The sequence below is a fragment of the Fusarium musae genome, chromosome 6 (genome assembly GCF_019915245.1).
Source record: "Fusarium musae strain F31 chromosome 6, whole genome shotgun sequence".
In the NCBI taxonomy this organism is placed as follows: Eukaryota; Fungi; Ascomycota; class Sordariomycetes; order Hypocreales; family Nectriaceae; genus Fusarium; species Fusarium musae.
Window position 1 is genome coordinate 3,449,226 of NC_058392.1, and position 136,550 is coordinate 3,585,775.

The following is a 136,550-nucleotide window of genomic DNA, read 5'->3' on the forward strand; positions in this document are numbered from 1 at the left end:
AATTAAATATATATACCTAGGTATATAACTAACTGCCCTTATATTTAAATAAATAAAGTAAAATTAATAATAAAATAGTAGTTAAACTAGGGAAGCTTTTTTTTATAGCCTTTTTTAATTTATTTAATCTAGCTAGCTCTTTAACTAGCTAAATTAAATAAATAAAATAACTTAAGTAAATTAAATTTATATAATTAATTAAATTAATTAAAATATAATTAAAAATAGCTATTTTAATTAAATTAAATAGGCTTTTTAATAAAAAGTTTTTCTTAATAGCTATAACTATTATATAAAGCTTATAATAATCTTCCTTATTAGCTTAACTTAATACAAATTTAATTATAATAATAAAGTTATAATTAATTATATAATAGCTTTAATTAAACTTTAGGCTTTTATATAATATCTTATTAATAACTATAATTAATATTAATAACTATAATTAATATTAATAACTATAATTAATATTAATAACTATAATTAATAGGTATAAGAAGTTAAGTTAGTAAATATATTTAAGTATAATAAGTATACTAGGCCTAGTTATAAGGGTTAATTAAAGATCTTTTAACTTAAGTAAAGGAAGAAGGTTAATATAGCTACTAAAGATAGACCTATAAGTAGTATTAATATTACTTACTTAAAGTAATAATTATATTACTTAAAGTAAATAAACTTGAATTAATTTTAAGTTTTATAATTCTAGCTTATTATAAAAGCTTTACTATTTAAGCTATTATATAAAAAGTTAAAAGCTTAATAGCCTTAAATAAAGCTAATAGTAATTAAAAGAAAAATAATAATTTAATAAAAAGCTATATTTTATATATTATTATAAAGATATTTTAATATTTTAATAAAAAATATAAATTAAAAGTAAATATAATTAATTAATACTTAAGCTTAATTAAATATATTTATTTTATAAAATAATAATTAATATTAAAGTAATAAATACTAATATTAATAGTAATTTAATAAAGTTTTTTTTTTTTTTTTTTTAATTATTATTAGCTTTATTTAAGGCTATTAAGCTTTTAACTTTTTATATAATAGCTTAAATAATAAGGCTTTTATAATAAACTAAAATTATAAAGCTTAAAATTAATTAAAGTTTATTTACTTTAAGTAATATAATTATTACTTTAATTAAGTAATATAAGTACTACTTATAGGTCCTTTAATAGCTATATTAACTTTTTTCCTTTACCCTAGTTAAAAGACTAAGATAATACTAAGCTTAGTATACTTATTATAAAGTATATTCCTTAACTTAACTTTCCCTATTAGTTATAGTTATTAATATTTATTATAGCTATTAATATAATACTTATATAAAATAGCCTATAGCTATATAATTAGGCCTATTATATTACTTACTATAACTTTAATATAGCTATTAAGCTTACTATAAAGGTAGTTAATAAAAAGAAATATAAAAAGTTATATATAATAGTAACTATTATTAAAAGAAACTTCTTATTAAAGTACTAATTTAATTTTATTAAAATAGCTATTTTTAATTATAATTTAATTAAATAAATTTATTATATAAGCCTTTTTAGCTTAATTAATATAACTTAAGTTAATAATAAGTTATTAGCTTTTAAGGATTTAAAAAAAGACTTAAAGGAAGGTTATTCTTTTTAATTAAATTAAGTAGCTTTCTTTACTGCCTTTATAGGCTTAAATATATATAAAAAATAGCTTTTTAATATAGCTAAAAGGGTTATTATAATAAAAAAGGAGCTATTTTTAAATTAGTAAAAGCAGTATATCTATATATAGAGTTAAATAAAAGTAAGGTAATAGTAAGATTAAATTAAAGGTTTTATAAAAGTTAAAATTAAAGAAATAAGGTTAAGTTTATTTATATAAGTTAATTAATAAAAGCTAAATTAATTTAAAATTAATAATAACTTTATTAATTAAATATATATACTTAAGTATATAACTAACTGCTTTTATATTTAAATAAATAAAGTAAAATTAATAATAAAATAGTAATTAAATTAAAAAATAAAGTCTTATAATAAAAATAATATAATATAATACTTATTTTTTAATATATTATATATAAGGTATTATATATAATATTAAAAAATATAATAACTTTAAAAATAAGTCTTAAGGTTATATAGTATTACTTTTAACTTTATAATCTAATTAAATAAGTAGCTTTAATTTATAAGTATAAAAAGATATTTTTCCTAGCTTTAGTAAGCTAAAGGCTTTCTTTATTATTACTTAATTAAAATAATTAATATTAAAGCTTTAACTTTAAAAGCCTAATTTTAAATAAGCTAGAAACTATAAAAACTATTTAAAGATATTATATTATATAATTAATACCCCTAGTTTAATTACTATTTTATTATTAATTTTACTTTATTTATAATTTAAATATAAGGGCAGTTAGTTATATACCTAGGTATATATATTTAATTAATAGAGTTATTATTAACTTTAGGTTAATTTAGCTTTTATTAACTAACTTATATAAATAGAGTTAACCTTTTTCTTTTAATTCTAACTTTTATAAAACCTTTAGTCTAACTCTGCTATTACCCTACCTTTACCTTTAATTTTATATAATTAAAAGGATATAGTATAGATAATTAGCCTTAATAATTATATTTTTAAGCTACTTTTTATATAAGGCTAAGTTTAGACTTATTAATATAGTAAAGAAAGCTACTTTCTTTATATTAAGAGGCAGGCCTTTTCTTATAGCCCTTTCTAGTTTATTTAATCTAGCTGATGCGTGATAATCACAGCCTTCCCCGAATAGCGGGTCATAGTTAATCCGGGTCTTGGTGTTTATCCCACAACACCAAGGCCCACTCTCAGAATTGACCTGCATGACCCTTCTGAATACTCTCATGAGCACACATGCCTGTGATTCGGTATTACTAGCTAGCTCTTTAGCTAGCTAAACTAGATAAATAAGATAACCTAGGTAAGCTAGATTTATATAACTAATTAAATTAATTAAAGTATAGTTAAAAATAGCTATTTTAACTAAATTAAATAGGCTTTTAGATAAGAAGTTCTTTTTAATAGCTATAGCTATTATATAAAGCTTATAGTAAACTTTACTATTAGCTTAACTTAATACTAATTTAATTATAGTAATAAAGTTATAGTTAGTTATATAATAGCCCTAATTAGGCTTTAGGCTTTTATATATAATAAGTATCTTATTAATAGCTATAATTAATATTAGTAACTATAATTAATAATTAAGTTAGTAAATATATTTATAAGTTTATACTTAATCTTTTATTTAGTTAGGGTTTAACTAACCTTTAAGTAAAAGTATAATAAGTATACTAGTCCTAGTATTTTTTTAATAAAGGTAAAAAAAGAAGGTTAATATAGCTGCTAAAGAGCAATACTTATATTATTTAATTAAAGCAGTAATTATATTACTTAAGGTAAATAAACTTTAATTAATATTAACTCTTATAATTCTAGCTTACTATAAGGGCCTTACTATTTAAGCTATTATATAAAAAGTTAAAAGCTTAATAGCTTTAAATAAAGCTAATAGTAATTTAAAAATATATATATATATATAATTAATATTAATAGCTATAATTATTTTATTATAATAATTAATTCCTATATAAATAGTAATTTAATTAATATTAATAATCTTAATATTAATAATATCTTTAATTTATATACTTTCTTTTAATATTTAAATATTATTAAAAAAATAAAATATTTTTATAATAATATATAAAGTATTAAAAAGTTAAAATATCTTTATAGTAATATATAAAATATAGCTAATAAGGTCTTATAATAAAAATAATATAATATAATACTTATTTTTTAATATATTATATATAAAGTATTATATATAATATTAAAAAAATATAATAACTTTAAAAGTAAGTTTTAAAGTTATATAATACTATTGCCTTTAATCTTATAATTTAATTAAATAAGTAGCTTTAATTTATAAGTATAAAAAGATATTTTTTTTAACTTTAGTAAATTAAATACCTTTTTTATTATTACCTAGTTAAAGTAATTAATACTAAAGCTTTAACTTTAAAGGCTTAATTTTAAATAAGCTAAAGATTATAAAAATTAATATAAAATATAATATTATATAATTAATATTAATAATAGCTATAATTATTTAATTAAAGTAATTAATACTTATATATTTAGCTTTTTAATTTTTCTTAAAGTATTATAAAATTATAAGAAAATACTTATTATCCTTTATTAAATCACTATTAATACTACTATTTATTGCCTTAATATTAGTTATTATTTTATAAAGTAAATATACTTAATTAGGTAAATTCTATTTAATTAACTATAACTTTATTTACTTATTAAAGGGCTCTTTTAACTTTTAAATAAAACTCTTTTTTATATATAAAGTCTTTTTTATCTTATATAATTAACTTTATAGATTTTCCTAGGCAATTCTATTATATATAAACTCTAAATACTACTTATAATACTTTATAAGCCTACTTATTAATACTTAACTTATAGGTTAATAAGAATATAGTTTATAAATATACTAATACTTTAAATCTAGAAGCTATACTTATTCTTTAACTTATAATAGTATAAGTCTTTTTTACTTAAGGTATTTAGTTATTATATCTCCTAATTAAGCTACCTTTTATAAAAGGAGCTTTTAGGTAAGTAATAAAGGAGCTTATACTTAAAAATAATTAACTAAAGTAACTAGTTATCTATTTACTAATTATAGCTAATAGCTAATACCTATCTAGCTTTTTTTTATACTCTAAATTTAGCCTTAAGGGTTAAATTAGTTTAAAAGAAAGTAATATTATTATTATTAATTAGTTAGTTATTATAATAGCTAGTAAGGATAAGCTATAAGTATTATTAAATAACCTTTACTAGTTATATATTAAGTAAGTTTAATATCTTAACTATAATTAAAGTTAGTATTATTAATCTTATATAGTTAGGTAAAGAACTTATATTTAATAGAAGCTTAGTTAGTTTTTTAATAATTTTATAATTATTAAAATTACTTTAAGGATAGATAGATTAAAAAAGGTTAAAGTTATAAGGGAATTGTAGACCCTATTAGTTAAGCTTTTTATAGCTTTTTAGCTAGTTAAGTAATATATTTATCTTAATTAGAGTTACTTAAAATACTATAGTGTAAAGGTAACTTTATTAATTAAGTTTATTAAGATTTTAATCTAGCTAGAGACTTTATAATTAATACTTTTATAGCTATTATTAGAATATCTAGGTTCTATTTATTAGTTATTACTAAATAAAGGCTATAAAAAAATACTTATTATATATTAATAAATTATTAATAATATAATAAGTTAATTTTATAATCTTTAGCTATTAAGTATAATTACTTAATATTAATAAAGATAGAGCTAAAAATAAAGCTTTTAATAATTATATTATAGATTAAATATATATATTAAAGGATTTAATAAATTACTTAAAATAAAGTTAATACTTATTAAAGTAATAGTAAGTTTTTATTAATAGTATTATATTAAGTAGTAATAATAGTTAATATTAGCTATAGTTTATAAAGTTAAAATATATAATTATAATAGTTAAATTATAAATATAAATATTATATTATAGGAATTAAAGGCTATTATAATATAAAAGAAAGGAAATAAAAAGTAAAAAAGTAATTTAAAAAATAAAAGTTTTAGTATTAAGGAAGAAAGCTATAAATATTAGTAAGCTAAAGCTAGCTTAGTAAGTTAATAATAAATTAAATTAGATTATAAGGTAATATAAAGTAATATAAAGAATATAAATTAAGAAAAAATATAATTAATAAATACTTAAAATATATAAAGTATAGCTAATAAGGTCTTATAATAAAAATAATATAATATAATACTTATTTTTTAATATATTATATATAAAATATTATATATAATATTAAAAATATAATAACTTTAAAAGTAAATCTTAAAGTTATATAATATTACTTTTAACTTTATAACTTAATTAAATAAATAGCTTTAATTTATAAATATAAAAAGATATTTTCTTTAATTTTAATAAGCTAAAGGCCTTTTTTATTATTACCTAGTTAAAGTAATTAATATTAAAGCTTTAATTTTAAAAGCCTAATTTTAAATAAACTAAACACTATAAAGACTATTTAAAGATACTATATTATATAATTAATATTAATAGCTATAACTATATTATTATAATAATTAATACTTATATAAATAGTAATTTAACTAATATTAATAATCTTAATATTAATAATATTTTTAATTTATATACTTTTTTTTAATATTTAAATATTATAAGTAAAGACTTATTATATATTAATAAATTAATATTAATATAATAAGTTAATTTTATAATTTTTAATTATATTATAAGGCTTTTAAATATATAAAATATATTTATTATATTAACTATTATAAATAAATTAAAAGCCTTAAAAAACCTAATTAATTACTTAAAGTAAAATTAAAACTTATTAATAAAATAATAAGCCTTTATTATAGCTATTAAATTAAGTAATAGTAATAGCTAATTTTAAGTATAATTTATAAAGTTAAAATATATAATTAAAGTAATTAAATTAATAATATAAATATTATATTATAAAAATTAAAAGCTATTATAAAGTAAAAAAAAAGAAATAAAAAAAAATAAAAAATAAAAAAGTAAATTATAAAATAAAAGTTTTAATATTAAAAAAAAAACTATAAATATTAATAAGCTAAAGCTAGCTTAATAAGTTAATAATAGATTAAATTAAATTATAAAGTAATATAAAGTAATATAAAGAATATAAATTAAAAGTAAATATAGCTAATTAATCCCTAGTTTAAATTACTATTTTATTATTAATTTTATATTATCTATTTTTAAATATAAAGGCAATTAATTATATACCTAGGTATATATAATTAATTAATAAAGTTATTATTAACTTTAGGTTAATTTAACTTCTGCTAATTAACTTATATAAAAGTTAACCTTTTTTCTTTAAACCTTTATAGAACCTTACTATTACCCTGCCTTTATCTTTATATTAATAATAAGACCCTCTTTATAATAATAACCCTTTTAGTCATATTATAAAGCTACTTTTTATATATATTTAAGTTTAGGTTTATAAAGGCAGTAAGGAAAGCTACTTAGTTTAATTAAAAGGGATAACCTTTTTTTAAGACTTTTTTTAAGTTTAAGAAGCTTATAAGCTTATTATTAACCTAACTTAAGTTAATTATATTAAAATAAGCTAAATAATCTATATAACTAATTAACTCTATTAACTTATAATTAAAAATAGCTATTTTAATAAGGTTAAATTAGTACTTTAATAAAAAGTTTTTCTTAATAGTAGCTATTATTATATAGATATTTTTTAGATTTTTTTTATTAATTACTTATAAGATAGGCCTAATAGCTATATTAAAGTTATAGCTAGTTATATAGTAAGCTTAATTATATAGCTATAGGCTATTTTATATAGTAGGTATTATACTAGTAGCTATAATTAATATTAATAACTATAACTAATAAAGGGAAAGTTAGGTTAAGGAATATACTTAAGTATAATAGGTATACTAGGCCTAGTATATTATAAGGGTTAATTAAAGATCTTTTAGCTAGGGTAAAAAAAGAAAGTTAATATAATTACTAAAAGATAAGCAGTACTTATATTACTTAGTTAAGGCAGTAATTATATTACTTAAAGTAAATAAACCTTAACTAATTTTAAGCTTTATAATTCTAGCTTACTATAAAGGCCTTATTATTTAAGCTATTATATAAAAAGTTAAAAAGTTAATAGCCTTAAGTAAGGCTAATAGTAACTAAAAAAAAAAAAAAAAAAATAGCTAATTAATACTTAAGATTTAAATATTATAAATAAAAACCTATTATATATTAATAAATTAATATTAATATAATAAGTTAATTTTATAATCTTTAATTATATTATAAGGCTTTTAAATATATAAAATATATTTATTATATTAACTATTATAAGTAAATTAAAGGCCTTAAAAAACCTAGCTAATTACTTAAAGTAAGATTAAGATTTATTAATAAAGTAATAGGCCTTTATTATAGCTATTAAATTAAATAATAGTAATAGCTAATATTAAGTATAATTTATAAAGTTAAAATATATAATTAAAGTAATTAAATTAATAATATAAATATTATATTATAAAAATTAAAAGCTATTTTAAAGTAAAAAAAAAAAGAAAAAAAAAAAAAAAGTAAATTATAAAATAAAGATTTTAATATTAAAAGAAAAATTATAAATATTAGTAAACAAAAGCTAGCTTAATAAATTAATAATAGATTAAATTAAGTTATAAAGTAATATAAAGTAATATAAAGAATATAAATTAAAGGTAAATATAGCTAATTAATACTTAAGTTTCATATATTATATATAAAGTATTATATATAATATTAAAAAATATAATAACTTTAAAAGTAAGTCTTAAAGTTATATAATATTATCTTTAACTTTATAATTTAATTAAATAAGTAACTTTAATTTATAAATATAAAAAGATATTACTATTAATACTACTATTTATTACTTTAGTATTAGTTATTATTTTATAAGATAAATATACTTAATTAAGTAAATTCTATTTAATTAATTATAGCTTTATTTACTTACTAAAAGGCTTTTTTAATTTTTAAATAAAACTTTTTCTTATATATTAAATTTTTTATTTTATATAATTAACTTTAATAGAATTTTCTAGGTAATTCTATTATATATAAACTCTAAATATTACTTATAAAAAATATACTTTTAGATTTATAAAAATTATAATTATAAAATTAATAATTATTATAATCTAAAGGCTATAATAGGCTTTTAATTTAATAATCTAAGTATCTATTAAGCTTAAGGTATTAGTATACTATTACTTAATATTTAAAAATAGTATTTTACTTTAATACTAACTTTAAATAGTATTAGAATTAAAGTCTAAGTAATAAAATATCTTATACTTAAATTTAATTAAGTTAAATAACTATTTATTTATTTAATTATTATAGCTAATTATAAATACTTTTTTTACTAGCTTTTATATTTATATTCTAGCCTTTAAAGTTATACTTTAAATAAAGTTTATAATATTATTATTACTAATCCTTTAGCTATAGCTAGATAAAGGTAAAAATTATATATTTAATTTATTAATAATTTAAAATTATAAGCTATTTAAGTTTAATATTTTAATTATAATTAAGGTTAGTAATATTAATTTAATAAAGTAATTAAAGTAAAGAATTTATAAATAACTTAAGCTTAGTTAGTTTTTTAATAATTTTATAATTATTATAATAAGTATTTTTATTAAATAATAAATAGATTAAAAAAGATTAAAGTTATAAGGGAATTATAGATTTTATTAATTAAGTTTTATAGCTCTTTAGCTAGTTAATTAATATATTTATTTTAATTAAAATTACTTAAAATACTATAGCTTAAAAATAACTTTATTAATTAAATTTATTAAGACTTTAGTCTAGCTAAAGACTTTATAATTAATACTTTTATAGCTATTATTAAAATATCTAGGTTTTATTTATTAATTATTATTAAGTTAAAGCTATAAAAAAAATAAAAAGATATTTTCTTTAACTTTAATAAACTAAAAGCCTTTTTTATTATTACTTAATTAAAGTAATTAATATTAAAGCTTTAACTTTAAAAACCTAATTTTAAATAAATTAAAAATTATAAAAACTATTTAAAGATATTATATTATATAATTAATATTAATAGCTATAACTATCTTATTATAATAATTAATATTTATATAAATAGTAATTTAATTAATATTAATAATTTTAATATTAATAATATCTTTAATTTATATACTTTCTTTTAATATTTAAATATTATAAATAAAGATTTACTATATATTAATAAATTAATATTAATATAATAAGTTAATTTTATAATCTTTAATTATATTATAAGGCTTTTAAATATATAAAATATATTTATTATATTAACTATTATAAGTAAATTAAAGGCTTTAAAAGACTTAATTAATTACTTAAAATAAAATTAAGATTTATTAATAAAATAATAAGCCTTTATTATAGCTATTAAATTAAATAATAATAATAGCTAATATTTAGTATAATTTATAAAGTTAAAATATATAATTAAATTAATTAAATTAATAATATAAATATTATATTATAAAAATTAAAAGCTATTATAAAGTAAAAAACTTAAATATTAATTAGCTATATTTACTTTTAATTTATATTCTTTATATTACTTTATATTATTTTATAACTTAATTTAATCTATTATTAATCTATTAAGCTAGCTTTAGCTTACTAATATTTATAGTTTTTCTTTTAATACTAAAACTTTTATTTTATAATTTACTTTTTTATTTTTTTTTTCTTTTTTATTTCCTTTTTTTTACTTTATTATAGCCTTTAATTTCTATAATATAATATTTATATTATTAATTTAATTATTTTAATTATATATTTTAACTTTATAAATTATATTTAATATTAACTATTATTATTATTTAATTTAATAACTATAATAAAAGCTTATTATTTTATTAATAAATCTTAATTTTATTTTAAGTAATTAATTAAGTCTTTTAAAGCCTTTAATTTACTTATAATAATTAATATAATAAATATATTTTATATATTTAAAAGCTTTATAATATAATTAAAGATTATAAAATTAACTTATTATATTAATATTAATTTATTAATATATAATAGGTTTTTATTTATAATATTTAAATATTAAAAAAAAGTATATAAATTAAAAATATTATTAATATTAAGATTATTAATATTAATTAAATTACTATTTATATAAATATTAATTACTATAATAAGATAGTTATAGCTATTAATACTAATTATATAATATAATATTTTTAAATAATTTTTATAATTTCTAGTTTATTTAAAATTAAGCTTTTAGGGTTAAAGCTTTAGTATTAATTATTTTAATTAAATAATAATAAAAAAGGCCTTTAATTTACTAAAGCTAAAGAAAATATCTTTTTATATTTATAAATTAAAGCTATTTATTTAATTAAATTATAAGGTTAAAGGTAGTATTATATAACCTTAAGACTTACTTTTAAAGTTATTATATATTTTAATATTATATATAATACTTTATATATAATATATTAAAAAATAAATATTATATTATATTATTTTTATTATAAGACCTTATTAATTATACTTTATATATTATTATAAAGATATTTTATCTTTTTAATAAAGTAAAAAAAAAAAGTAAAAAAAAAAAAAAAATAAAAAAGTAAATTATAAAATAAAAATTTTAATATTAAAGAAAAAACTATAAATATTAGTAAACTAAAGCTAGCTTAATAAATTAATAATAAATTAAATTAAGTTATAAAATAATATAAAGTAATATAAAGAATATAAATTAAAAGTAAATATAGCTAATTAATACTTAAAAAAAATATTTTATATTTTTAATATAATAAAATAATTATAAATTTAATATAAATAAAACTACTTATTTTATTAAAAATAATTATAAGTTATTAATATTAAGGTCTTATATATATTATAATTTACTTATACTCTTGGCTTACTAAAGCCCTAAGCTATTCAGGTTTAAATAAAAGTTCCTATTAACATCCTTTAGTCAGGAGAGGAATCTTATACACCTTCTCCTTCAAGGTCCTTACCATTATACTCAGAGACAATGCTACACGCTCATCGCATATGTCTAATGGCTGGAACGCAGACAAGCCGTGTACTTGCATCATGGTAACCTGGAGATCAAAAAGAAGCTGAACAACCACTTCCTGGGTTGTGTACAGCGGGCAAGCAGGCTGAGGTCCAGGTTTGCCGAGATTGCAATAGCGATTCTGTAGGTGATCCAGAGTCTGCTGAACTTTTCCAATGCTCTTCGATGTCACAAAGACTTCATCTCCTAGTCATTACCCCATGATTGCAGAATATGGTTATTGTATCTGAGTGAGTGAGTAGCGATGATGTCGTGCCTGGGGAATAGATCTAAGGGGGATTTAGCTCCAATTTATACTACTTCTTCTTCTGTAAGATGAATATTTCATCCATGATCGTTCACTGCTTAGATTAGAGTCTGCGTATCTCTGTTCTGAACATGTTCAGGATCTCTGCAACTGATCCCCGGCGGCTACTCAGTATGTTCTACGTTCGTGTAAACGTTCACGGTTACTGAAAAACAAAGACAAAAGTTAGGTAATCATGTATCTGTAAAAGAGCAATATAATCTATGTGCTTAGAGAACTGTCACCCTTACCATCATTCTCTTCCTACTACCCTGTTTCGCTCAGTGATCCATAGGAGCTTTTCCTATTGTCAAGAACATACATGCTCAAAACAATCTCTTCTACAGACAAATGACGCTATGAAGTTTATTCCGGCACTACTCTTACTTCCCTCGTATAGTGTTCTTTCTCTTCAGGGTGTCCTTCAACGACCAGACCCTCAGCTTGTTCACATTACCTTCCATGGCGGCTTGGCTTCTTACTCTATGGCTTTCCATGCTGATGGCCGTACTCGCAAGACTGGTAGGCATCTCTGTCGACATATTCTTCGCAATCGCTAACCCTATGCGCTCTTCTTCAGATCATAATCTCAGCGTCGATATCATCGACAACTCAGACTACAACGCTCTTGAACAGTGCTTCTTCGCCATCAAGAGCCAAGCGAAGTTGACCCCCAAAGTCAGTCCAAAGGATGGCTCCCAGCACATCCTCGTCAACCCCTCTCGAGTGATCACCGCTGTCAATTGCACCGGCAGTTGTGTTCCTACGTACGGTAAGTATACCAGGTCTAACTCCCGTGATCCGGCATATCTGACAGAGATCAATTGTAGGCGAGTGCTATGATACACGCGGGCAGCCTGTAGGACCCTGCTGCAACGGCTTGTGCATGGCCAATCGTTGTCGACCGTGGAACTCGACTCTGTCCTAGACTATTAGCCTCCTGGAGAGGTATGCGGCGAGTTCTTGGGAGAAGACGGACATCATCCGATGAGGAACGATGGCCATTTCGGTCATTCTTCTGTTAAAAGGTTTTGAGTTGGTGCTTCGGTTATGGACTACCTTCAAAGCATGTTGAGTTGAACTGACCAGACTGAGAATGATCGTGTAACATAGCTGTGCTGTCACTGACCACTTCGTATCACATCAAGCATCAGATCTTAGTTTCGGACACGATTGAAGCATAAAGTAAATCTCAGTTCTTTAAATTCAGAAAGGTATCTCGTAAACATCGTACAGTTGTCATCATCATTCTATCATAACTCCATACATAGCAATGCGCCGATCCAGGCCACTCGATAACTGCTCTGGAATGTGTAACCTCCGCAATGCTTGAGCATGTTTTTAAAGTAATTTGCAGTCTTTGTGAAAACGAATATTAGATCAATGAATAAGAGAAAGGCAGCGCTACAATCCATTATCGTCTCCGACCACTGCCATGATGCTCAGGAACCCTTGTGGTTTGAGCTGAGGCAAGATCAACGCCCTGCCTCATAAGCTTCTGTCTGGTACTATTGGGATGCTTCTGACCCATGAAGCCGTCCACCAAGGCCGCGCCAAGAGCAGCAGTTGCGACTTTGGCGCCCTTGGGGCCGAGCCAGGGACCAGATTCATGACCAGACTTCATCGCAGCTTGAGCACCAGCTGTGAACGCAGTACGGGCACCAGCCTGGACCATGGGGTTCTGCCACCATGCAGTGCGTGGCTTGGTGCTAGCGGGCATGGAGCTGCGACGCGCGGTAGGAGCGCCGCCGCGATTCTTCTGTGTGGTAGGAGGCCGACCTCTATTTGGGGATCGAGCAGCATCTCGCCCACGGCGGTCTCTTGTTTGAGACCGTGGCCGTCGTCGACTGGCAGCAGCAGCAGCACCCGCTCCAGCTCCGGCAGCTCCAAGTTTGGCACCGTAATGACCATCTTCCGACTCAGAGTCGGAGTCTGGATATCGTGACTTTCGACCCCGTCCTTGCGATCTAGAGCGAGGTGACGGTGGCACTGATCTTCCATGCTTGGACCTTCGTTGGTCTCGAGGATCATCAGGGTACGCGCGTGAAGTTGGTTCCCGAGCATAAGCGTCGCGATCATAAGGATGCACTGGTGGAGCATCGCGCTCGAATCGAGGGTCTCTGTCAGGGCGTGCGTCCTGCTTTCCACGGATGGGTAGCTCCCGTTCCCGTTCCCGATCCCGCCCTGAGCGAGGCTCGCGTAAAGATGGGCGAAAATCTCGCTCGGGGTAGTGAGAATCGCGATCGGGACGAGCTGAGCGAGCCTTTCGGCGAGGCGAATCTGGTGGAGGTCCGAAGGGTGGGGGGCTGATGTCTCGGCTTCGTCGATCAGGCCCAGCACTCCGCCCGCGGCGTTCTGGCTCATATCTACGGCGGGGACGGCCTTCGGCTCTCCGATCGTCCATCATAGGATCATCAGGGTACCCTGGCCTGCCAGGACTCGGAGGGCGGCGACTCCTTTGTGACTTGTAGCGGCGGGGAGGTGACGCATCTGTCGCCGGCTCTCTTCTGACTTTGCGGGGAGGAGGTGCATTTCGGTCTTCGTAAGGGTCATACGACCTCCCGGGATCTGGCGCTACGTAGTCATCGTCATATCCGTATGGGCGCGCTTGTTGTCTAGATGGGCGGTAGTAGGCCATATGTGTAGCAGTGGTACGAGTGTTGAGATCTGTGAGAGCGGAAGATGGAGGCTCTATCCGATGGTTTGTCTGTGTGTGTAAAGCTGAAAGGGCTGGTAGGTTGTTGTTGTTGTAAGAGAACAAAGGTTTATGTAACGTAGTCAGGGACTTGTGAGTTGCCTAGATGTGTATGCCGATAGTGGAGGGGTAGAATGTTGGGGATATATCCTTCTTTATGTAAAGAGGTGCCTGTAAAACACGTAATGAAACAGGTGACAAGCGGTAAGAGGAGAGAGATAGTAAAGGAGAGCTCCGTATCCAGGGATCATGAAATAAAGTAGGTCACAACTTGGGTCATGGCGCGGCTTGAATCTGAACCGGAAGTGAGACTGTCAGTGAGTGAGTGGGTGACCTTGGCGCGAGGATCAAAGGGCTGAGTCCCTAAGAGGAGAGGAGGGAGTGAGGGAGGGGCCGCTAGCTAGATCTTCTCTTCCGTCATTGAAGAGGATGCATTAATTTTCGCACATATAATTAACACATAGCGTTGCAATTCGCTGATGGGATGCATAAAACCAAGGCCAGAAATATGGCGTCGAGGTGCATTACCCGGAGAAAAACACCAGCCATCCAGCTCTGAGCTTGACAAGCTTTCGTGGGGAACTCGGCGTGGGTTCCATTAAAGACCCTGCATGTTCGACGTCATAAGATCCAACTGCTCAGCTGATTGACGTCACTACTCCAAGGGTCTAGTCTCTCGTTAGCCCACGGAAAATGGCGGACAAATGATTGAAGATAGCGAGCGATTTCTGGTCGATTCCTATCAATCGACGCATCTGATAGGCACAGAGCATCGTGTAAGCACCTTTTTCTGAGAAGGGAATTGTTAATGTCTCATGAGGCCATCGGGGCGCTGCCTCTCACGACCTCAGCTTCATACGGAGGATGGCCGGTCTCTCACCGGCAATCAACCCACCTTGCGCGACCCTTGGACGACGAATGTTAGGTTGAAACGTGTGCTTCATCCTTCAACAGGAGTCGTAGCAATTGTTGGCCACCGCCTTTCATGCCATCATGACGAGGCTGAGCTTCTCTTCGGCCTCCGAATCCGTGATACGTCTATTTAACCAGAAAGTAATATATGCTGCTACATCATGAAGGACAACGGTGGCCATATGAAATCGTGTATCATATGACGCTTCCACACGATGATGACAGTCACAGACACCTGTTTAGTCGTAGTGATATTGAGAGACATTGAGAGATTGCACCACAGACAAGCAGACACACTGCGAGATTGGGGCATTCAGCTCAGGTTCCAGACCAGATAGCTCCCGTTTGTCAAGATTGAAATGATCGCTCTTTGATGGACTGGGGTTGCATGTGTTGTATCGGAAGTTTATCACGGGATCTCATCGGTAGTGCCAATCCACCTGATCCCATTAAGTTAAACTTTCAGTTTGACGCAGGAGAATCAGGGTTCATCCATGCTGTACGGCAATATGCTGGGGTTTGATGCAGGCAAAAAGCTAGCTGACTGCGTGTATAATTGTGTTACCTGGTTCTTGTTGGTGTCGCATCGTTAGGCGCCTTGTCTAACGCAGTGGCAACCAGCCATCGACCCTTGAAGACGACGGGCTCGGGACTTACAATTTCCGCCTTACAAATGATGGCGGTGAGAGTCGTCAGTCAAAACCGTCGTCATACACAAATATGAGATCAATGAAGGATATTTCGAACAAACCTGTATGAAGCTCGGGAGATCGAGAGTGACTAAGTCATCTGGAGCAGAACAAGGTTGACCAGATCGGGATAAGGACGAGAGGAATGGAGAGCGGAGAACGGAAGCCTGCAGACCAAGAATCCATCCTAACCTGGGGAAATGGCGGGAAGAGATTGAATTGAAGTGCCGGGGACCGGCAGTCACTGAAACTGAGCCATGAGGTTCAGCGCTTTGAGGCCAGAGTTCAAGCTGTGCAACTCAGAACGCTCAAAGAACTCCATGTTGAGCCAAAGATGCACGTTTTGTGCTGGGTCTTTTATTAGGCCTGAGTAACTCTAAAGAGATGGCGTTATTTAGGTCAATATCTCTTTGTTGTCTGTCTCATGAACAAGTAGCATCGCTCATTTTTCAGCTCGACTGCTGTTGCACGAAGCAAGGGCGAAACTGGGCAAAGTAACGTTATGAGAATAGAGGCACGAGAACACCAGAATAAGTCCGAGGTGTAGTGACTGAGACACCCTGGACGACCTCAATAGGTAGTTATTTCAATTCAGCTGTAATTGTTTTGGGAACTTGTGCCTTTACGGCGATCTATTGATGCACTGCATCGTGATTGACAGCCATCACGATGAGAGTCGCGATAGCAATGATACAGCGATTCAATTGAGTGTCGGTGGACGGCGTCAATACAGATATACAGATCGCAGACCTCCGGCCCACCTCTACCGGAACAACTCTCGGCCCCGGACACCTCAGTTGGAGATCAATCTCCAGGCGTTTCGTTCACTAAAAGCTGTTAGCAGGCGAAACTCGGATAGGTGATAAAGCTCGGAGGACGGCGCTTTTCTGGGGCTCTTGGTCCGTTATCTTTTGCGCTTATCACACTTGACATGCCTCAAGGGTCTCTATCGACGAGTGAGCACAGGCCAATATTCAATTAGTGAGCTTCTTAGTCCGCACGGTGTATCAGAGTTTCAGCACCAGAGCAGCCCGCGACAGTACATCCAAGCTTGGACGGTCATCAGCCACAAGCTGAATCAACCGCCCGTTCCGTTAAAAACGGTGAGAAGCTGCTTCTCCAGCGCACTAACAGCAACCGCCAAAGTCCACATCTTGAAGCGAAACAGTCGCGATAATTCAAGAAGCAACACCAAAACGCCAATATTATAATTCCAAGGCGCAATAGAAGGGCACAGCATTGCGCCGGCTTCTAGAAGAAAAGGTGCTTACCCGCCCTGTTCTAAAGATGTTCAGCTCCATCCATCCACATTAACCTCGAACCATTGAAATTGCCATGCTAGCTGTCTCAGCTCGTCCGTGTTGCCATGTGTAACAGACCAGCAAAGCAGATAAGCACAAGATCGATGCTACCTTCTTACACCATTCAAATTGGAACCTCGGACATTGTGATTGTGGTTGTGACTGTGACTGTGACTGTGCATTGTGTCTTTTGCAGGCTGTGATCAACTTTCGGGTCGTTTCCCTCCTCGTCGCACGAAATAAAGCCCCGCGCGAACTTCAATTGCTGGAGCCGCTTGGATTATCATCATCAAAACAGCGGATGCATGCAGTTGAATACGTTTGAGCTACAACATGGCACCACATGGTCCAAGCCACAACGCGGCCAGTATTCGCTCGCACAGTCCGCTCCACCTCTTTTTGAAGCCCGCCAGTGACTTACAGTGACTCCATACCGTTAGAACGGAGGAGAGCAACGAGCTAAGAGTAAATTCGAGTCTTCTGAATGGGCGGCTTGTCTCTGGGTGGCGTTGTACCCGCGCCGCCGCTATCGCTATCGAACTCCACCTTACCCGCGCAATGGCTTGCATCCTCTTTTGCGGTTCCTGGGTATCCGTAGCTGTTTCTGACACTGCTCGTTGGCTGCTGGGCCAAGCGGCCACGACGTTTTGGGTAAGGGTTTACTCGGACGGAAATTCAACAATGGGCAACAAATTTTTTTGAAGGACGAAAAACCGGGGTCAATGGCTCCAGAAATCGACTGAGATGAACGTAGTGCCTCGGCCGATTCGTTCTTGCCATTCAATTTTTTGCGGAGCATCTTGAGGAAGGAGCTGCCCATTCACTAGGGATTGGGGAACTGGTACTATCACGAATTTGCCATCTGCAAATTTGCTCTCTTCTCTTTTTCCTCGCGCATCATCGCGAATCACTTCTTGCCTTGGCTGCAACGCTTTGCTCACCTCTCAAGGGTTGGTTGAGCTGTGTATACCACTGGCATCTCTCTGTCGTCCTATTCTTCGCCGTCGTCTCTCCAGGGTCTCTCGCGCAAACTCTAGAGCTTTCGCCATCCAAAAAGAAGCAGAAAAGCTGCTCCGAGCTTTACTTGATCAACCTTGCTAGGGCTTATATCTTTGCTCTGGCTCGAGTATTTCTTTGGACCTTCCCATTGGACCCTTGATATCGGGTCGTCATTCTCTTCCCCGATACGGCACCTTTGGCCGTCGGCGCATTACACCCTCTATTACTCGACAGATTGCGATCGGGACTCTTTACGATTCCGTCACATCTTTGTCTACCTATTTCAGCCGTCAATTGCATCTTGAAGTACACTGCGTGCGCATTGCATTGGGTTACATTGCTGGCTTGCCTTGCACCACGTACTAGGTATACCAGCCGACGCCTCTTTTGTACTTCTATCGGTAAGTCTCTCGTCCGTTGCCTTCCCTGGATCTTTTGTCGCCCTCGCGCATCAATGTACAACCTCATCTATGCATAGTTTTAGACCTCGCGCCAATGCACCCTTGTTCACATGCACCCAATTCCTAAAACCCCAGTTCCCTAGTTCCCCAGTCTCTTATCTCCCCCAGTTAAGATATCTGGGCTTGGACCCCCATTGCCTATCCCACCACATACATAACCTCCGTTGTCCCTCCATTAGCCTCCTCGGCCGCCTCCGACCCTCTTTATCGGCGACATACCGTTGGCTATCTATCTGTCTAGACTAGGCCAATACAGGAGCTAACTGTAAAGGAGTCTAGGACGTTCGTCGAACCCTTGGGATCGCCATTAGTTTAAAGACAGCTGCCTCCCGTCTGTCAATTCAGCTTTCAATCTCGAGCTTCTCAGCACGCTGATCACACTTGTCCTGTGGCTTTTGAGTTTTGCTCAATTTTTGAATACCTTTTTGTCGCATAGTCATTGTCAACTTAGTCTTCAAGATGGGTTGGATGGACAAGACCAACCGCAAGATTGCGGCCAGTCCTGTTGGACGTTGGTTCCAACTCGAGGGTTCCGGTCATGTAAGTCAAATCGGCCACCTCCGATATCAACTTCACAGCTAATGCTCTTTCCAATTAGCCTCGTGAGCGCAAGGGCTCTCTCTTCTTCACTGAGATCCGAGCTGGTCTCGCCACCTTTTTCGCTATGGCCTACATTATTGCTGTCAACTCCTCGATTGTTTCTGAATCTGGTGGTCCATGTGTTTGCCCTACTTACAAGGACGGCGCTTGCGTCCCCGACGAAGCTTACCAGCTGTGTGTTGCCGAGGTCAAGCGTGATGCTGTCACTGCTACTGCTGCCATTTCTGCTCTGGCTACTTTCTTCATGGGTTTGCTTGCCAACCTTCCCGTCGGTCTCGCTCCCGGTATGGGTCTCAATGCCTACTTCACCTACACCGTCGTTGGCCCCAGCGGCTCTGGCCCCGTCCCTTATGAGCTTGCCCTTACAGCCATCTTCATTGAAGGCTTCATCTTCTTCGGTCTTGCTCTCTTCGGTATGCGTCAATGGCTTGCTCGCGCCATCCCCCGCTGCATCAAGCTCGCCACTAGTGTCGGTATCGGTCTGTTCTTGACGCTCATCGGTCTCACTTATAGCGAGGGTATCGGTCTGATCGTTGGTGCCGTTTCCACTCCTATGGAACTCGCGGGTTGTGAGTCGCAATATCGGGACCCTGACACCGGTCTGTGCCCTTCCTCGCAGAAGATGAGAAGTCCTACCCTGTGGATCGGTATCTTCTGTGGCGGTATCTTCACCGTATTGCTCATGATGTACCGCGTCAAGGGTGCCATCATTGCTGGTATTCTTCTTGTCAGCATCATCTCCTGGCCACGAGACACCCCCGTGTCATATTTCCCCTACGATGCCCTTGGTGACGACCGATTCAACTTCTTCAAGAAGGTTGTCGATTTCCATGAGATTAAGAAGACCCTTAACGTCCTCCAGTTCAACATTTCTGGTCACAGTGGTCAGTTCGGTCTTGCGCTCATCACCTTCTTGTATGTCGATATCCTGGATTGTACCGGTACTCTGTATGGTATGGCTCGTTTCGCCAACCTCGTCGACCCCGTTACTCAGGACTTTGAGGGCTCCTCAATTGCCTACATGGTTGACGCCCTCAGCATTTCCATTGGCGCTGTTTTCGGTGTTCCCCCTGTCACTGCTTTTGTCGAGTCTGGCGCCGGTATTTCTGAGGGTGGAAAGACTGGTCTGACCGCCATGGCTGCCGGCATCTGCTTCTTCATTTCCATCTTCTTTGCGCCCATTTTTGCTTCCATCCCCCCCTGGGCTACCGGCTGCGTTCTGATTCTTGTTGGTTCCATGATGGTTGGCGCGGTTACTGAGATCAACTGGCGTTACATGGGTGATGCCGTTCCTGCTTTCCTCACCATTGCGATCATGCCTTTTGCGTACTCCATTGCTGATGGTCTGATTGCTGGTATCTGCACATATATATTGATCAACACCGTCGTTTTGGTTATCAAGGTTGTTTCCGGTGGTCGTATTGTGCCTCCCAACTATGAGGAGAGAGATGGTTGGACTTGGCGCATTCCCGGTGGTTTCTTGCCCCCTTGGTTGAACCGTCTGGCCCACGGAAAGAAGGACTTTTGGCGTGAGGAGTTCCCCCCTGCTGCCAATGACACTACTGTGAACCAAAACGCTGTTCCCGAGGAGACTGGTTCTGATCATGGTGGATCCGAGGGCGGTAAGGTGCCTGAGACTACTCTCCCCCGTGAGAAGGAGACTTGAAAGGATTTGGAAGAGATTATGGTTACTTGAAAATGTTAGTATGTTGAGTGAAACGTAGGAGGATCTGGAAGATACGATACCCAAGAAAACAATAACATCATGATGTTCTGTTTGATATACTCGACCTGTCCCTGCAAGTGATGTCTCGGAAAGATGTGTCGCCCCGACTTCCAACTACGCAGCCAAGTCAGGGCCCGTCAGTTCCTAGCCCGGTTTCTCAAAGTTGTTGAGATTCGACTTACCGAAGGCGTACATGTCTACGAAGTGCCGGGTGACACTGATGTAAGTAGCATGTCATGGTGTACGTGGACGATCCGTTGCATTGTGTTCTGGGAACTGAATACAGAGCGGACAATATACAATCAGATAAGCACGTATAGTGAGACGAGTAGCACCAAGGCCTTCGTGTTTTCATATCTGAGCAACTGTCAAACAAGGCGTATCTACAGCTGGGTTTCATTCGAGTTCAACACAAATGAGCCTCATCCCACAGCCTGTATCCTGTCGTCATAGCAAGTCGTCACTGAGATCTTGAAGTCATAAATCATCGCTCTTCGCTAAATAGTTGCGCTCTTTAAGCCATCAAAGCAATGTGCTTCAGTTCCCTGAGACATAATTAGCATCTATCGTTAGTAGTTGGAGAGGTCAACGTACTCCTGTACTTGGTGTCCAACTTTCATGGGAGGATACTCAACCACACGTCCCTCGTCTCTTCCAAGCTCTTTCTGTCGCTCTCTGACTTCCTTTGCCCTGGCTACGAGCTTGGGAATGGGGTTGAGATCGACGTCACTGCCAAGATGCCAGAATAGGGTACTCGAGATTCTGACCAGAGGTCTATCAGGGAAGTCTCGCTTCCTCTTCTCGATGGTCTCGATGGTCTTCTCATTCACAATGACCTCGTGGAAGCCAGCTTTGATGAGACCACCAGTGATGTGCTCAATTTGCTTGCCTGCTTGGACAAGGAGGTAGTTTCCTGGTGGGATCTTGACGGCAATACGGTTTCCGGTGTTGCGTGCCCAGATGTGAAGACCAGGGTAGCGGGAGCGGCCATGGATAGTGAGGAAGTTAAGATCTGTATGAAAGCCGGCCAAGATGGTGTTCTTTTCGCCGTACTTGACCAGGTCTGAAGCTGTTGGGGCAAGAAGATGAGGTCTGTTTGCGCATGTTAATTTTTGGGACTTCTGAGATATCGTGAGGGCACTGACCCATATTTTCCAGCATCACTGAAGAACTGAGCTGGTAGGTCTAGACCAACGGCAGTCATCTCTGCCAACTTGGATACGCTGTTCAGCCGGTCAGTATCAAGTATCCAAGAGAGGAGATCTAGTAACATACGCGCTCTTCATGGACGTCCCCCACTGGTTCATGGCTGGCTCCCATCGGTCCCTGATATGAGGGGCTTCAGGGACCACGTTCGGGGCGTTCAACCCAGGGAACTCAGTCTCAAAAGGCGGTTGCTCGCTCATTCTCCAGAAGAATCTGCACTTGGGATCGGGTGAGTGAGCTGAAATATCCAACGGTCTTTGTGAAGGATCGAGTCTCTGAATGACATCGAGGCATGGCTCATCAACAGCACACTTGGGCTTTTCAGTATTCTCTAATGTGACACCAATCTGATAGCTCAGCTCGGGTTTCTCATCTTTTCTGAGAACCTCTTCGGGTTGAGCAAAGTAATCTTCGAGAATGTCGAGGAAAGTTGAGTTATCCTCCTCTGAGACTCGGCTGTCGTGGAGGACGAGAGCACCGTATGTGATGAGGGCGTTGGCTGCTTTCCTGCACTCTTCTTGAACGGCCTCTGAGTCTAGAGGGTTGTTTAGGTAGACATCGAGGTCAATCACGGGGAGATCCATGGATTGTTCTGTTGAAGCCATTTTGTGAGGTAGTTCGGTTAGAGTGACTGAGATAAGCAGATGTCGACACCACGATCAAGCCTCAAGTTGTCCAGATTTCGCAGCAGAATATATATGAGAAAAAATGAGAAAATGAGGATTCAGCGAAACAACAAAAATTCTTTTCCTGGTGTTCCACTTTGGGAAGTTGTCACGGATTGAATCTGTGTTCTTTGGGAGAAACGTCGATTACACGAGCTTTGATTGGTCAGGAGCTTGTGGTCCAGAGACGGAGTTGGCCGGTCCCCGATAGAAACTGATCATGAGGGACGGACTTGGGCGGAACTAAACGGACTTGTCGTGAGAATGTTACATTCTGACACTAATTGTATATGAATAACTAGTTGAGAATAAACTCTTGCCATATTCGTATTCTTGGCCCGTATCTCCGGTGTAGAAGAAGAGTGAGCCAGTCAGGTTGGTCTGGCTATCTCTCACGAGAACAGGCGTTAAACGGGCATAACATATCTCAAATAACAAACATCCATATCATGATCAAATGTGAACAGGATGAGACTCTGGTACTGACGATCCATAGTATGAGGCGTAGGGTTATGGTTGTCCATGATCTGCATGCCTCTACCATATCATGACTATTCGATAGCAGATATAGACAAGGCCTATCAAGTCCACTACAGCTCATTTCTTGTAGAACAAGACACTTGATCTGTTTAACTTGCCTTCTCTCAAGCCGAATTGTTAGAGTCATCATAAAAGCACCAATATGACACAAACAAATGGTTCAAGGAATCTATTTCCATCTCACAAATAAACTCGCCAGGCCGTCGAGGCGATGACCACCTCCGCTGGTAATGTACACCTCTTTTCCCATCCAATCCTCCTCTCGCCCTCCGTAAATCTTAATCTCTTTCTCTCCTCTCTTACGAGCGCTCAGCCTCAAGTTCCCGCTCAGCCTGCTGGTAGTACTTGGCTGTGTCGACACCATGCTGGTTATGGTTGACAAAGTTGAACCAAGGAATTGTGCTAAGGAACAGAGCAGAGTATCTGCTCTGTCGGGCAGCAACACCCTGAAGATGAGGGCTTAGCCGGCTGACGCCATATAGAGGCTCGCCCTTCTTGACCTTATCGACCATCTCGCGCATGTCCATCTCAATCTCGCGGGCGTTCTCGGTAGCGCCGTAGAATCGGACTATTCAGATTAGTACACCTTGTTGATATATCATTCGGTTGTTGTAGACGTACGGGCTGATCGCTGGTAAAAGTAGAGGAAACCACCCAAGAGACCGACACCACCAGCCAGTCGCATGGCCTTGGGGAAACCTCCCTTTCCTACATGTGAGGGAGCGAACTTCTCGAGGGCGTAGAGAGCAGTAGGAGCGAAAGCAGCGGCGACGGTGCCGGCGATGTAATCGGATGTACGGGCATAACCCACGACTCGCTTGAAGTGACTGCCGAGGATCAGCAAAGCTCAACCCAACTCCAATCCAGACAATTCGATCCTCCTCTCCAAATCAATCCACTCGCATCGTCGTCGCTACGTATCGCAGAGGTTCAGGTTACGTACGGATCGTTATCAATGAGCTATAACATGATCAATTAGCAACTGCAATTGCTCCATCAATTGAAGCGTCACTTACGGGATACTCGGTCTGAACGACCTTGCTGGTCCCGACAAAGGACGGGGTCGACTGCTTTGTCGCTGTCTCAGCCATTGTGTGATGCGTCGTCCGTGGCAATCAATTCCTTGAATACTATCACCCAGGCCTTTCGAGGTCGTCGGTTTCGGTACATTCAAAAGCTGGAGCCGGATTGGATGCCTGAGGATGTAGATCACGTGTTTTGGTCAGCTCATCAAAGTTGGCGATGATTGGTCACGTGGCGGATGGTGGGGTTGAGAATCAATTAAGCTCTCGACGCGTCTCCCCAGTTCAAGACGCGTTAAGCAATTGAGTTCACCAGACTTGAGGATACAATCACAATACAAAATGCCTACACTAGACTCGGATCCCGCCAACGGGCTTGATAACTACGATGTTGACGACTTTTCTGACGACCCCTTTGCATCACCGCCACCAGAAGCCGCCAACAAGAAGCGAAAAGAGCCAGATTCTGGTCTTGGTATTGATCAAGAGGTTGATGTCAAGAAGAGGGCACGAGTTCCCAATGTAAAACTCGACGAAGAGAGGTATGGAAGTAGAATACTGCTTGGTCTGAAGTGGCACTGATATTATGTAGATTACTCGGACCCAAAGGTATTCCCAAGCTAAGGCAAAGGGCAAAGGACCTCAAGATCAAGGGCAAGGGCCATGAAGTATGCCACTATCTGCCAATTAGCGCATTTAAAACATGTTAACATTCAATTCAGTTCTCTGACGCCTCTCGACTTCTATCCTTCTATCAACTATGGCTAGACGACCTCTTCCCCAAAGCCAAATTCCTCGACGCCCTTACCATGGTCGAAAAGGCCGGCCACAAGAAACGAGTCATGATTGCACGAAGCGATTACATAAACGAGAGCAAGCCCAAAGACAGAACTGCAGATGATGAGGAAGAGGACGACTTGTTTGGTGAAAATGATGCATCGAGACCTACAGAGCAGGAGGGTACAAGGCCAGCAGAACCTGCAAGGCCAAAAACACCAGAGCAAGACCCAGGCGTACCAGACGACGACGATCTCTACGATGCTACACCACGAGCTGCACGACGAAGCGCAGGACCAATTGTCCCCATCCGCAACGACGTTCCAGAAGACGATGATTTCGAGGCTCTTATTGCCGAGGCAGCAAGTCACGACGCAGCTCAGAAAGCGAAAACAAAACCCACACCAGCAGAGCCAGATGATGATGACCTAGATGCACTCATGGCCGAGGCAGAAGTGCAAGATACAGCGAAGAAACCAGAAGCGGCGCCAGTAGAGCCAGATGACGATGATCTAGATGCGCTGATGGCCGAAGCTGAGAGTCATGATCAGACGAGCAAAGAGAAAAGTCAAGGCTCAAAAGATAAGGAGACAAACAATTTTGACGATGAAGAGGCTGCTATGCAAGAAATGGATGGGTTATGGTAAATTTCCCAAGGTATCATGATGGTTTGGCGTTGGGCGTATGGGCAAGCACCAGTTTCTGTCTCTGGACTTTGGTGAATGTCATTAAACATCAATTGGATCATATACCAAACACATGTTGTTTTCACACTAGCATTAATGGCTATTATGCTGTCATTTTCAGGAAACATCTTTATTCGACTTAAAATGATACTAGAGGCTACCAAACGGGGAGATATATCCAGATGAAAGAGATAGAAAATTAGACGTGAGAACAATCCTAAACGAAGTCAAAGTCAAATGTGACCCTGGATACTGACTAGCTCCTCTATTGCGTCTCAACCAGAGGTCTTACGCTCTTTACGTTCAATATTAAAAGTCTGATATACTAACATGACTACAAACAATATCACAGGGTCTAGCAACACTCAAGTCGGTATTCAAGGCATAGGCAAATATAACGAGAATGGAACAGATACTGTTTGTTGGTCATACGCTTGTTTGAGCGTTCATTGTATTGTTACACAAAAGATTTATCTGGTAGGCTTTATTGCCAGTCCCCCCTGGGACATTGATCCTTTGCGCCTTGCACCGGTTTTTTTCCCCAAATCAAAACATTATCACATTACGGTAGATCATCATGAATATAACTCTCATAATGTCTGTACCCGATTGTTCTCTTCCTCCAGTATCACTGACAAAGCAGCCTTCTTGCTTGGTTGATGTACACTTAGTGGGGAGCGAGTCTCAGAGTCGAGGACTTGGTCAGCTTCATGCGGATTCAGGGCCACCCACTGTGTGGTGGCCCAGGCGAGTGTCAACAGTCGTTCCCATGACGGCAAAGTAATCTCGGATAAGCACCTTACCAACTCGTCTTGGCCGCGCGAGTCCTCAGTATCGCGCGCCGCATTCTCGACCCTGGAATCGCGTCTCTTAGTTACCAACCGCAATGCCACCAACGTCGCATCCAATAGAGGACGCGCCAGGGAGGGGCTGCTGGATAGGATTTTCTGAAGAGAGTTGATTCTCAAGTTCGTAGATGCGGAACTCGTCGCTGAGAATCGCAGCGGCGTCGTCGGTTGGCTTCTGGAGCTCCGTCGAGATGCCGTTGTCCGTGTCGTTGATGAAGGTGTTGTACAACTCGTCGTTGAAGCTGTTGTCGAGGGTGAACGGAGACGTGTCAAACTCCAGATAAGGCTCGTCAGAAGCTGAGGAGAAGGGTGAAGAGAGATGCCCGTTCTCGATGAGATAACGATCTGTGTCAATGGACGCTGACAGAAATTCAGAACCGCCATAGCTGAAAAGAGTGTCATCTGAAGTGGCAGGAGCCAGGCCAATGTTGGCCGAGTCAAGGTTGTGGGTGACTGGGACAGGAACGTCTTCAACACCTCCGCCGACATGTGACACTGCAGGTCGGACAACATCGCAGCAGGACGTTGTGTCAGGTCGGGAGAGGTGTTTTCAGACTGTTCCAGGGTTGTCTCCTTGGCCGGCTCCTGTTTGATGGTCTCTTCAGATTCTTCGGGGACGGGTGATAGACAAGGGGATAGTGCCATTGGGTCGACAGTGGCGTTGGGAGATACCATGGTCTCCGCTGGCTGATGTGTTGTCTGGGGGGTGAAGAGCTCCTGGGACAGAGGGGGAAGACCATTGGCCTTTCGCATCTGTGCAAGCTCATCCATGAGCCTGGCGTTCATCTGCTCAGCCTGTTGGATGGCAGCCTCAAGGTCCTTGTTCTTCTGCTCCAGCTGCTCAACCTCCAGCCTCTTGCGTTCGCGAGAGGACTGAGCCGCGCGACGGTTCCGTAGAACACGCTCAACTCGGCGTTGCTCCTTTTCATCAGCGGTCTTTGCTCGCTTTCTGTGTGGGAAGTTAGTGGAACCATTCGTGACATCATCTTCAGTTGTCGTTGGTTCATACCTAGGAGGGAGGTTTGTCTTGGGCTCAGGGAGGACTTGGCCCCACGACTTTCTCTTCTTGGTGGTCTTCTTCTCAGGGGCTGGAGAAGGGGATGGTGTTGATCCAACGCCCTCCTCCTGCTTGATCATTGGTAGTAGAGAGTCATCGTTGTTGTAGGACTTTGGTGTCAACATGTCCATGGGGTTCACTGTTGAAGTTGCGCTAGGGGTGGTAGCTGCGAATAGTGATGTGTAGGCGTCTTCAGGAGCTGACATGAGAGAGTCGGCTGGGGACTGGAAGAATTGGGAAGCTGGTGATCCTTGTTGCTCCATTGTGTGTTTGTCTGTGTGTAATTTGTTTGAATAGAGAAGCTGAAGTTGAATACAGTAACGGATATTATGGGGATAAGTAGCTATATTAGAAGTGTATGAGGCGCAGGCAGCGATGTTCCACCATCACAAGACTTGGCCAAAAGTGTGAGTCAGTGACTAGACTTGGATTACGTCTGCCTTGATCAACTATGAGTCAGGTCAGGTGATGGTTGGAAAGGAGCTTCAAGAGGAATAAAGGACAGCGTGTTCACTCTGTGTTAGCGACCTTGATTTGCTGGGTGCTTGTCGGTTTGGGTCTGGGAATGAAGAGGACACCTCAGCTTGGTGGGAGCGGACAGGCCCTCTTTATCTCTTGAGGACACGTTGAGAGTTTGGAGGGGCACGGCTCGGTAGATGCAACTGCCTGAGGCATCGACCCCTGAGATGGGGTACCAAGACCACCCCCTGAACTCGTTTTGAGAGCCTAAAGAGGGAAGGTGCTCTCGGATAGGACCCTTCTGGTGCCGGGATACACTCCACAGGTACCTCCCTCCCCTCCTGGAACACCTAGGCTCAGGCAGGCTCAGGCTCAGGCTCGGGCAGGCTTTCAGGGGGCGCAAGTTACGCCACCGAGCGACACGTACCTCAACCAACCTTGACTGCAGGGGGGGCTTAGGAATCTCCCCCACAGCGCATGCCGCAGGTCTCATTGGCGGAATACGATCTGACACAGCGCTGTCCGGGCCTCTACGGAGCCCCATCGACCGTTCGAGTTTCCAAAAAAAGGGGTTTGATCAATCGGAGGCCGTGAGACCTTTTGGCTGCCCGTTAGCATTAGTTGCAGCATTCGACGGGCCTGCGGTGCCAGAAACGCCGTTCTTCCTTTGTTCAGTAGGTGTCGGACCTTGTAGCTCCTTGTGCCTCATTTTGAGGATGGTGCCATGATCCATTTGCCGAGAGACGAGACTGTCTGTACTCGGTCGGTCATACTCGTGGAGCGTGGAGGGTGCACGAGAATGAATGATCAATAGCCAACTCAAAAAGCTGATGAGGCTCGTGTAACAAATAACAACAAACCCCGTGTTGGTGGCTTTTAATTTTAGAGAACGAGAGATAAGCGCAAAAACTGCCGATTCTCAATGAATACGCTGCAGCCATTTCTCCCTCTCCCTGTGGGTAGTGCAGCCCGTGCATTCCCCATGGAGGAGAAAAGGCTACTGTATTGAGATGTCGTGATCCCCTCTTCTTGAGAACAACAACTGCTATGGATCTACAACCATCAACTCAACAAGGGGCTTTCTCAACTCTATTCCGTAGGTAGTTAACTATTCACACTTTACAGAGTCAAGTATGGCCCCACAGCCTGTTTGTTTTGCCTAAGACGTCTTATGCTGCACAATGACGAGATCTCAAAGAACGGATACTCCAGAGGAAAATGGGCGAAGGAGGTCGAAGGAATGGATCCGACAACCACACAATTCTAGGTGCCTCCTACTGTAATTCCTCTGCCTAGCGCTCACGATATCGAGGAGTCCTAGGCTTTGACCTTAGTTTTCGTACACAGTCAGCTATTGTCAGCTCTCCACCAAACCCACCAATCCACCCAAGCCACGCAGGGAGAAAATCCACAGATTCAAGTCTATTCATGCAGGGCATCATCATTTCTCTCGTTATCGTCGATGATACCTACAAGGGAGAAGAGAGAGCGAGAGGAAGCGGTGTTGAAAAGCCATCAGCTCTTTGGGGTCCGAAGGAATGTGACCGAAGGAAGCTCAACATAACCCCAAAGGCAAATGGCATCTTTGCCATCTACCATCAAACTCAAAGCAAATGATGGACAGGCCAATTGAAGAGCTCAGTAATTATCGTGACCCCTCCTGTAATGAAAGCCTCGTAAACAACGGAAACAATATCACAGCGCCTCAGGAAACATTATCGGTGCTACTGCTGCTACGTGACAGACGAGACTCGTAACGAAGCATTTGTATGCAACCTTCGTAAGACGACGTCGTCTCTTCTCTTCTATGTAGGTACAGTATCAGCGGTCATGTCCCAACTTAGAAGCTGGGCTGACGCTGACTGACGCCTCATCAAGTGGAGTTTTGCTTTCTCGTGTGTGCCCGTTCGTGTTCCAAGAAAAGAAACTGCCTGAAGCTACTAAAGCTAAGCTGCTGCTATTCTACTCTTGTACCGCCGGCCCTACCGGGGACGTATCCGCCATCCACCGAAATACCACCTCCTCCATTTGTTTCGCTGGCTCTGGAATCTCAAGTGCCTCCATATTATCCACCAAATGCCCCATATCGCCATCATCGACAGTCGCTCATCTTGGTTCTGTTGTTCCTTGATTGCTGAGATCATCGGGCCTTCAGCTAAGAGCTTAGGCTTGAGGCTACCAAGTTTCAGGACTACATGTTTTTTTACTTTTCGTCAAGCTTTTGCATTTTTTGAGTTCAGCTTGCGCAGGGACAAACTGCCAAGCGATTGAATGTAACAGAGAACCTTGATAAGTCGGTCTGGCAGGCGATAACTGATATGCATTAAGATTGGCGATATACTCGCGAATCCCCTCACCAGATTCTCCACTGCCGAGATAGATACCTTGAGATGCGGTGAACCGCCTGACATCTGCACTTTGGGTTTTGTTGAGCTCTTTTGATTGATGGAATTGTTCAAGTCGGTGAATCAAAGTCTCAAGTAAAGTTCAGCTCCGAGTCTCCAAGCCTCAATACCGATTTGAGACGGAACATGCAGATTTTCTCATTCGTGAGGATGGTCTACTCCATTTCTCCAAATTCAAATTCACCGGTTCTTCGGTCGAGCTCCCCCTTGTAGTGCTACGGATCGCCTCCCCGCGACCTGGAATGGAACGCTACTTTAGTTCTCTGAGACCTGCCAATGCCAATGCCATGCAGCTGGGACCTCGCTACGAAATGGGGCCCCCTTTGCTTGGCGAAACTTGAACGGAACAAGACAAGACAGAGACAAAGATCTCGTTCGTCTCGAGCGGGAAGGGAAGGGGATGGATCTAGGCGAATCTACCAGCCGCCCATCCTATCCTATCTTATCTTATCCTATCCCACCCCGTCAGCTCAAGGGATTGCCTCTTGGAGTCACGGAAGGGAGAGACATGCCGACGGTTAAAGTTGCAGGGAGAAACGAACGTTCAACCTCTTCTGCCTCTGCCCTCGTTTCTGGCATGTCTCAGGAGTACCTTGTTTCACTGTAAGTGATCTTCCCGTTCCCTTCCCTGCCATCGTTCGACCCTGATCGTCAAAGAACCCCCCTTTCCTGATCCCTCGAACCCAAGGATACCGATGGTTTATCCCTTTTAGCCTGTCCAGCTCGCCTCTTGTTCCTAGCTCCCACGATAGTTCTTCCGCCAGAGATATAGTCCCATACCATAGTCAGACCATAGATTCGCGCGCCAGTGAAGTGAAGGTCTCGATGCAAGAGGAGCTGCGCTGGTGGAGACTTCATTCCAAAACGTAGCGTAACCCCTGGTTTGCAATATCGGGCTCATCTGAGCTTAATTGAACCAATTAATTAATCTCAAACCTGTGCTCTATTGCCGGGACCGTATCGAATATTATCTTCGTCTCTGACTTACGCCATGTCCTATCAAAGAATCTCATCTCATACCTATTCAACGCGTTCCCCATTGTGTCAGGTTGACCGGCCCCGTACTTTTGTTAGTATCAGAAGAAGTCAATGGAAGCACAGTGAACCCACTTCCTTTCAGCAAGATATGAACTGCTCATCTCCAATCTCATATCCGTGACTGAGTCAAGTCTCATCGGCTAAAACTTCAGCATTGATCACTTTCCAACCTCTGTTTTCGCCCAGCCTCTTCGCGTACGACCGTTACGGCACCACCCGCCGCCCCTTAACCAAGCCTTGCTAGGACCAGACATTGAGTGAGAAACAGACTCTGGATCGCAACAAGTCCAAGCTTGGACTCCTCAGGATAATTGCTCGTCTGTTGCGCAACGAGATGTGTAGTACGCGGCGATACGCAAAACGGCATGTCGGATATTGATGAACTGCCGATTGACAAGATATCCCTGGGCCTGTTTTATAACGGCCCTCGTTACCATGTCTCGATTCTTGCAACAGAACTTTCACATACCGAAAGGCCCAGTAATTTGCGGCCGCCCACGGGACGTCATGACGGCCGCTGCTCTTGAACGGGATCCTGAGTCCTGCGGCCTCTCATAGAGTTTATGCCCATTCCCTTGAGGTCACTGACGTTTGTTGAGTGTTGTTTGTTGTTTCTTTTGAGGTCCATGTTTCATATTCGATATTTTTAGAATGATCTCGTGTTGTAGCAACTTTTGATCTTGAAACAATTATAGCCCAGCGAAGCGTATAAGTCACCAAACCTGAGGCAATGTCTCAGCGTCGTTTCAATAGCCATCACATCTTGGATCGTTAAGTCGAAAGTCGTCCGTTCTTGCTAAAGATGGTTCTATAAGCCTTTCATTCGTTTGAGTATCTGTATGCGTCACCTCGGAAGCTTGAGATGCTCGCAATTGCTTAAGCGTAGCAGCTCGTTAGGTGGAATATGATGGGAGAGATGCATGATTGCTTTTATGTTCTTGCCTTCTGCAGCAAATAATTACAAGTAGAATTTTATAAGACACGACCGCTTAAGTAATGCGGCATCTTTGGTGAACAATACTCGGATATGTGCGAAGGCCTTTCAGTATTGTATGTCTATTGCCCATTATCTTGATGAATATCGGTTCTTGGTCACTATCAGCAGCAGGGACAGTCAATTGAGTATCCCAATCATCGTTAGGAAAGCACTACTGTCGATACCATCACTGTCCATCAGTTCGTTGTTGATGAATTCGCTGATTGACTGCAGTCGAAGCTACCCTATATCAATGTAACAAGCCATCTGGAAGTGGCTGTGCAAAGGCGCAATCAGAGCCTTATCAGTTCCGCCGAAATCATCCGTCGCCGTTCGTTGCGTCATTCGCCCACTTCTCCAGCTGTCTTTCGTGGCGCCCCGCATTCAACCATCCCATCGCAAGCCAAGTCAAGGTTCCGATTCTAGGCCTTCGGCGCTTCCATGCCTGCTTCACCTAAAGTTTAACACTCACATGACATTTACAACCTCTTCCAACTCTACTACTCAACCGTAAAAAAAACCTCTTCCTCTCAGGTCTTATCCTCCACGACAAATATCATCAACCACCCACACACAATGGCGAACCGTCAGATGGCCCGCGACATGCAAGTCGAGTTCCAGGCTCGTTTCCAAGCCAAGCAGGCTCGCCGCGAGGCCCAGAAGGCAGCCAAGCAGGACCCTATCCTGAAGAAGCAGATCCAGGACCTTCTCAAAAAGGGCGAGACGCAGAAGGCTTACCAGAAGGCCAAGATGCTGCTGTCGAAGCAGGCGCTTGCCCAGCAGATGGATCAGATGGCTGATATGGCCGAATTGTCTGCTGCGCAGATTCAGGCCAACAACTCGATGAACCGCATGACACAGATGATGGCCCAGTCATCACGAACTATGAACGTGGCCCAGAAGAACACCAACCCCGAAAAGGTGAGCACTTTTGTTATCCATATAATATCGACCGACACTAACAGCAGCCTAGACCCTCGTTACTCTTGAACAGTTCAAGCAGCAAAACGAAGAATACGCCATGTCCAACGGCATCTACCAGGACGCCATCACCCAGTCTACCTCTACCCAAGTCGGCGAGGATGCTGTCCACGAACTTCTCGGCAAGCTTGCCGACGACGCTGGCCTTGAGCTCAGCAAGGAACTCAACCAGGCGACACCTTCTAACGCCGAGCCTCAGCAGACTAACGAGCCTACCGCCGAGGAGGAAGATAAGCTCCAGCAGAGGCTGCGAGCCCTGCGCGCATAGTTTTGCCTTCCACAAGAGAACTTGCTGGGTTTGGGACATTTGAATGTCCGTAATTTTATGCGATAGGGCGGCATGACAGATACATCACGATCAACTTTCGGAGAGGTGCGTTTTCTTGGTTAAGGTTTGGCGTTGGGGCTTTGGTGGCGACATAAATTCATCTTCATCTCCAACTTCGAGAATGAACGCAATTTTTCTTTATTCTTTATCAACATCATACATTAGACATGACACTCGCTCTGCCTTTTCTCTTATATGCTCGTGACGTACAAATACCAGATACTCCAAACCATGCTGGGCTTACATGTAGAGACTTGCCACTGCCGTGATATCCCTCTTGATCATTTCCTGTGCCTGTTGCATCTTCTGATATAGTTCGGGGTCACCCACAATTCTCGCTGCATTCTTCACCTCGCGACATGTCTCATCTAATCGTGTAATTGTTCGTACAATCGTTCCCTCAAGGACATCGGTCAAGCCGGTGATGTTCTTGAAGCTCATACCTCGAGCCCACTCGTAGACCACTTCCATGATACCGAATCGTGGCCGAGAAACAAAGTCATTTGAGTCATCGGCAGACTGAATGACTTGTAGTCGGGTCTGCACATCGTTCACCTTCTCAGAGATGGCAACAATCTTCTCCTTTCCTCGCTCGAGGTTGCCAGTCAGGGATGGTTCTATGTCGGTCTTTTCTTGGAACACAAACGCCGAAAGGAGAGCGGCAATTTCGGCGGGTTCGTAATCGGCGAGGACGTTGTCAAGAATGAGCTCAGTCAGAACCAGTTCATCACCGGAGTGAATCTCGCAGGCGACCTTGCCCTTGAGCTGGATCCGGGTGGCATCATCGATGAAGCCAAGCTCCTTAAGCACTTGAACTCGTTGTTCGTAATCAGGTAGAAGTTGAAGGTTCTGATCAGACAATGACTGCTTAAGCTGAGAGATATGATCCTTGATGAGCCACTCATCGTGACACATAGCGAACTGTCCTTATGGTTAGTACTGCGATGTTTCAAGGAAATCGGGGTGAACTTACGTGCTTCAAGAATTCTGGGCACTTCTCAGCGGGCGAGTTCGATATCGTCTTCACCAATTCAACTCTCTTCTCCACAATTTCCTGTAGCTGCAGTTGCTTGATTCGAGAGAGATCGAGTTCCTCCCATCTATCATCCCACGAACCACAAAGCTCTTGAAGTTTGTCTTTCGCCTGTTGATAGCCATCTCCGCCCTGGAAGATCTCAGGAATAATGCCCTTGGTCACCCATCTTGTGAGACACTCCACGTCACTCAAAGGAACATGGAGAGTCTTGGTTTGCACTCGCTTCTTACTCTTGGGAAGTTCGTGGAGGTACTTGCGGAAAGCAGGTATAAAAGGAAGCTGATCGGTAGCATCTCGTCGATCTCGAAGTGACTTGATGGCGCATACGTGCAGTGTTGGATCCTCCGTCGTTCCTTTATTACTAATTCCGTCTGCGAGGAGGATGCCGATGGAGCGAATACCGTCCCAGTTAAAGACGACAAGTCGGTGCTGAGAGAACATTCTACGTCCAATAGGGATAGACAGCAAGCCCTTGTACAGCTCAAATGTGAGTCTCTTGAAGTCCTGGGAAGCTTGGTGGCATTCGTCCATCGAAACGTCACAGATCTCGCAGGAGTCTCTCTTGACCTTGGCCAAATCTGCTTGCGCTAGCTTCACGTCCTTCTCATGTTCGGGGAGCAGTTGTTGAGTAGCGTGTTCGGAGAAACTGCGCTTGATCATCTCCTCGATCTTTAAGGCCTCCACTCGGAGGAGATTCAGAATCATGTTGTATGTCAGTCGGAACTGTGACCGCAACTTAGACGGCTCTCCCAGAATCATGTTTCGGAGATCTGCAACAGGAGGAGCATCGTCCAAGCCTCCTGGTGGCACAATGATGACTGAACCAACGGTATCCAGACCACGACGACCAGCACGACCGGCCATCTGAGTATACTCTCCTGGTAACAAATTTCGGAACGAATGCCCATCATGCTTGCGGTACCCAGAGAAGACTACTGTTCGTGTGGGAAGGTTAAGACCCATAGCAAATGTTTCTGTAGCGAACAGTACCTTGACCAATGTCTGGGCGAACAAGATCTCAACCAGCTCCTTGACAATGGGCAACAGTCCACCATGATGAACAGCAATACCTCGACTTAGAAGTTCTCTCAGCCTGATAATCTGTGGAAGCTGTCGGTCGTCAGGCTTTAATCGTGCAACTGACTTTTCGATGATCATGTGAATATGGCTCTTCTCAGCAGCAGTGCAGAAGTCTTGATTACTGAGCGCATCTGCGTTCTCCTCGCATCGCTTCTTCGAGAAGACGAAGATGCAAGCTGGTAGAAGAGTTGACTTCTTGAGATACTGGACAAGATGAACCCACAGGTTCTTGTCTTGTGCCACAGATGTGAAACCTCCAGCGCGGCCTCCACGACCCATGTGACCAGGGGCATGGCTCGCTCGTGGTGGCCCGCCACGACCACGTTGTTGATTGCCTCCTCTCTGCTGTTGGCCTCCTCCACGTCCACCACGCTGGGGACCACCTCGTTGGGTACCACCACGTTGATTGCCCCGGGGGTTGCCTCCACGAGTGGCAACAGTAGTCTCTGCAGGCTTCAGCTTATCCTTTCCTTGAATAGCAAAGTGTGCGTCCTTCCAGCCCTTTTCGATGAACTTCTTCTCCGAGTCCACGATCTTGTGGATATTCTTTCCTGCCCAGAGATAATGTTCCAAGGGAACGGGTCGCTTCGGTGTCGAAATAACGTAGATGTCTTTCTGCTTCGTTCGTCCAACCCACGATGCAAACTCCTTAGTGTTTGGAACTGTAGCAGACAGTAGGATGAGAGACACATGTTCAGGCAGCATGATAATGACCTCTTCCCAGACAACACCTCGCTCGAAATCGTTGACGTAGTGGACTTCGTCGAAGATAACGAATTCGACATCGCGGATTAAATCAGCGCCTCTGTACAGCATACTTCGAAGAATTTCCGTTGTCATGATGAGGCAACTAGCTTCGGGATTGATCTGAACATCGCCAGTAAGGATACCCACCTCGTCAAAGGTTTGCCGAAAGTCGCGGAACTTCTGGTTACTCAGTGCCTTGATTGGCGATGTGTAAATGGCCTTCGTCATATGCTTAGCAGCCAGGGCAATGGCGTACTCTGCTACAACAGTCTTGCCAGCTGAAGTATGTGCTGCAACAAACACTGAATCGCCGTTCTCCAGGTGGTACACTGCTTCCTTCTGGAAAGTGTCGAGTTCGAACGGCCACTCTCTAGCCATGTCAGGTACGAGTTCTCTGAAGTTGGACATATCATGGTTGATGTCGACCATATGCGCCCATTCGCGACCAGCCTTGCGAGCACTCGAGGCTGCAAGAACTCCATGGGGTTCTAGGGCGGGGAACTCAACAGGCAGAATGTCGTCGATATCATCACCATCCTCAGCAGTTTCGTCGGGAGTTGCATCGGGCGTAGTCGCATCTGTTGAAGCTGCATTACCACCTTCTTCGACCTTGGCATCTTCTGGATCTTCTTCGAGCACCTCCTTGACAGCGTTGGCATCTTCTTGGCTGATACTTGTCTTTTTCTTAGTGAAGTCGATACCTCTGCTCATTCCAGGAGCCTTTTCCAGTAATCCACCCTCGGAACCAAGCTGAATCACTCGTTCAAGCTTGTTTCCTGAACCACTGGTCTCCGTAGGACCTCCTGTAGCACCTGTGTGGACTTGATCCTCAAATGCCGCCGTTGCTTCAATGCCCTCTAGACCTCCAGGAGCGAAGGGAAAGAAACCTGCGGCGCCTCTCACGAAGTCAGCACGGTTGGCAGGCTTTCGAGACAGACTTGTCGAGTTTTTGGCCGTGGCACTGTTTGCGGGGACAGTGACGTTCTTGTAGCCTGTAACACGGCCTTCAAGTCCATGACGCTGGAATCTGGTGAGAGTTCGAGTATGCGGCGGCGCAACCTTGTAAAGCGAAGTGTAGTCGGCCTCATAATCCCATCGCTGCTGAAGTCGGTTGAGCCAGTCTGGTGAGAACTCAGCTGAGGGTGAGAGGAGGAGCTCCTCTAGGTGTCGCTTGAGCTCTTCTGGATCTTTAGTTGCAGGTTGGCGTTGACCAGTCTCTTCAGGCCCTCTTTCAAGGAGAGCGTCGATACCAGCCATGCCTATTGATTTTCAGCCAGTTTATAGGCAAGACTGTGAGGTTGAATTCGATATGGTAAAATGAATATTGAAGTGATGAAAGCTCACAGAAAACTGCCCCACCATTGACGTTGGTGATTCTGACATTCATGGTGGGACACACTCATAAGAGCTTAACTTACAGCTCCACATTGGTTACCCTGCACCTATGAAAACTGTCTGGGCTTCGATCTGAGTATTCATGGAGAAGGCTTCAGAGAGCAAAAAGGATTTAAATAACTTTATTACAAACTTAGAAAGAATTCAGATCAGATATGCTAACCCTTGGGATACTGTTACAAATTCTTGTCTTGTCCGCTTGGGAGTGTCTTCGGGGGGCAATGACTTGTGAACAGGGCCTAGTTGGAAACTTCTTTAGTGGAACATGATCCCTACAGCTGTTGGGTTAGTGAAAGGTCTTGGATCATCATGACTAGACCCCAAGATTCTCCTGGCCACTAAGCAATGACATGGCAAACTACAAACACAGGTCACAGTGAGGGGGCACAAATGTGAATTGGTAGATCATTAATAAGACGGATGCTATGCCCTGACTATACATGGCAACACGCGGTAAAATTACATTTCCCTTCCCTTCCGCACGTCTATCAAAAAAGTGTCCATCAAATACGCCAATTGGACCAGATTCTCATCCGCATCGCAATTCATATGCCACGATGGGTAGCATGAAGCAAACTCTGTCATACACGCGATACGTAGGCATGGCGTCGACCTGACATGCTCGAGCAGGTAAACTATATTTCTCTCTCGTCCCTCGTTTCTCATTTTTACAGACGGAGAACCTTGGCAGCGTAGTCCTCGATCAGCTTCTCGGTGGGGAAGGACATCTCCTCGAGCTTCTGGGCGTAAGGGGTAGGGACCTCAGCACCGGTGACACGGGCAGCAGGGGCATCGAGGTAGTCAAAGCCGTACTCCATTGTCAAGGCAAGGATCTCAGATCCGACACCGAAGGCAGGGTAGCCAGACTCAACGGACAGGAGACGGCCGGTCTTCTTGACGGACTGGATGATGGTCTCAACATCGAGAGGCTTGACGGATCGCAGGTTGATAACCTCAGCCTCGACACCGTACTTCTTCTTGAGGTTCTCGGCGGCAACAAGAGACTGGCCAACAGTGCGGCCGAGGGAGACAATGGTCAGGTCCTTGCCGGATCGCTCAATCTTGGCCTTACCGAAGGGAATGACGAAGTCGTCCTTCTGGGCAGCCTCGGACATGGGGAAGCTCTGTCCGTACATCAACTCGTTCTCGAGAACAACGACGGGGTTGGGGTCGCGGATGGCGGCCTTCAGGAGACCCTTGGCATCCTCGGAGTTCCAGGGAGAGACGACCTTGAGACCGGGGATGCTGCCGTACCAAGCGGAGTAGTCTTGGGAGTGCTGGGCTCCGACACCAGCAGCGAAGCCGTTGGGACCACGGAAGGTGATGTTGCAAGGCTGGATACCACCAGACATGTATAGGGTCTTGGCAGCAGAGTTGATGATCTGATCGATGGCCTGCATGGCGAAGTTGAAGGTCATGAACTCACACTAGATTGGTGAAGCACAGTGGTTAGAGTCTCGAGCAATCACAATGCGGAAGCTGAGGTACTTACGACGGGGTGAAGACCACTGAGGGCAGCACCAACAGCGAGACCACAGAAACCAGACTCAGTAATGGGTGTATCGATGACACGCTTCTCACCGAAGCGGTCGAGAAGACCCTTGGTCACCTTGTAGGCACCGTTGTACTGAGCAACCTCCTCACCGAGAATGAAGACCTTCTCGTTCTGCTCAAGCTCCTCAGCGAGGGCCTCGTTGAGCGCATCTCGGACAGTGACCTCCTTGACACCAGAGCTCTGGGCATCGGCGTAGGATCGGGTCTGGGCGGAACCAAAGACAACAGGTCGAGCAAGAGCAGCGCGAGCGGCGACAGACTGGGCGAACGAGGGGACAGCGGGAGCGCGAAGAGCCCGGGTCGAAGCAGCTAGGCGAGCTGCGGGTCGGAGAATGCGAGACATGATGTGCGGCGGTTTGTTGAACAAGTCAATTGACCGTGGAGTCGGAGAGGACGACGTCGGAGGGTCGACGGGGAAGAGAGAACAGAACTTGAAAGACAAGAAGCTGCAGTGGACAGGCTTCTCTTAATTCCCTGGTCGTCGACTTTGACGTGGGAATTGAAAATGGTGATGAACTGAAGTTGGTGTTGAGAGATGGAACAGGTCGGGTTGAGAGAGGGAATTTCACCGAACAACGCTTTCGCTGGCCAGCTACCAGTTTTTTTTTGGGGCCAGTCGGTACGTATCGTGCCGGAACTGCGAGGTACTTGAGCCCTCACCAATTTATGGTGACTAATGGCGTACCCGCTCTCCAAAACCCCCGAGTGAGCCTCCGTTAGCTCGGGGCAGCTTTATCCCTCTCTTGCTCCCCGCCTACAGCAACTCTGATGAGACCCCTGCCACTCACTGCAGCACTGTTTTCGCAGGGTAGCCTCTAGCGCTGAGGCACCTATCACAGCTCAGAACTGAACCCTCCGACCCATTTCGAAAGTCTGTTGGGGGATCCAGGGGCGCATTGGGGGACCATTTATCTCCACCAAAAAACATAAAAACTGAGTGCTTTATCTGCTTGGCTTCGAGGAGCAAGAAAACATCGGACCTTGATACAGGGCGTCATAATAAGTTCAGTAAAGGATTCCCTAAATCTATACCAAGTTACCCAAGTCCTTTTTGTCATTCTAGAATCAAGATCCTAAGTTTTTCCTCACCTAGGTAGCTTGGATACAGTCAGATGATGGTGCCGGAGGAACAAGAAACCGCCAAGAGATCACCTCAGTACTAAATGTTGATATGATTCAATTAATGTTGTATCATGGCCAATCAGGCTATCATTGACAAGAAATTTGAAATTGTATGGTATGTATATTACAATTATAAGCCAGTATTGTCCCCAAACTCCTCTGCCTTCTGGATCCTCTGTATCTTGAGGCCGGCCACTTCATATATGTATGCATCATCAGCCAGCATGATTTGAATGCCCTTTTTGATCTTCATAAGATGTTTTTGTTTTGGAATTTTGTTGTCATAACCCTGTTGCTTTACGCAGAAGGCTTGCGAGCCACCATGAGATACATGGGGGTGAAGAGGTGATCCCGACCACCGGCGACCAAGCAGTCGGCAGCGAGAGCCAGACTGTCAGCAGTCTTCTTGGTTCCAGCAGGAGCAAGCTTGAATGTCTCAAGAAGACCTGCCAGACCGTGGGCAATGGTTCGTCCCCAGGTGGTCATGCGTACGATGGTGAAGATGTCACCAACGGACTGAATGTAGCGGAGCTCACCGGCGAGGGGCCAGTACCAGGGGAGAGCATCAGGGCGCATGGCAAGATCCTCGTGGTGAAGCATCTCGAAACCAGAGTCCTTGATGGCGTCAAGGCCCTCAGAGACCTTGCACATGTTGGAGATACCATCGCCCTGCTCGATACCCAATCGAATCTCACGGTGGCGGAGGTTATCGTTGTCGTACTCGTCGGTCATGAGCCACTCGTACACACCGAAGACACCACCGGGCTTGAGAACTCGGAAGATCTCGCTGTAGATGCCCTTGAGAGTAGGGGCGTGGCAAGTAGCCTCAATAGCGTAAACGGCATCGAAGCTGTTGTCAGGGAAGGACATTTGCTAAAAGGGGTATTAGCTGGGGGTCGGGGCCCGAGGATGCTGGGTAGTACGAACCATAAAGTCACCCTTGACAAATTTGAGCTGGTCTGACAGACCCTCCTTGAAAGCGTAGTGGGTAGCACGCTCAATCTGGTAGTCGTTGTTGTTCAGACCGGTGATGTGGGCGCCAGTGAACTTGGCGATCTCGCGGGCGGGACCACCAACACCGCAACCGACGTCGAGAACCTTCATGCCCTCCTTGATGCCAATCTGGTGAGCAAGGTAGTGCTCATGGCGGGCAATGGCCTGGTAAAAGGGCTCGCCCTGGGAGAATCGGCAGAAGTGGAAAGACTGGCCCCAGCCATACTCGTAGAGATCGGTAGCAAGGTTGTAGTAGCTGCGAACCCAAAGTCAGTCGACAGTCCAAAAAGAGACATTCTAAGACATGGACCAAAAGGCCACGGAGAAACAGAGACAGGAATCAGATCACTTACTGTCGAGTCAAAGTGGCGTATTCGGCAGTACGGGCCTGACCGCTATGTTAGTTCCTCCTATTTGTTGATGGCGGGGCATATCAAGGGATCATACAGCTCGCTCCTCAGGAGTCTCGTCCTCAGCGCGCTTATTGTCCCAGTGCTTGAAGTACTCGTCGACAGCAGCCTGCTTAGCAGAACCACCCTTTCGGAACATGGCAGCAACACCACCTCGGGCCTGGGCAGAGGTGCCGTGCATGGCCCTGTTGAAGTCGGCATCGCGCTGGTGATCCTCGCGCTCGAGGTTGGAGGCGGTAGATGAGGCAACCATGTTGAATATGGTGTAAAGTGTTGAAAGGTGAAGTTTAAGGTTGGAAGAGAATCGAAGTCAATGCAAAGAAGAGAGGGACAGCAGGCGAATTAAAGATCGATTGAAAAGTAGAAATCTAAAGGGAGTGGGTTGGTTTTAATGGCTGAAGGTTACGCAGAGGGACTACGGAGTACCTGTCGCAACAAACAAATTTCAGGGCCCTCCCCTGAACTGCACAAGCCATCCCGACTCTGGGCATCCAATCTCAATTGCGAATTGAGAAGTAAAAGTACGCTAAACTTGAACTGCATTAGTTCCCCTGTCTATCGCTTGGGGGTCTAGGGGGCCCGGGTTCACGGTCTAGGCGACCCGATAGTTTACGACCCGAAGTAATTTACGGATGCTAAGTTAACTTCCATGACTTTGGTCTTCATGTGAAAGACTAGGACTTGAACAAGTTGTTGATTTCTTTGGAAAAGCATTGATTTGCTATTGCATCAATTGATCAAATTATCCTTGTAATTATACCTCCTTTCGCCACAATTCGGAATTGTATGGCGGTGAGAACGCTGCAGCTAATTGATGGATGCTAGGAAGAGGTATCCGGAGGCTCAATTTGCGAGAAATGATACGAATACGAAAGCGTCTACGAGAACATTGTCTCTTGCATCAAGATAACAATGCAAGCCATGACAACCAACTAAAAACAATTGAGTGTATTCTGTAGGCTGTAGCCGGACAGCTTCCGTCATGATGATAGCTAGTCCATCATATTACCTGCAATGCTGCATCATGTTTTGGACTTCTCCAACTTTTGAATTGCCAAATAGAGATTTTTCGTTTTCGTATCGAACCAATCATGTCCACCTCATATCATGAGAAGCCCCCAGATCTACTAACAGCATCTGACTTCTCCAGAACTTTCAAGTAAGAAAATGACGGGAAATAGATCTTATGACGAAGCTATCAGATTATCGATCTGTCTCGTGCAAATCCTCCAAAATGAATGATCCAGTCACGATTGGGCACTTACATCTGTCCGAGATGACCGGGAAATGTTATTACCATGGCTTATCGATAAGACCGTAACCACTCTGCCCAATAACGGCCAACTCCGGTTTTAGGTTTGGAGTCTAAGGCCATATTTTGTATTACATAAGGTGGCGGATGACTGAATTTCCGCGCCTCAACTCCAAAAGTCATCACAGTCAACTAGAAGCTTTTCTCTGCGCAAAATCATTACTCTCTATCTATTCACGATGCCGCCTCAGATCAAGCAGGATCTCAACCGATCAGGATGGGAGACCACCGACTTTCCCTCCGTCTGCGAGACGTGTCTACCTGATAATCCTTATGTCAAGATGCTTAAAGAAGATTATGGTGCCGAATGCAAATTGGTAAGTCTTTCGCGTCGTTTTGCTCCGCATTTTCGCATACATACAATGCTAACAAATATCTGGATAGTGTACCAGACCTTTCACCGTATTCGCCTGGAGCGGTACTCGCGCCAACGGTCGTAAGAAGCGAACAAACATTTGCTTGACTTGTGCGCGACTCAAGAACTGTTGCCAATGTTGCATGCTCGATCTTTCCTTCGGCCTCCCCATCGTCGTTCGCGATGCCGCTCTCAAGATGGTCGCGCCCGGCCCGCAGTCAGATATCAACCGAGAATACTTTGCGCAAAACAATGAGCAGCTCATCGAGGAGGGAAAGGTTGGACAGGAGGAATACGAAAAGACGGACGAGAAGGCGCGCGAACTGCTACGAAGACTCGCCAACAGCAAGCCTTACTTTCGTAAAGGAAGGACTATCGAGGAGGGAGAGAGCTCCAAGGGTGGAAACGCAGCTGTAGGCGCTGGTCTTGGAGGACCTGGACCAATTCGAACCCGAGACACAAAGGCTGCTGCTGCCGCGGGAGCTAGAACTGGTGGTAAAGGTCGTCAGGTCTTCCCCAGTGCTGCTCAGCTCCCTCCTAACCCACGCGACTGGGCTCCTCCCGCCGACAAGAATATCATGTCACTTTTCGTGACCGGCATCGAGGATGATCTCCCAGAGTACAAGCTTCGCGACTTCTTCAAGGTCCACGGCAAGATCAAGAGCTTGGTCTGCTCACACATGTCGCACTGCGCATTTGTCAACTACGAAACTCGAGAGGCTGCTGAGAGGGCTGCTGAAGCTTGTCAGGGTCGCGCCGTCATTGCAGGATGCCCTCTAAGGGTTCGATGGGGACAACCGAAGGCTATCGGTACTATGGACAAGGACGAGAGGACGCAGATGTTGCGAGATGCTAGACAGCGCCAGGGAGGATCTCAAGGCCAGCGATCGATCGAGGGTGGTAGTAGTTCGGCCAACCGCCAGGCTCTGCCAGCTCCTGTGGCAGCACCCCCAGGAGCTTCCGACACACCTGCTTACGCCGCTCTTACCGGAGAGTAAATGAAGTAACGACTTGTTTTATGTTCATCATAAGGTAGAATAGCATGCCTTTTGGAGTTTGGCGTCGGGAAAAGGACATCATGGATAGGATGGTCTTCATTAGCGAAAAGGACAATTGATCATGGTGGTTGCAGATTACGTGAGAAATAGGAATAGATGGGAAGCAAAGAACTATTCTAGAGTGATGATCATTTTGGTGCATTTCATTCCTGGAGGGTATCATGACAGTCAGATAATGTTACAAATTGTACAATGGGGCTAATAGGTAGGTAGTCTCCTCTCATTTTTTACCACCACCGCCGCAGCAGCCACCTCCAACTGTGCCTTTGCCAGCCGTCTTGATGGACTCGTTATCGCCTCGCTCAATGTCTTCGTGTATTCTCAGCTCTGTAAATGCTATTAGCTTCCGTCTTCGCCTTCTACCAATCATTCTGAACTCACTGAACGTGTCCTTGCCCTCCTCTGTCCTTTGACCCTGAACAACGTTCTGACGAAGGACCTTTGCTACCTCCTCGGCATGCTTAATCGCTGCAGAAGCATCAGCAGCATCAGCCGAGGCTTTTTGGCGGAACTCGTTGCGGATCTGAAGCTGAGCGGCAGAGAGGATAGGGGCGTCGCCTGCAGTGAATCAGACAGTCAGCAAAGCCCATTGGACCAATTCCGAACATCAATCGGCTGCATTCGAAGTTCTGTTCCGGAATGGTTTCGTACCTTGGAAAGCGATTCGCGCCGCGCGCATAAGGTGTCGGTAAGCATTGAGAGCGGGAGCTGGAGCGGTGGCCATTTTGAAATCTGACAATTCCAACGAATGAAAAGTCTTCGAACTGAAAGGTAGGGCTGGCGCAATAGGAGATCGTGAGTATCGTGCTGGGGCTGTCGTGATCGAGTTGAAACGGCTTGGAGATCGAAAGTAAAAAAAGTCTAGTTCAAGTTCAACTGGATTAGATGGTTTCAATGGCCGGGCGGTTCAGCGGATTCCCGCGAGGGCCGATCACTGAGCCGGGAATATTCAGCGGATCCGGACACATGAAAACGCTATTGTAGAGCATTGTAGAGCATCCTCCCACTGTAACTGCCCGATCGTCCACTGGAACTTTTACCCCGCCAATGATTTCAGTCCATCCATGGTGGGGGAACTCGATTAAGTGCGCCATTGAAAAAAATTATTACAGCCAAAAAAACGGCTGGATTTTTTCTCCCTCTCTCCATCACCAACAAATCCACACATCACATAATGGCTTCCGTGGCTACTGTGACCATCCCCCTTCCCGCCCTTCCCAGCGGCTGGGCTGCCGACAAGGACTTCAAGGCCATCGGCAAGCTCACTGAGGCTACTCAGCGAACCATCGAGCCCGTTGGACCTCACTTCCTCGCCCACGCTCGCCGTGCCCGCCACAAGCGCACTTTCTCTGAGGATGACCGCATCCAGGCTCAGGAGAGCACCAAGAACGTTGAGGAAGGCGACGCCAGCGATGAGAGCGAGCCTGAGGATCCTATGATGCTCCAGCGTGAGGCCAAGGACTGGAAGGTATGTATTTACAACGATTCGAGACAATATTCCATACTAACAAGCGTAATCTAGACCCAGGACCACTACAAGATTCTCGGCCTCTCCAAGTACCGATGGAAGGCTACTGAGGACCAGATCAAGAAGGCTCACCGCAAGAAGGTCCTCAAGCACCACCCCGATAAGAAGGCCGCCCAGGGCCGTACCGAGGACGATCAGTTCTTCAAGTGTATCCAGAAGGCCACCGACGTCCTTCTTGACCCCATCAAGCGTCGCCAGTTCGACTCCGTCGATGAGGAGGCTGATGTCGAGCCCCCTACCAAGAAGCAACTCCAGAAGACCGACTACTACAAGGCATGGAGCAAGGTCTTCAAGTCTGAGGCTCGCTTCTCCAAGACACACCCCGTCCCCTCATTCGGCAGTGCCGACGCCACCAAGGAACAGGTCGAGGAGTTCTACAACTTTTGGTACAACTTTGACAGCTGGAGAACCTTCGAGTACCTCGACGAGGATGTCCCCGATGACAACGAGAACCGTGATCAGAAGCGACACCAGGAGCGCAAGAACACCAACGCTCGCAAGAAGAAGAAGGCTGACGACAACGCCCGTCTCCGCAAGCTGCTAGATGACGCTTCTGCCGGCGATGAGCGCATCAAGCGATTCCGACAGGAGGCCAACGCCGCCAAGAACAAGAAGCGTTTCGAGCGCGAGGCTGCTGAGAAGAAGGCCAAGGAGGATGCTGAGGCCGCCAAGCTCGCCGAGGAGAAGGCTCGCCAGGAGGCCGAGGCTGCTGCCAAGGCTGACCGTGAGTCCTCCAAGAAGGCGAAGGAGGCTGCCAAGAACGCCGTCAAGAAGAACAAGCGTGTCCTCAAGGGATCCGTCAAGGACGCCAACTACTTCGCTGCCGGCGAGCCCACGCCCGCTGACATCGACTCCGTTCTCGGCGATGTCGAGACCATCCAGGGCAAGATCGACCCCGATGAGATTGCTGCTCTTGCTGGTAAGCTCAACGGTCTCAAGGTTGCCGATGAGATCAAGGCTGTCTGGGCCGGCGAGACCAAGCGACTCGTCGAGGCTGGTAAGCTCAAGGAGGGAGATGTTAAGGTCTTGGCTTAAGCGATGCGAGCGTGTTACGTGGTTAGTAAAAGTGCATGTTGAGTTATTATAATGGGCCCTAGACAAAAGTAGATACGACGATATGTTTTCTAGATCAGAATAGAACGAGCTAGACTTTGTTCAGGCTTCGTTTTGATCCCATTATCTCGTCTTCAACTTTGCAAATGTGACATGGGCGAGTGACACTCTTCTTGTCATGATGCTGTATCTGTCTGGCCTTGGAGTCGTTGTCCCAGTTGTCCAAGATACAAGATGAAAGGGAAGAGTTACATAGGCCATGCCAGGCTTATGTCAATTTCAACTGCTGAAATGTGAAGATTGGAGGTCTATTTGCATACAGCTTTTGTGCCCGCTCTATATTACAAAGTAGTGATGATAAATGTGTACAAAGAGTAGAAAGATTCGTCGTCCTGATCCTGGACTCAACCGTAAGTACATGAGTAGAGAACCCCAAACCAGAAACATCGCAAGATCCAAGTCCCGTTTGGCCCTGATATCCTAAGGGCAACTCCCTCGAACGCCGGTTCCGTCTAATGCTTATGCCTCCCTATCCAAAGACTGACCCAACACCATCTCATAGTAAAGACCCCTCTTCGCAACAAGCTCCTCGTGTCGTCCCCTCTCAACAATCTTTCCACCTGCAAAGACACAGATGACATCGGCGTCTCGAATTGTGCTCAGTCGATGAGCCACAGCAACTGTTGTCCTTCCCTCGGCTGCTCGATCCAAGGCTTCTTTGACGACCTTCTCACTCTCTGTATCGAGAGCACTGGTGGCTTCGTCGAGTAGAAGAAGACGTGGCTTGCGGATAAGAGCTCGAGCGATGGCAATACGTTGACGTTGACCTCCTGAGAGTGAAAGACCTTGATTTCCGCAGGGTGTAGTAAGACCTTCAGGAAGGGATGAAACGAACTCATAGACGTTGGCTTGTTTACAAGCCTCGATGATCTCGTCGTCAGAGGGAACGCCTTCTTCGATGCCGAGGGAGATGTTGTCTCTGATAGAACCCTGATACAAGACTGGCTCTTGCTGAACAAGAGCAATGTCCCTTCTGTGTAGGCGCCTGTCCTTCATCTTGATATCCTGTCCGTCCGCAAGTAACATACCCGAAGTTGGGTCATAGAAACGCTCAAGAAGCGCTATCATGGTCGATTTACCACATCCTGATGCACCAACCAGTGCAATCATCTTGCCGGATTCGATGCTGATGTCGACCCCTTTGAGAACCTGCAACTTAGGTCGACGGGGGTAAGCGAAGGTGATCTCCTTGCAAGACACATCAATACCCTTCTCAGATGACTTCTCACTTCCCAAAGCTCCTGGTCCATTTTCTGCATTATCATGAAGGGCCTTTTGACGACGCTGCTGGAAAATGTAGTTGATGGCAGTTCGTGCTTTGGTGATACTCGTGGTGTATTGGAAGAGCATGGCTGATGTTTCTCCGGAGAACACGACGGCGATGAAGATGACGTAGAACTGATCTGTGGTGTACTCGCCAAAGGAGACAAGGCGACCGCCGTACCTGTTACTTGTTAGTGTTGCCTTTCGGCTTCAGACTCCAGCTGAACTTACCAGAAACCCAGCGCCATCGCCAGGAAAGATGCTGACTGACTGAAAGAGTAGAACAGCATCTTCCAGCCTAGGCCAGCAATTGCCTCCTTAGCAAGTCCTTCAAGGGCGCTGTTGTATCTTTCAATGACAGCCCGTTCCAGAGCCAGTGAAGACACAGTCCTGATTCCCAACACAGCTTCAGAAGCCAAGCTGCTACTCTTCGCAAACCGTCCAGCAGTATCATCGTCAAACTTGTATTCAAGACGGATTCGAATATATCCTGAGCCAACAAGAACGGGCAGAGCACAAAGTGTCAGTACAAGACCTAGCTTCCAGCCGTAGGCAATGGCGAGAATGGAACTAGACAGAACGGTGACGATGTTGATCATGATGAGTGATAGGTTCATGGATAGAAGTTCCTGGAGACTGGTAGGCTCGGCAGCCAATCGAGAAACGAGAGCGCCAGTTCCGCGGTTTGGATCGTCGAAGAAGACCATGTCTTGTCGAAGGGTGTTGTCGAATAGCTCGCCACGGTATGCAGTCATAACATGCTGAGAAGTGTTAGCCTTGTATGCCTCAATGAAGTAAAGACACTTACCTGGCCGATCTCATTGCAAACCCAGCCAGCGACAGCGTAGATGACAAAGTTGGCGAGGGCAACGACGAAGAACATGAGTGAGAAGAAATTGGCCTCGCTGACGTCTATGGTCTCGAAAGCCTTCATTGTCTTGGAGAAGAGGATGGCCAATGCTGGGTAAGTGCCGCCTAGTTCTTGTAAGTTTACCCCTTTTCTACAGTCGTTTGTGGTGAGACTTACCTCCCAATAATGAGATGATGACCAGAATGAATCCAGAGAACCACAACGACCGTTGTTCCTTGATAACAAGCCAAAGGCCCTTCAGAAGCCCGTAGTTGATTCCATCGTCCTGCGAGATATCGGCTGTAGCATGCTGAGAAGCACGAGACAAGACAGGGTCAAGACCAGAAACTGGCTCCTCCTTGTCCGTCTCACTATCCTCATCTTCTGTTGAAGCACTTCCCTTTCCAAGATCCTGCAAGCGAACAAGGCGCGAGTATGTGCCACCACGTTCAATCAGAGAGTCGTGAGAACCCTGCTCGATAGTTTCACCCTTGGCCATAACAATGATGTTATCAGCATCTCGAATCGTAGACAGCCTGTGAGCGATGACGATCATGGTTCGACCCTTGGCGACGTTGTTGAGAGCTTGTTGCACAATCTTTTCGGCGTTAGGGTCAAGAGCACTGGTAGCTTCGTCGAGCATGAGGACTTTGGGGTTGGAGATGATGCTGCGAGCAATGACTACACGTTGCTTTTGTCCACCGGATAAAGAGGCGCCTCGCTCGCCGATCCAAGTATCGTAGCCCTGAAAAGTAGTTAGTCAAAGTATCCTAAGGGGGAAAGGAGAGACTTACATTTGGCAATGCTTCGATGAAGTCGTGGGCATAAGCCGATTTACAGGCATCAACAACCATGCGTTTCTTTTCTTCTTCTGAAAGGTCCACCATAGAGGTACCCGTCAAACCATCGACAACGTTTTGATAGATAGTGCCGCTGAATAGGGTCGGTTCCTGGTAAGGAGGTCAGCATCACTGTGGCTTACGATCCAGATCAATCCTTGTGCGTACCTGCTGGACCATTCTAATGTTTGTTCGTAGCCATTGCAAGTTCAAGCTCTCCACAGGACGTCCATCGAGCGTGATAGAACCAGCACTCGGCATATACCATCGCTCCAAGAGTCCAAAGATAGTGCTTTTGCCTGATCCGCTGGCTCCAACCAAAGCAGTCGTTTGATCGGCGGGAATGTCGAGGTTGAGTGAGTGGAGAATTTCGACGTTGGCTCGCGATGGGTACGCAAAGCGAACGCCACGGAACTGGATATCGCCCTTGAAGTCGGGGATGGTATCTCCTTCCTGCGACAAAGCGTCGATTTGAGACTTGCGATCAATCATCTCAAACATCTCTTGCGCAGCTGCAGTCGCTTTGGAGATGGCGATTGTCTGAGGTGCGATTTGAGTGAGAGCCGTAGCAGCAACGAGAACTGCAAAGATGACACTAGAGTACTCATGTTAGCCAATTAATCGGGGTATGAGCACATATAGAAGTCTCACGTAACAACTGTACCAGGTTGGGTGATCTCACCCTCAGAGTACATCCTCATACCCTGCCAAAAAGCCAATCCATAACCCGCAAAGATACAAAAGAACTCAGTTGGGAACAGAACCATGTAAACCCAAGACTTCTTATGACCAATCCTCCTGGCCTCCTCAAGGGTGTTGGTGAATCTCTTGGACAGCTTGGGGAACGCCCAGAAAGCATGAGCCGTTCGAATAGTCGAGAAAGCCTCCTCTGCCAAGGAGCTCGATCGCGAGTAGACGTCAAACATGGCATATTCATAGCCAGTATCGATAGCGACACAGATAATCGTGACAACTAGGTTGACGGGAATGATTGCAAGGACAATGAGTGTCAATTTCCATTGCACTGCGAATGCGACGACAAAGGCTGAGACAAAGGTTGACAGAGCCGCGATGGTAATACCAAACTTTTCGGAGATTCCCTGGTTGATAAGATTTCCATTTGTTGTGATTTGCCCAGGAATTGACGATGATGGAGAGTCGAAGAAGGCGACTTCTTGACGGAGGGTACTTCGTACAAAGTCGACACGCAGTGCTTTTGTAGTATTGATAGCAGCAATAGAGACGAGAATCTAACCCCCTTAGCATCATCTCTATTTGAACATATTGCGTGTAAGTGACTTACCGTCCAAAGATATGTCAAAGCAAACTTTGCGATAAAGAGATAGATAAAGTACAAGCTAACAATGGTCAGTGTCTGAATGCAAACAGTGGCTGGTAAACATACCTGTACTTGCTGACTTCACTTCGATACCCAGCAGGCGACAAGACTCCAGTTGCAAAATCAGTGAACACGTTGATGAATTTTCCGAAAACAAGGTCCATCAGGGGTAATATCGTTCCAGCGGCGATCATGGCCACGAACGCGATGCTGTTGAGGATCCATCCTAAGCGATCGTTGTAAGTGAAGACGCGCTGCAGATGCTGTTAGTAGAGGCTCACAAATGTCGCGACTGTGATACTTTCCAGGTAGTACTTGAAGCTCGTATCCTTTTTTTCTTCTTCCTTTGTGTCACCCTTTTCGTCTCCGTTCTGTTCAATAGTAACAGCCATGTCCTGATTATTCGACACAGCAGAACCAGACTGTGAACCGCCTGTCGATATCGTATCTTTCTCCTTAGCTTCAGCCATATTGAGTTGACCGAGATCTGCAGTTTGTTGAAGTCAAAATAAACTGCAGGCAGAGGTCGCTTTAAAGAATGAAGCTCGCTCTTGGCGTTGACGTCTGGACGCAGCCCGCAAACCCCGGGGTCATTACGAACTGACCAATTAGCTTATACAGCCACAAGATCGACGGGGCTTGACCTGTAAGACCTAGTTTTGGAAGGTGTCCCAGAAGGGCTCATTACCCGGGGTAATTATTGAGCCGCCTGCTTAATCTTTGACAACCCGAGAGTCCTGTCCTAGATTTCGTATCCCTCGTTTAAAGGCCTACATAAGGTAAGGTACCTTAAGTTACAGACACAGAGTACACTGTAACCTCAGTCATACATGAACAAACTCAGTGACAATTGGTTAAAACTCAATAGAGCATCAATGCTACCATATCATTAGTCCCTGTTTCTCCAATTGTTACTCTGTAACTACCCACGACAAGGTCATTAATGTCTTGTTAGCGACAAAACAGCCACACTCAATGCTGACCAGATCCGGAACGCGCGCCACATTGCTACTCTAATTTGTACACGCCAAAGCCACAGTCCGGCGCCCTCAACTGCCGCCAATCGGTCCCCGCGGCTCCCGCTTCTACTCTCCTTCATCCTTTCACATCCTCGATACTTACCGGAATACACACGTTGTCATCTTATCTGAGAGCCTAATCGCTTTCTCCGATTACCAGAACAAAAAAACTTATCACCTTATTGATCTTGAGCTTGCTGCTGCAGCCTCAATTCCTTGGCTGCAAGTGAATACCCAAAAGGAGGTTGCCGCATCGCATAGCTCTACCTATTATCAAACAACTCAATATGGATCCTGGGCAAGCAAATAACGGACCCGCGGCTTCCGATGACTCTGCTCGGAGAGCGGTAAGTACCTGTTATCCGATTTAGCCAATTCCAGTGTTGGCATTATTCAGATTATGGGCCTGCCCTGCTTGCGTATCACGTATCGCTTACACGGCATCCCCAAAGCGATCAATCGCGAAAATGGTGTGCCGTGCTGCCAGAATGGCTTTGTTAGCTGCATCGGCCCGCTGCGAGTTTCACCCTTCAACCACATCTTGTGTTATGTAACTATCCTTTTTGCATGTCAGGGCTGACAAGAACTCCTGCGAACACAGTGTGATCAGTGTCGTACGAGAAAGGTGAGCACCACCCATGAATGCCTCCAGAAACACCCCATAATCAGGACGTTTCTGTATACAAAGGCTGTCCAACATAGATGATGGTATTAATAACACCTGCATGATATAGATCCGATGCGATAAAGACTGGCCATGCTCCAACTGTCGTACGGCCAAGCGCTCCTGTACATCCACAGGCGTTGGTCAGAGACCCAAAGAGCCCCGGCAGAGAGTTCTCATCTCATCCCAATAGTTCGTGACCCCATACCATCTTTTTACCCCAGACGCTGTATCTGCACATGGTGCCGCTTTGTTCCCTCCATGCAGCTTCGCCGATAGCCGTTCACCAACCAGATAAGGCAGTTCATCCACTAACCGCTGGCATGCGTGCCTCGTAGTGAACGAAAGATCGACCAAATTGAGGTCCGCTTGGGCAATATAGAAAGCCTCCTCCGGGATCTCTCCCAACGCCCCGTCTCCACTCCAGGAAGTAACATTCATTTTCCTGTCACCCCTGCAGGCTTCCCGGGTCTCGATCCAGCCTCTGCATCTACAGCGGCTTTTGACAGTTCCGATGAGGAGTCTGTTCTGGGTGGTGATTCGGTCATTGCCCAGCAAACCACCCTTGCTAGCGAGCTTCTTGAGCATGCCGTCGAGCGCACCTCATTGAACGATATCAGTCCCAAGATGTGGGAAGCTCTCGCAAACTTGAGACAGTTGGCCGAGCTTCAGAGTCGGCAGTCCATCAGCCATGGTCCCCGTTTTCCACTCCAGCAGCCCATCCCAAAGGGAGGCTTGGGCCAACTGCCAATGCCTCCTATGGATATTGTCGTAAACCTGCTCAAGAGAGTTAGAGGTAGCAGTGACCACATCAACTTTGCAACCATTCGCTGACTTTTGTCTAGCTTCTCCGCCAGGTCTCTTCACGTTTGTCTGCTACTTCATTGGAATAAACGACTTTTCCAACCTTTGTCGAATGGTCTACTTTCCCACAGAGGACTTTAGTGATTCCACCTTCATCATCGTCAACGTTGGTCTCTATTACTTGTTTCTCGAACAGCACCACTTAACCGTTGACAACAAACCTCTGAAGGATGAGTTTGCATCACACCTTTACACAAGTCGCGTCAACCTGGAAACAGCGCTGGCAAACATGTCTCTCTTCATGTCGACCAAGATAGAAACAGTCCAGGCTCTCCTCATGGGTGTAAGCACAAGTCAGTTCGGCGAGGCAAATGCTGGGCACTAACAAAAGCATTAGACATTATATACCATCGACGTCTGCAGACCATCTGTGGCTTGGCACCTCAATTGTGCCGCCGCCCAAATCTGCCAGACTGCTGGTTTCCACCGCAGGGATCTCTCAACGCGCAACCCCGAGGATACTGACATCAAGGCGATCCTTTTCTGGTACACGTATACCACGGACAAAGCACTAGCACTTCGACTAGGCCGAGCCCCTGCAATCCAGGATTGGGAAATCACCATTCCACGTACTTTCGGCTTCGATGGCATCTTGAGTCTTGAAACTAAAGCTGTGGCGGGTACGTGGCTTAATGCTGCAACGTTGCAGGGTCAGGTTTATGAGCAACTGTAAGTGTTATCGTCTGCATCTATGTTCCCGAGTCCTCGAAGCTAACGAAGCTAGGTTCTGTCCAGCAGCATTAAGCCAACCACCAGCTGTCCTCGCCGAACGAGCCCGTCTGCTGGCAGCTGAGTGCCGTCGTGTCGAGGCAGAGTCATTTCAGAGCCGAGAAATGGCTATCTCATCACTTGAGAAAATTGGTGCTTCCCCTCTCGTCGATGTCCACCTGAAGGGTGACGAAGTGCAGTTGCTGTCAACCATGACTCTCATTTATAGAGCAGTTCCAGCTCCTGAAGGGTCGCCCACAAGGTTCTCTCAAGACTGTATAGACACTGCACGAAAGGCTTGTCACGCACATTTCGCGTGCATGGATTTGGTGCGGAAAGACCCCCACGCGAGAGCCATATATGTCCATTGGTAGGTTCATCGTCGCAGTTCCCTGGATTCTGAGTGAATCTAACAATGTTTTAGGAACCTGGTGCTGACTCCCTTTGCTCCCTTCTTTGTTCTGTTCGGATATGTCATCGAGACATCTTCTCAAAATGATCTCCAACTGTTGAAGCAGTTCAGTGCGTCCATTGAGGAGACCAGTGATGCGTCCGAGACAATGCAAAAACTGTCGCGACTATGCAATATCATGAGCAACGTCGCGGCCCTGTATGTCGAAGCCAAGTCTCAACAAGTGGAAGACCAGGCAATGGTGCCGATCAATGACGAATTCGACGTGTATTTGAGCCAGCTCGGACTCATACCTGTTGTAGACTCGTCCATGGGCAATGCAGGTGATCCAAATGCAGAGTTTGGTGAGAACGCCCAAGTCAACCAAATGGCAGACTGGATGTCTGGAAGTCGAAATTTGCTGGGATTGTTGGAACAGGATATATCGCAGATCGGAGGTGTACAGTGGCCACCCATGTAGAATAGAATGATAGATAGGACCCGGATAGATACTCGCAAATAGAATTTTGGTTTGATAATCATAAATTAAGATGAGTCCGATGCAGCTCAGTCTGTGGGGAACCGAGGGTCATAGACTTCATAGCCCTCATCTTCAGTGTCACTTTCTGGTGACAGATTCTTCTGGAGGCCTGGATTGACTGGTGCTGATTCGAGTGTACTAGCCGGATTGGGTTTCTCAGTCGTCGTTGCTGAAGGTCCACTACCCTCAACCTTGGTGAAAGCACTCTTGAAGCCACTCTTCTTGAAGCCGCCTTTCTTGAAACCTCCTCCGCCGGTGGCAGTCTCTTGGCCAGGGAGCTTGATGCTGATGAGACCGTCGGCTTTGGCCTCGGCCTTGCGCGCACGAGAGCCCGCGGTGGGGTCACGAACCATGGCCTTCATGTCTTTGAGGCGCTGCTTGTGACTGTGATCATAGCTGCTGAGATGGGCTTCATAGTCATTCATGCGTGAGTAGCCTTTGGAGCAGAGCTGGCAGTAGAAAGACTTTTGAGCTTCACGTGCCGAAGCAGTCTGCGCCGAGGGAAGGGTCAGGTGTCGCTGATGACGCGTTAGTCAAGGAATGGGCACCAGTATATTCTGGTCTTACTGGAGGCATCTTTTTCTGTATCTTCGTTAGCACAGGAATTCAGTTGATCTCTGATAGCGTGGTGTTGATGAAAGTGCCGTGACTATTGTGAGCTGCTGATGTTTGATGAAGGAAGTTTGAGCAGTGACCACGATCCAGATAAGAGTGCGGGCACTAACTCAGTTTGGCTAGGGCCTAGAACCTCGACCCGCCACCAATCAAAACGTAGCATGTCTTGCTGACCAGGCTCCCAGAACCTCAACGTCATTTTCCCAGGGGGTTCTTCGACAGGGGGCTTCCAGAACCACCTGCCCCAGAGTCTTGAAAGCTTCCCCCGTTAATCCAGCACGTTGAGGCGCTAATCCCAACTGGAAAAACTTCCAGTCCCTTCCCTGTCACGAGCCCGCGCCGTCATCTCTTGTTTTCCGTCCCCCGCCAGATATTCTTTTTTTGTCCTTTGTTTTTCTAGTCATACATATCTTAAACGCGCTGGGCGTGGTATCATTATGGATTTCGACCAATCCCCAGATCGTCGAGCCTCACAGGCGAGCTTCTTGTCTTTACAGCAACTTGACCCTTCCCCGATCGATTCTCCGCCAGCAGATCCGTCTATTGACCGTCGTGACCTCGGGCCACCGCTGAGAGGAAGCGATGATGGATATGAGATGATTGATGCCGATGATATGGAGAGGAGCTCAGCATCTATCAAGGCGCCCTCTACCGGTGCCCCCGGGCTGAGCGCAAGTACAAACTTCACAAATGGAGCTACAGGCCCAGGCCCAATCTTCTATCGTGAGTAACTAGTCTAATGCGTCTACGTGTTTCGACGGCACAGGTAACTCACAATTCATCAGTCATGCGAATCCAGAGGTTCTCAAGCTACGCAATGGGTCTATTCACCTCCCTCCATCTCGCCAACGTATCCCTCATCCCCGCTGTTACTCGCTCTGTCCCTGGCTCCGAGACGTACCTCCTCATGACTCGTGAAATCTACCAGACCTCCCTTGCGGAACCAATTCTCGTCGCTCTCCCTTTCATTGCCCATATTGGATCAGGAATCGCTCTTCGACTGTTGCGGAGATCTCAGAACATGAAACGTTACGGTGCTGCGACCCCTGGGATGTACGCTCTCCATCGTTCAAGGACGGAACTCGAGGAGAAAAGAAGATCTTATTCGCCATGGCCACCGCTGAGCTATATCTCGATATCCGGTTATGCTTTTTCCGTCTTCTTCGCCGCCCATGTCTTTGTCAATCGTGTTCTGCCTCTGCAAGTTGAGGGCGACAGCTCCAATATCGGTCTCGCCTACGTGGCACATGCTTTTGCTCGACACCCTATCACTTCTTGGGTTTCTTACGTTGGTCTCCTTGCTGCTGGTTGCGGGCATATGATCTGGGGCCAGGCCAAGTGGTTTGGTCTATCGCCTACGACGAAATACATCTGGGGCACAAGCACTGCACCTGCAGAGAAGAGGGCCAGGAAGCAAAGGAGAAGGAGATGGCTCGCTCTCCACGGAGCTTCAGTCGCTTTTGCTGCTCTTTGGGCAGTTGGAGGCCTAGGCGTTGTTGCGAGGGGAGGTCTCATGGATGGCTGGATTGGAAAGGTGTATGATGATATCTTCGCAGCGGTGGGGTTGTGAGGGCATGATCGATCTAGCATCATTGGAGTTTGGGTTCGTTTACATGGGAGATGTTGAACTCCTCTCTTTACACGCATTATGGAAATACCCTACGTCTATACGTTGGAGAATGAAGTAGATACGCATAAATCATCAGGAAACTATGCCAATATGATAATCCACCATACTAATAGTATGCCCACTGTGAAGTTGGTGCTTTTCACAAGAATGGATGTTCCACCACTGTGCGATGGCTTTTGCTTGTGAATCGCGAAAAGCTCAGCTGCGTATTTGAATCACCACAAGAAATACCGCTGAAACCAATAATACATTCATATTATAATTATTTGAAGTAATTTTGCGTCAAAACCCCGAAGTTCTTCGAACACTATGACATGTACAGGGTAAGCTCACCACCAAGCTCCGGTCAACCGCCGAACCTCGATCGCCACCGACATTTTGTTTCTTTATCCCACCAACCTCAGAGCTTAATCAACACCTCTCCAAGCCCTCATCTTCCTTCTCCTCTAGGTCTTATATAGCTGAGTGCAGGCTCGTCCTGCGCAGCGCCCAACCTCCGCACAAAATGCCGAAACGTAAGCTCCCTCCGACCGAAGAACCCTCCGAACCACAAGAAGTATCTCAACCTCGGCCTTCAAAACGTTTACGTTTCGCAAACGTGGCATATAACCCACCTTCCCGCGATATTCTCACCACGATCTCCTCCGAGCTTCTACTGCGAATATTATCCTTCCTGTCGTCGTCAGAGTTACTGAATATCTCCCCCACTTCACAGCGCCTTTACCGCCTTGCGTCGGATCCTCATCTCTGGCGCGAACATTACTACGAGCGCTTTGTCCTGCCGCGCGCTTTACGTATACCTGGATTTAGACTCGGTGGAGCTGAAGGAACCAAGTTACAGTATTCTTCGCGACGAGCTGTATGGGCAGATGGACGAAAAGGAAGAGCGCCGCAGGATGAGGTTCTGAGAGAGAGCAATAAGACCGAGAGCGTCGACTGGAAGAGACAGTATAAGTTACGTCACAACTGGGCCAGAGGAAAATGCGCAGTGGAAGAGGTCAGCGTACGAGATGCGCCCGATGAGAATGGAGGACAGAAGAGGACGTTAGTCAAGGTCGTGGAGGGCATTGCAATAACGGCCGATTCGGAATCTGGACTGCGCGCATGGGATCTTCGAACGCGGCGACCGATTGCGCAGCTCAACTTGCACGAGGAAAACGAAAGCGACGATAATGCACCGACATCACTTGCGGTGGACGAAAACGGTTCTGGAACAGTAGTGGATATTGTAGTGGGATTCGCAGATGGCGGCTTCGGACTTTGGCGGTTGAACCTCGAGCGGCAAGAACTATTACGGAGATATCGGCACGAGAAAAGTTGCAACGGAGAACTTGTCGCTGTCGCTTGTGGATATCCTTATGTCCTAACAGCGACCACAGCGGGTTTAATATCGCTATACACGTTCAACCGCCCAGATGACAAATCCTCGGACGACGCTGCGAATAGTGTCAAGGACGAACCGTCATCGAAAGCGACAGCGACAGCGACAGAGAAACCACCGAGCGCGATCCTCCCGCCTCCATATCTCCTCACGTCGCTCAAGTCGCACACCACCCACTTGCCACTCGCTCTATCGATACGGCGCATGTCGTCCTCTGTGAGCGCCTCCATCGCCTACACCTTCTCTGCCCGAGAAGGCTGGTGTATCGGCATTCAGGACTTGCTGATAACGCCGTCAGCCGATGGCTCCGGCGTCGACACAATATCCTCCCGCCTCGCATCGACACTCCCCATTGCAGCCTCTGGCGGCGCTGACTCTACTCAAACCAATGAGTCACGATCAGGGCTTACGACTCTTTGCTACAGCCACCCGTATCTTCTCGCCACGCTACCAGACAACACTCTCGTCCTATACCTTTGCACGTCGACTGCGACATTCCTATCACTATCCCTGGGTATCCGCCTCTGGGGCCACACATCAGGCATCTCAGATGCGGAGATCACACCGCTGGGTAAGGCTGTGAGCATTAGCACGCGAGGAGACGAGATCCGCGTATGGGAGCTGGAGGGCCGCGGCGGAGGCAGCAGCATCGAGGTACGACCTACGAGCAGGCAGCCAGCCGATGACGCAAGCATCCCTACATCGGCGCCAAGGGCTGAGTGGGAAGACCGCAGGAACTGGGTTGGCTTCGATGATGAGATGGTCATCGTTCTCAAAGAGGCGCGAGACGGTCGCGAGAGTCTGATGGTCTACGACTTTACATGATCCCAATTGCCTCACGCCGTCATATTTGACGTGCCAGAAGAAGCATCACCATGACCACATTGGGACACGCGCAACAGGAGACTCTGTCGCGACTTTGCCGGCAATGGCAATCGCCGCCGCCTCCAGTTCACGCCACGCTCCAGGGGAGAAATTCCGGTCACCCGTGGCATGTTGAGAATTGCAGCGCTCTGGAACTCACACATCCGGGAGCATGGGAAGAACCTCTCTGATAGTCCTGGAAGCCACCACCACAAACCAATCGTCTTCAGTTGAGGCTCCTGGGGTCAAGGCAGCACGGCTGAAAAGTCCTAGCAAGCCTAGCTGACGCAAAAGCAAAGACAACCTTGGTAGACACCACGACACGAGCAAGGGCACGAAATATATCGATTGGCTCTGAGATGACAATCGCGACAACTGATAGCTTATTGCTTGGGCGTTACAATTAAACTCTGTGCGGCATTCCCACCGACAGACGGCCCTTCGCGGCGACTGGCTAGCACGACGCCTCAAGGCTGAAGCAGCGCCAGGCACGTCCCTTTGCTAGCTGGAGTTTATTGAACGGCATGAAAAGCCAATTCAAACAAAAAACAAGGCAACTCCAAAACCAAGGTCGTACAAAAGCCGCATCCGCATCTCGCCCGTCAGGGGGTGGCTGTAAGAAGCCAAACTCTCTCCGGCGTAGCATCTTAACCTGAGGCCAGCTGGGATGACTTGTCAAAAAGCTTAGAGTAGCCAGCAATTATCCCAACGCCGCAAATAGAAATCGTCCCTTGAAAGGGCAGATCTTCAAAGGCCCCTCGTTTCTGAAACGACATCCCTTGAGTTGAGTCAATAAAACACTGGAAGTTTACTGGGAGAAGCCCCAGCTAAATTGGCGTTGCATGCCATGTTATGCATTATGTGGCTCCACGGCATGAAACAAAACCAAGGTCGTACTGACAGCGCATCAGAGGAAACAAGGGAAGGAAAGGGAAGAGGCGAGAGGCCTACGGACGGAGTAGACAGACAGTACCGACTGGTAGCTATCAATTGCATTGCACCTTGCCATTCAAAACGGTAGACGCGTTACACAGGACCATTGATTCACTGCGCCCAAGCAGAAGCTGACACGCTGGGCTACTGGATTGACCAAGGATGTTTGCTTCTGCCAGCGTATCAGCTGCGCCAATTGCATCCCGCTCGAATTGACAGGATAACGCCTCAAATGCAGTGCTACTGTTTACCTGGCAGCCTCTTGTTCTCTTTTCCAGTCCTGAGTCCTCACTCCAGAATCAGTGTACGCCACACTGGCTGCCCGCATCTTCACCGTAAATTTTATTTACCAGTATTTGCTCTCAGTACTCAGAGGCAAAAAATAGAAGACGATTGATGGCCAGAGGCGAATGCTCGGTCCCATTGGGTAGCATCAAAATGTCCGCACGATATTCGTAGAAACTGCACGTTGCCGCTGTTGGTAACCGCGTAAAGTGATACCCCCACCAGACGCGAGGGGTTCGACTTTCACATGGCAAAGCTAGCAAAGATAGAGGGGGTCTTTGCTGTGTCTAGTCAAGCCTAGGAACCAGACCCAGAAGACGGGGAGGGATTTGAGGTATCTCAGCGGGGCCGTCCGTTATGGAGTTGAGTTGTCTTGTGGCTATGGATCATAGTGGAGATTCTTCTTTCCAGGCGGAGAAGTCGAGTGAAGGGAGGGAGTGTGCTTATCATGGACTTTGATATGCGGAGCAGCGCCGATAGTTGCTCAATGCCATTGAAGTCAACAGAAGCAATCATCAAGTGATCAGTGTCTTGACTGAAGTGATACCTGAGCATGGAACACTATGAGAACCTTGTTTTTGACCGCCGACATACTCATAACCGAGGAAGAGCTGGAGTGAATCGAATTGAATTTGACAAAACCACCCGTGCATGCGGCCCGAATCTGCCTTAGCCGCTCAACAAGGCGGGCGACATATCAACCGCCGCTTGAGATTGGTTGAACTGAGAGACGGCACGTTGAAAAAAAGGGAAACGGAGGGCCGAATTCGAGGGGCACAACGGACGGGGACGGTGTAAGCAGACGGACTCTAGAACTAAGACGGTGGATCAATACCTCTCACCGTTTCTTTGCGTTACAAATGCCGAAGGGTAAAAAGAAAATAACGCTGCAAAGTTCCATTGCTCGATTCAACCCATCTCAAGCAAGCCAAGAGGTGGAGGCCCGAAGCCGAGGCATGATATGGCGTCGCGTGGGTGTCAATCAAATTGGAGAGCAAGACAAGACAAGACACTTGATACTCTGTGCTTGGTGTTGACGCTGTAGGCGCCTGAATAAACCATTGTGAGCCCAATCTTGTGATATAGACACTCCAGTCATGGCAACCATTTCAAGAAAGTCGATAAGTGAGGCATAATATCTCAATTGTTGATTAGAAGAAGTTGAGTCAATTTGACTTGCTTGACCCCTCTATCGCGGGGTCGCGCCGGGCATCAAAGAACCATGGAAGCGAACCAACAGTTCACTCGAAGCCAGCACTAGAGTCGAAGGGTCCCTCCACTAACACGCCCGTCAAAGACTGGCCCCTGTGACGAGCATTTGGATGACGTCTTTCGCTCAGCCTTTGATTGATGCTCGAGGTGTTCTAGATCGCATTGGATTCTAAATGTCGTGAGCTTCAACTGCACGACTCGCCGACTTCCTTGGTTTGATGCATCCATTGCTATCCCTTCTCTGTCGCTCGAGAAGGGCGGACAAAAGATGCCTCAATGTTGACCGCCCTTGCAGTCAATGAATGACATTGGTCCTCACCGTCGCACAGGCCTAATGTCCTTGGCGCCTCCAACTATGTTCCGTCGGTCACCAGCATTAGCCTCGTATGTGGAGTTGATAGACAGTTAGACACTGAGACAGTGCTGGTGACTTGCCGGCGCGCGCAGCACGCTGAGTCCTTCATTAACTTCCCGAATCGATCCAGGATGTTGGGATAGGCCACGCCGTTTCATTTCTCCGATCCTGCGAAGTGATGTGGGTGCCAGAATTGCCTCTGCCCGAGATTCATGCGCTCAGACTCGCGCGTCTCAAACTCACGCACAGAATCGCCCACTGTATTGTCTCAGACCAAAGCGGTCAAATGATATATGGTAGTATGGTAGCAAGACGATATGGGACGGGTGACGCTTCACGGGACATGCCTCGTGAGCGTCTTGACTCCAGCCTCCGGACTCAGACGCACCCTTCCCTGAGCTTATGGTCCTCTCACATTCAAGAGCAGCCCTCATAGGTGAACCTTCGGAGTGAGGGCGGCCACCACTACGACGGATGTTGATCAGCCACCACCGATTAAGGAGACGGAATGGATGGTACGGAGGATACACGCGCCGAGCGGGCCGTTTCACAACCATCCATGCCATTAGAGATTGAAGCGCGGTAGGCCGTCGTCCCGACTCTGCTACCAGCCTTTACGAGCAGAAATGGAGGGCAGATGCCCATCAACCATTGCAAATCTCAGCAACTTCCTTGCTTGTTGCAACGCATGTCTTGCATTTGAACCCTACACAGTTGAATCAGTGATAAACCAGCGTTTCGTTATCAGAAGAACTGATAAGCCAATCCCACCATGACTTGTCATGTGCTCCCTCCCACCACTTGCTCACCTGCCAGAGGACGCCGGTTGAAGATCCAAGGCCAATGGTGGGGAACCTGGTTAGTTCATCTGTAACACCCGCTGCCAAACTCTGGGGAATATCCATTTGCTATCGATAAATATTCGGAAGCGGATATCAATTGTCCTTCCCACCTTGTCTCTGAATGAGAATCGCAGCAAAGGGAGGTGTGCAGCTCGTTTATTTCGACAGTAGCAACATGATGCCAAGGTTACCAACCATCAAACTAGATACGCATGTCCCACCTCGGTATTCATGGTTCGCTTGGTTGCTCGGCTCGGGCTTCCTCCGTCATTGCTGATGTGATCAAATTCCAAATTGAATTGAACTCAGACATAGCGTCCTCGTACCATCGTTCCTCTCATTGCTTTGCGAATCCCTCATGGTGTTGGCTTTGCCTCAGGCTTACACCTTAGAGTGGCAATGCGTTTCATTTCGGCTTTATGTACTATAGCAACTGTCCAGCTCCGTTCGGGGTTCGTCAGGCTTTACTCCGTCAACTAGGCCACGCAATTGGTGCTGTCTTGGGGCAATGCTGATATGAAGCGTCCGGCTCACCCGACGGAGCACTCTGCTCCTGTCTCAAGCTGACCAAAGTGTTGGATAAATTTGCCCATAACCCTGACTGTGTCATTGTTGGGAATCACCACGACAAGCCAACATACCTCATGCTACTTTCGGGTCCAACGAAGAAAACCATCTCATGTCATCGAGAGATGATGACGTTGATATTGACCATGATGCAAATGCCAACATGCCATCATCTCGTTCAACAACAACTCAATCCATCGTTGAACGCTAAAGTTCACCAATCAGCAATCCTTCCAGAAGCCCAAACGTATCAGTGCCACAAACTCCTTATCGATAATTCACTCCCCCCTGGTCTGGGTCGCCCCCAAACCAGCCAAGACACTAGACCAGACATGACTTGGTGGCAGGTCTCGTTTTGGGTTCTCTAGTCTGCTCCTGCGGGAGTCCAAGCCTGTTTCTCCATATCCTGTGACTCACATCAATTCAGTGTGGGGGGAAGTGAAGCCCAAAGCCTGAGGAAGCAACATAGCAATGTGTATGTACACAATTGTGTGAATAATGAACATTAAATTGACATTGAATTGTAAAATTGGGGATCAATCGTTGGGAGAGCAATGGTCGTCTGATACTACCATCTGCTGAGAGCCACGTAATTTGAGGACGACAGTTGTGAGGCCGCCAATTGGTATCTCGGCTAACGCCCAATGACTTACACAAAATAGTCCTTGATGACAGCGTAAGAGGGAGTTGTGCTGCATGTCCAATTATGAAGTCCATGGCCGTTCACTGGTCGCCAACTCAATGGTTGACTTTATTGATATTCCTTTCTTGCACTGCAATGTCTATGTCGGTCAGAGACTAATTGAATCATGAACGGGCATTAATTAGGGACAATGAACCCTCGGTCAGAAAAGTTGTGACTCTCTTGCATGGTGGGGTTCATCGCTGGGTTTCCCCAACAAGCAATCTTCAGGGCCCTTCAGGGCCGAAACAAAGGGTCTGGAAATGGGAATCCGGATGCGGGAACGATTGACGAGATGCAGAGTGCCAAGCGGGTAGCCACGAGAATTGAAGACGACAGATGCACCGCGAATGCGCGCAAATCAACCGGTTGTATCCTTGAATATCCACAAACGTGAATGCAGTCGCCGTAGATTGCGAGGTATGCATATCAGCTCAGAGTGCCACCTCGCTCGCGAGCATGAGCCTGTTACGGTAGGCAGTGGGCTGAGGCAGAGTGACTTGGATAGGTAGGCAAGACTGGTCAGCCAGACCGCAAGTCAAGACAACCGGTGAGATAACGGGCTGTTAGTCTGGCACTCACAAACAAGAAAGTCACAGCCAGCGGAACCAGAGTTGGCGCTCAACATTCTTGGTTAATTGGGCGTCGGGCAGCGAGCAAGAGGAGGGCTGATTCAAGACATGAACCGTCGTCACACGCAGAAACCACAAAACCACACGCCCCTCAGATATTAGGCGTTATGTAGGCACTGTCGCGATCGTGATTTGCCTAGGGAGGTGGGAGAAAGGAGGAGTCATGTATGAATGGGTTTGACTCTCGGATGAGAAGCAGAAGTGCAAATGAGTAAATTGCAGTGTAGTGGCTACCACCTAGGTGGGAGGTGAGGAACGTGGGAGTTAGCGTACCTAGTTGAAGATAATGAGTGATGGTGTCGCAAAGGCCCTCATGTGATCTTCCAAAGTTCAGATGGCATCATGATCGACCAGATATGAGCATGTGTTAATGTAGGGACGCGCATCTGCCGCCAAACAAACGCAGGCCAGATCTCTTGCCCGGAGACTTCTGTAGGAACAGGAAGATGAACCATACCAAGCTCGGAACTAGCTGGGTTTGGGAGATTTGGCGCCGGGCCTCGTGGACGTTACCAGTTCTGACCAAGCCACTCAGCGCCTCCCAGGACATGATGGATGGCTAAATAGTTTAGGTGGGATGTGTACCTACATGCTGCATACCAAGGCTGTAATGGCGCACGAACTCCTGGCATCACCACTTTCTTGGCCTACAGAGACAGTCAGCCAGCCTCATGCATTGAGACTACGGCTTGGGCTGAGGCAGGATGAGCGAGAACGCAGCGTCTCGCTTGCGTATACGGTGAGAAAACACGGTGGGATATGGCATCTTGGTGACCACTCATGATGAGGATGCTCGTTCTGTGGAGACGTTAGACTGATTGATTACCGTATCCGTGTCACCGTGAAACTGGGGGGGGGGGGGGGGGGGGGAAACTGGGGGGGGGGGGGGAACTGGCGTCTGTTCCCGTTGCTCGCCTCGCGCACCCGCGACATGGTTCTTTGACATTGCTTCCGTTATTGAATCCCGGCTGGGTAGGGGCTGTTGGTTGAAGCAAATTGTCTATTCTTCGTTAAAATTAAGTTGAGATTCTCTCTGGCCTCCTACCTCATTCTTCTCCACTCACCCTATTCTAGAATTCCTTGGTGGAATTGACTTCATTGACCAATTCCTGTGGAGCTCTCGGATCAGAAGTCAGTGGAGAAAATGGTCGAGTCAAAATGGCGAATCGCCAATTGCACTGGCTGGCTAGGTAACAACATTGGATTGGACAATGGCATGAGTCAGAGGGCAAAAAAGGGAAGAAAAGTTACAGGATGAGAAGTGTTTTGTAATTGAGAGTCTACATTTACCTTGGTCAAACTAACACAAGAAGAGGCAAGGCACTCAACTCAGTCTGATGGAAGGGAAGGAGGAGGACGGCGCTCACTCACACCTTCCCCCCCGTGATTCAGTTTCCAGACGGTGGGATATTTTGGGAAGGGTCAGCCCGTCACCGTCCGTCAATCACCCACTAGCGGTATTCAAGTTCCAGTGAGGTCACACCCCCCGTGTCTAATGAGAGGTCCCTGATGACCTGTGCATGATCACGCATGACTGCTGAGTACGGAGTACAGCACAAGATGGGTGATTGGGGACTGCGACATTGGAGGAAAAGAAACTGTGTGATTCAATTGATACGAGCAGCTGCCAATCGACAAACTTTTTGTGAATTGAAGCATCTCCTACCACGTCCAGGCTCTCTCTCAATGGGCTATGCTTCCAGAATAATGCCCCTCGCAAAGTCTATCTGAGCTCGGATCCACTTCTATTCATGGATCCCAAATGTTTGGCATCTGAGGTGAGTCTGAGTGAGCTGCAGCTAAAACCCGCGCGAGTGCAGCCTGCAGGTAGTCACACCGGGGGCCCTGAAAGGGAAAAGCAATGGATGAACGTGGAGGGAAATGGAGGAGGGCTGAAAGAAGGCTGCTGAATTGAGATATCCATTGGACGATACAAAGCTTCCATTTTCAGGCATTGATGGAAAGCCATTGAAACAAAGGAGACTGGCCATGCATGAATAGGGGTGTGTTTCTAGTCAGTCTTGCGTCGTTGCACTGTCACATTTGATTGTGGCTGCGTCAAAATTCACGTTTGTTTTACTAATCACACTCCAAAGTGATCTTCCACTCCTTGTCCTGACCCTCCGTTTCCACAGGACGCCACCCGACTGTGTTAGGTGTGAGTGAGAGTGAGACTGTCTGAGTGAGTGAGTAGGAGCCATTGATTGCGAGCATCTGCGCGATTGTGTTAGTAGCAGTCCAATTCATATCAATCATGGCACGCGCCTTTCCAGGGCCATTCGCTTTCTCTCCTTCTCTTCTTCTTTTCTTCTTGTTTCCCTCTTTCTTCACTTCTTGCGCCTCCAGCAATATCGCACGAGCTGGTGACTGGCTAATGGACCCTTTGCACTCTGCTACCCACTGCAACGTCTAAACCAGGCTCTAATAATCGTCTCTGAGCATCACCTCAATCAATCCATCAATCAATCGACATCTCGTTCCACTGGCCCCCCACTCGCGCCCACTCTCCTAAAGACTCTTGAGTCTGAGCTGCTTGTCAATAAACCAATCAAGTCCACCTAAGCCGAGATACTACTTGTCAAGCGCACAATCGTCACAGTGGTTCCTGCTTCGGCGCCTTCACCAGCGGAAAGGAACTTGACTTTCCAATTCATTACGACGAGTGTGTAGCAATTAATCCAATTGCGACCCAATCTATCCCCAATTGGACTTCCATTGAAAGCACGGGAAAAGAGTCCGTCATTGATGCTACCTAGTGCTGGTTTGTTACCGAGCCGAGACAAAGGCGACTCCTTTCTTTGCTTTGCTTTGCATCCTCCATCTTGAACTCTTCTCTTCATGCTTAGCATTGCTGCGCGCACATAATTGGGTGCTCTGCATCTCCTCTGTTGCAAATTCACGCAAGGTTTACTATTGCTTTTATCATTAGAGTATAATCATACTCTGACCCTTAATTGTCGTTTGTTGGCTGGCGTGTGTCGTTTTTGCCTTTTGCATGCGCACACGCGCGCAAACTCTCTTCGCTCCTGTCTGGGTATATATGTTGTGTGTTTTACCCAAGAGAGTATTCTACCATTGTTTTCCTCAAGCAGACCTCTTCAAACCATTTCAGCTTGAAACCTGCCTGTTTCCGCCCGCTGCGCCCCAAGCCATCCAGTGATCCCCGTCTTCGGCAGGCATATCTGCCACATCATCAAGCCAAGTCAAGCTCTCGGCCGACCCTCAAAAGTCGTCAGGTCGCGGCCAAACTAATTGCCCATTCGACTGGCTCGAGAGTCATTGCTCTCAAAAGTCATACGGTCTGGTACGGTGCCCGTCCCACAGATCGAACAACCGGCGGCTCTATTACTGTTTATCGGAGCCTTGTATCTTCCTTGAGATTCTCTGTTGAGGCCCCATTGCTTTGCACTGCACTCTCCCCTACTGAGTACTCTACCCTACCCATTCGCCCATATCGGCATTCGCATGTCGACTTGCAACAATTGAATTGCTGCACTGCACTTTTACAGTCATCATACGGTTGTCCCCCAATTGAGTGTACCCCTGGCCCCGCCTGTTGAGTGCCCAGACACTCCTATCACCCCATACCCATATCAGCATTGACAATTGCACCTACGTGCACTTACACACTCGAATCACTCTGGGCTCAGCGTTCTCATAAGAACTGCCCTTTCCACTTTATCCCCCATCATTCTTCTCCCTTTTTAAAAGAAGGAATCATCTCTGTCACTCTTCAATCCGTCTCGGAGGTAAACAAAATTCGTCACTAAACGCCGAAGCAAACTCCGCTGCCTTGGGTCGTTACAGTCCTGCGCTACAGCTCCTCACATCTCACTCACAAGCACTAAGGGACTAGGAGGGTCTCGTCAGTCGAGATCTCACACACTCATCACACCCCCCCTCCTTATAACTCCGCCCCCCTCGCCCCCCCTCCAGTTTCGCCGCCCTGTTGCTGCCTACTAGGTACTCTGGTCTAGGCGCCCACCCAGTCACTGACAGCGCACTTACATACACTTTTGGGTTGGGCATACGCAAACAAAGTCGACAAGACTCATTCGGGCTTATTCAGGCCTTTCGTCAGAGCCTATTAATTGAGAGCCCCTCGCCCTTTTAGATTGTTCTAAAAGGTCTCAACGGTTTCGCCACGCTCCCTATTGTCCACGTCACAGCCATTGTGACTGACTGATTGCATCTCGTGGCTGACAAACCACTTTCGCTTTATCTGCGCCATGCAACCTTCTACCACTTTCGACGACAATACAATCTCGTCAGTCAAATTGCAGACTGAACGATCCTCGTCTCCTCTCCCCTCTATTCAATCTCTCTCTCTTCACTGCTCACTATCCGGTCCCTCAAACAACACAAACAACACCACAACAATGGCGGCCAATTCTCCTTACTCTGCGCAAGCGACAAGCGCAATGCCTCCTCCAGCCCATCCTGCCTCAATTCCTTCCAGGATGCAAATCAACAGTCTGATGTCGCCTCCAGACCAAGCACACGATAGCTTCTACTACCACACCGGAAAGGTCGACTCCTCCTTCTCCTCCAGCAAGAACGCTTCAGGACAGACTCCAATGTCTCCTCCAATCTCGCCTTGCAACAGACCTATGGCCACTACCGAGACACCAACAAACTCAACGGGTCGTGATATCGTTCTCTACCCAGATGATGCGTCTTCCAGTCCAGCCCAGACTCCTCTGTTTCCCCCAACCCTCGAGGGTCGTGACCATAGTCGAACGATTGAGGAACATATACAAAAGAATATCAACGACAAGATTTTTGTTGAGGTGCCACCACCGACACGCAACGACTATGAGCTTGTGGCTTCGTTTCAGTCGCAACTCAACATAACTTACGCACAAAACCCAAAGGCATGGATGCTGTCAGTGACTAAGCAGGCTCGTGACGACAATCATCGCATAGCTCAAGCCAAAGCACGCGCTCGTCCCTTGGCAGCCAAAGCTCCCCCCAAGATATCTCGGCCTCGCACCGACAATAATCGGGTTGCGAAACCTCCCGGGACCGGGCGGACTATTCGCGTTCAACCTACCAACAGCCCTAGACGACCAACTCCTCAGTTCAGTGCCAATGACATCAACATTACTGAGCCGAAACCTCGGGCTCAAGGTCCAGACAAAGATTTTGCATCACTGCAGGACTTCTGTCCACCACCGAGCGTGGTTCCCGCGCAAAAGAACTGGTGGAAGGTTGATTGGAAAGGGAACCCACTCGACAACAGCAACGACCCTCATCGACATCTTCTTTCCCCTGAAGAAATAATGCTGGCAAGCCTCCTGCGCCTTGACTGTGCGACATACCTGACCAGCAAGAGACGCATTTTCATAGGCAGGCTCAAAAACTTTAGGAAAGGGAAAGGCTTCCGCAAGACCGATGCCCAACAGGCTTGCAAGATTGATGTCAATAAGGCCTCCAAGATGTGGACTGCCTTTGACCATGCCAAATGGTTTAGGGAGTCACTCCTGGAGCCATTTGAGGATGCTATCGTGGATTAGTGTCCTTCACAAAGTTGGACGCTTTCGAACTTCGTGGGCCACGGCGTAGCTTGTCCTTCATTTGCCGCTTGTCTTCCGAGCAACGAAGCTTGTCACCTGAGTTACCTCATTTCACTTCATTTCATTTTTCCTGCTGAACCCACATGGTTGGGTCAGTATATAAGAGTCAATTGGAATCACGGCACATTAACTTTTTTCTTTTGGGCGATACACCATAGCATTAGGGATTCTCATCTTCACGATACCCGGAGTGCATATATACCTGACCCTGACCCCTTTGCGATCACGTCACACCACTCCACAGTTTTCTTTTATTTCATTTTCTATCAAGGAATTCGGTCTTGTCCTGCCCACCTCGCCCCTTTGAAGTCACGTCATCTTCGAGGTTGTTGAGGGCGAGAGATTGTGGGCAGCGAGGTACAGCATGGAAGGATGTTTGGCGTTATCGTGTATGGCCCCTCCCAGCAGACTCGGCTGGGCTTTAGGGAGCTATTTTAACTGGACTACCAGGATGCAAGCGTTGTGCGCACATGTGATGGCTAGTCATGGCCGTGGACTTGAATATTACTGGATGATTTCAGGTCAGCGAGTATCGACTGTATGCGGGCGCACGCCTAGGCAGAGGCACAACCTTCTGACCTTCGAGCAGAGATTGGATTACGGTTGCCCTTTCGAAGGGACTAGTCTAGCTAGACAATACCGAAATGAATTGTTTACCCAAGCACTTACTACACTGCCATGTCTGTCTATCGGCGAGATGAATGAGAATACTGACCTGATTGACGGAACGACAAAAAAGTCTGCTCGACATGCTGTCACAAGATCAAATGAACGTAGGGACCCTTGAAAGAAAATGCCTTGACTTCAGCCCTACACTACACTGCACTTCCATTTGGGGGCCGGTTCGCTTCCTCTAGAGGTTAAGCGTGAGCCATATTTCTGGGTAAGTAAGGGACATAACCTAAGCATGTCCTGACTGATGTGCGCGGGTGAAGCCGCCGTTGCAGCGGGGACCAAGCCATTGGCAAAAAGAGAGAGAGGTACATTCCCAGTGAGGTCTCACCAAAAGAGTACTTTGGCTACCTAGGTAGGGGAGGGGGGGAGTGTGGACGGAGGGGACAAGGCCAGGCCAGGGATTTGGGTGAGTGGTCACTGGTGGAGTTAGACAGCGGGAGCTTATCGGGTGGAGCAAGATGAGAGAGGACAAAGAAACGTTAGTTGTGGCGCTGTGGCTTGAAGATGTACAAACGTTCAACGTGTAAGAGGCACATGTCGTTCAGGGCTTGTGGTGTTTATTCGTGAGAGATTGAAAGATGGGAGTTTGTTTGAAGACGCCTTGTGTTGCGGGAATGCTGTGAACATGTACGTGCTCTTTTCGAGGCTGAAGGACGAATTGTGAAGCCTATAATGAAGCTTGTTTGCGAAGCTCCTCTCACTTCGCTGGCTGGGGGTCACGTCGGCGGTATAAATTGGAAGCAAGGTTCATTTCGAAGAACTTATATGGTGGTATGATCAAGAAGAAGCTCTGTTGTAAATGACGTGCTAAAGAGTGAGGCTAACGAGGATACAATGAGTCAGAATGCATACGTGTTCGTAGATATTAACCTCCGACATTTGACTCAATAGAAAATGAGGCTGTAGATGACTCCCAGTCTTTCACGCTCAACTTTGTCAATGCTTCGTGGCAGCATGTGCCCTTCATCGCTGCCGACAAGCCTCGACGAACTTTGATAAACTTTGATGAACTTTAATGAACTCTAACGAACTTTGTCCTGCCTTTCTCATAGCCTTCAAGGTACTCAGAGTCGCCACCATGCTCTATATGATATGTAGCTCTTGCGAGACCAATTGAAAGCCCGTCATTTATCATGACTTGGTTGACGCTTCACGATCTTCATTGGACTCAGTGTGGTTTGACAAATATAGATCCACCTTGGAAACTCTCATCTCAACCAATTAACAGCCATCATCCGGTATGGCGTAGTGGCTAACATTTCGCGCTCTCATAACCTGAGAGATCAAGTACCGCGGAGCCCAGGGTTCGATTCCCTGTACCGGAGTTCCTCTTTTGCATTTTTTGATATCTGAACTTGCAAGTTGTTTGTGCTGTTGTCTTCTTTTTGTTTGAGGTGGTGATCTATTTGAGTGGGTGGGCGGTGTCCATTGGAGGTTGACTGATAGGGATCAATGAGTCTTGAGCAATTGCCTTTGGCTATATCAACCGGTGTTGACCAGTGACTTCAGAGGAACAATTGACAACACGGCTCGCTGGCTGTTTCACTCTCAGCAATCGATTCTCTTTGTGAATTGTTGTGGAGTCAATTATCTTCACGTCTTATCGGTATTGTAACTTATGCTAAAGTACACCTCATGTCAGAGAGCGGGATGTTTCATACATCTAAGGACATTCACTTCCAGCTGCTGTACCGTTGGTACCTGGGAAACAATTATAGAAGCCAGTATGACTCATGCGATTACCAACAAGTCGAATTGAAGTCATGTCTGCAAATCATTACGGTTGATTCATTATGTCATATCCCTCTATAATACAGCTTTTGCCCCCCATCAAATTTACTGACCAGCAGCAATAGTGTAGCCACCATCAACAGCAACAGTCTGTCCTACCAAGTACTGGTTCGTAGCAAAGAACAGCACTGTAGCAGCCATATCCTGATCCTTGCCAGCCCGTCCAGCGGGAACCTTCTCAGCATACTTCTCCTTGGGGATGAAGCTCTTCTGCGCCTCGTCGCTGCCATCGGTGGTCATCTCAGAGGGGAAGACACCAGGGGCGATACCGTTGACGCGGATCTTGAGCTTGTTGCTCACAATCTCGGCGGCGAGCATGCGTGTGAGGTGCACGGCTGCACCCTTGGAGGCGTTGTAGGCAAAGTGGTGCTGAGACTTCTGGATAAGACCGCTGATGGAGCTGATGTTGATGACTGTTGAGCTCCAGCCTTGGTGCTTCTCACTGCTCTTCTGCAAGAGAGGCAAGAAAGCAGCGGTGGTGAAGTACAAGCCCGTGACGTTGGTGTTGTACGTCGAGTTCCAGTCCTCAAAGGTAGCATCCTTGTTGTCGAAGAGGTTCTCCTTCATCTCCTGCGCAGAATCGGCCTCGACCTGGAACGAGTTGCTCGAGATACCAGCGTTGTTGACGAGAATGCAGAGGCAGTTCTCGCGAGAGGAGTACTCCTCATAGAGCTTCTGGATACCCTCCTTGTTGCCGACGTCGGCTTGGATGGGGATGATCTCGCCGGCGATGTTCTTGCCGTACTTGTCAACGACGGTGTCGAGCTTCTCCTTTGTGCGACCGGTGATGTAGACCTTTGCGCCGTTGACGGCGAGGGCTTGAGTGGCCATGAGACCGATACCAGAGCCACCACCTGTATATGTTAGCCATGATTCTTAGCTTAGAGCTTGTTGATAGACGCACCTGTCACTAGAGCAACCTTGCCCGAGAGATCAAACAGAGCATCGCGAGAAAAGTCTCGGTGCTCACCACCACTTGCTGGTTGTGTTCCTGACATTGTTCGTATAGTGCACTGAAAGTCCTTTCTGTTGCTTGAGGTAAAGGTTCGTAGTTGACTTGAAGTTGAGACACAAGAGTTCTTAACAAAAGGAGTCGTGAGTCGAAGTGAAGGTGCAAGAAAGCTTCTGGAGCCAAGTCTAAGAAACTGCCTGGACATGATTCTTATACCAAACAATTCTTCAAATGAGAAAAAGAGGGGTAGCTAAGGTACACAATAAAAAGCAGAAACTGCAACTGGCGAAGAACTGGCATCTCAGCCAATGCCCATCTTACCTTTAAGTTATGCTCCTCTCTCACCCAATGACGAGCTCATGATGAGATCAGCACTTTCTCTTCTGCTCAGTCCATGACGAAAGACGGCGGAGGAAATGATCCGTGAATTGGGTGAGGAGGGAAAGAAGAGTAGAGAGGGTATGACAAGCGAAACAACAATTGGAGTCTCTTGCAGCGTGAGGCTCTATCATGACGTCGACGTGGGGTCAAGATGATGAATTGATCGAGTCCTCATCGCGATCTTCACAAGCTTACAAAGAAAAGGTTGAAGAAAAACCGTTGATCAGCCAAGCCACAAGTTGCCGTATTTAGAAATAAACGGGTGAATTGACCTCTCAGATTGAGAAATGGCTTCATAGCGTGTCATGGCTACTTAAGTAGAAGTGTGAGGCTTAACATGTAGCTACCCCACTATAGCTTCAACGGCATTCAACACCATCACGATCCTCTTCGAGGCATTGACAGTTACAACAACCCTCGATTGTTTCATTCACAGTAATCCTACACTTGTATCCGATATCGTCTCAATAAAGACCTCAGCTGCGTTACCCAAACCAAACGCCATTCCATGCATTCCAAGTCTCCTTCACTCACCCTGGCGAGCATCATCTATTTAACCTCGATATGCTGCACTGCCTTCTGCCACTTTTGCTCGTCCGTCCTGTTGTACTAGATTAGTCCATGTCCATCAAGGTTGCACCTAGTAAATACTTACTTGTCAAAGCGCAATAGCTTGCCCAGCACCGGCACAAGCTGAGCTCTTAGCTTGGTGTCCTTCTGCTCCAGGAACTGCAGTAGAATCGTCTTGAGATAGACCGTATCTGGAGTTCCGCCAGCAGCCGGCGAGCCATTGCTTCCGCTTCGCACCGAGTCGAACGAACTACGGCTTGAGTTGGCCACGAGCTTGGTCTGTACTGACTTGAGATCCTTGGATACCTTCTCGTATCGTTGCCTTGCCTCCTCCAACATTCGTCGTAACTCGGCTCGCTGCTTCTCAACATCACGGACTTGCTTCTCTGATGCGTCGAGAGCTGTACGCAATTGTGATGCTGTTGTTCGAAGCTCATCGGCCTCAGCTTCAGCCTTCTCTTCTACCGATTCTAGCTCTTCTCGTCGTCGGCGCCACTCCTTCTCACGCTGCTCGAGCTCATCTCGTTCATGTGTCAGAGTCTTGACCTCGCGCTCCAGATCCTTCAGCTTCAGCTTCAAGTCTTCTGTCTCGCGTGTCTTGCGTCGTGCGAGGGTACTCGACTCATCCTCGATTCGATCTCGCTCCTCGACAGCTGCCTCCATTCGCGCCCTCATCTCTCGTACCTTATTATCGGCACGCTCATCGACATCAGCCAACAATCGTCGCATCGTCTCGCCCTCACGGGTACGCTCCTGAAGTAGTCGCTGGACCTCAGCAAGCTCCTCCTCCAGCGACTCAGCCTGCGACTTGGACTCCTTCAGCTGCACGGACATCTCGGCGGTCTGGTCTCGCATACTGCTCAACAGACCCTGAGCATTGCTGTACTGCTGCGTCTTGAACTCAGCCTCCTCTTGCGCTGCCGTCTTCTCCCGCTTCAGTTTGTGCATCTGCTCTTCAAGTTCCTTCACCTTGGGGCGCAGCTTGCCAAGCTCCTCCTGTACTGTCTTGAGTTCTGCCTCCGTCTTCTCAGCCTTTGCACTAATCTCAACCTTCTCGGCTTCGGATCGGCGAAGGTCTCGTCCAGACACCCGTTGGGCATCCTCGAGACGAAGTTTGGCGTTTGTCTCGGTGGCCAATTTCTCCTGTAGACCCTTGATCTCACTCTCGCGATCCGAGGCTAACTTCTGGACACGCTCCACATCTCGCTTGAGATCCTTCTCTCGCTTCTCCATATCCTTGAGCTCCTTGATCTTGGCTGCGAGCTCCTCCTTCGTAGTCTTTAGCGTAGCAGACTCCTGGCGTAGGCTCTTCAACTCAGGCTGCGCCTTCTGTAGCACCTCACGTAGGTCTGTAAGATCCTTGAATCGGTTCTGGGCAAGTTGTTGAGCAGCGCCCAGGTCGGTTTGCAGAGTGGTCGTCTTCTCCTTGAGCTCGTAGTATTCTGTCTTCAAAGACTCCATCTCGCTTTGCAGCTTGGTGCTGATTTCGGCATCTGAAGCAGATGAGTCGATCTTCTTCTCAAGATCAGCAATCTGTGTCTTGAGTTCCAGCTTCTCAGCCTCGAGCTCTTTGATCTTTTCCTTGGCCTCAACATGATCTTGGCCAATTGTGAGCAGGTTCTCTTGGAGTGATTCAATCTCCTCGCGCAGGTCCTCCTCAGTCTTGCGCCTCTTGCTTAGGCGCTCAATCTGCGTATCCTTCTCAGCAACCTCCTCCTTCAGCTTGGCGATCTCAGCCTCAAGTTCAGCATTTCCTTCAGGCTCGGCGGGAGCTGCCGGCTCAGGAGTCTCCACAGCGGCCTCTACAGTTGGAGCTGCAGCACCGCCGGCACCACCACCCTTGCCCTTCTTCTTCTTGTTCTTCTTCTTGTTACCACCGCCCGTAGCCGCAGCAGGTTGTGAGGCTGCAGGCGTTGGAGTTGCAGCGGGAGTGGGTGCAGCAGGAGCGGGCTTCGACTCCAGTTTCTTGGTTAGATCGTCAATCTTGGTCTGGCTCTCAGTCTTTTCCTTCTTCAGAGCCTCGATCTGGCTGTTGAGGTCATCGATCAACTTCTTGGAGATGTTCTTTGCGTTTGAGGCCTTGGCCAGCTCGGCGTCCAGTTCGCTCGCGCGCTTGTCTGATGAAGCAAGTGAAACCTCCAACTCATCAACCTTGGCTGTCTGCGCGCCCTTGTCCTCTTCTAGCTGTTTGAGTTGGTTTTGCGCCTCTTGCAATCGCTGGTTTAGAGACTCGATCTCCTTGTTGCGCTCATCAAGCTGGGTTTGCAGAGACTCCTTGGCGGCGGCAGCGTCGCGAGATTCACTGAGCTCCCGGGTCGCATTCTCCAAGTTCTCAACCAGACCAGCGCTGTTCTCCTTGACGGCCATAAGCTCCTTCTGGAGACCCTCGACTTCGGACTTGAGCTTCTCTATTTCCTCGGACTTTGAAGTAAGGTCAGCCTGAAGGTGGGGAATTTCATCGTCGTAAGAGAAGAACTCCTCGCTTTTGTCCTTGCGCTCAGTAGTGGATTCAGTAACCTCAGATAGTGACTTTTGCGGCTTATGCTTGGGTGAGAACATTCCCATGACGGAGGAAACAGGAGACTTGGACTTTTCGGGGACCTCAGGGGGAGTATCATCGTGCTTATCGTCCTTGGGAGCTTCAGATTCCTCGGCCTTTGGCTGAGCCGAGTCTCCTGACTTTAGTGCCGTAAGCTCCTCCTCCAATTTCTTAGCCTTTTCCTCGGTTTCGTTGTGCTTCTTCTGTAACTCTTCCTTATCTGTCGAAACCTTCTTCAGCTCCTGCATCACCATGTCGCTTCGGAGGTTCAGTTGGTTGAGATACTCGACAAGAGCTTCTGGGTCGCTGATGGAAGTCAAGGGAGTGTTTTCTCGGAGGGCCTTTTCGAATGGTTCGATCGCTGTCGCTCGCCTATGGGCAACCCGGTAAGATCGAAGTAATTCTTTCAACATATATTAGTTTCATGTGCCTGGTGTGCGCATTCGTAGATATAGCCTTACCGGGATACGTCGCTTCGAGCTTCTCCAGTTTGCGCAGCTTCTGGCGGATCTCAGGGCTCAACTCTTGAGACTTGGTAGCCTCTGGCCTGGCCGCTGAAGCGTCGTCTCCACCATCCTGATTCTTGCCCAAATTGACCTCATCCTTGGAATCATTTGCGTTCTTTTCGTCCGATCCGTTGTTCTGATTGTCACCATTGTCGGTCTTCGAATCGTCGTTTGCAGCAGGAGGCATTGGGGTAGTAGCTCGGCTCGGCTCACTCTCATCGTCGATCACAAAAGCAGCCTCGAATACAGCAGGATCTGGGTTCGGTGCGTCGCCAGCCTCGGCAGCTTGTTTCCTAGCCTTTGCACGCTGAGCTGGTGTGCCATCGCCCTTGCGCGACGATGTTGAGCGGGTTCTCGAGGGTGACCTGGATTGCTGAGCTGTCTGTGAACGGGCTTGTTCTTCGGCAATGGTCCGATCGATGGCACTTTTGAACCGCTGAAACATGTCAGTCGTTGCCCATATGAAGTGCAAACAGATAATTATCACGGAGAACTAACTTGGAACATGATGGCTCCCTTGGGTCAAAGACCGACGTCTTAAGATACCAAGGGACGCGCGTAATTTGAATATTAAGTACGAATCTTTGAGGCAGAAAAAAAACGAAGAGACAAAAGAAGGTCTAGAAGATCAATGTAAAGAGAATAGTAGGCCACTCAACAAAACGCCTTCATGACGATGCGAAGGTTGGCAGTAATTAGTTAAGCTGATGAAAGGAGTTGCAGGGTCTCAATGGACAGAGTTACAGCACTTGCTTCCGAGCCATGACCGATCCCGTCAAATTTCTGGGGTAGGATTGTGGCGTTAAATGACTGTGGCTCAGCCGCTCAGGGCCGCATTCCATATTCGGCGATATGTCAGCAACAATTTCTTGATCTTTTTGGTTTTAATGTCCTTGACAATTTGTCAGTCTTGAACTAGAAAGAGAGAACATAAGGCATTCGAACGACAGTTCAATTGATTGCAGGTGGTTGATCCATTGTTGCAGGCCGATAGCTGCACTCGCCTGTAACATCGCCTGTGACCTGTAACTTGTAATATCTTGATGCTCAAGATATACGGAATAGTGATAAGTCACTCTACTAAACATCCGAGTCGAAGTAGCTTCGACGATTGAATTCTGTAGTCAGACATTTATATTTAGTTTATCAAGCAAGCGTCAATATTGACCTTAACCGCTATCAAGTTCTCTCTGGTCGTTGAGCTCAATTGATGATCTTCAAGCATCCAAATTTGGCATCAGTGGAGCCACTATCCGTACAGGCCCCCTAGACTACAAGCTGTAGCTCCCTGTCCTGCCCTGTCTGGGAGAGGAAAGAAAACCTGAGACAGTGATTCTAGATGACAAAAGGATTTGGGTAAATGAGCATAAATTTAGGATTGTTTTAGGATGAGTTCAGAATACCTTTTGGTGGGCTTATTTTGACGTCCTGCTGTAAAGTCTGACGTTTTTGGGCCTGTCCTGCTTGGACTCAAATCAGTTCTACCTTAGGCTGCCCACATGCTCAAGCTCAGCTGAATGAGGTCACTCCTGGCGAGAAGCTACCGTCACAACTTCACCATTCCTTTACATCACATCACATCTTGTCTATCCTTCACCTTTTCTTCGTACCGCTATTGTTTCGCCCATATCCTGGGCATACCCTCCCTTTCTTATCTTCTTTTCATTCTATCGTCTTTCCTTTGTGCTTTTCATACCGCAAATCTCCCCCACTGTTACGTACCTTGCCTGATCAAAATGGTGGCCTTTTGGCCCTGGGGGGTAAGTTGGCATCACTAGGACTTCATTGCCAGAGCTAATATGACTTGCGCAGGGCGAGTCCTCCTCCACTGCCTCCTTCGAGAAGACCCTCTCTACTCTGTCAACCAAGATCACCGACACACAAGCATCCCTCGACAAGGTCCGCGCAAGCTCTCGCCGCGCGCGTGTCATCTGGACACTCTACCTTAGTTTCGCTTACCTCGTCTATGCGATCGTTCTGCTACTTGTCGTCGGATATAACAACCTCGGCGCCTTTGAATGGGGCGGTCTGACCGGTGGCCCTGTGCTGTAAGTCTAAGGCCTCCCTTAATTCCTGATGCGAATGCGACTCAGGCTGACGATATCTTGACAGCATCTACGTTACACGCACGACCCTAGCCGCATATTACAACTTTCGCATCGAGAACTTGAGCGCTCGACTCAAGGACCATCAGTCAGAGCGCGCAAAGACGATCCAGAAACTCAAGGATGCCACCAAATATGACTCTACCATGGAATTGATCGAGAAGTACGGCGGGGCTGATGGAAAGGGCAAGAAGAAGGAGGGTGAACAGAATGCCGATAAAGCGCCCAATAAGCAGCGACCTGATGGTCCTCAAGGAGTTCCCGGACGAACGCGCATGCCCCCTCCTCCGACAGCCAACATCCAGCGCCCACATAGCCCAATGCCTGCTCCAAACCCCATGGAACCAAGTGCTGAGTTCGCTCCTAACGCCGAATTCTCTGAACCCCCTCCGCCTCCTATCGCCCCCGGTACTCCTCAGCCTCCTTCGATGCCAACCGGTTACGCCTCATACCAGACCGGGCCCCCTGAATCGCACTGGTACGACCGTATCTTTGACGTTCTTCTTGGCGAGGATGAGACAGCGCCCAAGAACCGCATTGTGCTTATTTGCAAATCATGCCGACTCGTCAATGGCCAAGCACCCCCTGGGACCAAGACGCTCTCTGAGGTCGGACAGTGGAGGTGCATGTCCTGCGGCGCTCCTAACGGAGAAATCGATGAGGGAAAGCGCATCATGAATGAGGTTCTCGACGCCGCTAAAGACTCTCCCACAGATGGCGAGAGCGCTAATGAAGACTTCGCTAGTGACAAGAGTGAGCCAAGGGAAGTGGGAAAAAACTAGGGACCTTGATCCCAAATGGCCATAAGACTTAGGTAACTTATATAAGCTTGAAACAGCTTTCATAGGTTTAGGATGCCTTTTACTGAGTTTATTTTATTCTTAGGGTTAGGGGTCCTAAGTTTTCGTCCCTCCCCTTAGGGATCAAGGAGGAAGACGAAGACGGTTCAACCGTGAGCGTTGAGAAACGCTGAAGAAAGTACAAGAAATGATATGTATTTACTATGTAATTCTATACGAGCACCATGGCGGTGACAACTACGGGAATGAGGTTTGGGTTTGGGTTTCTTCAATAATGCAACTACTTTGGAACTTGATCACCCTAGACTGGTCTTTAAGGAGGGCATTGGGTCATGAATCTTTGACTACTACGTATATTCCTCATCGAGAGAACCATATGATATTCTAGTGTTTCCCGATACGCTCTCCTGTCTTCTGCGGGTGTTACTGGTCAGAGACTGATGTGTGCATGATGGTCATCTGCAAGAGTTCCTCAATTAGGAGATGTTAGGAGGAGCCATCCCCTGATGAATATTATTGGTAACGATACGGGACTCTTTATCGAATCGCCATAAACTGCGAGTCCTGAAGAACTGAACAATGAGAACGCTGGCTGTCATGGGCTGGTGCTATGGAGGCCATGCCTTTTGCCCATATCTTCCTTCGTGTCCAAACCCCATCATCACTCCCGCTGCGCCCTTCACGATCCGTGAGACGAGAACAACCATGACCTATACTACCATCACATGCTACGAACAGTATACCGAATTCGCTACAGACGTCATGAACATAACCTCTCCCATCCCACCCAAGCTCTCCTCTCACCTCTCACGCCACAATCACAAATGATCGATGTAAAGCAGGTCAAGTCTATCATCGCTATACAGTCTTCTTACTCCTAAACTCCCTTGTCCCAATCTCAGTAAGGTATCGATGCGCCTGGCCTGCTCTTCGACCCTTACCCCTTCAAACGTCGCGAACAAAGTTCCCTGTTCATGTCAACCCGTCCCGTCAAGTCTTCCAGTAACATAGACCAAAGACAAGTAAATGGTCCTCGTCAACAATGATTTCACGCAAGGGAGTATCGGTCAGGCATCCAACTGTGGCGTAACGACTCGAAGATGGTGCAAGTCTGCAGACGTCAACTTTGAGGTTATTTCTCCAAGTTTAGGATACCTTTGGCAAGTTTAGGTAACCTGGCATAAGTGTAGGATAGATTTAGGATACACTTTGCTGAAGTTTATTGCAACAATCTATATCAAGGTCTGATGCGTTCTTGCTCCAAGGCTAGACCAAAGAGTGCTAAGACATTGGACAGTCGTTAAATCTTTTACCCCCTGTGCATGTACTTCCTCCCTCGCCTACATACATTCATCATCATAGTCGGCTCGCTTGATAAGATGCCGCTGTTCCAGATCGTCAAGATGTACAAGTGTAATGTAGCACCGCAAGCCGTTCGTGTGGATCATCAAAAAGACAATAAAAAAAAAGACCAGTCAAATCCCACATGCACCACTTCATGTGGGTTGCCTTGGACTGTCGACTTGTGTTTCGCTTGTTTCTCTGTATTCGACATGCCCGAGGCGTCTATAAATCACTTTATCTCTTCCTTACTTCCGTCGCCCAGCCGTCGATGCCTTCACCGCGGCCACCGACTTCCAGGCCCTCAATCTTCAGCCCCTTCATGCCAGGTGTATCCTCCAACCAGACGTGACCTGCCATTCCGCCAGCATTGGCTCGCTTCTCAGGTACTAACTCCAACATTGGGGTGAGGAAGTCTGCAATACGCTTTGCCTCGTCTTCCTTAAAGTGATACTTCTCGCGTAGCACATCCGGTAGAGCCCAATGCCGCAGTCGGTGGATGTTTCGCAATTCTCCCTTTCGGTTGAAGATCTCCTGACTCCACTTGCCACTGAGACATAGAGATTTGGGGAATGGCCCAAGTAGTTCGATGATTTGAGCAATGTGGTCATCGTCCTTACCATACTTGGTACCTGACTGAGGATCAAACAAATAATCTCCGGTGATTAACTCAAACACCTAATAGACAGTCAGTAATGCTCTACAGAAAGCCAGTGCCAGCTTCACCACGAAGCTCGTTGTACATACCATAGCTGCCATACTCCATACATCAGTGCTGGCACCCCATTTGGAACCCAAAATAACCTCAGGTGATCTATATTGTCTTGTCTGGATGTCGTTGGTAAAGTGGTGGTTGACCCAGCAGGCATTGCCCAGGTCTGCAATCTTGACGCTAATAACATCGAAAGCGTGCGCATCTTCTGCCTTGCGCTTTTCGCCTGTTGAAGCAGAGGGAGAGTTTGACTTGTCTAGAGAGATACCTGAGACTTCCCGACTGAGAAGATCGCTTGAGTGCTGTCAGCGCCAGAAAAAACTTCTTCGTTGAGTGGCGAATAACTTACGCAGACTTTTCTCGTTGCTTTTGGGCATCGTCAGATGGTTTAGGAGATGCCTCCTTTGATGACTTGCCTACTGACAAGATCACATTAGTCATTGCTGAACTATATACGAGATGATCAATGGCTTGCTTACCTTCGTTCAGGACACCAGCAAGACTAGAGTGGGTGTTCGGTGAGGGGAAAAGGTTGGACTGGTTGAAGCTGGTGTTGAGGGGAGATGGCAATGGTTGACTGCCAGTAATGAGAGTCCTTCTGCGCCGACGTCCATTGCGGTTGTTCTCCTTTTCGGCAGATTCAGGTTTGACGACGCGCTTAACGATCTGTTCAACATCCCCAATCTCGATAAGGACATTTTCTGGTTTGAGGTCGGTGTGAATGATACCGCATTCGCGATGGAGGTAGTCGAGGCCTAGTAGAACTTGCTTTGTAATTTGTTTGACAAGAGGCATGGGAATGCCACGGTGATTCCAGCGCTTGATGAGCCCAAGCAAATTCTCTCCCAGCACCTCGAAAACCATACAGACGTGGGTGCCGTGGGGTCCCTTGTGCTCGAACGAGTCCAAAAGACTCACAACGTGCTTGCGACCAGGGTGATCGGGCTTGGCTTGAACAATCTTGTTGAGAAGCTTAATCTCATCGATGGCGGTCTCGGTGTAGTGGGCGGCGGAACGGACAACCTTGAGGGCGACATGCTTGCCGTTGGTGTTGTCGCGGGACAGCCAGACGGTTGAGAAATGACCCCATCCTAGCTTGCGAACCACGGTATATTTTCCATCCTTGAACTTCTCTCCGACTTGTACGGGGTGGTAGCCACCTTTGCAGTAATCTTCAGAATCCTCTTCATCTGCAGTATTTTCGGCGGCATCGTCGACGGACGAGGAAGAGGGGGAATGGGCCATGGCGGAGAGCTGGTGGGATCTATAAGGGGGAGAAAAGAGGTCAGCGATGGCTTAAAATATATGTAGAGATGCGGTAAAAATCAGCGCAATAAGGCGACGTGTAGATGATGAACGAGAATTGAGGCGGAGCCAATGCAATCAGATCAAACAACCACGGTCGCAAGATTTGGTGGGAGAGCGACGGCGGCGAAAGAGCTGAGGCCTTGCGCGTGGTGGGGGACCTTTGCCGGATTGGGCTTGGGTGTAGTGAAATGGCGGGGAAGCATCAAAACATCATCCAGACGATAACGTAGAAACGAGTCAAGTCTTTCACTGGCGCTTCCAGTTGAAGATTTCGGTACCAAAAAGACTCGGGCATTGAATTGACCGACTGCGGTGAAACACACGCCTAAGCTTGGGCGCCAAACCGCTACCGACAAAGCATAAAACGGGACGGGGAAGTGCAACCTTGATTTGAGAAAGCTGCTCATGGTGCCTTCACATGACGCAGCTTGCGCTGGTAATAAGTCGGGCGTTGAATCTGCTTCCTTGTCCTTCTCTGCTCCTCAACTTCGGGAGTACCAGCTCAAGTCAAATCACGTAGTGAAAATAGTGATAATAGTGGGAGCAGCGCGACAGATAAGCCGGTGAGCGGCGTGGCGGTTTATGAGCGGGGGATAAGGAAAGGTGATGGAGAGAACAAGGATCTGGCGAAAATGACGAAGATGACAAAGACGTCTGGTGCACGATGGTTACGGTTGAGGTTGACGCAAGCTGGGACGCATGAAAAGCCAAAAAAAAAAAGAGAAAAGGAGTAAACAATATAAAAACAGGCGAGGCCAAGTCGAGGGAGAGATTGATGGAGATTATAGGTCGACTGGGCTCGGGGGCGTGCTCCTTGTCTTTGGTTTTGATTGCTTCGCTTTCCTTGACTCTGAGCTCAGCGTTCTTTGCGGATCTGCAGTCGCTTGGCTTTCTGTTTCTAGGGCCCTGCTAGAGACCATGGGATGGCTGGCACGCGGCGCACGACGGAGCGTCCCGCCCGGCGAATAAAGGGTCTCTCAGAGCTCAAGGCTTGAATATCCAGCTCGCCAAGCGAGTTCCAGAGAGAGGGAGCGACAATAGAGAATGCAAAGTGATGGCAAAGGGCCGGACAACTCAGTCAGGTGGTATCGCATCAGACAGCATGAGCACAACCATCCTCATCACATTCTCATCCTCCTCCACATGCATCAGCCAACAGAAGCTTCAGGCACAATCAGAGGTGGCCACGGGCAAGTGACTGACTGCACCACCTCCAGGGCAGACCAAAATCAGGTACAGAGGACCCAGTGATCGATCGAGTGATCCAAGGTTGGTGAATGCCCAAGGCTTATGGGGTCGTGTCCTCCTATCAAGGCCCAAGCACACGGGCCCCCAAGCTCCAGAACAGCCACTGTGAGCAGTGTCCACACTTGTTTCAATCTGCCCTCGCTGCTTCTGTAGGGTGATGCAATGCCGCGCCATATTTGTTGAGTGTCCATTTTGGCGATATGAATGGAATGATGCTTGACTTTCTCTGAAACCAGTATCTGTTTCTTCCATAACCAGTCACATGGAGGTTGTGGATCTGGTCTCATAACCGCAGCAACAGCTGATCTGAGATGTAGCTAGAGCAGTTGGGTTGTATCAGGGTCGTTGGCGACATCGGACCAGCGGCGCCTTGGGGATTTTGGGATGGTGGCATGCGATCCGTAAAACCAGCGGCCTCGAGGGGAATGCCAAAGCAATGTGCGACGGAGAGGTTCCCCAAAATCAAGGTTGTGTAGGGTGATGCGGCTGCAACAAAACAAAACACTAAGAAAGAATGCGAACGAGATGTGTGTATAGATAACCAAAACAAAATGCGACCAGAGCTCAAAGACTAAAAAGGAAACAGTTTTATACACACCCAGCTGGTTGGTTTGTGCCTTCCATAGTAATTATCGGCTTCAAGTCCTTCTTGCGCTTCTTAGCAGCAAGACTGCTATTGTTGCTGTTGCTACCATTGGTGTTGGCATTTGCTGCCTTTTGGGCGTCGGGGGATTGTGTGCCGTTCATTGTGGTATGTTCGTCAAATCTGCCTGTGCGCGACAGTGCAGGATCTGTATTCTAGGGACAAGTCGCGATGTAGCTGGCGTCGCCAGGTCGTCAATGAACAGAGTCGTGAAATCGTCAATGGGTTTATCGTAATGTCGGATGCGACAGCTTCTGGGTTCTTTTGGGTGTCGGTAAGAAATGATGTCGAGATGAAGTGGGGGAAGAGGGGCGCTTGTAAGTGCTCGCTCGATGGACGTGGGGTTATTTTCTGTTCGCTTTCTTTCGTAGAGATGCTTTCTCAAGAATTACCAAAATCGCTCAGACAATTGAAGGTGTCGGACAGAGTCAGGAGAAGAATAAATTCGGAGATGAGCACGGTAAGATAATTGCGGTCGTGGTGCGGCAGTGGCGCCAAGGTAGATCTTTGCAAGTCGAACCAAAAAATGTTGCGCAGTAATAACCTAGTGGCGGCGCAATCTGAGGTGACCGGGATCAATCGAGCACAGTGAGTGATTGTGCTTGGTGTATTGGTCCCAGTGTAAGCTACTGTAAAGCTAATACGTTGTAATATGGATACTTGAATGTAATTTGGTTGTCCGAGTAATGACTTTTGCGACGGCTTGTGTAGATAGATGCTTTGATGGATCCAAACTTGCTTGGAGAAGAAACGGAGAAGAAGAAAGAAGAAGAAGAATATTTTCAGTCAGAGACGAGGAGGGGAAGCTAGAAGAGGCCAGCCCAGGGTCCGGGTTGGTGAGGAAGGTTGGTGAGGTTCTTGCAGCCAACAGATTCTGCAATCATTTATTTGTAAGGCCAGGGAGGTCCGGTCAGGTATCTACAAGTGCAAGTGCAGGCCATCTTGGTAGCCTCAAATTTTGCGATCTAATTTCCAGCATAAAGAAAATACACCGAAAGCGCATACTTTTGCGTCGATAAACGCATAAAGAGATAAGTTCAAGTCAATGTGGGTTGAGTTTCATCTGAAAACACCAAAGTCAGATGAACAAAAGACAAGACATGTGAGATCTGAACCGCAACCATACTCAAAGGCGGACACTTCACGAGATGCATCTATACATGTGGATATCGTTCATCACGACTCTGAAGCAACCTAGCGTCTCACTGACAGAATTATGACGACGCACGAGAGGCAGCTTCTCGTTAGCATTGGATCCCACAAGAGAAACTTGATCTCTACCTTCTACCTTAGTCTTGTAACCCCTGTGCCTGAGATCGAAAGCTTTTGGTTGAGACACACAGCTAGTGGCATTTGGAGAAGGTAAGGTATCGGTTATCAAAAAGATACGCGCTAAATCGACACTCTCACTCGCAGATTTCGAGGGTCTGACGCCATTCCTCCAAGGTACCCCACGTCCGTGAGGTACTTGAACAACCTGGAGAGCCCTGCTCATGTTGTTCTACTGCAAGTATGCGGCGAGTTAACTATTAATTGAGAAGATATCAATACTCAGTTCAGCTTCATGTTGATATTACTCTATTACCGCTACGATGTCGCCTGTGTTACCGACTTCTTTATTATACCTACCCCAAATCGTATTCGCATTCATAAGGCATTGAATTTCAGCTCCAGCCTCTCCAACCATCAAACTCTTTGGGCTTCAATACCCGAGTCTGACGTCACCACGCCAGGGACTTAGCAAGGAAGACTTCCCGAAAGCCCAGTCGTGAAACCCCATATTTCAACAACGCCCAGTGAGAAAATAGGCTTGTTCAACTTGAACGCTTTGGGACCATGCTCCGTTGCACAAGGACCTAGGATGTGATAGTTGAAGTCGGGCCTCCTTGTGTTTAATGTTCAAAAGTTACCAAACTCCAAAGGTTAATCCCATTTTTGGCAATGCTTCTCTAAGTCAGAAAAGGCGCACTTATAAGCATAAACTGAGGTTACCATGAAGATGAGAAGGATCCTAGGGCTGAGCCAATCATTATTTTAATCCCCTAGAATGAACGAGCAAATCACCAACTATTACGGTACAGATTACAGTCCGCAGGGGTTACAAACGTGCATTTCCGCGATTTAATAGGTTTTTTTTTTTGCCACAACAGAATTAAAAACACTAATAATATAGCAATCACTCAGTATATCTATAGAGATAATACTGGGCTGATCTACATGCAGATTAGAGCAGATTGGCCACTGAGAATGACTAATCTAAGTACCGATTTTACATTTGTAGCCCCTGGGGGCCCTACTGTACTCCGTACAGCTCCTTGTTGATGTTAATGGCATAAAGTTCCACTTATTCCTGGCCAATGGAATTGATGTACTTTAGTGGCCTGAGGCCCATACTGTATATCCCATGAGACAGTGATAGGTAGCACAGCAACGGGCAGACCTTTGATCAGATATCCTTAAGCTGTAGATCACCCAGATCTCATTTCTCAATAGACCATCACCATGTGTAAACCGGTCTTATCAACTTCTACCCCCTCAACGCCGTATGAAGCTTGGGCCAACGGCTACAAGGATAATCTCTTCAACCGCTGGAAAACCCTTTTTCAAATCGCTGTGTCTAGACATATGCCTTCCCGGCGACACTCAAACTCCTCAATTTTGTATCTTTCTTCGACTAAACTTGTCAAATTTGGACGCACCGTCCATCTCTCTGAAGCCTCAGCTATACTCTTCCTAGCTTGCTTTGCACCTAACGTTCCTGTTCCGAGATTGCACTGCGCGTTTCGAGATGATAAAAAAGGGGTGACTTATATCGTAATGGAAAGGATTGATGGGCGGCCCTTGAGTGATAGTTGGCATGAGGCATCAAGAGATGAGAAGGATAGATTATTGACACAGCTTAGGGATATTTTTGAGGAGCTGCGAGCACTCAAGAAGCTCGCTGGAAAGGGGATTGCAGATGGTGCTGTGTGTGCCGCTGATGGAGGCAAGTTGCACGACCATCGAATATGGAATGCCGCCGGGGAGAAAGGGCTGGGCCCCTTCCCGAACGAGGCAGCATTCAACCTTTTCCTTCGAAACGGAGTCTCGAATATTGACTCCATCGCAGACCAAGCGAGTCAAGCAGAGATTCAAAAATTGATCGAGATGCATACAGCATCAGAACAAGGGAATATAGGGACCGTATTTACACATGGAGATGTTAGTCTGAGTAACATCCTGGTCAAGGAGGGAAAAGTTGTAGGAATTGTGGATTGGGAAATGTCTGGCTGGTATCCACGGTACTGGGAGTACACAACAGCGATTAATACCCATTACATCAAAGGGTGGAGGGAGGAGATTGGGAAGTTTCTTGATGAGTGGCCTCAAGAAAAAGAGATGGACGATTTATGGAGAAAGCATTATTGTGATGGGCCTTGAGGGTGCATGTCAACCAATTGGCCTGGGGAGACTAACAGATATTCAAGACAGCCTGGAGATGATGGATTCGACCTCACGCCGACAAAGCAACTGCGAGGAAACTAGGGCAACACCGACTAGGGGAAAGGTGATGCTGCCGAGCAACTTCGGCTGGTTACAGGAGCTGATAGACCGTCTCAGAACAAGGCTATGCGAGTCCTTTGCAATCTTCCTCTGAACATCACCAACTCCCAGAGATTTCCGATGCCGCGGAAGGCGAAATTGATTGCTTCTCAAATTCGCAAGAACTTGCGAAGAAAACCTCGAAATGTCCACGTTACAATTTATTCTTCGAGTGGGCTGTGTACCTGGGGCCAGCACAACGTGGCTTGACATTTGCACCAAGAATAGACTCGTTACAGGCTGAGTTATATACAGAATTTCCAACCGTTGCGCCGCTGTGCAAGGAGTAGACGAGTGCGTGCCAAGTGATCAGCACGGCGCATTGGCAGACGCTGGACGCTTATATTTCTGCACGCCGCGCTCCTGAGATCCTTGACCATGGTTTTAGCCTACTCAACCCGCTTCGCTCTCGCCAGTTGCTTTATATCTTCTACTATTCGGTGTACAATCGTCGGCGAGGCATTCCCCGGGATCATTTGTACGAAGTAAGATGGGTCTTTCGCCTCCTCCTTGCCGCTTTCAACGCACAGAGTGCGTCACAGACCGCAGCACTCCTTTGGATAGCTACTTCTACGAAGGTAGAAGATTTTGCATAGGTCTTGGAGTTGGTAGGAGCTGCCCTTGACGTCGCATTTCCCGGAACGGTTCCGAGAACGAGGTGCATTGCTGATGAAGTACGGCCCAGTTCGCCGGAATTGCATTCGTACCCACGCACCTCTGATCCCCAACGATAGCAGCTAAGGCTTGTTCAACCCACATCTGGCAATTGAAGACGGTCCATACAGCACTTGTTTCTATAGGGACAGCTCTAACGACCTCCTCCAGGCGCCGTAAGTTTTCAATCTTGGCCACGGCTGTGAATGTGAGCATCGCGGGCGTGGGACCGCTTGAGAGATCGCGCGGTGGCTCTTCGAACTGCCAGTGTACGCCTTGTGAAGTTGGGATGTTTCGAACGTGGTAGAGAACCATGCCCTCCATTCCACCATCCTTTGGACCGCTGGCGAGGCCCCAATGGTAAGGATCAGGGTTTCCGCCTTCTTGAGGTGTGCGAAAGAAGCAGACAACATACAACCTTGGCTTGTTCTTAACCATGTCGGCGATTTTTGGATACGCTTCTTGTAAAATATTATATTACTTAGGCTTGATAATACCTAGTTGTATACTGTCTCTTTATACTTGTCTTCAAAGCATTTGCACATGTTGCTCTACCTCCTTGGAGAGTCCAAGGGCGCTAAGTGAAACGACAGCAGATCTAATTATATTACCCGCATCACCCAACGAACTACACTTGGCGAATGGATTCATATGACTAGAAACTGAAGGTTGTGTTGTTTCCCGTGGTTGGATGCCGTTCAAAGAACTGGTATGGATGGGGGTAAGGAGATTGTCAGCTTCGTGGTTGACTGGAAATGATCTAAGCGACCTGAACAACTCAGCGTGTAGGTTAGTTGTACTCTGCATAGTGTATCGGGCACCGCCAGCTTCCTCTTCTATACTTGAGCGTCTATTTTATCTCCACCGAGTTCTGAAGCCTTCAGATAATGTAAAGATACAACATCTTGACTATTGACCGACAAAGAACGAACTCGAAGGGTCACTGGCGATTATAGGCACTTTGGATGCGTCAATGATAGACTCACCTCTATACCATATAAGTGTGTAGGCCTCATGCCGCGTTGATTTGTGACCCCAGACGCACTTCAAGGAACCCAGGGCCTGCATTCGAGTGAGACATGTTGCCTGCGTTGACGTCTATTCATTTGCCTACATGCATCGTCCTTTTCTGAGGTCGTATTTGAGGCCTGCTTCAACACAACTCGAGTATCATATGGCTACCGAGCTTAGTACTTTAAGCGCCGAAGTAGAACCACCTGCAGTCAGCCGCCCTTAGCCGCCGGAGTCTGGGCATTCCAATCTGGGTAACGAACTTGATAGCAGTAAAGGCGTTGTGATAAATTGTCAATTACTTCGGAGACGACCGCCGAATGAAACATTCGCGATGCCTCTCCGCAGCGCCATTAGGATCTAAGTCTCGAGGCATGGTTATGCTGTTGATGGTAGAGGAACGCCTGCCTGTGTTTTACTTACGTGAGCTAAACTCCAAGGTTGAAGCCATTTCATAGAAGAGTACTCTCACAAGCATGGACCGAGGTTGTCACGAATATTGTAGGGTCATTGAACACACCATCTCAAGTGCGTAGATCTTTCTTTCATGTGTCAGCGACTAAACATCCCAAAACCACGTGGAAGCCAACCGTCCATGTCATCTGGTGTCTCAAGAGCACGGGACGACCACGTATCACATCACAAGAATCAGAGTCACAAAAAATAGTTCGCTTTAGCCCGTCATGAGGGCTCCAGTTTTGATGTGTTTAATAGCCTATTATGTCAACGCCGACAACGCCAAACCCAGAACCCGCGTGCGTCAACTCTTCTGTCTCAACTGATAGCTTGCAACCGTCATGCTCGCCTGAATATGGTACGTTCCAAGAAGCTCCGAAGAAAATCCAACCGTGAGTTTCGGCCTTAGTTGGCCCGCTTCTTGCTCTTCTGAGCCATCTTGCGGAAAGCCTCCATACCGCCTGCACCAAGGGGACGATGGCTAGAGTTTTGCGAGCCCATAAAGGTGCTCTGGGGAGCAACAGTGTAGCTCGAAGGCAAGTTGACCATACGCGCCGAGTTGTTGCCTCGTGATGGGGCCAGTAGACGTTCACGCTCAGCGTCCTTGGCGTTGGCGGCAGGACGCTGGGAAAGACTGAATTGAGAGCTGATCTTCTGGCGTTGTGCCATCTTGGCAGATCTGGCATCAAAGTTAGCATGTGTAAGAAACAAACCGCAAGAGAACACATACTCATAATCGTAGTCACGGGTCTCGATCTGGCGCTTCTTGTAATCGTCGGTTCGTTTGAGGATAGGTCGACTCCATTCTCCCAGGAGTCGTGTAGCAATTCTCTTGATACTGGGTTCGGGCTTCTTGCTACGAGTATAGAACACCACCACTCTTCCGATACCGCTGCTGAGGAGCGCCTCTTTCTCGATGTTCATCTTGGCGAGAGCGTTGAAGATGTCGCGTTGAATGTTGTACGCTGGAAGAGAGCCATCGTTCAGAGGCTCCAAGAAGAACTTGACGTGCTGCAGAAAGTTCGTATCGGGGTCCAGAACGGCGTGTTGGACGTTGTTTCGGTTCAGAATAGCGGTGACTTCGGGGAGAAGCTTCAGCTTGTGCAGAGCTGGTTGGCCGGCCTCGCGAGCCTGGTTATCAGCCTGACAGGCCTGCTCCATCTGTACCTTGAGATCCGCTAGAAGATCATCAATCTCGTCCTCAAGATCCTGGTTAAAAAGACATTAGTTGAAAAACTTGAGCATATGCATTTCGAAACGTACAATCTCATCCTTCTTCCTGCGCTTGAGGCCGCTTGGCTTCTTGATTGCCGCATCTATCATTCGGTCGAGCTCTCGCTGCTTTCGCTCCGCCGGTGTCAAGTTCTCATCCTTCTCAGGCTCGGGACTAGCAGGCTTAGAACGTGGACGTCGCTCTCCATCACCAGCAGCGCGTCTTGAACGTCGTGACTTCTTGCCCCCATCCTCTGCATCATCCATATCAACATCTTCATCTCGATCTCGGCGCTTCTTATCTCGACGGCCCTCACGTGGTTTCTTTGGAGCCTCTCCGTCTGCGCGCTTTCGCTTTGTAGCTTTCAATGTACGAGCAACATCTTCGTCAATGTCGACGGGACGGTCCTCAATATTCGCCGTTTCTGGGTCGTAGTCCTCGAACTGATCCTCGTCGACCTCGGACAGCGCATCGGAGTCGCGATCAGAGTCAGCAGCGGCGACAGCATCCTCATATTCTTGCTCTTGGCCGTCGTTGACAGGCTCATTGGCGTGCTCGCCAATTGGGGAATCCCTTTCCGACATGGTGTCGCGTTGTCGACCGTGCGAGATCACTCTGGGAGTTCTTTATCGTTTTTTGTAACTTTTTATTCACAGCGCTTCAGATGCTTCGAGGACTTGGTGCTTGAAGATTTGTTGGTGAAGAATCGTCGAAGGCTGTGAATATGGAAAGATTGACAATTCGCAAACCTTCAACTTTCTTTGTATGGCTAGAGCCGCCACAGGTGCGAGGCGCGACCCCTGCTCGCTGACATAATCTCGAAGCTCCACCTAGCAAACCTCAGGCAGGTGGCCCGCACCCTTTGTTTACTTTGGCCTTTTTGGTTGCCACGGATGAATTGAAGAATACTTGAAGGATTGAATCTGGCAGCTGCAGTCACTACAGCTGTCCCGACATCAACCCTAAATTCTGTCCACCTGGCGAACCTTACCTCGTAATTATTCGAGCTATACAGTAGCTATAATCGATTATGGATCGTCGAACTTACGAAGGTCCTATGGACTGGGAGTACCAGAACAGTGGCCCTTTTGATCCCACGAGTCCTTTTACACATGCAGCAAAAAGTAACTCACAGAATGGCAAGTTTACCTTTAGCGGAGTTACAGTTGTAGCTGTAGCTTCTATCATCCATGATGTCTGGCAGCTCTTTGCTAACCGTTTGTAGTCTTTGGCTCCCCTTCGAAATCGACAAGACCAAATCCTTTCGCAAATCTAGGGACACCTTCAAAAACGAAACTGCCACAATCCTCTTTTACGCCTCAATTATCTTCGAGAACTACTGCGCCGGCATTCCGTAACCCTGCCTTTACAACGCCCCGACGACCTTTCGATGACGTTGCGCTGTCTGAAGCTTCAGGTGCAGAAGATAGTCCTGCCTTGACAGAAGTTTCCGACTTCCCAAACGATACTCCTGAGGCGGACCGTATGAGCGACGTCAATATGAGTGGCATGACGAGTCCCTCCAAGATCGACAAATCCTTTCGTTACAGCAAGACTCCTTTCTCAAGCAAGAAGCATACGCCAGGTCGAGGCGAAATACGGGCGACTCGAGACCTCTCTGTATCAGAATTTATTCGCAAGCGAAAGAGACATAACCTCGACAGAGATGTCAGCAGCATAACCCGACACCGCTGGATAGAGTCAGACTCCGACTCGGAAGATAGTATCGCCCCGAGGCGAACTCGTGGCAAGAAGAAGGGAACAAAGGAAGTCCCAAGGGGTTTCTTGGGATCTCTGCTGCATATGTTGGACGAACACCCTAATGCCCCCGATAATCTTTACAGATGGGTCAAGTTGATCGTGAACTTCTTCCTGGTATCAGTCTTTGTCTACATTGGCTGGTCCATTGTAACCACAGTGAAGACGGATATCGAAAATGCAAACGAGATGGCACGAATCGAGATAATGGGAAGAATTACGGAATGCCAAACTCAGTACAGCATCAACGGATGCGCTAAAAACGATCGTCCTGCGCTGAGAGTGGCATGCGAGGAGTGGTCTGAATGCATGACACAGAACCCTGAGGCTATCATGAGGGTCAAGGTGACTGCGAAGCAAATCGCAGAGATCATCAACGAGTTTTCCGAAGCAATGAATCTCAAGGCTTGGGTGGGTTACCCATGCAGCATAATACTGATCGCCAAGCTAACCACTTCGCAGGGATTCTTCTTCGCTGTCCTCATCTTTTGCGCCTTCGCGAACAACTTTTTCTTGGGTGGATATGTCAGCAAGCCAGCACCTCCTGTTCAGTCACAACCCGCAGCTCCACCTCACGATCCATCCATGGCCCCTGAGAACGGTCCCGGGTTCATGTGGGTTCCTGTCCAAACACCAAGGATGCAGCGTCACATGTTGCTCGACGATGGTACCGATACGGACAGTACACCGCCGCCAAAGATGAAGACGATTCTTGCACCTCCATACACTCCTTCACTGCGTCGGAGCCCAAGCAAGACGGATCGGGGCCGTAGCCCTGTTAAAAACCGAAGTCCTAGTAAAGGGCGCCGGGAACCGTTTGCATAGGCTCCGACAGAGATTTAGGCATATGTTATTTCCTTTGTCATTGAATAACCTGGCTGTATAATAGTGGTGCATAGGAACTGGGCGCATGTATACGGGGTGCGGTTCGGTGGTGTTTGGAAAATCCGGTTATAGCATGGACGATGGGATCATGAATTGGCGGGTGGATGGATATTGGGGTAATATTGTCAATCTGAACTCTGCATCTTTTGTTATTGAAGAGTTCTCTCAGTCGCTCTCCTCGCTGTTGGAAGGGCATTATCAGCCACAGAGGCCGCCATTGTAGGCCATGTTACAGTGCAGCTCAGCTCAAGGTCATAATCCAGCTGAATTGCTTGAACGTTGAGGCTGCCAAAGGCTAATGACGTACTGTGGGGTAAGGTTGAGAGGGGCACTTCGACCGATGGCCCTGGCATGAAAGTTAGTTCTCAGGTGAAGATGAAAGACAATTGGAATGAACACCCAATATTCCGAGAAATAGCTCCTTTTTGACTTTTGTAACACCATCCATCAGGGTCACCCAGTATTGTGTGGCATTTTTCTTGGAGTTTGCTCGAGTATCAGTAGCAGTGCTTCAATGCAGCAATGTCAATCATATGTTGCCAAGATAGAACTTACCCCAGCCTATGATCAGCCGTGATGTTCTGATCGCCGCAAGCCTACTATCTCTGACATCATATCACAATGGCGCTGAACCTATTCTCTCCTTAAGAGATCCCATTGAGTAAAGCATGAGGCTTGGTTATGGCCGTCCGTTTTATATCCGATGCGAAGTTACGGTGATGAGATGGAGGGCTCAAAGGATGCGCCGAATGCAAGGAAGCATGCACAATCTGGCTGACTCCGCAACATTCCAATTGGACGATGGACCTTCTTGTGGTGGATGTGACCTTGAAGCAGGCTTGGGGATAAGTTCGATGGCGTACAACTTTGCAGTTTTACTTGCTGAGAAGCTGAGGGGAATTGCGGTGCGTACAAAAACAGCTTTGTCTCAGACATCTCAACGTTCAATAGAGACATGATTTTGCAGCTGAGTAACGACGATGAGAGGGCGAGCAATAAGAAAGGCTCATCGGCAGGCTACAACTGCAGAATGACGAGTCATTGAGCATATTGTCCACTCAGACCACGGCCCCAACTAAATTTTAAGCTTGGTAGTCTATGGCCTGGTCGATCTGCCACGGCACTCATTCTCATGGTTATCAGAGAACTTTGGACAGAAGAATCCTAGCTTGGGCGGTCGAGACTGGATTACAAAGACAAGAACGTTTGCGCCGGGTTCAAAAAATAGAGTTCGTTCCTTTCTTCAGCAGTCAAAAGCGGAATAACCCTCTGATACCTAACATTGGTAACCTGAAGAGGTTGAGCGTACCTTACTTTCCAAGTTCTACCTCAGGCAGAACCAGAAAAAGCTCTTTCATTCGGCCACCTAACCCATTTTCTCGACTTTGACCTCCATCTCTCAACAACACTCTTTATATTTCACTATAGAGCTTCCATATCCGCGGTTCTATCATCATCTGTTTCACGGCATGAAGCGTGAGACAGAGCCAGGACCCTAGCTACTGTAATCGACTACATAGCTGCAAGACATCCCATTTGCAACAGAGTTCGCCGAGGAAACGCAGGATTCATTCAGCCCGGTAACAGGACATCAAGCAAATTAAAGCTCAAGTCGACAAGCTTCGCCGTGGTTCTATGCCTCTATTTGAACCGGCCCGAACCTGGTAATCGAGCGCGACGATAATCGTGATCTCAATCGCAAGAGATTCCCATACTGAACATAGCCAATCTTCATCGTCCCATTTCTCACACATCCCTACAATCAATCAGTTCTCATTTTAAGCCCAATCTGTCCAACTTCCGTTATATGCGCAGAAATTCCGATTTCGGTCTCAATTTGACTTCAAAATCTTCAATTGTTCAACTCAGATAATTCCCAATCCGTGTTGTGCATGGACCACAGCGCCCAACTTTTGTTCTCTATTGCCGGCGCAATCGACGATCGAGTGGACACCAAGTATACCAGTACTTCTGAGCAACCTCGTTAATCCCTCCTGAGAACGCAAATTGCGACGAGAAAAAGAGAAACAACATTGCGCGCTTCAAAGCGCCATTGATCTGCGACTCCTGCAAGCCTTCATTCTCTCTCCCTTGACTCGCGGAGTCGGCCTCGAGCTCCTTGAAACCCCCGGTCGGGTATCCTCGAGTTCGTGAGCTTCCAAAGCTCACCTCTAGTTCGGTTACGTTGTGCTAGAGCCTAGCACTCTACTAGCTAGTCGACGAATGCGCATTGCCCGGGCTTTTTACCCAAATTCGACCTACGACTCGCTGTGACTGGCCTTGATGTAATTGTGAGAGCTTAGGTGGGCCATCTTCAACCGTCTTGGCTCCGCATCGCATTCTCCCCGCTACAAAGCCGCCGTGACGCGACTGAGAAAGCAGAAGTCATTCAGGTACCAACAGCCCAAAGTCGTTTTCGCTTCTGGCGCCAAAAATCAAATCTGATTTCTTTGGGGTGACCAGAGAAGAACAAGGCGAGAGCGTTCAAGCTTCAAAGACTCAGGTTGTAACTTTGACGACACCATCGCGAATCCCTTCGCAGCATGTCAGACTGCGCCGTGCCATCCGCCGTCGCCCCCCCAAGACCTCATCCCACCCAAAGCTCTTCGAGCTGAAGGTTGGAGCTCACAAAGCTTCACGACGGACGCCTGGTTCCATACGCACGGCAACAGAGAAACAGCGAACCTCTCCTCTGCCCCCACAAACTTTGTAACTTTGCGATAGCCTGCGGTCAGGCTCGCTTTTCGAGTGATGGATGTCGACAACGAACATTCGGACGCTGGTAGTCAACGGCAACCCAGTGCTGAACACACGCCGCAAGGAGCTTCTGCGCAGGTTGGGGGAGCTTCCTCACAAGGGAATCCTACCCCCACCTCAATTCAGTCCTCCAATACGCCCTCGACTGCATCAGGTCCTGCAACAACCAACGTCACCCATACACAAAACTCGAAACGTCGCCGAGGGCTGGGTGTTGTGACGCCCAATGCCTGCACGGAATGCCGCAAGAAGCGCGCAAAGGTATGTACAGATCAGCTTACTTTCCCGGAGTCCCTGGTTGCGTAGCCGGTTCTTGTTCTTCACTTTCCTTGTACGTCATAGCATGTCCCACCACCGCAATTTATTTAGCTTGTGAAGGACTTCCACAATTGGCTGCAGTGCTCGCCTCGTCCCGTATCGATTATCCTGTAAACTCATCCTTGCTAACAATTAATGTTATAGTGCGATGGCAAAAAACCGTGCGGACGATGTAGAGCACAGAAAGATGCCGAATGTGTGTACGAGATTCCCGTGCGCCAGTCGAAGGAGAACCTCCGAACCGAAATCGAAACTCTTCGACAGAAGCAGCGTTCAAGTGACCAAGTCTTCGCTGCTCTTGTCCGACCAGAACTATGGGAAGAGGTCTTGACCCGCCTTCGGGGCGGCCAACCCATCGAAACCATTTCAGAATGGCTAGCAAGCGCACCACGCCCTGGGGAGCGTTCGATACCTTCGTTTCCCTCCCGTTCCGAGGGACCTACCATGGGACCTACCCCGGGGTTCCCTGGAGGTTCGCTGGGTACATTGGCAGCCATAAGCCTTGGTGCGAACCATCAACAATCGCAGCAGTCTTCCATGAGGCCCGAGATGGGTCAGCATAGTCCCTGGCAATCTTCCTTCAGCCAAACCGGATCAACGAGGAGCAACTCACACCCCGATGTCATGAACTGGCAGACAGATATGCGAGGGCCGCCACAAAATCGAGTTGGGTCTTGGGCCGAGGGGATGAACCCTGATCAAATCTCGGACGGTCTTCCACGATATCGTGGAGTTGAACAGATCCTGTCACCATTGAATGAACCGGGGCTGCGAACACCGACTTCAACTTGGACCGTGATTACCGGCGATAGCGTTCTTGTTCAACATCTTTTGGCGTTGTATTTCTGCTGGGAGTATCCAACATTTGCTTCTCTGAGTAAAGAACACTTTCTACAGGATTTCCAAGAGGGACGGAATCGATATTGCTCACCGATACTGGTGAATGCCCTTCTTGCATTGGGGTGTCGCTTTTCGACGCAGCCCATGTCTCGAGCCAATCCCAACGACCCTTATACGTCTGGCGACCACTTCTTCAAGGAGTCACTGAGGCTATTTGCCCAGGAAACGGATCACCACTCCCTCACAACTATTCAAGCTTTGGGGATAATGTCGATCCGAGAGGCTAGTTGCGGGCGAGATTCGGAGAGCTGGTATTACGCTGGGCAGAGTATTCGACTCGCCATTGAGATGGGACTTCACCGGATAATGGACGAAGGAGATGAAGATGAACTCGCTGTGCAGTCAGCAACCTTTTGGGGTGCTTTTGCGCTTGACCAGTGAGTCTCCCCTTTTACTGTGAGATTTCGCTCTAACGGATACTACAGTGCATGGTCCCTCGCCACAGGCTCATTACCGCAATGCTCATGCTTCCCTCATCTACCACCAAAGCCTGCGATAATAGGAGACATTGAAGCGTCTCTTTGGGTGCCCTATACGGACGACGGTGGGTTTCCTTTGTGTTATTCCATGAATATCGCTGACTGTGACAGGCGCTCCCTTGCAACGCTCATGCCAACAACCGTCTAACGTGCGTTCCGTATATAAATGTTTCTGCGAACTCAGCGAGCTCGTACACCAGTCTCTGTACATTCTCCACTCCCCTGGAAAACCCCTTACAGCGAGAGAACTTTTGAACATGTACACACAGTACCTCAATTGGTATGATCGTATACCTGAGGTCCTTCGACTGGGGCACAATTTCACCCCAGCTGTGCTGTTCGCTCAGTAAGTCTCAAGCCTAACACGTTTCTTTGATCACCGTCGCTTACTTGAGCAGCATGTACTATCATTTCGCGATCCTACTCTTGTTCCGGCCTCTAATCAAGCTACGGATCATTGGATCCAAGGTTTCGCCTCGCGATGTGTGCTCACAAGCGGCCGACGCCATTCAAGGCCTTCTAAGATCTTACTCTTCACTCTACACTTTGCGACGAACGCCCTCGTTCGTACCATATTTTGTCCTCACATCCGCCATCATGCACCTAGCGATTGGTGCAACAACTGTTGGCGGCTCGGATACGACCGAGGCGGACATAGAGAAAGCGGTCAAGGTGGATCCTCGTGTGGCCGAATCCATCACTCAAGGTATTTCAGACCTCACTGAGATGGCTCCTTGCCACCAATTCGCTGAGCAGGCTCTCAACATACTACGCTATTTGGCCGCAAAGTGGGACATTGATGTCGAGAACAACGTCGATAAGCTCACAGCAGAAGAGTACGACCGTTTGGTGTTGCCGCATACGGGGAGTCTCAACTTCTTCTCGCCCAACCTTAGAGAGGGAGACATTACGTGCCAATGGGGTGCGGGACCATTCATGGGAGAGCAATCACCTTCTGTGCAGAAGACAGGAGACAATATGGAAAACCCCCTCTTCTGGCCTTTCCCGATGCAAGGACGGCCGATTCTTCCCAATGGCATCGAGTTGGAACATGCAGGTTTTGCGATCATATAGAAGAGCGTTTTGGTCGGCTTTCAGTTGTGATCCTGCTTATATGGATCGAGTCCGTACAGGACGACAGATATCCCGGGGTGTTGGTCGGTGTTCTTACCAGGCGAAATGGGGTCAAAGGCAAAGAAATGCGGCGGGCATTTTCCGGCGAAAGGGGGCTTCGGTCTGTAGAGTCATTATCGCGGGTTCCAAAAGCGATTTGTCATGGGGTGTACCAACATTTGTGTAAGAGAAAAGAGTGATTGCAAGACATCAAGGGTCTTGGTCGGGTTGTTGCTTTTGGTAGGTGGGTTTGATACACGGAATACCCTGGAGAGTAATAGAATCACCAACTCTGTCGATGCATGTGTTTGTTCTCTGAGGCTTGTGATTGATGATGAGGCCTGCGTGTGTTGTTTGACATGCAGGTCAAAAGGGCCAGTGTTTGCTGCATGTAGTCTGATATCCAAACAGCAATTGTGGCATACCGTTGGCCCATGCATGCTTGCACTTCCACAAACACTCGTTGCAGTTGCAGCATGCAGTTTCTTTGCAAGCCTTTCACAAATGATGTGGCGACAACGAGATACGCGACAAGCCACAACCCAAGTCGCTCCCTCATGACACATCGACCCTTTAACTCCGGTTAAATGCTGTCAAATCTCGTCCATCCCAAGTATAACGACACGCGTGTGTCACCTTACTCCGTCCCTCATTGCCTTGATTAGGCACGGCCCTGACCGTGATGCAAGATCCCGCATACCCCCCTGAAGACACGCCAGGCCCATGATTCAAACATGCAAATTGCCATGATTCCAATGCAAAACGCCCATTCTGTCATCTTGCACTGGCGCGGTGAGGGGGAACCTGCAGGGGACATGACGGTTGCTGAGTGTAGCCATATGCAGGCTCCCGAGATCAAGCACCAGGGGTGTACTCTTCGTTTTTGACAAGTTTTGTCCTTCTCCTCTTCCATTTCTTTCTCTTCAATTCTCTCAGTAGATACGGAAACTGTTTTGGGGCTGTTAAAACTGGTTTTGAGAGACGATTTCTGATTTATGACGAACGACGAATTACCCCTTTTCTGCGACGAGACGAGACGAGGCGTTGCTTACGAGCGACAGCGGCAAGACAGAGCTTCCAATTGAAGTTTTGAGACTGGCTTTTAATCCTCGGATTTGAATGGTTTGTGTTTTTGGGCAAGCAAGAAAAAGGTAGACTCCCGGAACTTGTTAGTTGAGCGCCAACGAGCTAACCATGAGGTCTGAGTGCAGGACACTCATACTCTACGAGAACACCAGCGATCCATTACCGATTCGGAAGAAGAGGTTCAATCAATTGAGTCTTTTTGTCATCCATTGCAATCTTACCTTGCGCTGTTCCCAGGCATTGTGTGCCCTGCTGTCCTCTACCCCTGGATTCTCCCATGCTTCTGCCAACAATAAACGTTCTTACTGCACCGAATTGGAACAATACAACGCGTTTCAACAATAGAAGTCTCTCTTCAAGGTCAATACCATCTTTGAAAGATATCAACTGTGCCCAGTCTGTCAAAGGAGAAACCTCGTGCCCGAACACCCACGTCAAGCCCAGCACAACACTCTGGACACTCATCACCTATACGGCAACTACTCGAACAAGCGGTACAAATTCCACACCCGCTTCATCGCAGCATCAAATACATCCTCCGAGCCAGATTACAATTTCTGTTTGGATGTCCTGGGGTCTTTTACTCGCTACTGTACTGGAACCCCTAGAGCACCTGGAGCAAGGGGACGTGCAACGACCTCCCGCTAAGAGGAATATCCAACATCTGCAAGTGGCACCTGGCGGGCAGCTGGCATCAACATTTCTTCCTCAACTTTTCATTGGACTCAAAACTTGAGTTGAGTCCTCAGTCATACCTGCAGCTTGCGCCCGCTGCCACCTTCCTTCTCTCTCTTCCCTCTTCTCTCATCATCGTTCTTCAGAGTTGCTGGGCAACAAGAAGTTCATGAAACTATCCCTGCTTCTTCTCAGCCTTCTTCTTCTTCTCGGTGTATTTCTCTGCATCTCGCCATTTCTTCTCTTCTCTTCTTCAACCGTCCTCAACCATTCTCATCAAAACACACACATTTCTTCTACACCAAGCACCCAGAGGTTCTCTATCACATAGAAATCCTTTGCCTCATCTCTCATTTCTCATCTTCTGGATACTGTGCCAATTTTCCCCACCAACGCCAGTCGTGGGAGCTTCTTCCATCGAGTTCATCAAGATCACCTTCATGCAAGATGGGGGACCAATACCAACAGGTGAGTGCCACAATGATGCCTCTTCTCCTCGCATACTAATTTTTCCAAGATCCCGAGAGATCAGACTACCTCGGAAATCATTACTCAGCATGTCAAGCACAAGAACAATCTGCCAAAGACTGGTAGCGTCCCTTGGCACTTGGCTCCAGAGTTCCCGCACTCGAGTGAGCTCATGTCCATTGATCCTGCTCCATTGCCTCCTCCACCTATCATCAAGGAACTGTCTGGACGTGATGCCAAGAATGCCTACCTTGAGTTTCAGTATATCACAAATCGTTTCGAGGGTACTGAGCTTCTTCGGCAAGCTATCAACTGCTTCAGAAACAAGCCTAGAATGATGGAGGGCGACAGAGACAACTTCTACATCTATACACAAGTCAGTCACATTTCCTCCTTCCCCAAATATTTTACTAAGGTAACAACTACAAGGTACACGTTCAAGGCTACTTGTTTGCTAGATCTGGGGCAGCTTGCCGCATTGCCTTCTCAACGGAGCGCTCACCCACTAAAGTTGAGTGGAAGCAGACAAACCGGCTTACTGCTGGTACCCTTATTGCGCTGTCTCCCAAAGATGACAACTTCAACACCGAATGCTATGTTGCAGTTGTTGCCGCACGATACATCGTGGGTGGCCTAGAACCTGATCTTGCTAATGGCGAGGGCAAGGACACTCCGCCCCGCATCGAGATCTTTTGGTCCGACTGCAACAATGCCGTCTTCGATCCTTCCGTTGAGATGGTGATGCTTGAAGCCAAAGGAGGTTATTTTGAGACTGTTCGCCACGCCATGGTTGGGCTGCAACATGCCGCAAAGTTTGAGCAAGTCTTTCCCGTTGTATACTCAATTCTCAGGCTAACACCCCTCAGTTCCAAGTTTGACAAATACATCATTCATGAGTCCAACACCGAACACACGACCGCCTATCTTGCAGACATTCCAGGACAGACTCCTCGTATTCCTGAAAGAGCTGACCACCTCGACCATTCTCAAAAGGAAGCTTTGGAACGCATGACCCACAAAGAACTGGCTGTCATCCAAGGTCCTCCTGGTACTGGCAAGACATTCACATCCGTTGTAGCCATTGAAAGCTATATCCAGACTCTCAAGTCTGGAAAGGAAGCCCCACCTGTCATAGTTGCTGCTCAAACCAACCACGCTCTCGATCAGCTTCTAGACCGACTCTCGGTTTTTGAAGCCGTCATTGTGCGTCTCGGTGGCCGTACAGAAGACGAGGCGATAGAAGAGCGTACTCTGTTCAATCTCAAAGCCAAGTTAGGTCATAAAAGTGGTGGTAGTATTGCGGGTGAGCAAGCTCGAAGAACGGTTCTCGGCACAATTGAGACGTTGTTGTCGGAATGCTTCCCTGCATTTCTGATCCCAGCTGAAGAGTTTCTTCGAGAAGGACTCCTCTCGGATGCTCAGTACAAGTCGTTGGATGATGACGAGTGGGAATCTGCTACTCTGGTCAATCGTGATGACGGAACTGAGATCGAGTGTCGCATCGCGCACTGGCTCCAGGTCATCGAGGACGACCACACTCTTGACATACGCCCTCCTCAGAACCAGGCTGAGAATCCTGCAAAGGATGACGCTGTTGAAGAAACCCAGCAGGAAAATCAGAAGGAGAGACTCAAGGGTGCTTTCTTTCCCATGAAGTTCAATGTCACCGGTGCCCTTCCGAGCGCACTCTCCAAACATGCCGCCTGGGTCCACCGAGCCCGTAGGCTATTGAAACTGCATCAAGATTTATATAAGATCAAGCCAGGTGATCGCGGCATGGTCTATCGCCTCCTACGAGAAGAACTTATCCGCGCACGAGCTCAAAAGTTCCCTCAGCTTCTTAAAGAGTACCAGGAAGCCTGTGATGATATCAAAGTCCAGCGTTGGGAGAACGACGTCAAGCTTATCACACATGAACGTATTGAGATTGTAGGTTGCACAACCACCGGACTATCCAAGTACCGTGGTATGATCGCAGCATTGAAGCCCCGCATATTGATGATCGAGGAAGCGGCCGAAACTCGAGAAGCCAACATTAGTTCCGCTCTCTATCCCAGTCTGGACCAAGTCGTACTTGTCGGCGATCACCAGCAACTGGTCCCATCTGTAGATGTGCGAGAACTCGGCCGCGATCCCTACAATATGCATGTGTCTTTGTTTGAGCGTCTGGTCAAGCTCAAGTTGCCATACAGTATGCTCCGAGTTCAGCGTCGTATGGTCCCTGCAATTCGCGAAGTGGTCAACGCGTTCTACCCCAAGCTCACCGATCATTGCTCCGTCTACGACCCAGACAACCGACCTCCAATACCGGGCATGGGCGGGAAGAGCCTTTGGTGGTTTGATCACGAGGGACAAGAGGTGCAGAATGCCAACGACTTTTCATTTTCGAACCCAGATGAAGCCGACATGATAGTGGGCTTCGTGCGATATCTTGTTCAGAACGGTGTTGACCCAGAACGTATCACTATTTTGACGTTCTACAAGGGGCAGGTTTCTCTCATCACGGAAAAGCTTCGTCGCGACCTGTATCTCGAGCTCAAGAATCCGTTGAAGAAGTGGTCCGTAAGGACCGTCGACGGTTTCCAGGGCGAGGAGAACGATGTCATTCTGCTGTCTCTAGTTCGAACCGTTGGTCCCGGCTTCATTGGCAATTCGAATCGGGCAAACGTGGGTACCAGCCGAGCGAGATGCGGAATGTATGTCTTTGGCAACTCTCAAACACTTGTGCGAGATGAGAATTCTGAGGCGTACAGTACATGGAGAAAGGTCATCGATGTGTTTGAACAACGCCAGTGTATCGACGACTGCCTTCCCGTCACTTGCCGTAACCACGGAACGCGAACAAACATCAAGAATGCCAGTGGATGGAAGTACATCCCTGGAGGCGGCTGCGACAAAGGTTGCGAGTCCACATGTTCAAAGGGTCATCCATGCAAGCTCACTTGCCACAAGTTCGACCACAGTGAGGTCAAATGCTTGGAGAAGTGCGAAGAGGTCCTGAAGTGTGGCCACAGTTGCGAATCACTTTGTTGGCAACCTTGCAAATGCCCTTCACGATGCGATGAGCCTCCAAAGATGAAGTTGCCCCTTAGAACTTCTCCATTACCTGCTCGAGCTTCCAAAAGGCCTAACCATCGCCCTCAGTCACGAAGCGACAGAACAATCTCGGGAGGGTCCAGCCATCAAACGTCCCCAACTCGCCGGTCTGATCCATTCCAAGCTCCAAGTTCCCTGGTGCCAACTTCAACTCCTATGGCACAAGCTCGAAAACATTGTTTAGAGCCAACCAGTGAACAGATTATGGAGGTGGGATACTACGCTGAAACCATGCAGCAGGTCCACCAGGGCGCAGATGCCTCAAAGGAGGGTTCTCGCCCCGACAACTGGAGCCCCGAGAAACTGGCCAAGAATGACAAACTACTGGCAGAGAACGCCAAGGCCAAGAGGGGTAAGAAGAGCCCAGAGCTCATACAGATCAGTGAGACCTGGCACCGAACGACAACATCAGACAATCTTGATCGGCGACGTGAAGAGAAAGTGGAAACACATTGGTCAATGAAGGTCTCAACTTGCAAAAAAGCTGAACTCGGCCAAGAGAAGCCTACCGAAGATGACGAGGACGAGGGCGAGGATGAGGATGAGGACAATGACTTGATCAGCTTCGATTGAGCTATCAGCATGTTCTACACGCCAGGTCGTACTCATATCATGGTTACAGCACATCTTAATGGTACGTCTGGTGTCAGTTCCTCAGGTTCATGACTGGTATGTCATGGGAGGAAACGAACTTACCTAAGTCTTTTTATCACTTAGGAGAAAGGTCCTAAGTCGTTTTGCGACAGGAATTGTAGATTATGTAGTCACTGGTGTAGAAATTGTACGAGTATTGTATCAAACCCTGACTGCTGCTGAGTGATCCAAGTCGAAGAATTTGAGGAATAAGAATGGAATTTTGTCTAAATGCTATAGAGGCAGGAAAATCCGACTATAAATTGAGCTCGCCATGACCAACTCCAGCATATATAAAGCACGACGACCTGGTCCCAAAGTTGGAGAGTCAGCTCGAGTTGAGACGAACCCGAACTATCCATTGGTAGCATTAATCTCATAACCGATGAGGACTTCAGTGCTCGTACCCTCCCAGCCTCTTGTGCCTGCAGCGCTCAGCATGTAGCGGCTTGTTGGGTCTATGTAGAGACTGGAGATGACGCCTGCACGGGGAGGGCCGGGGATGATGAGGAAAGGGACGCTAGAGTGTTTCATGGACGATTCACGAAGATCGTAGAGACGCATGATATCATGGGAGGCACTGGATACTGTTAGTACAGACTGATAAGAGGGAATGGGGAGGGACTCTACCAGACGAGATGACGGCCGTTTATCATGGGTCTCACGGCACTGACTGCTCCACTGCCCCCGGGAAACTTGAGCGTCCTGTGAGGTTCCCAGTTCCTCTTGGCCTTGTGAATATTATACTCCTCCACCGTCCCGTTGCGACGGCCCGCGTAGATATTGTTGCCCGAGGGACTCCAGCAGGCGCCCATGCACCACGGGGGAACACCATTCCTTGTTCCGATGCGCGCTACGGGACCTTGTTGGCGTCTATCCCAGATCCTTAACGTTCCGTCCATCGCGGCGGAGAGGAACGTTGTATTGGATGTCTGTGTTGGGTCATGATTCGTGGGAGTGTGTGTTGTGAGGAGTAAAGAAGGCGATGTTGGCTCAGACTTGGGGAGTGCGTCCTGAGATGGTTCCGTGGCTTGCGTTGGAGCAGGCACGAGATCGACGTCCATGGCGTCGCTTGTATCCTGCGATGGTTCAGGCTGGGGCGGTTCAACGACCGGCCCGGGTTCCGGAACAGGTTCGGGCTCAGGTTCTGGGTCTTTTCCTGCGTCGAGAGCGGCCATGTCTGCTGAATGGTCCATAGCGCTATCATGACCATGGCCGGGCATGACGGCAGCGAATTCATCGTCGTCGTTGCCAAAGGGTTGGTCTTCCTTTGTCTCGCCGAATAAACTCCCCGCGTCACTTCCTCCAAAGAGACTGTCGTGCGCGGGTGAGGCTGCACCGTCACCATCGCCGTTGCTGGGGTTGGCGTTGAACTCGGCGGACATGTCGTCGACTCCATCGTTGGTGAGCGGATCTGTAAAGTTCCCATTCGCTATAGGCGCTGCATTGTTTGTGGTCATTGTTGTTGGAGGCGGTGGTTCATCGTCGTCTTCTGGGATGGGAGCGCCGCTTGCAGGACGGAGTTCAAGAGCTGAGATTTGACCTGCGTTGCCATCGAAGCTTCTGATCGTTTGGCCGGTGTTGAGATCCCAATCAAAGATGTTCTTGTCCCATCCACCGCTGAGAACGCTCTTTTCATCCTGTGCCATTGTCAAGACAGATACAGCGTTTGTATGCTGCTGCAGACAGTGAATTCTCTTGCCCTCGTCATGTCGAACGCTCTGGAGATTAATACCGCCAGACTCCAGACCAGATAGCAACCAAAGAGCCTGCGATTGCACAGCAAGAGAGTAAACAGGTGAGAGAATATGTTCCTGGTCTCCCCGTCCCGGAGGCGGCGGCTCCTCGTTCTCCCAGTACGACATGAGTATGCCAGCCTTGGTAACGCTATCCACAAACGGGTGCCTCTGCGCAACCGTCAAGGCGAGCTTGCCATTGATGGTATTGGGCCCGTCATATTTACGAATATACCCGTCCGAACCTCCGGTGATCCAGTACCTCAAGTCGGGTGTGATAGCCATGGCGTTGACACTCGTCGATTGCGGCGCCGCCATTGTCGGCACGATGTCGTAGGACGCAGCGCTGATGTACTCGGGGGACGGCTGGGGCCACCGCTTGTCGAGACTCGGGGCGGGTGTAGCTGATTTCCTGGGTTGGGATTGCGAATCGTCGGGTTCAGATTTTATCTGGGTGCTCGCTTGATCGTTTGAGTCTGTGGCAGGCGGCTGGGACTCTTCACCTTCACCGTCTGCATCGGCGTCTGCATCGGCGTTGTCATCGTCGTCATCGTCGTCGTCGTTGTTATCGTCGTTGTTATCGTCGTCATCGCCTTCTGCATCTTGATCCTGATCCCCGTTGTCATCAGCGTCCTCCATTGTCTCGTCGACGTCATTGCGGTCGTTATCGTTGTCATTATCGTTGTCGTTGTCGTTGTCCGAGTCAGCTGAGCTGGCGGACAGGCGATCATCGTCTAGGGTGTTCATTATGGGCGCTGGAATGTTAGCTGAGTGTAATTGGTAATTGGGAGGATTGACGAAGGGAGACATGAGGACAACTCTGGCGCAACTGATTCAGAGACGTTGTGAGAGCCTACCAGTATAATATATCCACCTAGCAAAAGTCTAAAGCATCAATTCATGGAGCACTCTTTCAGCAAAGGATCCAATTGCCAATCGCATTCGAAAGTGTCGCAAAGGGTCTGTAGGCGTGCGCAGGATCGCAGAGTCGTCTTTGAAGCTCTGTAAGCAGTCGCGAGAGACCAGAGAAGAAGTCTGAGGTGTTTGAAGCCAAGATAAGTCATGTATAGAGGCCAAGGTTTGCGTGCGGTGTCGTTGCAAACTGCGGGGCCGTGATGTATAAAGGTCCAAGTTTAATAAGTTTGGAAGGGAACGGAAGCTCCCCTCGCGCGTCGCGTTTAATTGGGAGTTGGAGATGGCCCGATGTGTCTTAGTGACATGCGGTACGATACGATACTTTGTGGAGCCGAAGCAAGGGGCAAGGGTCTCAAGGTTGGTGTAAGTCAACTCAATTGAATACAGCACATGATATATACTATCCTATCAATTGATCACTGTATATAACTCTTGCGACAATAGAGGACCATCAGCATTGGCATTTAGTCTGTCAGTCTGCCATTCAGTCCCCGTCAGCTGAGGCCACCCACTTACAATCACTACTACAATCACATCACTCAGCATCAAATCAGTATCAGACAAATATTACAGACAAAGGGGATTTATTGTTGTACTTACCTCTCAAGGTTCAGTCTAGGTCTCTCACTAAGACGTAGCTATCAATACTTACCCTCTTCCTCTCTCCCTCTCCCTCTCCCTCTCCCTCTCCCTCTCCCTCTCTTTCTCACTGATTTACACCAAAAGACTTACCTTACACCAATCTCACCTCTCATTCATTAACTCACTCATCTTCTCTCAGCCACTCACTTCCTCTTCGAATGCCGTCTACTTCCACGACCCTTCGACTCCCTCTTCGAAGACCCCCGACTATTCCGCACAACAACCTCCGTGAGGCTATCATCCGGCACAATCGTCTCTCCACTCCCCGGCCAAACTGTCGGAGCATGACTGGCCCCAAACACCGAAGGCTCCGGCTCCGGCTCCGGCCCATCATCAACGCAATCCCTCCAAGACTGAATCCTAGTCTTTGTACTCTCGGGGACATGCTGAACCGATGGAGTCCAGGCATCTGGAGGAACAGCGGGTGCTTCACGAGGGTTCTCAAAGAACTGCGATGAGCGTACGGACTGAACATCTGCCTCGCGATGGCCTGAATCACCGTGTCCAAAGGTATCAACTGCAAGAAAATCCTCTCCGTCGCCGAGACGATGACGGTGCACGATGAATTCACCTTGAGTCCTCTGATCCCGACGAGGAATGTTTGCAAACAGCGCGTCATTACCAGCGTCATAACTCACCCGATGTCTAAGCCTCTGCTCCTCCGCCATCTCAGCCTCAACCCTTCCCAGAATCCTATTCAGCCCCGAATCTCTATGAACAGGCTCCGGCTCACGCGTGAACGCTGACCCTTCAGAGTGCGACCACTTGGAGCAGATCCTCTGCACGGGCTCACCACTCATAAGCGGTGTCTGCTCATCGTCAGAATGGTCCTCACCGCAGTCACTGCAGTCGCACTCATCTTGTGGCTCCGGAGGAACATCGGCGTACTGGCGCCATTGACGGGCTGTGAGGTTAAGATCCTTCGGGGCGTTTGCGAGGCGGGCTTCGCGGGTTGCTGTTGTGCTGCGTGGATGGCGACGGCAGCGGGAGCTGCGCTTGAGAGAGGGGCCCATTGTCCATTGGCCTAGGGCGTCAAGGAAGCCGACCTTGCGGGTTGAGCGCTTGCTGTGTCTAGACATGATAGGTGAAGGGTCCTGGTGTTTTATTGTGTTGGTTTGTTAGTGAAGCTGAAGATTACCTGAGCTGTGATGTTGTCTACTGTGAGTATTCTCAGAGCTGTTGACAGTGAGGAGGGAAGATGAGATGCTGGGAGGTACTATCATCTTGGTTAAATAGTTATTCATGAAAAGTCGACATTGCTGGAACAATAATGGACTTTGGTGATGTACATGAGGCTGTCACCACTGTCTTCACCCATGTACACCAAGTGAATGAACAAAGGCGCACAACCACGAGATAAGAACAAAGAACAAACAAGCCCATTTTCTTCACCAGCGCATCTTGTATGTTCTCTTCAGGCCAAAGAGTTCATGTAATGACTTCATCATTCACTTGTACGCCGCGGAAGAGTTTTGTCTGGTGATGACTTATCGACTCCCCACCAACTAAACCATCTATCTCATCATGGTCGGTCTGTAGCTTCAAGGTCAAAGTAAAAACTCAGTGTGTATTACAGCTCAACGCATCGTAACTCGTGACTATATCTACATGCACCCAAATAGATCCAAGACATACATCTCCCTAGACAAGGTACAGTACAGTACATGCCAGCCCAATTGTCTCAGACACCTCCTCATTTCCCCTACATTCCTCAGCCCAATCCCATATATTTCAGCCTCTGACGCACTCATTCATTCAAATCCGTCCCTTCCGGGTTCTCTATTCCTTTCTTGCTTGTTTCTCTGTCTCTCTTCCTATCCTATCTTACAGCATATGGCTCTTCAGCGTCGCTGTAAATGCGCACCAACCTCGATGCCAGTACACATCTATCCTCACTCACTCTCTCACTAACCACCGGTTTTGGTCCCTTATTCAATCCACCAACCCAAGTTACTCCCATATATTCTCATCCATCAATGACATAAAAGGAAACAAAGGACGACAGGACAGCTGCATCACCCAACTCCACCCTTTTTGATCCAGGACCAGGACATGATAAGCCCAATACATTTCTTTCAGCCTGCCGTGACAAGATAAAAAAACAATCCAGATGCCCTCACCTGTCGTCTCGATGAAGGGGTATTATCATTATCTACTAAGGAAAAACAAAAAAAAGGAAAATGCTTGCAGGAACACCAAGACGTCCGCAAGGGTTGTTGTTGACTCGATTCAAGGAAAACGTGGGGGAACCCAAAACTGGGCTAGCAAATCAGATGGCTCAGTAATGTCCGAAAGTCAAAGAGTGTGTTGTAGGCGGCTAGCTTAAGCTCATGAGGTGACACGGGGGTCATTGAAATATTGCACCATTCCCCAGCCACTTGTGGCACCGTCGTGCTGCTGGCCAGGCTGTTCGACAACAGAGCCTGTGAGACTCTCCCAGTCGTCAAACAAGACAGCCGGCGGTGCTGGCGAGTACTCAAAGTCCATCATTGACTCACCAGCGTCGTGGCCCTGTGAGTGAGGGGGTGGTGGCAGCTCACGCTTCTCGAGCGGAGAAGGCGCTGGTGGCGGCATCAACGGTGATGTCGAAGGTCCCATCGGTGAGTGGGACGAAGAGTCTGGCGACGGTCTTGAGGGTGAGGGGAATTGTTGAGAGGGCACCATTATCGTGTTTCGGAACGGCGAGTTGAATTGGGTCTGCTGAGGGTCAGGTGAAGGCATCAGAGACTGATGACCTGCGTGGCCCTGGGTTGGCAGCGGCATAAACGACATTCGTGGGTCGTGTGTAAAGCCCTGGGGTCCAAGGCTGGCGTGTGAGTACTGAGGAGAGGGGATTGGTGCTGAGGTAAGAACAATATCGGCCAGGTCGTACGCAACGCTGACAATCCACTGAGCTTCACCTTCATCTCCGGAGAAGAACTCTAGCAGGTCCTGGAGCTGGCCGGGATTCTCGTTCTCGAGGAAACCTTGGGCACGGCCAGTCTTGCTTGGGTGCCAACTGAACTGGGGTCGTCGGCCATTGTACTCGGCCTGCTTGCTCACAACCAATGCGTCCCAAGCTTCGTGGATCAGAGGCTGGTGGAGTAGACCATACACAACGCGAGAATGCATCCAGTCACCCTTTGTCATACCCGACTCGAAGTGTCGAGCAACGTGTTCGACATGGCGCTCGCGGGCAGGGTGGAGGGCAGAGCAGAAGCCGCACGCCCAGTACTTGCGCTTTCGGAGGAACTTGACCACCTTTTCGGCGTGAGGGCAAGTCTTGCATCCGTGGCACTGCTTGTGATGCTGATTGAACGAGTTGGATCCCCAAAAGCTGCGGTTACATCCAGGCTCGGGACAAGGATACTTGCGCCAGCGCTCGTGAAACTCATCCTCGTGGCGCTTCCAGTCGTACTTGCGCTTGAAGCTGGTCTCACACGAGGTGCACCAATAAATGTTGGTCTTACCAGCTGTGCCGACCGGGGCACTCATGGGACCGAGTCCGTTCAAGGAGCTGGAAGGGGGGATAGGGAGCGGCGCCTGCGATCGGTTGCCAGTAGAAGCGGACTGCCAAGACATCGAAGACTGTCCCGAGTTGGTCGACCAGATGGAAGCATGTCCAGAAGAACCGGAGCTTGTCGAGGAAACCGAGATGCGAGGGCGATGGCTAAACGCAGCTTGCGGGGGAAGAAACATGGCTGGGTTGGGAACTTTATAAGCATCAATGTTAGCAAACTTCTATGGGCCGGGGTTTCGTTGTTGAGCAAACTTCACATACAGTTCATATCCTCGGAAATGATTTCGTGCTTAATCTCAGCTGAAGTGGTCGTGGAAGTGGATGGAACGCTATTAGGAGTCGTCGTCACTGTCTGCATACTGGGGCCATTGGAGGCAACAGGAGGCGGAGGAGGGCATCGCATGGGTGGTGGGGGAGCGAGCGAAGCAGTAGGGGCCGTTTGACTCGGGTTGGGAGGTTGCTGGCTAAAGGGAGTCTGCTGAGGTTGAGAAGGAATCGTAGGCATGCCTTGCATGGCTGTCATCGCGCTGAGGTTCAAGTTGAGGCCATGGCCGCCTTCGACCAGCTGGTGCAGAAGCTCCTTGGACATGCCTGAGTCAATCAGGACCTGAAGGTTCTTACGGGCCTCGGCGAGAACATCCTGAGGGTTCGCGTCGTGAGACTGCTGAGGCGAAGGACTCGGTTGCTGCGACATGTTGTGCTGTTGGAAATCGAAGTGTTGCTGAGGGCTGCTGGTCTGACTTGAGTGTCGCTGATTCTGGTTCTGTCTCGGGTCCATGGGCTCCGCTCACATGGAGGGAAAATCGGAATTTCGAGATGAATCAAGATTGATGAGCAATGCGATAATATTCGAGTTTCGTCAGCTGGTTTTGAAACTTTGAGTTGGATATAACGCGGTTGTTGAAGCGAATGTGGTTGAAGTCGAAGGAGGATGAGCTGATGGATAATACGGGGTAAGGTAGCGAATGAGTAGGTTCCGTTCAGATTTCGGGAACGATTGAACAACGAAGGACAAAAGCGAGAGTTTAAGGTCCCAAGACCTTTGAGCGAGAGTGGATATGAAGCAAAAGAAACAAGAGAGAAACGAAAGAAAAAAAGGTTGGTGACGGTTAGCTTGGAGTTGTGAAGAGACGACGACGGGAGAGGATGGAAGATAATGGGGGATGGGGAGGGTAGTGTAGGAGTAGGCGCAGGCTGCGGCGACAGCGACAGCGACAGCGACAGACAGCGACAAGCACAAGCGTTGGTTGGTACAGGCTTGAGGTTACAGGGAGTAGGTATCTCTTGTCGTAGGAGTGGGAGAGTGGGAGTGAGGAACAAGCTAGACTAGGGGTGCTGGAGTCTTCAGACTCGTTCGGTACAAGCACAGTATCCGCCGTAGATTGAGAGATCAGTGGCTGATGGGGGGAGAGAAGACGGAACGAATGGACGGATGCTTGCTGATGGGGCAGAGAGAGGTAGGCTCAGAAAGGTAAAGGGGGCGTGTAGTGCAGCCAGGATATTTCTCCGACTAATTAATGATCGCCTTTGGTGTTTTGTGTGCCTTTTTTGTGTTTTGGTCGGTGTTTAGGGGGTGCAGCAAAGTTGGTCTGTGTAGCTCTGTGCTGCTGCTGTAATTGCGGCTGTCGACAGCTAAGAAACAGCGCTATCGCTGCTGCTGGAAGGAGCTTGTCGCACTGAAGAAGGGGGGCGGGGCCCGATTTGGAGCCCGTGCTTGAAGGCGTCGTTTTGTGATTCTGGCACCACTCGCTCGCCCTCTCACTCAATTCAATGACTGTCTGGCAGTTTGGCTGACTGACTGCCCCAAAAAAGAACCCACGAGACTGGGACTGGGGCAGAACCTAGAAAGGAGCAAATGGAGTCGAAAAATAGAGCTTTAGCCAATCAAAATTGTCCCTGTTGTTTAAAATGGGGCACCACTTTGGTTAGGTTCGGGTACCTTGCTGTTGCGGTCTTTTTGGGGGCCTGTTCCTCTTTTTTTTGGGCTGTAGGCTGTACCAAGCCCCGTCCCGTACTGTCCGGCTCTTGAGCCAGAGTTTCACAAAAATTAATGATTAATGACGAGCCGCGATGGATGGTTTCCCGTGTGGAAATGAAGAAGGAAGGAAATCCAAGATCACTCACTCAAGTCACTACCCGTGTGCGAGTGAACGAGCTTCCCCAAAAATAGAAGAGCTTATTCCCCCGTGCCGTGTGAGAGTGTAGATGGAACGAACGGGAGAGGAGGAGGAGGAGAATAGATAGAGTGAGTGAGGGAGTGAGGATGTGGAGGAGGAGAAAATCATCCGGGGGATGGGATCGAGGAAAGATTCAAGGATAAGGTAGGAGATAAAAATCGACAGGTACAGTTGAATTAGTGACGTGACGTACAGGAAGGATCCTATTGATTGACTGAGGTGCATTGCCAATGTACGCCTGCTTACCTTACAGCACGTTGTGCTTCACTACCGAAGTCCCTATTCGCGGATGAAGCCGTTGTAGAAGCACGTAGCCAGGTAGGTAGGCAATGTAATAGAGAGCGCTACTGTCATCATCTGAATGGCTCCCGTCGATTCGCTTCGATAACCGCTCTACTAAGCAAACAGCGACGATCTCACTCACATCCCCTCCCTATCCCTATCTATCTATCCATCTCATCTTTGCCTCGTCTCTCAACTCATCACGATCTCTCTTCTGGAGCGTCATAACAACGAGATCTCCCTCTTTCGCGCCGTCGACCGACAGGCGGGACCTGATGGGCGAACGAGACAGGCACATCCCTGTTCTGTTTGGGTCGAAGCGGTACCAGGGGTCAATGACGAGCCCAGGAGCCAGGACAGGGGGTCTTGCAGCAGAAACCGGCCTAGCCAAGACCAGAAGCCAAGCCAAGCACCAAGCCAACAGGAGCTGGGGGGGACTCAGAACCAGGTCCTGGCAGTCAATCAAGCCCAAGAACGCATCGATGGATGGTGGGAGCTTTGAGTCAAAACAGCCAGCGACAGAAAAGGCGCCAGCTCACTTGTTACATGACAGACAGCCAAAACATCTCATGATGGTGTATCAGTGTGTGCTGTAGCCATACAAACAAGAAATACTGGTGTTTCACCACATATTGACTCTAAAGATAGCAGCAATTCGATTACCTGCCTGCTTGCTTGTGTTCAAGTTTGCGTTGTCGCTTTTAATGCAATGTCTCTCTGTCTTGGCTGATCAAGGAAATAGGATTGATTGCCCCTGTCCCGCGCATCGGCTGCAGGCACAGAGCGACCAGAATCGACATGGGGTCGTGTTCGGGAGACCGAGAAGCGAGAGTCCTATCTGTTCTGTATGTCATTGAGAAGAGAAGGAAGGCCGTAATGAATCTGTTGAGAATGCGAATTTCCCATGACACGAGCATCGCATATGATCGATCCACAGAGACAAGGTCCATTGCCCATGAACATTACAATAAGGCGGCGCCCTTTGCCCAAGCGTCCTTGTGCTAAAGAGCCCGGTTGCTGATCCTGGGCTGTCTACTTCCAAATCCCTTCTCTCTGCTCCGGGGTTTGGCTCGATCAAGGTAGTAACCTCCGTGGGCACGTCCCTTGTTATCAGAGCTGTTCTTTGCTAGCTGACGATGATAGGGATTACCACGTTTTTCTGGGCAATCTCTGGGATTGAACCAGTCAATCAGATCAATTTTGGGCTACCCGTAGGTCCCGTAGAGGCACACACTTCTTTTAGCCACCCAGGTCAAAACGTGCTCCCAGCCTTTCTGGGCGGAAAATGCTGATCTGATCTGGCTCTTGAACCCGGAACCCGCGCTGTAACAGCTATGCTCACCTGAAACACCAACGGCAAGGAACAAACAGCCATCAATTCAAGGGTCGCGATCCAAAACGGCCAGCCAGCAGCCAGCCTAGCCAGGCAGAGAAGAGTTTACTGTGTAGTAGTGTCTGCACTGGAATGAGACAGAAGATAACCGTCGACGCCGCCCGTCGAGCGTTTCGAAACGGTTTTCCGCCAATCAGCCACTACCTGTATTTGGTCCGAGGGGAAGGCCCCGACGAGAAAAGGAGCAACATCCTTGGCTCGAATGATGTCGTGTCCGTGGCTCTATATTAACATGGGTAGCGACCGAAAAGAAGAAAAGAATACTGTATCCGTACCTAGAAGAGGGTCTCTCCCGTTTTTTGAAGGGTCGGGTCAGGTTGGTTGTTACGCTGAAAAGAGTTCCGCTGTGAGGTTACAGCGGCTGTCGAACTATCAGGCATGGATCATGACATGTGCCGGGCCAAGACCAGACCATTCATTCAAATCATAAATGACCAGGTAACGATAATTCACTTCCTTCGGTCAGGTCAGCATTCAACATCCGGATTACAGCTCGATTTCAAAGCGTCCAGGATGATCAACAAGCCTGTCTGTCTGTTACTGTGGCTGGGTCTGAAGCTGAGGCTGGAGCTGGGGGTCGGGGTTGGTTGAGCGACTGGGCTTACTGTTAGTAGGCTAGCCTTTCTGACCTGTAGTGATTTATGGCACCATCGTGTCTGCACTTCAACGTCGCACCTTGACGCCTCTTCCATCAGCCCAGACTGAACTGGTTTCTACCTGATCAAATGCCAGTATCCGTAACTCTCATCAGAGAGAAACGCAAGGGGCAGACGAGCAACGCAACGCTGTGGTTGGATCTGCTATACAGTACAAACTAACAGCAGTTACCATGAGTGAGTCTAGCTCTCAACCCCTGGATGCCGCTGTCATCATCGTCATCGCTTACCTATCTCCTCCCGTCTTGGCCTCTCCACGCGCAACGAACGACAAGGCAAACGCCGAAGGACCCTCAATGAGTTTGCGTTTTCGTCTGCTCCCTTTTTTTTCGAGCGAGGCGAATTGACCTGGTACCTCTCAGCACTGTATTGAAAGTTCCCCGGCCGGGCATTAAGCAACATTGATGATGAACTAGGGTCTTTAATGCGTCCCAGCACAGGGGTAAGCTTTTACTGGCGCGGCACATGTGGAAATTGCCTGACTCTTGTCAGGATGAAGACAACAAACGACCTAAACGAGCCCAACCGAACTCAACAGCCTCAGCTCGGCTGTCTGCATCTGCAAATGGTGTCTACTGTATCTGCAACAAGAGGAAATATCCCGCTGCTGTCAATCGTCAAAAAACTTGTCTTGGCTCTGGGAGATTAAACCAGAAGCTAACTAGCAGCAGTAAAGTTTGGGTCACGCACGCACTGTTCAAGTTCGAGAAGCTCGCTCGCTCGCTCTTATTACGTGCATCATTTCGCGTATCACGACTCCCCATGTCCCGCCCCCTTTCGCCGGCCGTTGAGTCCATTCTGACCGACAGACAGAACAGAAAAGCAATGAAACCATGACGATCCAAGAGGTCGAGAACCTTGATGATGACGATGTTAGAGTTGCATCCCGCCCTGACAACGCTCTGTCGGCGCCGATTAGACTCCCTAGCAAACATCTGATTCATTACCCACAGTTCACGACATTGCTCCAGCAAACCCGCGTATAGAGTTATATTTTCTTTTTCATGGTCGCATCGTTAAGGTACTGGTCTTTGAGTTTATCCATATCTGCTCTAGTCAGGGACCAGAGGTTACATATCATCATCATCACATGAACCGATCAACGACGCTATCATGTTCTGGGCATGGTCGCCGAGACTCATGGTCTGTGCTTTTAATTTCAACCCAAGGGCACAAAGTCACGAGAATCCTCAATCAAATGTCGTCGTCGAGTTCCGCTCGCTCTATTAGAGACACGCACTTATGCAGCCACTGATTGTGTCTAGCTTGTGTTCTTCAATGACGGCTAAAATCTCCTTAGGCACATACATATCCACAACACAACGTGATTCAGTCCATTTGCGGATCCCATTTCGTATTCCAGCATTAAAAGCAGATCATATGCAACAAGCATTGGATGTCGCTGCTGAAGACCCTTTTCTAGCCCATCCCTTGGATTGGGTTCGTGTTTCTATGTTTAACCATGAACACTACAATGTACAATGTATCACTGTCCCACGTCGACCAAAACTCTTTCCCGTCTTAATAAGCTCTTTGTACTCGTCTGCGTTTATTTTTAATTGTATCGTTGCTTTTTAGTCCTCCCGCATTTCCCGTTCAGCCCCCCCTCTTCAACAGAGAAAAATCACCAACGTCAAACGTTTCACCATCCTTGGCTCGGGTACCTACGCACCGCATCGCGCAGCACACAATTACCCAGCTGAGATAGCCCGGAGATAAAAAAGACACACAGAGAGAGGCACGGTAAGAAATAGGGGATGAAGGGTGTGGTTTTTTTTTTAAGCATGGTACCTTGCTCGGGAACAGAACGTTTCTATACCAAAGGAGCGATATACCGTCCATACCCTGGCCGTTTTGGTATATATAAAAGGGCAAATATGTATTGCATGCAAGGGACCGGCGTAGCACCACGTTTTTTTGCGAGATAACATTTCCGGCAATTCGTTCACCGTCTCTTTCGAGAAGATGTTGTCTCTTCTCTTTTTTCTTTCAGCTGAAAAGATTCTCTCAACATAAGGGAAACGACTGATGAACACAACAGCCCACTGCACGCTCCTCCAAATCAACATGAAACCAGCCTCCAAACGCACCGGCTCCGAGTGCGCCACCTCCTCCTCCACACCCCGGCACCTCCGTCTTTGTCGTTCGTCGTGCAAATGGAAGCCGCAGAGTCCCGAACGGAATCGGGGTCTTTTCTCCCTCCTTACGGATCCTACATACTCTGTCAGGTACCGTTCCATCTACAGGGGCTTCATGTTCTCGGCCGAGCACTGCCACGCGCACTGGAGTCGAGCTGGCTCGAGTTGAGTTGAGTTGAGTTCCATTCGCTTGCTTGCCTTTCACTTGGCCTACACCCCGCTCCACCCCCTTTCCACTAAAACGTCACCGATTTTCTAGTCCCGATCCTAGTTCGCCGTTACTTTTCTTGGATGATTACATTTCGTTTCCTTATTAAACTATAGAGAAGAAGAGATAGAGACAAAAAATAACTCGTACAGTGATCAAGGTGTAACTGATCGTCAGGTTTGTGCTCTCGTCCGTGCGAACCCTTGCAATCGTCGTCCATCTAAGACACCCGCACCACCCAGAGTTGAAAGCCCAAAACCCCCCATCAAGGATGATCAGAGAAACACTATGCCTGATCGCTCCGAATGGGATCGGAGAGGAGGGCTCCAACTTTCGATCTTAGGCTTGGGCTTGGGGCTTGGGGAAAGACCAGACCGCACGGGCAGAGCTGAAGAGCAATCGTGCAACACCGGCGCGAGAGTTGTATTCCAAATCGGGTATTCATCAAAGTCAAAAGTCAATGCTCGCATGGCTAGCCGTCCTTTGCCCATCTGCCGATCGTATATGCTATGCCCCGTAATGTTTACTTGGAAGAAAAAGTTGTTTCCAAAACGTCCAGTAGCCGAGATCGTCAGCCGACATGTCTCGGCGAAGTATAATCTTGAATGTACATGAGACGACATGGTCCGCTTTCCAAGCCAAGTTCAGTGCAGTGAGTGAGTACGTAGTACAATTTATGCACTCGTGCTAAAGTAGTAGTTCTCCCAGAGGTACTCGTAGTCCTCGAGGATACCACCGATGAAGGAGGGCATTCTCTTGGTTACACCTCCGACGACTCCCTTGGTGATGTTCTCGTATGCGGCGCCCCTCATCGCCCACCAACCCATGGCCCAACCACGCTTACTCCATTCTTCCCGCTCAAGGGATGTAGTTCGTAGCCCTCGGTCTCGTAATTGCCGGGCAGCGTACTCGACTGCAAAGCCGATCAACCAAGGGGTCCAGTTCTTCTTGTCGCCACCTCTCCTGATGTTGTAGGCCATGGCCGAAGCGTAGATAAGCGGTGACAGGATCTGCAGTATCTCAGCACCCTGACCACTTCCCTGGAGTTGATTGAGGAGCTTGGTCGCGGGTTTGATGTCGTCAGCTGTAAGCACGCGACTCAGCAGATACGAGCTGATATCTCCTCCCTCTGGTAATGATGGCAAGCTCATTCCTGTTCGGGGCATGGTCCATTCACGCTCGTGCGCGGGTTTCATGTCCCGCGAAGATCCTGACACAGAACCGTTCACCGAAACGTCGTCCATGAGTTCACTTTCACTTCTGTATGCAATCTCTTCCTCTTCATCCGCGGCCGCATCTTCAGGGATGGGCTCGCGTTCAGGCAGCACAGGCGTGACCAGTGGACGCGACCGTGTGATGCGCAGGAGCAGAAGACGGCAGAAGGCCTTAAGTGCTTCCAGAATCACGACTACTTTCCACCGTGACTTCTCGCCACCTCGTCGTTTGGCTGTCATCTCCCATAGCATCTCTGTGTAGATGATCATTTGCAAAAACATAGCTATTCTTCGGTATGCACCACTCCGTTGCGTCCAATATCGTGTATATCGAGCATGTGCTGATGGCATGCTCGCCATCGGCAGACGCGCGATGGCCTTTTGGAGGAGAGAGTCATGGTAGAGAGATAGAAGTTGAACACCAGAGTGGATTGACTCTGATGCGATTTCGGCATCGCGAAAGCGGCCTGTCCATTCATTAGAAACAGCTCCAAGCTTGAGCACTCAGCCCGGACAAGCTTACCTGGAATTATATATGTTAAGCTCCGTAGAGCGCTCTCAATCTGTGACACCTGACCGGCATTCTTGGTTATGAACTCCTCATACGTAGACAGCCATTTGGGCGGTAATGACAGAATGCGACCGAGCGAAGGTTTCTTCTTTTGTTTATTCGTCGTAGCAGATGGTAATGTAGTAGGATTCGCAGCCGAAGCAGGCACGTCGCGCTTCAGAGGAGGGTCCATATTCTCCGTCTCTCCAGCCGGTCGGCGATGATCGGACAAGGGGGGAACAGCGATGATAAAGGAGCGGAGCGCGCGTGAAGTCGGTCGTTGGCGGGATTGGAATCAGTCGCCAGCCATGACGCGCTATCGGCGGTATTGATAGGGACGATGATGGTGATAGATGGTCGGTGATGATGGAATGAATGAGTGGGAGAGAGGTGCTGCCAGCTCAGCACAGCTGCATTGGGCTTGGGGATTCGCTTTGGCCCGCCGAACCCCGAGGCACAGGCACGTCACTTCCCGTCCAAGTGCCTGCCCTCGCTCAGAATGTGGAGGTGGCGCGTGCCTGAGGCCGACGACCTCGGCATCTGCGCCCGAGGTAGATACCCTAAACTTAGCAGTTGAAAGGGATGAATGAGAGTGAGAATAACGGCAGATAACGGTACATATGGCCTCAAATACTATTCTTATAGGACCCCAGTACCTTTCTGATGATGATTTACTTATAGTGTATCTCTATACTGTAGTTTTGCAGTCTGCTTGTGGCCAATTGCTGATTGCACGTGAAAATAGCATGAGTCGACAAACAATGACTCGATGCTACTAAATTGATAGCAGTATAAAACAGCAAATACTGGTCAAACAAAGTAACAAAAACCGCAATCTACATATATCAGTCTTGCGACAAGAGCCTTGACTCAGCCAGAGTGTTTTGCCGGTTCATGCAACCATTGAACGATGAACGAGGTTCACAGCGGACGCTATCAACACGTCTCGATAACGTCAAATTACTAGAACTCCCTAAAACAAGTCGTAAGATCCATAATGGCCATCGTCGTAGCGTAAAAGCACGCACGCCAAAACTCCCACGCTTGCTATCTATCCAAGTCCTCCTCTAACCCATCAAAAATCCCTTAACAAACTCCCGAAAGAATCGACACCGACTCCGAGATAGGCTGTCTATGCCAATTCAACTGCCCGTCCTCGCCAACCATGAACGCCGCCACCTCCTCAATGAGCTCCCACTCCCCCGTGGCCTGATTCTTCTCCGCGTACCGAAATATAATGTTCATCCCCAGATCCTCAAAGACGAGCTCTCTCCTCCTCAGTCGTAACCACTGCTCGTCTTCATCGCCCTCCATTGCGTTCATGGCTTCGACTTCAAGGTTCTTCAGGGCGATGGCGCGGAAGACACGACTGTCACGGAGGGCGTTGCGGATGGGGTATTTCCCTAGAATGCGGATGGCGTCGTGTTTGACTTCTGGATCGCGGCAGCCGAATGCTGAAACGAAGAGGGGCCATGTCCAGCCTGAGTCCATTGCGAAACCGCAGTTGGGACGGGATGCGATTAGAGTCTCGGCAATGGCGTTGAGCTCCCGGTATTGTGGCGTGAGGTCCTTTGCTGTTTCGACGCCAGAGTATCGTGGCATGGCGGTGTAAATGTAAAGGATGAGGAACTCGATATGGAAGTTGATCGCTTGTAGATACGACTGCTCATCGTTCTGGCGATTGTCCTGCGCGGTTTGAAGCAGGGGACTGAAGGATGTTGACCATCGCTGAAGCCAATGCCTGGATTCCTCCAGAAACTTTGAGATCCGCGGGTTTTGCCTCACGCTGTCTAGCTTCATTTCCAGTTCCCTCATATCTCTCACTTTGGTCAAAGCAAGCTGCGCCGTCGTCGCTGTCAGAAGAGGAATGTACTGCACAAGCTGCCTCTGCAGTAACGTCCAGTAACCATGGGCTTCGTCCAACGAGCTGAAAACAGCCGGCATATCCTCAATCACCCTGATGTTCGTCTGCTTTGGCCTGAAGTATGGTGAGTGCTTCGTGAATGGAGCAATACCCGGGGGCCTCTGCGGAGGCGCTCCAGGAGGTGTTTGCTGGTCTGACATGGCCTGCGGGCTCGCTTGGCTCTGTGGACTCGGAAGACCAACTGGGTTCTGTTGACTTGAAGATGCGTTCGCCCACGGCGTACCAGGCTGACTTGGTGGACTCGATACCGAGCGAGGACTGGCCGTTTGTGAGGGAGGAGCCTGCTTTGCGGCGACTGCGGGCGGTTTCGGTGGGAAGAAGAACTTCTTATACGAGCCCATAAATGATCGTGACTGGAGTTCCAGGGGTTTGTAACAATCAAGGATCTCCTGGACTAGAGCAGGAGGCGCCGGGGCGATTCTGACAAGACTGGGAGCTTTGTCGGTACAAGCCGCAAGCTCGTTCAGCATACTGAAGCCGTGAGTGATGTGCTTGAGAGCTGCAGGCATATTTCCCCGTTGCGCTTCGAAGCAGATGAACAGCAGAGACGCCAACATCGCTGTCCGGAGACCCTCTTTCGTTGGTCTGGCCCTGGCTTGCAGTTGTAGAGCCTCGCAGTAGTAGACAATTGCGTTGAGGTAGTGCTTATTGTCGCCTGCAAGTTCATTCCCTGGTGAAGATGCTTCAAACTCAACGTTGGAAGCTTTACGTAGTGCACCTACTGCCATAGCGGCATACCTCAGTGACGGTTCCTGTAGTGTAAGTTGAGGCATTGTAGTCGTCCATAATCTTGAGTCTCCGAGTCCTCCACTAAGGAACCCGACACTAAGAGCCGACCATTCGTCAAAGTAAGATCGCTGCTCACTACTTGTGAAGCAGATGGTGTTGATTGCAGGTTCTTCGGGGATTGTCGGTGGTCTTGCTTTCACAACAGCCGTTGAACCTGTAGTAATCTTAATCTTGGACGTTGCACGGGATTTAGTCGCAGAATTCGCTGTTGCTTTTGATCTTGAGGCGGTTGAGCGCGGACGAGGTTCAGTGGCGCTCTCGGCGGGTGTAGCTGCTGCGTCGCCATAGCCATCGCATGAGCCTCGCCATTTTAAACAATTGAGACAGGCTGGCTTAGTCTCGTCGCATTTGACATGTCGTTTTCTTCACGATGTTAGTGCCTTTCTTTACGCCATCTGCACCCCAAGGAATTGAGTTCATGCGACCCAACTGCATGACATGACACTTACTTGCCTAAGAATCCATTAGTAACAGACTCACGGAAGACATGCACCAAACTCACATGTAGCACAGCCCGTGCGAGCTCTACTGGAGCTTCGTCTTGTATGTCGTGCCCTTGTCTCAAGTGCAAATCGATGCGTACCAGCCCTTGAAGCCGTCGCATTTGCAGATCTCTCAGTGTCTGTACTCGAAGAAGAACTAAAAGTCAGGACGGAAAGTCAGCTCAGCTCGGATCCATATTGTGTGCGACAAGGGTTTCTGGCTTACGGCGCCGAGCTGTTGGATCGCCCTCCAGTGATAGGGATCGAGAACTGGATCTCCATGATTTACAGGTACCAGGGGTTCCACCAACAAACAGAACAGAAAAACCCCAAGACAGAATAGACACGACTTGCTTGTTGGTTCAAGGCTCGAAAGGGAAGATCGTTTGTGTGAGGAGAAGCCCGCTCGCGCAGAGACGAGAAGCCGTTCTGGTAAAGTAGAACGGGGGGGGACCAGCTCGGTACTCGGTTTTGGAGCTTACAGGGGACGGGCCTTGATGTACCGACTGGACCCAACTCTACTGTGCTGTGCTGTGCCGTACCTGGCTAAGCCAAAGTGCAGAGCCTATCGGTGGAAGCTTTCAACGTCAGCGGCGTTTGTCATGAGGTGAGACCCCGAAATTGAGTGGGATGATAGCAACGGCACACTCGAAGAAGAGATATTATTCTCACGTGTGAAGAAGAGAAGCAACGAGTTCATTAATTAGAAGAAGAAACAGGGGGGAAAGGGAGAGGGCGAATGTGGAGAGTGCGCCAAGCAAGATGAAGCAAGGTTTATATTTGTTAGTCACCTCCACCAGACGTTGAATTGACTTTTTGAGGAGATAATCTTGATAATTGAGCTGAGTCTTTTAACAGCTGATAGCTAAACTTACCAATTTTTGACGTGTCTAACGGGATCTAGAAGCTCAATTACCTGTAACGGCGGTTCCGTTGATCGCTGGGCGGACGAGGCAAGACGGTATATGGATCAGGATGTGTTTGGTTTAGCTGCCGGGTTGTGGGGGGGAACCGGGTCTGATCACTGGCGGGGATAGAGTTCCTTGATTGGATGATTCTGCGATGATTGGTGTGAATACGGCGGTTATTGTGGTTAAAGATAAAAACTTATGATATGCATTCTGCTGTCGATATCTCTCATATCTCGGTATTCAGAAGCTGACTTGAGATTATAAATTACATTACGGCATGTTTATTCGATGCATGTGAAGAGTAATCAGCCTTACTATAATAGTTTATGTTCAGCTGGTCAGGCGACGTGTTCATCTTGATTAGAGTTGCTTGAGATGCTGTAGCCTAAAGGTAACCTTATTGATTAAGTTTATTGAGATTTCAGTCTGGCCAGAGACTTTATGGTTGATACTTTTGTAGCTGTTATTAGAATATCTGGGTCCTATTTATTGGTCGTTACTGGGTTAAGGCTATAAAATAATAGTTTATGTTTTAATTAAATGAATTCTTCCAAAACGAGTGCGTCATGAATTAAGAACAAGAACAAGAACAAGATTTATTAGCATTAGATGGCGCGTGGTAGTGGATACCTACGAGATCCGCTAGAGCATGGGAATGGGGTCTCGGCCCAGACTTGAAGAACAACTGCCGTTGCTTCCGAAGACAAATGAGGAGAAATAATGCCCAAACAAGCGTCGAGAGAGCCCGATATTGCTGCATGGGGTGCTGAAACTGTCATTTTGAGTATAGTGAGAGCCTTTCCAGGCGACTCAAATGATGCTTAGATATGAAGCCCCCACGCTCATCGTCGGTGATCAGACATCCAGCAACCATTATGTACATAGATATAGACCTTCCAATAACTTTTCACTCATCTTCCAAGCATCCATCACAGTTCACAGCGGCCGCACGTCGTCCCATCATCCATAATCCATGAATAGGTATGTAGCCTACCAATCGACTTCTGCTCTAGCTGCTCAACTTCCCCTCACGGGTGGGGAGATCCAGGGACCGTTGGACGGTTGGAGGCGCTCCAACAGGGATGTCAGAAGTTCAAAGTCGCACTGCCGAAGGATTGAGTTCATCCCAAATCGAAGGCTTACGACGATCATGGCGACATCAATGTTTCAACGCTTGATCCTATAATTAAAAAGGCGCACCGCGAGGCATTCTTGAGGATGCAGACTGTTGTGTTGCATAGGGCTGAGGGGGTCACGGCCGGGTGATTATGCCTCGATGGGTTGCATTGCAGTGTAGTGAAGCATTGCCACTATCTTGAAGCAAAAGGCGCACATTGATGCCCAAGTGTGCCCTGCTTTACCTTGATGGTTGCTCATCGAGGCTTTTGTCAGGTCGTTTTTGTATCACCTTTCGCCGTGTGCGACACTATAGCTCAGGGTTCATTGATGGTTGCTGATGTTGGACCCGTGTTGCTGACATGCCCGATTACATCCGGAGCTAAAGATGAACAAGTCCTGCAGATTTACCGGCATATGGATGCAGCTACGCGAACGCCGGGCATCATCATTCGGCCAATGTTAGACCTCACATTGTCGCTGGGCGTCGAGCCAAGTGAACCTCAACCCAAAGTTATACCCCCCTGGCCATTAGCCTCATATCTTACCGCACATGGAACAACTGAGATGATCTGTTGATTCATATCATTGACATTAACTCATTAAGCCATCATGGCTAATAATACAGACACATTGCTCCATCCCGTCCGCACAGCAGACATCTAAGCGCGCTCACTCGCAACCTGCTCGGCCTTAACAGGTTCTCTATCTTCCGCACCGGGATAATCCATCGCATTCTCACCACCCTTTCCACGATAGTTCGTAGGATGATCCCGGTCCGCACCCATATCATGAATAGGATCAGAGGGATTCGCACCAACACCCGTAAGACCAGAGCGATCCTTCTTCTCTTTGCCGTGGAGCTCCTGGCTCGTCTGCCCAGCGGCAGGCTTGCCTAGACCGGTGTGCACATCAGCGGATGTGGCACCCCCGAGAGTCTCGGAGGCAGACACGCCGCCTGAGGCACCGGGGGCTTGGGCGGGGACTTCGGTCTCGGGGTTGGGCTGGAAAGTTTTCTCGGGGGGAGCTGTGCCGGCGGGGTGTTGCTCGGCGTGGAACTTGGGGACGGCGTCGTTGCCAACGAGAACTCCGGGCTTGTGCTGGTAGATGTAAGTATGATGTATCATGGAGGACTTCTATGACGATTGACTTACGCCCTTGGTTGTGAGGGGCTCAGCGGGAGCGACCTTGCTTCGGAACTCGCCCTGCTGGGGAGTAGCAGACTCGGGATTCATAGACATGATGGTTGTGTTGTTTGTGGAGTGTTAGAAGATAAATGTTCAATTGAGTTTTTTTTTTTTGGAAATTTGTGTATTGTCACAGAAGAATTATGAGAATGAAGAGGATAAAAGTCTTGTCTTACACGCTATAAGGCTACATATAAAACATCGTGATACTACATCTACACAAGTATGATGTCAACACCTTCATCGTCGCCATGACATCACATTTGCACATCGCACGAGATCCTGCCATCATCAATACAATCTACATCGTGTCTATCAAAAAAATCACTGTATATCGACTCTATTCAAGGCGAAATCGATCGATAAAGATATTCAGTGGGTGAGATATGTGGAGCTGACGTCGGAGGTTTGCTCCGCGTGAGAGCTCGTTGGTTGGTGTTGTGGAGGAAGGCCCTTGTATACAACGTCATATGTCCTTGGCTTGTTGGGAAACGGGCGAGTTTTCCGTGTATGCTTATTTGTTTTACTGTGTGATGCCGGGTTTGGGGATGGAGATGTGAAGATTTGCTTGAAGGCTAGCTAGTGTTGATGGAGAGCCGGTCACATGAGCGGGTTTCTTCAAGATATCGGGCGAACAGGAGGTGTAGAAAGGGTCGTGTGCTTTATTTACTTGTTCTTTGAGTCAGTACATGATCTAGGTCTTGTTGACGATCGGAAGAGGCTATTGTAATTGGCGGTCTGTACGTTGGCAATGCTTAAATTGGTGTTGTTGACAGCTAGCCAATTAGAACAAGCTTCTTGTAACGACAACCATGAAGCTAGAACATCTGTGATGGTAGCAGGATACACATTTGAAGTGTTTCTAATGATATTGAATCACGTAGCACATATACCCTCCATGCTCTGAAGTATGCTGCAAGAGTGTTGTGCATGTTCCGGTCCCTAGTGCTGGGACAGACGCTGAGAGGATGCATTTCGTCCATCTGCAAGTCATCCAGGGCCTAGCATGCTTCAATCAGAATGCTTCTTTACATCAGCAGTCACGACATCTGTTGCAAGGTCTTGTGCTCCAAGCACAAAGTCCACAAGCTGTCATGAGCGACGACTTGGAGACGAGGATGGCCATGGGACGCCTACGAGAGCGCTGTAGAAGAATGGGTAGTCAATCAGTTCCATGCAGGGCAAATGCAGGGTAAATGCAATGCGCCGTCCTCTTCGTGTAATAGGCTTAAAGCCCCTTATCAAGTCTAGCAAGCGTCCATTGACTGATGCGAGCATTGAGGAATAGAGATGATGCACTGGGAACGCCCTTGCATATAGTATCCTGTGCGCAATAGCAGCTTCGCTAATATCTGAAGACATACGACAGACCCAAATAGATTTGCGACATGGCTTGAGGATACTTGAGGTCCCTCCGTTTATAGACGGCGCAACGGTGCCCGTTGTAAAAACAGTTACAGTAATGGTACAGCTTCACTGCCTTCGAAGCTCAGCCTCTGATCGGGCATGACAATGAAGACGTCGTGGATGTATTCAACAAAACACGTTGAGCAAAGCACCCAATCGATAATCCATCGCCAAGTAGCGCAATAAACACGATCCCATCAGGCCGGCGTTGTTCGCCCACTTGCACTGAACATCATGATGCGATGTTGTTCTAATTAAAGTAACTTACCCTGCATCTTCCAGCAGCGCCACCACAAGAACTCAGAACGTCCAGAGCAAAGCCAGTCAGCCCGTTCAAGCCCCTCAGCTGTCAAGGAATGCAATATTGAGTACTTTGACGTCAATGCAAGACATTTTTGCACTTTGTGCACCTTTCTCTGGCTTGCGCCTTGATGATGATGTACATATTGATCGTGTAACGTTCCACGACAGCCTCTCGTACAGCTGAATCGCGATCAAGACTCAACATCTAAATCAAGGGATGGATTCCGTCCCCAACCGGAGATGGCTTTCTCTCGAACTTTGGTCTCAGAAATAGCGGTCTCGGCCTTAATATTCCTCAAATGTCATTTCCTTTTTTTAAGCCTCAAGGGTCCATGGCTAATTGCATATTCAGCCACCCGCGACCGGTTTAAGTCACGAGCATACCACCAATTCAGCCTTAAAGCGACCCAACAGCTGCAGTTCAATTTGCTGACAGGTCCGGCGCTGAGACCATTTAATTGTTAGGCGTCTTTCCGCTGACAGGGAGCCAGAAATTGGCCTTGGCCAAATCTTGTGGGGTTTTTGTTATAAATCGTCGATGAGCAGTTAGCGAATTCTTATCGGCTGAAGCACAGAGCTTTTTGATCAACCAACAGTGTCGCATAAAAAGCCTCTCAGGCGAGAGACGATCGCCGATAAACAAACAGTGTCGCACCAGGGAGACAGCAAAACTGGGAAGAATACCGGGTCACAGAGGATCCTTTAATCTGCGAATTGTGGTACATAGACAAGATAACAGAAAGAGAAGAATTTTCTGTGTGATTAGATTTGCGAAAATTACATCTGAAGCTGGTTAATATGATGGCGTGTTGGTGGTAGCTGTGCCGCTGGTGGTTATGAGGGCGATAAATTAATATTATGGCGACGCCACATGTTGAGACCCGTCTTGCATCGATCAATTGCGGCTGTCATCTTGGCTGCATTCATCTCCAGCCTCATGACTTTCAGACATTCCTGTCTCTGTTTCTGTTTGTTTTGGTTGATCGATCACTGGATAGTCACCGCTGAATTCTCAGTGAATCTCATCGCCTCTCCCTTCTCTGTAACCCTCGAGGTTCCATGTTGATCGTCAATCGACAGGCTAAAGTCGCATTTTACAGGGGGATATCATCGAGACCCAACTGTGCCATGCTCATACAGGACTAACCCTCGTCGCTTGTTTGAGTTTTACGATGAGGCCATTGTTTAGTAAAGTAAGCATTGATTGATTGGGGGTTTACGCGGTCATTCCTGTATAATACGAAGTGAGTGAGTTTGGGAATAAACCGCGATTAAACTAGAACAAAGAAGTTCGCTCTGGACTGAGACAGTTTCCGAATATAGATCAAGGTTCTGAGGACGCGCAACGCACGCATCCATCCATTGAAGTCAGCTTGACCAAGTCAAGACAAGTTCAACCCCGTGTTGATGATCTCACACACCACTAGTTAGGTGGCTAGAGGGGTTTCCAACCTCGTGTCTGCCGTTGCACCCGTTTTGAAGGAGGCTGTGCATGAACTGGTGATTCTTGTGATTATTTGCAATTGTCTATTGATCGCAAGTCGAACATACAATGTCAATTATACTCATTTTCGTTAATTTGCAATACAATATCTACTCGTATTACATTATCGACGTGGTAAATACTCTTGGCCCTGGTTCCAGAACATCTGCGTCACGGGTCCCGCCTTGGCCGGAATACTAGGGGCCGGTTGCCGGGGAGCCCAGGGCGGAACATCCGCTAAAATGGGAAATTCCAGGTTATCGGTCCGCATCCGGTGTGGCTACCTGCCCCCTCATTCGCTCCTTCTAACTGGGCCGTTACAGTTGTAACAGCGATTCAGTGTCTTTGATTTGGCTTGACTCTCTCTCTTGGCTGAGCTCTTTCTACTCTTGTCTTCGTCACTCCATCTTTTTTTCTCTCTCTTCAGCTCCATCTCTCGCAATAACAAGGCAGAAAGAAAGGACTCGCTCGGGTCGGTCGGTCTCTTTATTCCACTCGGTCGCTCAGTTTCCTTGCGCTTCTCCAACTCTCTCGTTTCAACTGCAAATTATATCTCGCCGATTGATCCACCTTCTTCCAAGGCGATCCCCTTGAGGCGGCGCGCCCGCTGCTGGCATCATCGATCCTCTTGGCACTGCCTGCTCTCGAGTTGTTGCAGCCAACCTGCCTTATCGCTATCTTTATCAGTGTCACACTGCTTGAACAGTGCCTGCTCCTCCGCCTGGATCCAGATTTAATATCCAACCATTACCCACAATGCAGAACTACCACGGGGATCCCTACGAGAGCGAACCGCTCGACTCTCATAATCGCTACGATTCCTCTCCCAGAAGGCCCATCCCTCCTCCCCATAGTTATTCACCTTCGGCTGCCCACTACGACGCTCCTCCGAGATCAAATCACCCAAGCGCACATCCCGATTCTTCATACAGCCGTGTACAAGGTGGCTACGACGATTATTCCTCTCACGGTCGCCCAGTATCGCCTTCGCCGTACGCAGGATCCGCAGGATCTGCTGGATACGACAGCCCTCGACGACCATCGCCTCAACAAAACGATCACGGTTATTACGGCAACCAAGGCTACAATAACTACGGTGGTGGCGGCGGCGGACATATGGGGTATGATCACCCAAACTCCCATACTACACCGGGCGCAGACAATTTTGGAATGTCGGCATCTGGTGGTATGACAGGAATCGCTGTGAACGTTGCTGACCGTAATCCTCGCTATAGCGGAATAGGCGCAATGGAACACTCCAACTTGCCTCCGCCTCCATCGCGGACTCAGCAAAACCCTTATGGCGGAAATGGCAGTTACGGTTACGGTTACGATTCTCCTCGGGGGCCACCATCGGCTGCGGCGTCTCACTTCAACGGTAGCGATCCCTACATAGATAACCCGTACCCCGGATATACGAATTCGCGGCACGGGAGCGACAATCTTGGCGTAGTGAATCCTAATGACATTATCGACGATGGAGACGACGGACTTGTGTATGGAAAGAGCCAAAGGAACTCAATGCTTAGCCTTTCCAATTCCGACCGCGCGAAGAGGGGTGCTTCTGCAACCGCTGCTGCAGTTGGAGGTGGTGCGGCTGCTGGCGGCCTTTTGGGTGGACGAGGTCAGTATTCGTCTGCCAAGTGTGCGCATTCGCTAATTAGGTACAGGCGGAAGCTACGAGATGAATGCACGGGAAAAGCCTTACGGTTATGGCTCAGACGATAAGGACACTGGGAGGAGTAAGAGGTGCAAGTGGCTCATCATCGTCGTGGTGTTCCTCGTCATTGTCGGCGCTATCGTTGGTGGTGTCGTTGGTAGTATGGTGAACAATGGCAAGCACGACGACAGCACGTCGAGTAGTTCGGGAGAGTCAGCTAAGGACGACACCAAGAAGAACGGCGATCTAGGCAAAAACAGCGCAGAGATCAAGGAACTTCTTAACAATCCCGACCTCCACAGAGTCTTTCCCGGAATGGACTACACCCCTCTCAACTCACAGTATCCCGACTGTATGCATAACCCACCTTCTCAGAACAACATCACACGCGACGTGGCCGTTCTGGGTCAGCTTACCAACAAGATTCGATTGTACGGAACCGATTGCAACCAAACGCAGATGTTGATTCATGCTATTGATCGATTGGAACTCAAGGATACCAAGATCTGGATGGGTGTTTGGCTTGACAAGAACGAGACAACCAACGATCGACAGATGGCACAGATGTGGGACATCCTGGATGAGTATGGTGATGATCCTTTTGAGGGTATCATCATTGCCAACGAAATCCTCTACCGCAAGGAGATGAACATCACCACACTGGCCAACATCTTGGACGAAACCCGCACGAAGCTCGACAAGAAGGGCCTCAAGCTTCCCGTTGCCACCTCGGATTTGGGCGACGACTGGACATCTGAACTTGCGACAGACAGTGACTATATCATGGCGAACATCCATCCCTTCTTTGCCGGAGTGACGGCATCCGAAGCTGCCGCTTGGACCAACAATTTCTGGAAGACTAACAATGGAGATTTCTGGAAGACGGACACGAAGAAGAACATCATCTCGGAGACAGGCTGGCCTACCGGAGGCGGCACCAACTGTGGCGCAGCCACGACCTGTGCCGAGGGATCAGTTGCTGGTGTTGACGAGCTCAACACCTTCATGGAAGATTGGGTTTGC

At 47.2% G+C, this 136,550-nt stretch overlaps 37 protein-coding genes and 1 non-coding gene across 38 annotated transcripts in view; 17 read left to right on the forward strand and 21 right to left on the reverse strand.

Moving 5' to 3' along the window:
* Positions 1-12,433: 12,433 nt before the first annotated feature.
* J7337_008909 (uncharacterized protein) lies at positions 12,434-12,917 on the forward strand (the record flags this gene model as incomplete). The annotated part of the gene is made up of 3 exons (XM_044826514.1): positions 12,434-12,596; positions 12,655-12,841; positions 12,905-12,917. The coding sequence occupies 3 exons, from the start codon at positions 12,434-12,436 to the stop codon at positions 12,915-12,917; spliced, it is 363 nt and encodes a 120-aa protein (XP_044679431.1).
* Positions 12,918-13,488: 571 nt separating this feature from the next.
* Positions 13,489-14,712, reverse strand: J7337_008910 (uncharacterized protein; the record flags this gene model as incomplete). Its single annotated transcript, XM_044826515.1, has 1 exon — positions 13,489-14,712. The coding sequence occupies one exon, from the start codon at positions 14,710-14,712 to the stop codon at positions 13,489-13,491; it is 1,224 nt and encodes a 407-aa protein (XP_044679432.1).
* A 4,878-nt stretch (positions 14,713-19,590) lies between these two features.
* Positions 19,591-21,397, forward strand: J7337_008911 (uncharacterized protein; the record flags this gene model as incomplete). The annotated part of the gene is made up of 2 exons (XM_044826516.1): positions 19,591-19,671; positions 19,730-21,397. The coding sequence occupies 2 exons, from the start codon at positions 19,591-19,593 to the stop codon at positions 21,395-21,397; spliced, it is 1,749 nt and encodes a 582-aa protein (XP_044679433.1).
* Positions 21,398-22,026: 629 nt separating this feature from the next.
* J7337_008912 (uncharacterized protein) lies at positions 22,027-23,268 on the reverse strand (the record flags this gene model as incomplete). Its single annotated transcript, XM_044826517.1, has 3 exons — positions 22,027-22,549; positions 22,603-22,680; positions 22,733-23,268. 3 exons carry the CDS (start codon positions 23,266-23,268, stop codon positions 22,027-22,029), a joined length of 1,137 nt encoding a protein of 378 aa, XP_044679434.1.
* An 899-nt stretch (positions 23,269-24,167) lies between these two features.
* Positions 24,168-24,959, reverse strand: J7337_008913 (uncharacterized protein; the record flags this gene model as incomplete). The annotated part of the gene is made up of 4 exons (XM_044826518.1): positions 24,168-24,436; positions 24,490-24,695; positions 24,812-24,828; positions 24,885-24,959. The coding sequence occupies 4 exons, from the start codon at positions 24,957-24,959 to the stop codon at positions 24,168-24,170; spliced, it is 567 nt and encodes a 188-aa protein (XP_044679435.1).
* A 273-nt stretch (positions 24,960-25,232) lies between these two features.
* J7337_008914 (uncharacterized protein) lies at positions 25,233-26,314 on the forward strand (the record flags this gene model as incomplete). The annotated part of the gene is made up of 3 exons (XM_044826519.1): positions 25,233-25,432; positions 25,483-25,558; positions 25,613-26,314. The coding sequence occupies 3 exons, from the start codon at positions 25,233-25,235 to the stop codon at positions 26,312-26,314; spliced, it is 978 nt and encodes a 325-aa protein (XP_044679436.1).
* Positions 26,315-27,223: 909 nt separating this feature from the next.
* Positions 27,224-28,521, reverse strand: J7337_008915 (uncharacterized protein; the record flags this gene model as incomplete). Its single annotated transcript, XM_044826520.1, has 2 exons — positions 27,224-27,696; positions 27,726-28,521. The coding sequence occupies 2 exons, from the start codon at positions 28,519-28,521 to the stop codon at positions 27,224-27,226; spliced, it is 1,269 nt and encodes a 422-aa protein (XP_044679437.1).
* A 5,191-nt stretch (positions 28,522-33,712) lies between these two features.
* J7337_008916 (uncharacterized protein) lies at positions 33,713-34,385 on the forward strand (the record flags this gene model as incomplete). Its single annotated transcript, XM_044826521.1, has 2 exons — positions 33,713-34,057; positions 34,110-34,385. 2 exons carry the CDS (start codon positions 33,713-33,715, stop codon positions 34,383-34,385), a joined length of 621 nt encoding a protein of 206 aa, XP_044679438.1.
* A 300-nt stretch (positions 34,386-34,685) lies between these two features.
* Positions 34,686-38,565, reverse strand: J7337_008917 (uncharacterized protein; the record flags this gene model as incomplete). The annotated part of the gene is made up of 2 exons (XM_044826522.1): positions 34,686-35,366; positions 35,419-38,565. The coding sequence occupies 2 exons, from the start codon at positions 38,563-38,565 to the stop codon at positions 34,686-34,688; spliced, it is 3,828 nt and encodes a 1,275-aa protein (XP_044679439.1).
* Positions 38,566-39,371: 806 nt separating this feature from the next.
* Positions 39,372-40,600, reverse strand: PDB1 (pyruvate dehydrogenase E1, beta subunit; the record flags this gene model as incomplete). The annotated part of the gene is made up of 2 exons (XM_044826523.1): positions 39,372-40,130; positions 40,196-40,600. The coding sequence occupies 2 exons, from the start codon at positions 40,598-40,600 to the stop codon at positions 39,372-39,374; spliced, it is 1,164 nt and encodes a 387-aa protein (XP_044679440.1).
* A 1,076-nt stretch (positions 40,601-41,676) lies between these two features.
* On the reverse strand, positions 41,677-43,035 carry ERG6_3 (Delta(24)-sterol C-methyltransferase; the record flags this gene model as incomplete). Its single annotated transcript, XM_044826524.1, has 4 exons — positions 41,677-42,252; positions 42,307-42,628; positions 42,726-42,760; positions 42,820-43,035. The coding sequence occupies 4 exons, from the start codon at positions 43,033-43,035 to the stop codon at positions 41,677-41,679; spliced, it is 1,149 nt and encodes a 382-aa protein (XP_044679441.1).
* A 1,238-nt stretch (positions 43,036-44,273) lies between these two features.
* Positions 44,274-45,447, forward strand: SLT11 (Pre-mRNA-splicing factor slt11; the record flags this gene model as incomplete). Its single annotated transcript, XM_044826525.1, has 2 exons — positions 44,274-44,411; positions 44,479-45,447. 2 exons carry the CDS (start codon positions 44,274-44,276, stop codon positions 45,445-45,447), a joined length of 1,107 nt encoding a protein of 368 aa, XP_044679442.1.
* A 280-nt stretch (positions 45,448-45,727) lies between these two features.
* MZM1 (Mitochondrial zinc maintenance protein 1, mitochondrial) lies at positions 45,728-46,231 on the reverse strand (the record flags this gene model as incomplete). Its single annotated transcript, XM_044826526.1, has 2 exons — positions 45,728-46,065; positions 46,159-46,231. The coding sequence occupies 2 exons, from the start codon at positions 46,229-46,231 to the stop codon at positions 45,728-45,730; spliced, it is 411 nt and encodes a 136-aa protein (XP_044679443.1).
* Positions 46,232-46,681: 450 nt separating this feature from the next.
* On the forward strand, positions 46,682-48,070 carry J7337_008922 (uncharacterized protein; the record flags this gene model as incomplete). Its single annotated transcript, XM_044826527.1, has 2 exons — positions 46,682-46,975; positions 47,030-48,070. 2 exons carry the CDS (start codon positions 46,682-46,684, stop codon positions 48,068-48,070), a joined length of 1,335 nt encoding a protein of 444 aa, XP_044679444.1.
* Positions 48,071-48,607: 537 nt separating this feature from the next.
* Positions 48,608-52,909, reverse strand: J7337_008923 (uncharacterized protein; the record flags this gene model as incomplete). Its single annotated transcript, XM_044826528.1, has 10 exons — positions 48,608-49,592; positions 49,643-50,172; positions 50,220-50,386; positions 50,439-51,006; positions 51,056-51,211; positions 51,269-51,695; positions 51,752-52,350; positions 52,404-52,458; positions 52,506-52,693; positions 52,721-52,909. 10 exons carry the CDS (start codon positions 52,907-52,909, stop codon positions 48,608-48,610), a joined length of 3,864 nt encoding a protein of 1,287 aa, XP_044679445.1.
* An 836-nt stretch (positions 52,910-53,745) lies between these two features.
* J7337_008924 (uncharacterized protein) lies at positions 53,746-56,566 on the forward strand (the record flags this gene model as incomplete). Its single annotated transcript, XM_044826529.1, has 6 exons — positions 53,746-53,805; positions 54,471-54,918; positions 54,968-55,269; positions 55,324-55,655; positions 55,711-56,064; positions 56,119-56,566. 6 exons carry the CDS (start codon positions 53,746-53,748, stop codon positions 56,564-56,566), a joined length of 1,944 nt encoding a protein of 647 aa, XP_044679446.1.
* An 86-nt stretch (positions 56,567-56,652) lies between these two features.
* J7337_008925 (uncharacterized protein) lies at positions 56,653-57,202 on the reverse strand (the record flags this gene model as incomplete). The annotated part of the gene is made up of 2 exons (XM_044826530.1): positions 56,653-57,144; positions 57,194-57,202. 2 exons carry the CDS (start codon positions 57,200-57,202, stop codon positions 56,653-56,655), a joined length of 501 nt encoding a protein of 166 aa, XP_044679447.1.
* A 476-nt stretch (positions 57,203-57,678) lies between these two features.
* J7337_008926 (uncharacterized protein) lies at positions 57,679-58,811 on the forward strand (the record flags this gene model as incomplete). The annotated part of the gene is made up of 2 exons (XM_044826531.1): positions 57,679-57,964; positions 58,027-58,811. 2 exons carry the CDS (start codon positions 57,679-57,681, stop codon positions 58,809-58,811), a joined length of 1,071 nt encoding a protein of 356 aa, XP_044679448.1.
* Positions 58,812-59,376: 565 nt separating this feature from the next.
* Positions 59,377-61,077, forward strand: J7337_008927 (uncharacterized protein; the record flags this gene model as incomplete). The annotated part of the gene is made up of 1 exon (XM_044826532.1): positions 59,377-61,077. The coding sequence occupies one exon, from the start codon at positions 59,377-59,379 to the stop codon at positions 61,075-61,077; it is 1,701 nt and encodes a 566-aa protein (XP_044679449.1).
* Positions 61,078-71,003: 9,926 nt separating this feature from the next.
* J7337_008928 (uncharacterized protein) lies at positions 71,004-72,140 on the forward strand (the record flags this gene model as incomplete). Its single annotated transcript, XM_044826533.1, has 1 exon — positions 71,004-72,140. The coding sequence occupies one exon, from the start codon at positions 71,004-71,006 to the stop codon at positions 72,138-72,140; it is 1,137 nt and encodes a 378-aa protein (XP_044679450.1).
* A 1,969-nt stretch (positions 72,141-74,109) lies between these two features.
* On the forward strand, positions 74,110-74,200 carry J7337_008929. The gene has a single exon. It is a non-coding gene; the product is annotated as a tRNA-Glu (tRNA).
* Positions 74,201-74,711: 511 nt separating this feature from the next.
* Positions 74,712-75,664, reverse strand: J7337_008930 (uncharacterized protein; the record flags this gene model as incomplete). Its single annotated transcript, XM_044826534.1, has 2 exons — positions 74,712-75,520; positions 75,571-75,664. The coding sequence occupies 2 exons, from the start codon at positions 75,662-75,664 to the stop codon at positions 74,712-74,714; spliced, it is 903 nt and encodes a 300-aa protein (XP_044679451.1).
* An 884-nt stretch (positions 75,665-76,548) lies between these two features.
* ATG23 (Autophagy protein) lies at positions 76,549-80,059 on the reverse strand (the record flags this gene model as incomplete). The annotated part of the gene is made up of 3 exons (XM_044826535.1): positions 76,549-76,600; positions 76,655-79,511; positions 79,570-80,059. The coding sequence occupies 3 exons, from the start codon at positions 80,057-80,059 to the stop codon at positions 76,549-76,551; spliced, it is 3,399 nt and encodes a 1,132-aa protein (XP_044679452.1).
* Positions 80,060-81,350: 1,291 nt separating this feature from the next.
* On the forward strand, positions 81,351-82,501 carry J7337_008932 (uncharacterized protein; the record flags this gene model as incomplete). Its single annotated transcript, XM_044826536.1, has 3 exons — positions 81,351-81,374; positions 81,427-81,662; positions 81,727-82,501. 3 exons carry the CDS (start codon positions 81,351-81,353, stop codon positions 82,499-82,501), a joined length of 1,035 nt encoding a protein of 344 aa, XP_044679453.1.
* Positions 82,502-84,097: 1,596 nt separating this feature from the next.
* Positions 84,098-85,817, reverse strand: J7337_008933 (uncharacterized protein; the record flags this gene model as incomplete). The annotated part of the gene is made up of 3 exons (XM_044826537.1): positions 84,098-84,538; positions 84,608-84,854; positions 84,922-85,817. 3 exons carry the CDS (start codon positions 85,815-85,817, stop codon positions 84,098-84,100), a joined length of 1,584 nt encoding a protein of 527 aa, XP_044679454.1.
* A 6,284-nt stretch (positions 85,818-92,101) lies between these two features.
* Positions 92,102-92,445, reverse strand: J7337_008934 (uncharacterized protein; the record flags this gene model as incomplete). The annotated part of the gene is made up of 2 exons (XM_044826538.1): positions 92,102-92,140; positions 92,167-92,445. 2 exons carry the CDS (start codon positions 92,443-92,445, stop codon positions 92,102-92,104), a joined length of 318 nt encoding a protein of 105 aa, XP_044679455.1.
* A 1,434-nt stretch (positions 92,446-93,879) lies between these two features.
* Positions 93,880-95,271, reverse strand: IWS1 (Transcription factor iws1; the record flags this gene model as incomplete). Its single annotated transcript, XM_044826539.1, has 3 exons — positions 93,880-94,153; positions 94,205-94,683; positions 94,738-95,271. The coding sequence occupies 3 exons, from the start codon at positions 95,269-95,271 to the stop codon at positions 93,880-93,882; spliced, it is 1,287 nt and encodes a 428-aa protein (XP_044679456.1).
* A 446-nt stretch (positions 95,272-95,717) lies between these two features.
* On the forward strand, positions 95,718-97,270 carry J7337_008936 (uncharacterized protein; the record flags this gene model as incomplete). The annotated part of the gene is made up of 3 exons (XM_044826540.1): positions 95,718-95,811; positions 95,964-96,856; positions 96,908-97,270. 3 exons carry the CDS (start codon positions 95,718-95,720, stop codon positions 97,268-97,270), a joined length of 1,350 nt encoding a protein of 449 aa, XP_044679457.1.
* Positions 97,271-100,081: 2,811 nt separating this feature from the next.
* On the forward strand, positions 100,082-101,686 carry J7337_008937 (uncharacterized protein; the record flags this gene model as incomplete). Its single annotated transcript, XM_044826541.1, has 2 exons — positions 100,082-100,348; positions 100,550-101,686. The coding sequence occupies 2 exons, from the start codon at positions 100,082-100,084 to the stop codon at positions 101,684-101,686; spliced, it is 1,404 nt and encodes a 467-aa protein (XP_044679458.1).
* Positions 101,687-102,041: 355 nt separating this feature from the next.
* J7337_008938 (uncharacterized protein) lies at positions 102,042-102,858 on the forward strand (the record flags this gene model as incomplete). The annotated part of the gene is made up of 2 exons (XM_044826542.1): positions 102,042-102,130; positions 102,183-102,858. 2 exons carry the CDS (start codon positions 102,042-102,044, stop codon positions 102,856-102,858), a joined length of 765 nt encoding a protein of 254 aa, XP_044679459.1.
* A 2,247-nt stretch (positions 102,859-105,105) lies between these two features.
* On the forward strand, positions 105,106-108,795 carry J7337_008939 (uncharacterized protein; the record flags this gene model as incomplete). The annotated part of the gene is made up of 3 exons (XM_044826543.1): positions 105,106-105,126; positions 105,176-105,502; positions 105,556-108,795. 3 exons carry the CDS (start codon positions 105,106-105,108, stop codon positions 108,793-108,795), a joined length of 3,588 nt encoding a protein of 1,195 aa, XP_044679460.1.
* A 414-nt stretch (positions 108,796-109,209) lies between these two features.
* Positions 109,210-111,338, reverse strand: J7337_008940 (uncharacterized protein; the record flags this gene model as incomplete). Its single annotated transcript, XM_044826544.1, has 2 exons — positions 109,210-109,435; positions 109,486-111,338. 2 exons carry the CDS (start codon positions 111,336-111,338, stop codon positions 109,210-109,212), a joined length of 2,079 nt encoding a protein of 692 aa, XP_044679461.1.
* Positions 111,339-111,922: 584 nt separating this feature from the next.
* On the reverse strand, positions 111,923-113,227 carry J7337_008941 (uncharacterized protein; the record flags this gene model as incomplete). The annotated part of the gene is made up of 3 exons (XM_044826545.1): positions 111,923-111,937; positions 112,159-112,207; positions 112,296-113,227. The coding sequence occupies 3 exons, from the start codon at positions 113,225-113,227 to the stop codon at positions 111,923-111,925; spliced, it is 996 nt and encodes a 331-aa protein (XP_044679462.1).
* A 1,249-nt stretch (positions 113,228-114,476) lies between these two features.
* Positions 114,477-116,341, reverse strand: J7337_008942 (uncharacterized protein; the record flags this gene model as incomplete). The annotated part of the gene is made up of 2 exons (XM_044826546.1): positions 114,477-115,840; positions 115,909-116,341. The coding sequence occupies 2 exons, from the start codon at positions 116,339-116,341 to the stop codon at positions 114,477-114,479; spliced, it is 1,797 nt and encodes a 598-aa protein (XP_044679463.1).
* Positions 116,342-123,175: 6,834 nt separating this feature from the next.
* On the reverse strand, positions 123,176-124,458 carry J7337_008943 (uncharacterized protein; the record flags this gene model as incomplete). The annotated part of the gene is made up of 2 exons (XM_044826547.1): positions 123,176-124,182; positions 124,239-124,458. The coding sequence occupies 2 exons, from the start codon at positions 124,456-124,458 to the stop codon at positions 123,176-123,178; spliced, it is 1,227 nt and encodes a 408-aa protein (XP_044679464.1).
* Positions 124,459-125,351: 893 nt separating this feature from the next.
* Positions 125,352-127,742, reverse strand: J7337_008944 (uncharacterized protein; the record flags this gene model as incomplete). The annotated part of the gene is made up of 4 exons (XM_044826548.1): positions 125,352-127,341; positions 127,428-127,506; positions 127,562-127,617; positions 127,687-127,742. The coding sequence occupies 4 exons, from the start codon at positions 127,740-127,742 to the stop codon at positions 125,352-125,354; spliced, it is 2,181 nt and encodes a 726-aa protein (XP_044679465.1).
* A 2,407-nt stretch (positions 127,743-130,149) lies between these two features.
* J7337_008945 (uncharacterized protein) lies at positions 130,150-130,728 on the reverse strand (the record flags this gene model as incomplete). Its single annotated transcript, XM_044826549.1, has 2 exons — positions 130,150-130,587; positions 130,642-130,728. The coding sequence occupies 2 exons, from the start codon at positions 130,726-130,728 to the stop codon at positions 130,150-130,152; spliced, it is 525 nt and encodes a 174-aa protein (XP_044679466.1).
* Positions 130,729-134,623: 3,895 nt separating this feature from the next.
* Positions 134,624-136,550, forward strand: part of J7337_008946 (uncharacterized protein) — a gene marked incomplete at both ends in the record, with an annotated part of 2,125 nt that continues 198 nt past the window's right edge. The window contains 2 exons of the mRNA XM_044826550.1: positions 134,624-135,491; positions 135,538-136,550. The exon at positions 135,538-136,550 is cut by the window's right edge and continues 198 nt beyond it. Of these exons, the coding sequence (XP_044679467.1) occupies positions 134,624-135,491; positions 135,538-136,550 (1,881 nt within the window). The remainder of the gene's footprint in view (positions 135,492-135,537) is intronic.